General features: G+C 43.9%; 1 protein-coding gene across 2 annotated transcripts; it reads right to left on the bottom strand.

Annotated features, from left to right (window-relative positions):
* Positions 1-4,897: 4,897 nt before the first annotated feature.
* PHYHIPL (phytanoyl-CoA 2-hydroxylase interacting protein like) lies at positions 4,898-122,642 on the bottom strand. 2 transcript variants are annotated; one of them, XM_084845342.1, is made up of 6 exons: positions 122,569-122,642; positions 105,757-105,896; positions 37,003-37,199; positions 17,537-17,711; positions 16,313-16,430; positions 4,898-6,505 (listed from the first exon to the last, which is right to left on the bottom strand). In XM_084845342.1, exons 3-6 carry the CDS (start codon positions 37,165-37,167, stop codon positions 5,971-5,973), a joined length of 993 nt encoding a protein of 330 aa, XP_084701468.1. In that variant the 5' UTR covers positions 37,168-37,199; positions 105,757-105,896; positions 122,569-122,642; the 3' UTR covers positions 4,898-5,970. The 2 variants fall into 2 exon arrangements, with proteins under 2 accessions (XP_084701468.1, XP_084701467.1); XM_084845341.1 differs by lacking the exons at positions 105,757-105,896; positions 122,569-122,642 and adding an exon at positions 98,507-99,316.
* Between the last annotated feature and the right edge of the window lie 349 nt (positions 122,643-122,991).

Below are 122,991 nucleotides of genomic sequence, written 5' to 3'. Positions count from 1 at the left end.
CGTGGACCCAGGAAGAAAAGTTACAGTGAGAGAAGAAAGGTAGGGGAAAGAAGACTGCTTTTTGGACCCTCCTTTTGTCTCCTCTGCTTTTCCCCCCACCCCCAATTATGCTTCGTGGAGCTAACTCCAGGTACAGCTGCCTCCCTTTGCTGGAGCTGGAACGTGCCCAGTTACAGCAAAAGGGCTGCACTGGTAGCTTGTCTAGCCCCCATGATGGCTTTGGGGACCTAAGGGATGAGTGAGTGAGTGTTCTTGCTGCTCCCCTTTGGCCCCAACGCCAAGACTCAGGAAGACTCCCACCATGGTCCTACAAACTGAAGGAGCAAACCCTTGTGTAAAGTAGGGGTGGGGAACCTGTAGTCCTCCAGATTTTAGACTGCAACTCCCATGTCCAGTGGTCAGGGATAATGGAAATTCCTGTCCAACAACATGTGAAGGGCCACAGGTTCCCCAACCTTGGTTTAAAGGGTCCTTTGGGGGTCAAATTGGGCTTGGAACTCCCTCCTCCCAGGCAGACTCACATTATCCCTCCTCCTTCCTCTTACCCAACCCCACTCCTGCTCACCTTCCTTCCTTCCTTCCTTCCTTCCTTCCACCTCCTCTGCCTCCTCCGTTGAGGCTGGCTTTTGGAAAGGAAGTGGCTGTCCACTGAAAGATGGCTCTGGACTTCCGGGCTGTGCAGGACACCCAGTGATGACATTGTGGGGGAGAGGGAAGTTCCTTGAAGGAAAGGTGGGATATAAATGTAACAGACAAACAAATAAATAAATTTCCCCTCACCCTTAGGCCCCAGACTGAAGAGAAGCAAGTGGCAGCCCAACTGTTTCTGTTCTGCCTATCTGCCAACAACACCCACTGGCTGAGGGATATGCATCTATGCACTGGTCTTGGCAGCCAGGGCTCTATAGCAGCAGAAGGAACACATTTGTGGGTCATCTTCAATCCCCTGTGCTTTTGGAGCATTTGGGAGAGGTTTTTAAAACTGTCCTGCAAGCTTCAGCTACAGAGGCCAACCTATTTTGGCACCCAGCATATCTGCATGCAGGATACCCTCTTTACTAATAGGAGTCATAAAGTAATTGGTTGTATTGAATAGCTTAAGTGTTAATCTTCTATATTTCACTAGGCGAATGCCATCCCGATTTGTAAAAGTAATGAGAGATTGCGGGGGGAAGAGGAGAAGAGAATTAACTGCTCTATAGAGTGAGCTAATTTGCCATTTTAGGTACAAATCCAAATACAGTGAGTTTTCTTTTCAGCATTAGTCTGTCATCTTGGATATTTAGACCAATGCCTTAAGATCTCTCTCACAGCTGGTGCACGCAAGTGCTGTAGTTGTTTTTATAGAACTATATTAATATCCATTTATAATCAATTATTACAGAACAACTTAAAAGTAATGACATAAATTAGAAAGTAATAAACAAAAGTTGGAGTAACCCCCATTAGGCTATTCTAAAATTAATTTCAACTGTGATTATTACATCTTCCAGAACCAAATCTCTCATCAGTGATATGTGGATTAGAATACATAGATTTTAATAAGTAAAGAGCTAAACTGTCCTGTTGGCAGCAGCTGCTTTTTCTCCTCCTGCTCATGATAGCTGATGGCAAAGGAGGTGGCCAGGTTATTTCCCCAAATTTCATCACTGTTTTGAGCACTGGATACAAGAGAGCAAGAAGCTCCCATATGCAGATGAAAATGCCCCCCATAGGCAGGGCCTTTCTGTGCACTGCCTGTCAGTCTAATTTTCTGAGCAGTTACAGAAGCTGAGTCAAAACTACTTTTCTTCCTTTGTTAACGTTATGCACTTATTGTGAGCACCTTCTTTCAACATTGTTCTTCTTGTTTCCACTTTCCTTCTTTTTTTTTTTAATTCTTTGGCCTCATTTGCCCACCCTGCCATTTGATCCTATTGGCTGTAGCAACCCACATGATTTAGATGACGTCATGATGCCACTTCTGCCATGATGGCTAAACAAAATCACATGGGCCACCTCCAACCAATAGAATTAAATGCCAGTGGAACAGAAGAGGACAAAGACTCTTGAGGGGAGAGGAGGAGGGGAACGGCACTGAGACGCAGCTGCACAAGGGGAATAAAAGGATACTGGGCAGCATAGAAACAATAGGGATGTCTGGTCACTTGTTCAGCTGTATGCCACTTTTGAATGAAATATTAAGATCTGAGACTTATTTGGTGCAACCCTAGTTATATATCTGCCAGTTCTACTCCTGGTGGAAGCTTGTTTCAGGGCAGAAAACTGAGTTTAAAGAAACAAATGCTCTTATTTGCTCAGAAGCAATACCAGCATGGATTTAAAGACGCAAGTATGATGATCTGTGCTGTTTGTGAGGAACGTTGCACGTGGCCCCACTTTGCTGTTGTGATAAAAAATAAAACAACACACATTTTGGCAAACGCACACTGCCAAACCCATGGTATTTGGCCCATGATGCTGTTGCTTGTGGGCCATCAACCGCTTTCTGGAGTACCCTGCTTTCCCAAGGAGCCCTAAATTACCAGGTCCACCGAGATGATGAGGTCACTGCACTTAGACTTAAATGACAGTCCTTGAGATGGAATTCATTAAAGTGCTCGGATAATGTTAGCCATGGGTTTCCATTGTTCCTGTCTTCACCAATGCCATTACAAAAGTCAGAGCATATGGGAGGCCACCACCAACTGAGGCTATTGAGCCTCAGTGTGGCTGCCGACAGGGGACTTGGCTATTTACTCCCTAAACAGCAATCATGCTCCAAAAGCTGTGGCAAGTTGAGTACACATCCACTTAAAGCAGTGACTTTCAACTGTTTCAAGGAATGCTGAGATATACTGGCAGATAAGCTTTCAGGGATGTGTGCGTGCATGTGTGTATGTATAAAAAGCTTATTGGGGTAACACTGATCAAGCATCCCTGAAAGCTTATCTCCCACTATTATTATTTCTAGCAATACACAATTGCAGGGGAATGCTGGGTGTATTTCAATATAGACTTGCAAATTCAAGTATGCCACATGAGTTAGCTGTGGACCTTAGAACATGCCCCCAGTTCTCTCCTCAGTAGATGATGACATAGGATTCCCTTTAAAAAGAGTTTAAAACCCACTTTTCTAGGGAGAAAAAAAACCCTGCCTTTAGGACTCTCTGGGCAGGAGCTTGTGATGGCCAGGTTTGCTGTAACTTAACGCCTTCAGTCTTGTGCCTGTTCCCTTCTGATTACTGGGCTAACAAATCAGTAGGGATGATACAGCAATGGTAGCACACCAACTCCCCCCCGCCCCCAGTTATAATTTCTGTCGCAGGTCTGTGTTGGCCCTTCCAAGAGCACCAGACACCCTTGGGAACAAATTCTGCAGAATGTCTTAGAAGCCAGGAAAAGGTTGTCTATACATGGCTTGAGTTCTTAATTTACAGAGCTAAGCAAATAATTGTATTTTGAATAGGTACATGTCCCTTTCTCCCCTAAAAACATTGAGGGTGCTTCTAGCTGAGGCTTTTACAGCACCATCGCCCGGTCTCATTCACAGAACTTCACAGGGGATGGAGAGGGTTATCTACCTCTTGTAACCCTCCTGTGTTTTTTTTAGCCCTTCTTCCATCTTTTTTCTTACCACAGAAAATCCATTACGGTAAAAAGATGGAATTGCTGCACAATGTCTTCTGACTGGTAGTGCTAGGAACCCTCCATCAGGAAGCACCCTAAATCTGGCGTATTGGAGTGGGGGTTGGGGAAACTTAAGCAGAAGAGAATAGCTAATGAACTACACGACATTGTAAAGCTACTCCATTGTTTGAAGCAGAAATGGCCACGACTTGGTTAATAGTAACCAAAATAAAACAGTGTGAAGCAAAAGTAATGGTGGCACATGCCTGTTTTTATTTCTGTAGCACTTTTCCTTAGCCCAATGCTATAAACGTTTGCTTTTTCAGACTACCAAAGCTTGTTTAAAAGCATGCACTTTGTAGGACCTTAATATTTCCTGTGTGATGATTGCCAAGATAGTTTATTAAAATAGTGATAATAGTTTATTGCATTATGATATTTTGGATAGATCAATGTATGCAGAATATTTAATCTAAGTGTCATGGTTATGAACTGAAGAAAGCTGGGTTTCATTTTTCTGGTTTACTATAAGATAGATTATAAATATGGATACTTTCCCCATCCTGATGTTAAAGAGGAACACATTTTATAACGGAGAGAGATTATTCGTGCAATTTGCAATAGATCACTTCTGAGTGGAGCATGATTCAGTGGGAGATGGCTTGCGTTGCTCACCAGCTAACCCAGGTTTAATGACAAACACGGTCAAGGAAGAGGTCCAGGAGATGTGTACAGTCCTTAGTGTTTTTGTTTTGTTTTGTTACTTTGTATTGAGGACATGAAAAGCAGGGGCAGAACTCTTAGTCTTCCCACTCTGCTGCATCTGTCAAGGAGGATCCCTACAGGCAAAGGGGTGTGTGATGGGGGCCAGTTAAGAATTGCGTATGTGGGGTGGAAGGGCCTGATGTCATTGGGAATGGCTAGCTATGCTGCATTGCGGGGGCCAGCAGGGAGACGCTTCAGTAGACGCCCATAGGGGTCCCCTCTATGGCACAGAGCTGCATGCAAAAGGCAAAGGATTGTACCTTGGCTCTTTTTGCTATAGTAATAAAGAAGCTATTCATTTTAGGAAGTCTATTATCCAACCAACCCTTGTTTGTATTTCTGCTGTATGTAAAGTTGAAGCATGATTTTTTAAAGCAAAATAAATAAAACTTTTCAAAAGAGTTTGGTAGGGGTCATGTCATACTACTAACCTAAGTGGACTTTTTCGGGGGGGGGGGGTGTTCTATGATGTTTGATGTTTCAGTGTAATTGGCTTGATCATTTATAACTGAATCAGAATGGTCTCCTTCATAAATCTGTTTTAATTAAAAGTCATGTAAGAGCAACAGGAACAGATACACAAGTATTTGAAGTTTACAAACTACATCTTTGATAAGGGAAAATGGTTTCATGACATATGTACACAGTTGCTATTAAAATGTAATCTATATATTCTATATGATTGTATAATATTTTATACAACAGTACAAATAAAATATTTTTCTATTTATTATGTTGAAACACAGATTTTTTGTTTGTTTGTTAGCTAATGTAAATAACATAAATAACACTGTCAAACAACACATTGGAAGTGCTGACATTTTTCTAGGCTGCGAGAGTTAAATCATGCTGCAATTACACCCTTTCATGCTGTTTGGAGATATCCCAGTTAAGTTGTTCAGTAGATTAAAATGAATGCATGTTTAAACACCATTTAGAAGCCAGTAGGTTCTTTATTTTGCTAAAGCTTGTTTATATAGATTTGTTACATTTGGCAATATGAAGGGGGGAGGAAAGAAAATTTAACACCAATTGCAGCACCTAGATATATAAATGGTTGCTAGAAAGAAAAACCCAAGATTTCTAACAGTTGAAAAGCACTGGTGGACCAGAAAGGAAGGAAGGTGGGAAGAAATACTAATGACAAAGCTATATCCTACATTAGATACGGGGCTGCTGCTGCTTCTGCTGCTAACATCACGTCCATGTTAAGTTGTCCTTCTCTCTCCCCTGTAACATTTGGGCATACTTACCTGTACTGTAATGCCATCATGTCATGTATTCCCCACCACCAGCAGCTAATTATGGGGACAGGGAAAAACACAGAGATGAGGACATCATAGCAACATGGGTAAGTGTGTCTATCCCAAAACATTATTATGGAGAAAGGAAAAACGTGATGCAAGATACAATTTTTGGCAGCTGCCCTGTGATGGCTGTAACATGTAGCTCTGCTCAGAGAACACTATTGAAGAAATCTGATCACTGGTGTTTTCTTTTGGTAAGAACGGCATTATGCATGCGTCTGATGAGAACGGCTGACAATGGAAAGAGGCAACAGAGAAGGCTCCTAAGGAAGAGGGGGAGGGGTTGAAATTAACGTCCAACACTGATGTTACACGTCTTGCAGCTGGGATCTTTCTTAGCATTGGCAGTCGATGAGCTCATTAGCTGATGACCGGTAATTTCTGCAACTGTGCCAAGGGCGAGATCCACAGGATCAGTGTAAATCACTTCCAAGATTACATCCTGTGCGTGGTGGTAAATCATGACCCCATCTTCTTCAGTGCAGGTCAGAAATTTGTTATCCTGCAAGTTCAGCTGAGGGAGGCGCTGCTTACAGAATTCGTCACCTGGCGATCCGACGGGTGCAAGGACAAGGATGACGTAGTGGTAGGCTGTGTACATGCAGTAGAAGTCCCCAAAGTACAAGTTAGTATTTGGGTTGAAAAGTTTTTCCGCAGCAATATCAAACCTGTATCTTCCATAAGGCGAATCCTGTGGGGGCTTCCCAGTGTTGAATTCAGTGTTGCAGCTAAAAAAGATGCCCTCCAGCTTCCCGCTGATGGGAGAGCCATGGCTCCCACTGTTATCCTTGACCGAAGGCTGCAGAGCACTTCCATGCTGCTCTCTAGAAATGAAGGATGGGTAACAGTTTATTTTTACAGTGGAATCAGCAAGCAAGACACTGAATATGCTGGACCATTGTCCCAAATAGATAAGAGCAACATTTCAATTCAAAAAATGGAAGGAAAATGTGCACAGCTTGGCGGAAACAAACTCCCAAGATGCACAAAATATATACATCTTTTCCATGTAGCAGGACTAGGCAAGCTTTCTGGGCTGTGCGCAGATCTGGCAATCTGAGATACTGTCCTGGGCATCACCACAAAATGGCTGTTATGGGAGGCATGGCAAAGGAAGAGTAATTTGCCCAAAAGCATGAGTACAAGGCAGAGGTGGGGTCTGAGCCCCAACGCACTAAATGCCTTTGTACCCACAGTACAGTTTCAGCACCAACAGAAACCTATTTCACAGCAATCCCAGCTGCCAGTAAGACAATGTTGATAAAAGAAGTTGGACGGGTAGGACACCTAGGTGGGCATCACGAAAGGCGCCTGGGGGTGCATTGGTGCCTGTGGGCACCACGATGCCTACCCCTGCCATATAGGAAGAAAAAATAAGTAACTGCGTATCAGAGATGCAGAGTTCTTGCTTTTCTAAGTGACACCAATGAGGTTTGTGTTTTTCGTGTACAAGACTCCGAATTCCAGGTAACAAGGGCTGGTGATAAGAAACAGATTCGGTACAAGACAGGACTCTCTTTTAATTAGGGCCATTTCACACATTACGTTTTTCAGGTGTACAGTTGGAAGGTTTTTAAGTATATACTTGAAAACGTAATACAAGGAGGAGACGAATTCAAAGAACCAGGATTGGCTGCATTTCCCAGTTGAGTCCAAGCATGCAATTGGTGGGAAACCCATGTTAGTTGTGAGTGGCCCTTTGAAAACAGAATGTGTAGCTGAAGCATTACGATGGAAGCTGCTGTGCCTCCTGCTAAATATGTGCCAGAACCCTATCTAGGCATAACTCTAGAAGCACTTGTTGGGAAAAAGCCTTATTTGTGACACCTTCTAGTAGGAAACAAACTGTCTTTGTGCCATCAAGTAGAACATTTCATGGCTAAATACAGAGTCATCTCCACAAAAGCACATTCTCTCCCCTCACCAGAACTGGTTTACCAACAGCTTACCTTTCTTTATCATTTCATTCCTCAGGTCTTCAGCTCTGGTACACCTGTGCCGTTAATTTAATCTTGCCTTCTTTTAACACACTCCTGCCACACATACTGTAAACCTCTAGTCCTGCACATGTGGACGTGTGCACACACGCACAAATACAAGAGTTTAACCAAAATGAAGAGGAACCCAGGAGGAAATCGGGTCAAGCCTCAGCAGATTTATAGAGGAAACATTTATTATTAATCTATAGAACGCAGGAACAACTAATAAATGCACTGGTGGATGGAGTGGCTTCATTATCAGCACTTCCAAGTTTGCATGATTGCCTATATACATTTTTCTTCCCTTTAATAGGTCTTTTCTACAGTCCAGTGCACAGTTGTTAGGCATGCCAATCCTGCTGCAGTAAAAAGGGTCTTAAATACATCTGGCTCTAAAAGTTGGAGGCATTTCCTGCATTCCAAGAATTATAGCTTCCCTTTATCTATGGGTGCACCTAGCTTTCAAAACCAGAGCTAGACGCTCTGTTTACTTCTAGGAAGGGCACATGGTGGACCCTTTGCCCATGCCTGTGATGCCCAGGCATGGCTAATGGCATCGGATTAGTCCACGACAAGCAGGAGTTGACATTCTGCTTGCTACACCAAGCATCCCCAATGCAACATTTTATGCTTGTGTCTGTTGGACAATATTGTTATAATATTGATGATACTGTTAATATTACATTGATGGCTTTAAATCAGGTGTGCAAAAAGTGTGCAGTGCTCAAGCCCTGTTTGATGGCACCCAGGCCACCAGCATCTGTAGCTGCCGAAAAAAGGGGGAAGGGGAACACTAGCAAAAGGCTCTATGGGTTCTGCTATAGAGGAGAAACCTTGTTACTAGAGCATCCCAAGAACCAGTGATTGAAGGTTCCTGGCTACTCTAAGACCAAGATGTGTTGCTGCTGGGGTGAATGCGTGTGCATGTTCTATGTGTGTGCATACACCTTTGTGTGGCCTCCGCCACCTCAGCAGATACCTGATGCGCCCCTCGGGACCGTAAAGGTTGCGCACCCCTGCTTTAAATGTGTTTTTGTTATTGTGAATTGCTTTGAACTTTTTGGGAAAGGATTATATATATTTTTTTAATCAATGAATTCCTCGCTGTGAACAAAGAGACAGCACAGCACAGGAAAAAGTGAAGTGCTGCAGCACCCATCTGAAGTAGATTCCACTGGTAAACAAGGATCTACAAGTGCCTGGTGGAGGTACAAATGTGAAACAGTGGTTAAGGGCTGTGTGGTATTCCAAGTCAAAACCTCAGCTTAGCCACAAGTTCACTGGGAGGTCTTACATACCATCTCTCATACTCATAGCCTGTTCAGACATTTTAGTCCTTGGCATGAGATCAGAAGGCAGGCTCATCTTGTGTACTCCCTCCCCACTCCCTGTTCCTGTCACTAGGGTGGGCGGGGGAAGGTAACAAACGTGCCAGGAGAGAGGTGTTGTAATTATTTGTAACCATGAAACCAAAGAACATGCAACTGAAATGAAGCCTAAATCACTTCTGTCTCGTCCCTTTGTCTCCTTTTCCTCATGCTGTCAAAACGTAGATTGCAAGCTCCTCAGGGCAGGGTCCTTTTTTGTTGTGTCATTTGTAAAGCACCGTGTAGGTTGAAGATGATGATGATAATAAGAGCAGCAGCAGCAGCAGTCATAATCATCTCCTGAATTTCTGATTTGAGTCTTCCCCTGCTCATAGAGATGGAGCTAAAACAGAGCATCCACACACACAAGAGGGAGGTATCTGCTGACTTGGGGTAACCCCAAGGTTTGCAGATGCTCAAAAAATCTTTAGGAAAAACCCCTAAGGAGGGACATGCCCCCGCCCCCGAAACAGCTCCATAAGAACTCAATAGCAGTGAATGTTGAGAGAGGAATCTGGGGGAATGGAGTGGGGTAGCTGGAATAATGAACAGAAGCATGCCATATTACAGCAAATCTGTTGCAGTGCTTTTCTTGTACAACCTAATAGTGAACTCGGGTCCTGAGTTGTGGCTATGTAGCCAAAATGGGGCCAATGAGAAACATGAGAGAGGTATCAGCATGCTTGAGGGAACCCCAAGGTTTGCAGAAGCAGAAAAAAAATCTTTAGGGAGGGCAAAAACTAAAGTGGTAAAAAAAACGACAACCAAGAAGTGATGAATTTTTTTCTCTCTTTTTAAAATTAATGTATTGTGAATAGGTATTGTGAATGGATAGATACGCTTTTGTTGTTGTGTTCTTTTTTTGGTGTTGTTGTTTGTTGTTCCTCTCTTTTGTTTTGCTATAATTACAAACACAAATTAAAAAAGAAAGTAACATGAGGGAGGTATCAGTATACTTGGGAGAACCCCAAGGTTTGCAGAAGTAGAAAAAAAACCTTTAGGGGGAAAAATATTAAGGTGGTAAAAAAATAAAAATAAAACCCAAAACAGCCCAATGAGGGCTGAGCATACTTCATGGCCGCTGAATGCCGGTTGGGAGGAAAAGACAGAAAACCAGGATGGCGGTGGTGGAATGCAGTATCTGTTAGAGAGCATGGCTGGCTGAACAGAGAACTGACCAGGAGCACTCCACACTGCAACATGTTGTTACAGGACTCACTAATAACCACAGCAACAACACTATGGGTTGGACCAAGGCTCTGCCTTCCACAAGAGAAAGGGCTCTGCTTGCAGAAGATCCCTCTGCCTGATTGTGGGGGACCCCCCCTCACCAACACACAGCACAGCTCACCCCATTCAACAGGATCTCCTGACTCTGTGTAGCATTTTCAGGGGGTTGGACGGGGTGCCATAGGAAGGGGCGGGGAGGGGTGGGGAAGTCCATTTCCATCAGCACAGTTGATCCAGCATCAATCTGGATCCAACCCAATATATGTAAAATGGTGACTTCCCTGATTCTGTAGCACAGATTCTGCTTTTGTAGGCTCATTTCCTAAAATTTGCTGCACCAGTACAGAAGCATACAGAACGTGCTACAGGTTTGCAAACAAGCTTTGTAAACAAAGCTGTTTATTTGCTTGAGGACAGATGGGGGAGGACTCGTTGTCCAATGAGAATTCTTGACCTTTCTTTCTAGTTTTATACCAGCTTGCTATGATACTTTTCAAGTGAAGCCACAAGGCAAGCTTTAGATGTTGACTATCCTCTCAAAACCTCCTTTCATTTTTATTTTTCAAAAACAAGACTGAGAAGAAAAGGACTTCAAACCGAGATTAAGCGACTGCAGATGAGCGAAATATTAAACCCAGAGATAAACATCTATTTGGAAAAAAAACACCATCCTAGAACAGGAAGGAAGCCAGGTTATGTATTCTCAAATGGTGGCATAGTGACATCCACTGGACGGTTAAGCTAATTGTACCAGGCTGGTTCAACCACAATAGCATATGCTGTATGTCAAAAGAAAGTAACAAACAGTCCCTCGAATGCACATGTGTGAGCAGACTCATTCAATCCACTTGCTGGATTGGGAGCCACAGGAATAAATCAGATGCACATCTGAGGGAGGATGCAGTCCATCCACAATGTACTTGAATGGGCACATTCTGTTGTGTATCCCTATCTATGTTCTTATGCAACAGATCACATTTATGTACAACAGGAGCTGGATGGCTTAGAACCAGAGTGATGGATTGAGAAATGCATGCATAGAGCATGCCTACTTCAGCAGGCTTCATAGACACTGTTGGCGCATTTTGTTGTTGTTGTTGTTGTTCAGTCGTGTCCGACTCTTCGTGACCCCATGGACCATAGCACACCAGTCCTTCCTGTCCTGCACTCTCTCCCGGAGTGTGCTCAAGTCCATATTCATTGCATTGGTGACACTATCTAGCCATCTCATCCTCTGCCGTCCCCTTCTCCTTTTGCCTTCAATCTTTCCCAGCAGCAGGGTCTTTTCCAGGGAGTTTTCTCTTCACAGTAGGTGGCCAAAATATTTGAGCTTCAGCTTCAGTATCTGTCCTTCCAATGAGCAGTCAGGGTTGATTTCCTTTAGGATGGACTGATTTTACCTCCTTGCAGTCCAGGGGGCTCGTAAGAGTCTTCTCCAGCACCACAGTTGGAAGGCATCGATTCTTCGGCGCTCAGCCTTCTTTATAGTCCAGGTCTCAGCCATACGTTGCTACTGGGAAAACCATAGCTTTAATTATACGAATCTTTGTCGGCAAGGTGATGTCTCTGCTTCTTACTGTGCTATCTAGGTTTGCCATAGCTTTCCTCCCAAGGAGCAAGCGTCTTTTAGTTTCATGGCTACAGTCACCGTCTGCGGTGATCTTGGAGCCCAAGAAAATAAAATCTGTCACTGCTTCCATTTCTTCCCCTTCTATATGCTGGGAAGTGATGGGGCCAGATGCCATGATTTTAGTTTTTTTAGTGTTGAGTTTCAAACCAGCTTTTGCACTCTCCACTTTCACCCTCAACAAGAGGCTCTTTAGATCCTCTTTGCTTTCTGCCATTAGGGTGGTATCGTCTGCGTATCTGGGGTTGTTGATAATTCTCCCAGCAATCTTAATTCCAACCTGTGATTCATCCAACCCAGTGTTTCTCATGATGTACTCTGCATATAAATTAAATGAGCAGGGCGACAATATACAGCCTTTTCGTACTCCTTTCCCAATTTTGAACCAATCAGTTGTTCCATGTCTGGTTCTTACTGTTGCTTCTTGACCCTCATACAGGTTTCTCAGGAGACCTTACGGTGGTCTGGTACGTTAAGTATTTGCCACAGTTTGTTGTGATCCACACAATCAAAGGCTTTAGCGTAGTCAGTGAAGCTGAAATAGATGCTTTTCTGGAATTCTCTTGCTTTCTCCATGATCCAGCGAATGTTGGCGATTTGATCTCTAGTTCCTCTGCCTCTTCGAAACCTAGCTTGTACTTCCGATAGTTCTCGGTTCACATACTGCTGCAGCCTAGCTTGTAGGATTTTGAGCATCACCTTGCTGGCATGTGAAATGAGTGCAACTGTACGATACTTTCAGCACTCTTTGTCACTGCCCTTCTTTGGAATTGGAATGTAAACTGACCTTTTCCAGTCTTGTGGCCATTGTTGAATGTTCCAAATTTGTTGGCATACTGAGTGCAGCAGTTTAACAGCATCATTTTTTAGGATTTTAAATAGCTCAGCTGGAATACTGTCATCTCCGCTAGCTTTGTTGTTACTAATGCTTCCTAAGGCCCACTTGATTTCACTCTCTAGGATGTCCGGCTCAAGTTCAGTGACCGCACTATCATGGCTATCAGGGACATTCAGATCTTTGCTGTATAGTTCTTCTGTGTATTCTTTCCACCTCTTCTCAATCTCATCTGCTTCTGTTAGGTCCCTGCCTTCTTTGTCCTTTATCTTGCCTGTCTTTGCACAAAACGTTCCCTTGAGATCTCCGATTTTCTTGAAGAGATCGCTAGTCTTTCCCATTCTATTGTTTTCTTCGATTTCTTTGCATTGTTCATTTAAGAAGGCCTTCTTGTCTCTCCTTGCTATTCTCTGGAACTTTGCATTCAGTTGGGTATATCTTCCCTTTTCTCCCTTGCTTTTCGCTTCCCTTCTTTCCTCAGCTACTTGTAAAGCCTCATCAGACAGCCACTTTGCTTTCTTGCATTTCTTTTTCTTTGGGATGGATTGAGTTGCTGCTGTCAAGGGCTCCTTGGAGGCCTCTCTCAGTCTAATCCAGTAGCCAAATCCAGACACAGACAAAGGGATTCCTTTCAAAGCTTTATTCTTCTTTTACAACTTAACAACTCTACCGTTTGCAACTAGATCTGAGCAGCACAGTACCTATGCCCTAAGTTGGAACAGTTGGTCCCCGTTTGAAAGGGAATTACTGGCAGACCCCTGAACTTAAGGACTAGGGAGAGTCCCTCCCCTTTTCCCTTGGATCCTCTGGGCGCGGCCGTTGTTTGCGCGCCAACTGGGCACTACGCCTCCTTTCTGCGCCCTCCATTTGGCGCCGCTCTCTGTGTCGGCGTCGCGCGTCCACCAAGTCTGCTATCTGCGCTCTGTCACTCCCTGGACTGCTATCTAAGCTAGGAATGCTGGTGGGAGGAATCTCCGTCAGCTGTTGGCCCTAGGAAAGAGGAGCGCGCTCCTCTCCCAGGAGCGACTGCTCTTCCTCAGAATCAGAACTACTCTGGCATTCTATGGGCTCAGTGTCCACCCTGACAGCTGCCTCCTGAACAATGTTACAGACCTCCGTCCATAGTTCCTCAGGCACTCTGTCTATCAGGTCTAATCCCTGAAATCTATTCCTCACCTCCACTGTATATTCATAAGGGATATGATTTAGGTCATACCTGAATGGTTTAGTGGTTTTCCCTACGTTCTTCAATTTAAGCCGAAATTTTGCAAGAAGCAGCTCATGATCTGAGCCACAGTCAGCTCCAGGTCTTGTTTTGACTGACTGTATAGAGCTTCTCCATCTTTGGCTGCAAAGGACATAATCAATCTGATTTCGATATTGACCGTCTGGTGATGTCCATGTGTAGAGTCGCCTCTTGTGCTGTTGGAAAAGAGTGTTTGCTATGATCAGCAAAACTCTATTAGCCTTTGTCCTGCTTCATTTTGTACACCAAGGCCATGCTTGCCTGTTATCCCGGTGATTTCTTGACTTCCTACTTTAGCATTCCAATCCCCTATGATGAAGAGGACATCTTTTTTTGGTGTTAGTTCTAGAAGGTGTTGTAGGTCTACATAGAACCGATCAGCCTCAGCTTCTTTGGCCTCAGCGGTTGGGGCACAGACTTGAATTACTGTGATGTTGAATGGTTTGCCTTGGATTCGTACTGAGATCATTCTATCGTTTTTGAGATTGTACCCCAGTACTGCTTTTCCCACCCTTTTGTTGACTGTTAGTGCTACTCCATTTCTTCTGAGGGATTCTTGCCCACAGTAGTAGATATAATGGTCACCTGAATTAAATTTGCCCATGCTTGTCCATTTTAGTTCGCTGATTCCCAAGATGTTGATGCCATCTCATGTTTGACCACCTCCAGCTTACCTTGATTCATTGATCTGACATTCCAGGGTCCTAAACAATATTGTTCTTTACAGCATCGGACTTTCTTTTCACCACCAGACACATCCACAGCTGAGTGTCCTTTCAGCTTTGGCCCAGCTCTTTCTGGCGCTACTTGGAAATACCCTCTGCTCTTCCCCAGTAGTATATTGGACACCTTCTGACCTGAGGGTCTCATCTTCCGGCGTCATATCTTTTATCCTTGTGATACGTTCCATGGGGTTTTCTTGGCAAGAATACTGGAGTGGGTTGCCATTTCCTTCTCCAGTGGACCACATTTTGTCAGAACTCTCCACCATGACCCGTCTGTCTTGGGTGGCCCTGCACGGCATAGCTTATGGCTTCACTGAGTTACGCAAGCCCCTTCGCCACAACAAGGCAGTGATCCATGAAGAAGGTTGGCACATTTATCTACCTTCTAATGAGATGGTTTGGGTTGCCTTTAGCCCAAATCCAAAACGCATAGACACAGCAGTGGGGAACCTTCTGATCATGTTTGGAAGGGGAGACAGGATTCTGCCTCTTCCCATTCTTCAAATAGGTGACTGGTGGCAGTGATGGCTATATGTACTCACGGCCTTGGCTGTGGATAGAGCAGCCCTAGGAAGTGTTTACAGCTCCACCCACTTGCATGTGAGGGTCACAATCCAACAGTGCAAAGAACACAGAGCAGTCTGCATCCCTTCCACTGGACCCTGGACATTTGTCTCTGTTGAACAGAGTATTATATTTACCACGACACACCAGAAATATAAGATTCTATTATTCCCTCAAATCCCAAACTCAGGAAGGCCAAGCCAACAGTTTTGTAGGCAAAAATGGCTCCACCAAGAAGCAACAGGGAGGGATCTGTATGCTCAGATTAATCCTGAGGTTTGCTGAAGTATATAAACAAGACAAAAGCATAAACAAAAACAACCAGGAGGAGTCAAAAAGCAGGGGAACCATGAAGGCTGTACATGCACATGCTCACAAGGAAGCAGTGAGAGAGCAGGGAGCAAATGCAGAAGTGAGGGCTCTGGTTGGCCAAGTGAACTGCTCACATCATCGCAGCATGAGCTACATCTAAGCTGTTCCAGGTGAACAAGTGTGCTGACTCTGGGCTATGTGTGCAGGGAGGAAGTAGGAAAAAGGGTGTGTGATGGCGGGGAAAGAGGCAAGTGAGGAGACCAAAGCAGAGATGGAGAGCAGAAAATTGGCAGACTGGGCAATAGAGCACAGGGGGAGAGGGAAGGAGACAGGAGCAAATGGAAGACCCAGCAACACATGGGACACAGCACAATATCGTTTTTTTGAAGGTCCCTCTTGTTCTTACTGAATCAAAGCGATGACAAATTATGAATGTCCGTCTCATTTGTCTACATTCCTTCTCAGTTTTAGAGAGCTTATTTGATAAAATATATTTTATGAAGCAGTTACCCATCCTGAGTTTTCAGGGACAGCACAGATTAGAAATCGTCATAAAGAAACATATGGTTAGTAACCAGTCTCCCCACATATACCACTTGTTGGTAGCTAGCCAGTGCTAAATAATAAACGTGTTGCAACAGGTTCAAACCCAGGCAGCTTTCTTGTTAAGTATAGAATGGAGAAGGCCATGTTCCTATTGGCTCTATGTGGAGGGTTGTGTCTTTGAAAGATCCTGATACTCTTACCTGATGTAGTCAAAGTATTCTTTGTGCTGGTTCCGATAAAAGACTGAAAATTTAAGCATGCGTCCTGCAATCACCTCGGCTTTTTCCAAAAGCTGTGTTAAGTGAACCTTTGAATAATCTGTGAATACAAAGCATTCTGCTAGTGAGGAGCAAAACACTGTCGCTTCTGAAGTCCACATGGTAAACTATTTCCTTTGGCGGGAGACAGAGGTCAGGGGGGATCCTGAAGCTGGTAACATTTTGGAAGCCTTCCAAAGCAGAACAACATCCCGCTCTTTACTATACAGGAACACACAGGGGAATCTTGGTCTAGATAGAAAACGTGTATCCGGGCTCCTGATTCTCCTGTAGATCACAGTGTTTATACAGCAACCATCCAGGAAACTGTTTCACACATTATACAGCAAGAAGCCCAGGCTTGCCATTGAGTATACTTTCAAGAGCAGGGGTCGGCGATGCATCAAGAGGGACTCACAGCTCCTCTGGGTTCTCTGATGAGCGTACCTATATTTCAGACATCTGATTTCTCACATTCACATATTTGTAGACGTACACTTAAGACTTTTTTAAAAGGTGTATGTCTGAAACACATAATGGGTTGGATCTAAAGTAACTTAGTCAAACTTGGATCCCATTGAAATCAATGTGTGAAAAGTCATGCCCAAGTGGTCCCACTGATTTCAGTGGGAGCTAAGCGTAACCATCTTGGTCTGGATCTAACCCAATGCGTGAAAGGCCATATTTAGAGTTCCCTCTCAAAGACACTAACACCCTGTTAATACAATGGACATGAATCTCTGGAGCTTCATTCAAAGTGTTTTAGTGTTAAGGGAACAGCACTAATGTGTAGTGAAGTGCATTATGAAGTTATTTCTGCTACTAATAGCAGGGGAAGTATTTAAGTTAAGAAAAACTAGGATTAATATTGCAGCAATCTTCGTGCGGTCCCCTGAAAAATGGTGATGTTACTTGGGAAGGGGGAAGATTAGGAGGCTGCACAGCTTTACTCTATGGTTTAGTCCAGCTAATGCAATCTTCACACATAGAACTGAAAAATGATGCTAAAAAGAGGCATCAGGAACAGGAAAGTGTTGTAAAAATAAATAAATACATAAATAATTTATAAACAAGAGTATCTGGCACAAACAGATACTATTTCAATGCACATGACCTATATAAGTTGATTATTTTCTATGGGCTGAATCTTCATTGCAGAAGGCTCACCTGCTGTACAAAACTCTATGATTTCACTCCATTCTGAAACCATGTAATCACCATCAACTTGCTTTGATGCAGTCTGTACAGCGACTGTGTACTCAGTTCTTGGGCTCAGGAACCAATGTCCGCGGACAGTCATAGGCAGGGGAACAGCTTTTGCCACTAGTTTTGTGGGAACATCCTAATTGGGAAGACAAAAGGGTGGCGTGAGATCATGGGATGATAATGATGATAATTTCTTAAGTACCTAACATAACTAGACACTGTACAATAATATAAGAGGAAACAAGGTCCTGCTTGCAAGCTTACAATTAGGGATGGATGAACCAGTCTATTTAAATACAACATATTTTCTCTCAAAATACAAACGTCTAAATGTATCTTCTATTTTAAAAACACTTTTAAAAACTTTTTTGTGCTGCATCAGAACATTTGGGAAGTGGGAAACCCAAAGGATATCTATGTTCCAATCGTCATATTACTCAGTGGCATGTGGATCACGTCAGTTCATACTGGAATTCACAAAGCTCAAACTCCTCAAGCATCCCTATTTACAATCTAAATACACTGATTCTTTAATGTTCTATTGATTCTTAAGACTGCTGCATGAAATATGTTTATACTTTTCTTTTCTGGTCTAAACCCTGCTTGCCTATCTCGTATGAGTCAACCCAACAAAATTAATGGAGTGGTTGACTTGGTGTCAGGCAAGGTCTTTGCCGGGAATCCCTCTAGTCCTGTGAATACTTTCTGATAAAATTGGTGGTTACTTTAAAACAGAATGGTGTTATCTCAGTGAAAACTATGTGAAATTATGTGAAAACTCAGTGAGTGGATCATAGAGTTTAATTTGTATTTGAAATCACATACAGTTGAAAAAGAAAAAAAGAAAACAACAACAACCAGCCCATTACTTTTCTCACAGTACAGAATACGAAAAGCAATCTGTGTAATACAGCCCTACTCTTGCCAACACCAAAGCTCTGACTTTGGAACAAATGGCTGGAATGCTCCGACTGCAGCCATTAGGTTTTTGGCATCACTTCTCATAAGGCATTAAGAGCTTTAATTGCAAAATTAAAAACGTGGCCAATGGATCCTAATCCTTTATTTAGGCAACTTAGCTTTTGTGAGAAGCCTTAATGGGTTTGTTGCGAACAATAAAAATATACAACTGCAGAAAAGTACAGAAGTAAAAGCAAGGGAATAAAAAAGTACAACAGCAATAATTCATAGAACAAGCAGTGTTTGCTAGAAAGGCAAAAGCAGCAATATGAAACATAGCATTAGGTTGTCTTGGGTCCACAGTTCAAGAGGAACACACAGTAATTTATTTTCTATACAACATAAAATACGGCCCAGCCTAAATGAACACCAGAATTGTTCCTGGATTGGACTACGTCAGACTTCAGGTGGAAGCTCAAGCTTCAATGCTTCAATCCACCAAAAAGAAATTCCTGCACACAGAAAGCAAGCTACTTGGGTTCTAGCCTAGTGCTTTTCCTAACATGCTAGTTTTCTACGTATAGAGAGTTTGGGGTTTTTTTAATTTAGGGAGAGTCCTCATATCATGCTATGCCCCCTCCCGTGGTTTGAAGTAGTATAGACCAGAGACAGCTTTACCATGTGGTTAGAAATATGAAGGCCTAGAAAAAAGTGTGAAATGTACATTTTCTCTCCACCTGCCTTTTCCCCAGGCCTTCATTTCTCTTTATGTGATCAGCATAGACTATCTGCAAGTGATTTGTAAGAGGAAGGGTCCATTCCTTCCCTAAGCTAATTTGACTACAACTATCAGCAACACAGGCACAAAGTTCTTGCAGTGCCAGCCTAATGTTGTGGCTTGAGATGCTGTGTTTGTGTAACAGTTCGTAAAGCCCTTCCACTTATGTGCAGGTGCAGGAAGGTTTGGGCAAAGGCTACAACATATAGTATACAGAGTTGGGGAGGAGCTGAGATTTACTTACCTGGAGCAAAAACAAGTCAGTTGCCACAATTTTGAAAATGAGCAGCCTCAGACTGATACAGACCTCTAAGCTCAAACACATGCACACAGCAATTCTGTGTTAGCTGTAGGCAATATACAACAGTCCATTAATGACCACCATCTTCTCTTAATGGCCCCTGTACATGAGGTTCTTGATCCTAACTGGGCAATGACAGAGGGCAGGATTGGCAGAGAAAATGGGACACACATTACTGCACAAAAACAAGAGAAAGAGATGCTGTTGCACAAATGTATACGATCAAAGTGGCAGCAAGCTAACATGCTGGGCACTGTACCTCCGTAAGCCTAAGAATTACAAGGGACCATGTGAGCAGGCTCATATCTATAACATGCTGGGAGATGCAGTCATCAAGATCGATGAGAAATTTGACACTAATGCCAGATGGACTAATTATGGACCAATGAACTCCTATTCTGATCCTCTTTTCCCTTCCCACACCCCTGCATGATCTGCATACAGTCTAAATACATTCCAGTGGAAACAAAACATACAGCAGTTTTCTCTCTCTCTCAAGCTTTGTTTGAAAGCTGGAGTACACATCCTGCTGCCTCTGAGATAAATTTAGCACAGTCTGAAGTCCCAGGCACATACTGCAGTCTCTAGAGCCCTGTGCATGGAGGGGATCCCATTGCCAACTATGGCAGATGAAGAGCTGCAAACATGAGGTGCTCTCCCTCTGCAGCTGCACGAGGATGAATCCTGTTTGTCAGTGCAGGGCTACCTTCTAGCCACTGCTTAGAAGTAGGCATCTGCCTCCCTAGAAGTCAATGTGGCAGATATTTTTGTGTAAAACCTACTGCATACAGAATCTCTGCAGCATTCAGGTTGATTGAAAAGAGCAGCCTTCGAAGAAAATGATGCGATGTCATCCACTGATGTACAGTAGCCCTATCCAGGTGTTCAGCCTGTACACGAGGGCTAAGAGGGTGGGGGTGAGGAGTTGTAAGCATGTTCGGAACACACTTGCAAACTTTCCTGCAATTGAGAACCTTGATAAAGCAGGAAATCAGGGTTCCTGTTCACAGGAGGTTTATAAGCACATTCAACTGAACGCACTTACAAACTCCGCACAGACCTTCATGCTCAATGTGCAAAGACTTACAGAGGGGTAAAGCACATGGTGCTATGGGGGAGCAGGGGATGCATGGGCACCCTTGCCCCCACCGCATTTTTAACCCTTTTTTCTGCAAGCTGAACACCTGCATAGGGCTATCCTACTGTTTAGAACAAATATAGGGAATATGTGGCCCTCCATATGTTTTTGAACTGCAAGTCCCATCATACCTCAACATTGGCTATGCTGGTTAGGGCTGATAGGAGTTGCAGTTTGTGAAGCTGTAGCAGAAATCAAAGCAACTAACTTCCTGTGAGGTAAAAGTGTCATATGTTCAACTGTTATGTTTTGTTACAAGGACTGAAGACCAAAGGGTTAACAGTAGAAGAGAAAAATATGCGCCTTTTACTTGAGGCTTCTGCCTGAGGAGCAATATATTGTAAATATGGAGATCTGTACACCAGCCTAAAATCCCGCATTTAAAACGGGGCTTTCTGCTTCCGTTTTAAATGCAGGATCACAATGGACTCCCCTTTACATGCGCTTCCTCCTGCCCCCTTACTGAGTCTTCCATATGTTTCATTGATCTCGCTCCTCTTCTTGCAGCTTTTCCTCTTTTCACGGAGGGAACTCAAGTGGAACACAAGCAGGGTAGTTTGATAGTTCATTATCTCTGATCTATTTAAAAATAGAATAAAGATCATTCAGTGCAGGAGACCTGGAGGTGAACGGCATCATCTAAAGGGCCCACAAACTTCCATGAGTGAGCAATCTCAGTAGCTGGATAATAGCTCCGTGTGAAGAAGCCCACAGTGTGCTGGTAGAGTGGTAGCTACTGCTACCACTGAGGGGGGAATATGAGGCCAGGTTTCTGCCTTATATATAGGAAAGTTGGACTGAAATTAGTACCATCTGATTGCAGAATAGCTAAATACTCTGAAGATGCCTATTGGTCCTGAGTTTGAACAGGTGTGATGGAATGTTGGCCACACCAAAGCTGATTGGCTGGAGAGTTCCGCCACTTGCAAATATAAGGAGCTATTCAGAGACATCTGGAAAGACTTTGAGAGTGTCACCAGGAGAGAGTATCAAGAGAAGAGTGTCTTCAGGAGAAGCTGAGTGCCTGAAGAAAGCACAGCAGCAGCTAGACTGGGAACCCAAGCTGGAAGCAGGCAAGGCAGAGGAAGGCCAGCAAGTGTGGAGCGAAAGGCTCCAAAAACAGCCTTCAGGAAGAGCAGAGGCCCAGGTGTCTGAGGACAGAGCAGCTACTCGACCAGACTGAAGACTGAACTATCACTAAAAGTCCCAGGTGGAAGTCAACCCTTACTGGCATATCAAGCCCTCACTGCCAGGCCTGTGTGTGTTAACTGGGGTGGAGCTTGATAGGGGAATTGGCTTAAGTTTGGTTAGGATTAGGAACTGTAGCTTCTATAACATGAGTGGTGGTAACAATAAGAAACTTTGTTCTTAAAGTAAGAGCAACTCTAAACAACAAGCTTTCTTGTTTTATTTCTTTTAAATAAAATGCTATATATATATATATATATATATATATTTCTTTACTTTCCCTGTAACTGCTTGTCTTAGTGACTAGTTACTTAGATAAAAGGGGGATATTAAAATAAGGGAATGTAGATTTATGGTGGCAGTGGAAGTGAATGGGATAACCTATGTGGAGTTTCTCCATTTTAGTGTTAGTAGCAGTGGGATTGCCCAGTGGTGAGGGATGATCCTCCACAATTGGTGGCATTAGAGGTGGGATTGCCCCAGTGAGAAGTGGCATTTCACCAGACAGTCCAACAACATCTGGAGGGCCACAAGTTCCCCACCCCTTGTTTAGACTCAAGGAAATTTTTAAAAAGGAAATTCTTAAGGCACAATTACAAACAACTCCAACAAGGAAAAAAAGGTGGAAGACAACAGAAGAAGCCAATGTGGCTTCACAAAAAGCTTAGAATTGACCTGAAAACAAAAAAGTACACATATAGGAAGTGAAAGGAAGGCCAAGCAGCAAAGGAAGAATATAGGCAGGTAGCATAGAATTGCAGGGATGGCGTCAAGAAGGCTAAAGCTGAGAATGAGCTGAGGTTAGCAAGGGATGCTAAAAGCAACAAAAAAGCTTTCTTCAGCTACGTGCATAGTAAAAGAGGAAAGAAATGGTGGTTCAGCTATTAAATAAGAAGGGCAAAATGATAACAGATGACAAAGAAAAGGCAGAAGTGCTCAATTCTTACTTTGGCTCAGTCTTCTCCTGAAAGAGGGTCTATGACCCCCCTGGCAAAGACGAAGTACAGGCTGAAAGGGCCGGATTGCAACTTGGGATCGATAGGCATATGGTCAAGGAACACCTAATTACTTTGAATGAGTTCAAATCTCCAGGGCCAGATGAACTGCACCCTAGAGTAATAAAGGAACTGGCAGAAGAACTCTCAGAACTGCTGTCGGTTATCTTTGAGAAATCATGGAGGACGGGTGAAGTGCCAGATGACTGACTGGAGGAGGGCTAATGTCCCTATCTTCAAAAAGGAGGAACCTGGGAACTACAGACCAGTCAGTCTGACATCAATCCCTGGGAAAATTCTGGAGCGGATTATAAAGCAATCCATCTGTAAGCACCTTGAAAACAATGCAGTGATTCTTGAAGCCAACATGGATTTGTCAAGAACAAATCCTGCCAGACGAACCTGATCTCATTTTTTGATCAAGTAACCTCCCTTGTGGACCGTGGGAATGCTGTGGACATCATATACCTCGACTTCAGTAAAGCTTTCGACAAAGTGCCCCATGATATCCTGATGACCAAACTAGCTCAAAGTGGGCTAGATGAAACAACGATCAGGTGGATCCACAGTTGGCTACAGAATCGGACTCAAAGAGTGCTTATCAATGGGATCTCCTCCAACTGGGGAGAGGTAACGAGCGGGGTACCACAGGGCTCAGTCCTGGGCCCAGTGCTCTTCAACATTGTTATTAATGACTTGAAGGAGGAGGTGCAGGGAATGCTTATCAAATTTGCAGATGACACCAAATTGGGCGGGATAGCTAATACCTTGGAAGACAGAAACAAAATTCAAAGTGATCTTGATAGGCTGGAGCGCTGGGCAGAAAACAACAGAATGAAATTTAATAGGGATAAATGCCAAGTTCTGCACCTAGGAAAAAGAAACCAAATGCACAGTTACAAGATGGGGGATACGTGGCTCAACAACACTACGAGCGAGAAGGATCTTGGAATTGTTGTCGATCACAAGCTGAATATGAGCCAACAATGTGATGTGGCTGCAAAAAAGGCAAATGCTCTTTTGGGCTGCATTAATAGAAGCACAGCTTCCAAATCCCAGGAAGTATTAGTTCCCCTCTACTCAGCACTTGTTAGGCCTCATCTGGAGTGCTGTGTCCAGTTCTGGGCACCACACTTGAAGAAGGATGCAGACAAGCTGGAGAGGGTTCAGAGGAGGGCAACAAAGATGATCAGGGGACTGGAAACAAAGCCCTATGAAGAGAGATTGAAAGAACTGTGCATGTTTAGCCTTGAGAAGACTGAGGGGAGATAGGATAGCGCTCTTCAAGTACTTGAAAGGTTGTCACAGAGAGGAAGGGCAGGCTCTCTTCTCGATCATCCCAGACTGCAGGACATGGAATAATGGGCTCAAGTTACAGGAAGCCAGATTCTGGCTGAACATCAGGAAAACTTCCTGACTGTTAGAGCAATACATCAATGGAACCAATTTCCTAGGGAGGTAGTGGGCTCTCCCACACTGGAGCATTCAAGATGAGGCTGGACAGCCATCTGCCAGGGATGCTCTGACTTGGATTCCTGCATTAAGCAGGGGGTTGGACTCGATGGTCTTGTAGGCCCCTTCCAACCCTACTATTCTATGATTCTAGGAATATAACTGATCTCTACTAAACCTACAGGAAATTAAATAAATAGATTGATTTAAGGTGCCAACAGTCTTGATATCCTCAGTGCTCCACACAGCACATAATAACAGAATTCATTACAAGATGTGGCAAATGGCCGCTAGCTGAAATGGCACTGAAAAGAAAGAGATTCAACAAATCAAACAGCAGCCATGAGACTGCATGGAACCTTTAGGCATGGCGGTAATAAACCTCTGTATACCAGCTGCTTGCGGGGGGCGGGGAGAACAAAGGATGGCCTACATCATCATACCCCCATTGGGAGCTTCCCAGAAACATCTGGGCTAGCTATTTTTGGAAAGAATGCTGGACTAGACAGAACCTATTCAGATCCATCAAGGTAATTCTCCCCCCTCCACACACACACACCCTTTTCCATGGGACTGTATTTCAAGACAAAATTAAAGAAATACAGGCAACTAAAAAGAACACACAAGACAACAAAAAGAAACTCAGATTACAATCCTTAGTATATCATGAATATGGTTGTGGTACAACTACAGCCAAAGGAGAAGTTCACTAACTTCTGAAACTCACATTTGCTGTTTTATTGTATTTAATATTTTAATTTTGGGTATACCACCCTGAAATACATTTTGGATGAAAGTGCAATCTATAAATGTTCAAAAGAAATAACTATTGAAAGGTTTAATATGCAAGTTATATAGCCTATGTTACATATATCAACAATTACACTAATCAGCAACTTGTGGTCAAGTTACAAAAATGTCTTTGTGCATGTCTTTGCTAGGTGTTTTGTTGTGTTTTTTAAAATGTATTTCCTACCCCCCTTTCAGTCTAAACACAAAGGGGAATATAAAATACCTCTACAACTAGTCTACCCACTTGAGAAGTGAAGGCATTTTAGTACACTTGGTAAAGCCCATGTTTAAAACTACAGAGAACAGTAATTGACTAAAGAGCAATTATTTTTAAATATAGCTTGAAAGCCGCAAGTATAAAAATGAGTTCTATTATCGTAAGTCAACCTAGCACAAATCAACTCATTCTCTCAGCTCCAGGTTTAAATACACTGAAACCTATCCACAGGGAGGTCATATGGGCAATAATTTCTGAGTATGGTGTGTATGTCTGTGGTAATTTGATCCTTTGAAGGGGAGACCTAAAGTCCCAATGGCAAAGAAGGCAGTGCTGCAATATATAGCCAATATCCAACAGGTAACAGCTGGGGGATGGGTGAGAAGGGGTTGTGGGGCTGGGGGACAACACGATTTCTTTTGAGGTTAGTTTTTAATAGATTATGGGTGGTTCCACACAAGGTTTTTACTGCATCATCATACCTTGTCTCATTCATAGAATTATATGGGGAATCCAGACAACACCACCTTCCACTCATTACCCTCTCATGTTCTCCCACCATTTTTGCTTGCTGCAGAGAAAAAGATGGAACAGCTGTGCAATGCCTTCTAACTGGTAGTGCTGGAAACCCTCTGTTTGGAAGCACCATATATGCTGCAGCATGGTGGGGGCGGGGGGTTGCTCACCTCATCAAAAGGGATCTGAGAGCAAAAAGTTGCTATTAATATCACCCAGGGTGGGAGGAAGCTGAGGAGAGCCCACAGCAGTATCAAGGGCCTTCTCTGTGGGCCTTCCCTGTGGTGGCCCCCACTCTGTGGAACTCCCTCCCTAGGGAATTCTGCCATGCCCCCTCTTTAATGAGCTTCTGCTACGCATTAAAAACATGGTTGTTCAGGCAGGCATTTGGGGTGGGTTAGGGTATTTTTAGAAATATGTTTTAATGTAAAATTTTATTGTTTTAAAACTGTTTGTATTGATGTACATCGCCCAGAGTGGCTGGGTGACCGGCCAGATGGGCGATTAAGAAATTTAATAACAAACAAACAAACAAACGAGATAGAGCCACTGCTACTCCATTCTCTCAATGGGTGGCTACTTTAGGCAAGTGCTCCTGTTTTGTGGTGATGCCAGGCAAAGCAGAGTGTAATGGTTGCCCTCCCTGCCCTTTCTACCTCTTCTCTCCTCACGTGACTGAAAGGGGAGAAAAGGAATCAAAGTTCAGGATTCCTGAACTAACTCCCCCCCCCCCATTATGCCTCCTTCTTTCCTCTCAGGCTGAAGCCTAGTTGTCCCAGAACCCAAATACTTTCCTCCATGCTGTGGCTTCTCCTCCTCCATAGACAGAGCTGCTGTGATGCCTCCTTGACAACCAGCCCCCCTCTTTCTTCCCTCTTAGAATAGGCACTCCCTTCTGTGAGACTGGGGGGGAGGAGCAATGCCTCTTGTAAGATGACATCTCCCACCCACTCATAATCTTTGTACACTGTTTAATAACTTAAAAAAGAATCTGCTGCCCATTTATGGGGGTATTTTTAAATGGCTCAATTGATTCAGTTGGCTAAACATTGCAGCTCTACTTTTTTTTAAGTAGCTCAGCTTCCCAGGGTGTGTGTCTCTCTTTTAACACTCACAGACACACCTCAGTAGTACTATCTTGATCAATTCTTGGCAATCCTATTTGCCCCTCCCCTAACTGTGCTGAAAGTGAAGAGTTCCCCCTTTTGGGGCAGGAGTGAGGGAGATGTCAAATTTGAGGGACCCCCAAATCCTCATGCAACCGAAAAGCAGGAAACAGAACCAGTCAAGTTCTTCTTCCTTTCCTCTCACATTTTTTACACATATGTGCAGAGAGGGAGGGAAGGGCGAAGGATTCCCATTCCATTCCAGGGAAACGAAATCATGCCACCACAGGCAGAGGCCTCATCTCCATGGATTGAGGCAGCCTTGCATGCCATCTCCAGAAGGGGAAGACTGTAAGGAGGCCCTCTTTGCACTGGGCCCAAAGGCCCAATCCAGAACCCCAGCCCAGTTCAGTCAGGGCTTCTCTAATCCCAAACCATGCACTGGGGAAAGAGGCATGCACTGGCTAGCAGCCCCAAAAGTCGAGAAGTATCAGGTGGAGAGGGTGGCAGCAGGGTCATGCCAGCTGATGGCTCCTTACCTGCACTGCCTGCCACTGCCTGCTACTGACCGGAAGCAGGAGCAGCAGCAACAACTGCTGCCATGGTAGTGGTGATTTCTGCTCCAACCTAGGTCTGCTGGGCTTCCTCTGTTGCACAAAGTGCACCAAAAGTTTTAACATTATCTGGGGCAGGCAATCAGTTGGCCTGGCAGCAGCCAATCCAAGCCAGGAAGAAAGTTGCTGTCAAGGGCAATCTAAAGATAAATTTTTTAAACCTGCTTGGCTGTCGCAGCCAATGGGGAGGAAAGCAGATGGCCTCAGCTCCTTTTGTGTGTCTGCCTGGAGAAGAACCTCTGGCTCCTCCTCCTGGCAGAGGCCAGGTGCCCTGTTCCCCACCCTCTAGAAAAATAAATGACAGCAACAATAAAATCACAGCTCTCAGCAGAGAAATGGCAGCCCTCTCAGATCACCTTGTAAGTGTAAGCAATCCAGCCATGGAATTTCAGGGCATTGATCAAAACAGTCAGGGCACATGCCCTGATGTGCCCACTAGCACCCCAATGGTCTGACTATAAAAGGGTAGCTCCAGTAGCAAGGCAAGCCCACTTTTCATAGAATTGTCATGATCTCACAAAATTATGTTCTATGTCTGAGAGTTTCTGAAGCCAGATCTCAATACACCTGAATTATATTGTCTTCCTTTATAATATCCATCCCCGCTTTAGTCACGCTGAGGATGAGATCTTTAGTCTTCATGACTACAAATTGGGTTTCAAGATCCCTGCTTCTGATACTGTTGAGGGGCCGTAAAAGTTGCAGTCTGTGTGCCTTATTGGTTAACAAGGCATGAGAGGGGAGGTCTGGAAAGTTCATTTTTGGAGGAAGTGTTCTGCATCCTGCCTATCCACTCGCTCAGGACACCCCCAGAATTGTAAATTAGCCCTGCGGCCCAATCCTCAAGAACTAATTTTGTAAGCCTTGGTTCATTTTCTCTTGCTGCTGGTCTTTAACCTTGCCCTGGAGCTTTGTTGCTATGGCAACAACATTTGCTGTATCCTCCAACCCCCTTCATACCCTCAGTGACAGTGTCCAATCGGGCTGTGATAGGAGAGAGGCAAGAGTATCTCAGTGTTAGCATCAACCCTCATGCCGGTCATATCAGCCAGTACCACAGCTATATAGGCTGGAATGGTGGGTCTCAGCAGTTCAGTTAGGCCATAATCTGACTCTGGCATTGCCATGTTTTGTCTGGGGGGGGGGGGGCAGGAGAGGGAGCTGTAACCTCTGGCTGTTTTGAATAATATTTTCAGATGGGTGTGCCCTGCTCTTTCTAGTACCTGGTTGTAACATTGAGAAAAGCTAGCAGCTGTTCTAGCTTTTGACAGCTCTTGATTTAGCTGACAGAAATAAGTAGCATCTTTCCTACACTGCCATCTTGTTTAGCAACAGTAATTCTTACAATCTTATTTCATCCAAACCAGATTTTTCAAGGACTCTATTATATTCAGCAATTTGCTATAGTTATATGGCATCACTCTCATATTTCCTATGGTTATGCAACATGGATCTTCAGTCCTAATAGAGTATCAGCATGTGTATCAAATGCCATTCTTCCAGGTTAATTATGCTTCGTCTTGATAAAGAGGTCCAGTGCCCTTGCATCTTCACAAGAGACCATTACATTATGTCAACAGTGCCTTATATCGCACCCCCCACATTTCCATTCTGTAACTATTCAAATATCACTATTATCCAAACTCAATGAGTGTTCCCCATAGTGCCCACAAGGTGCAAGCGCACAGAGACAGAACTCCCTTTTATCTGAATATCCAATTATCCAAACAATTTATGACATTTCTTTAGTCAGACAGATAAAGAAAATCCAACAATATGTAGCAAAGAGCTATGGATCCAGCCAGTTTGCAAAGGAAAAAAGAAGGGCGCTATTACAGATTTCAGTATGGCAGGGTGGGGGGCAAAGGGATTGCAGTAGGTGGGCAAGAGTCACAGCAAATATCAAAGGTCCAGCTCTTGAACATACGGAATACAGTGCAATCCTAAGCATGTTCAATGGGGCTTACTCCCAGGTAACAATCCACAGGATTATACCAATGCTGGCAATATTATCAACACTGGTCAAAACAGCCCCACCTGCTTTAAAAAATGGATTTGTGCCTTTGGCATGCATAGCTAGTACAGCCTTGTATTCCAGCAGTAGCCTGGTAGCCATAGACAACAAGGAATGGCATGCTGGCAATTCTGTCCAGTATAGAAACCAAGCAAGCTGCCAGAGGAGGGAAGACCCATGCTCTGCGCCCAGCACAAAAATGCAGCAGGCTGTTGCAGGTGGGACTTGGCTCCACCTTGACCAACCTCCAGCAGGCTGAAACATTTTTTAACAGGTTTGTCATTTTTGTGGGTTTATTTACAAGGTTGCGCTAGTATATAGGCTGTTTTAATTGCTTATAACAACTACTTCTCATTCAATAGACTTTTAAAATTGTTTCTAACCACCACCACCATTCGCTGAGCTAAGCAGAGGTATAGGTGTTCTTGAAGAATAATCAAATGTGGCTTGAAGCACAGAGTAGTTGTGAGGAATGCCTGTCTACCTTTCCTCCCTCAAAAGCCCCCGTGGAAGTGGCGGATCAGACACTTTTTCCTCCTAACTCGAGAAATGCTTTTCAAGGCAGCAGTAGGGATGTACGAAAGTGATTTACCTCTTGCGGATTATGTTGATGGTGGGGGGGAAGGCGCTCCGTCCCTCCCCCTGGAATCCTGGCCGGGAGGGGGAGGCGCTCCGTTCCTCCCCCTGGAATCCTCGAACGGCCAGCTGTGCTCCGCGGCAGCTCTGCAGAGTAGCCGGCCAGGCCTACCCTGGCCAGGCCAGAGCCGTCCGCAGCCGGATTTCCAGCCGCTGAGGGCTCTGGGTAAAACAAAATAAAAAACCGCATACGCAAATGGCGGCAGCTATGGCCGCTGCCATTTGCGTTCCTTCTTTTTGGCCGTCTTAATCTATGTAAATATTTACGTAGACTATGACGGCGAAAATAAAGGGGAACGCAAATAGCGTAGCGGGAGCTATTTGCATCCCTTTTTGATTCCCCGTTTTAGCTTACGTAAATCTTTACGTAGGCTAAAACGGGGAATCAGAAGGGGACGCAAATAGTGCCCACTATGCTATTTGCGTTCCCCTTTATTTTCGCCGTCATAGTCTACGTAAATATTTACATAGATTAAGACGGTAAAAAGAAGGAATGCAAATGGCGGCCCATAGCTACCGCCATTTGCGTATGCGGTTTTTTTAAGCCCACCCGACCATGACAGGCTACGTGAAAATTTACGTAGCCTATCACGTCTTTTTTTTTTTTTTAAACCTAGCCATGATAGGCTACGTAAATCTTCACATAGCCTATCACGTCTTTTTCTTTTCTTTTTTTTTTTACACAAGCCTGGAAATGGCGGCGGCGACAGCCAGTCGGAAGACCGGCTGCTGCCACCACCGCTGCTGGTGCCGCCGCCGCCCGGAAGATCCGCCCCAGGTGAGTCTCATCCTGGGGGGGGATCTGCGGGGGGGCGGGGGGGTGGCAGGCCGTTCCGCCACGGAGTTCAGGGGGCTGAATGCACTGGCATTCGGCCTCACCGAGATCCGTGGCGGAATTCTCTGATATCCCTAGGCAGCAGCTTGAATTGCATTTGTGAGATATTGCTCTTCATTTTCATCTCCCTCTGCATCTTTTTTAACATTGACACTGCATTTGATCGAAAGAACTGCAAGCAGAAGTAGCTATTTATCACTTCCCTCACATTCTGAGGCTGACTTGATCAGCATCTACTTCCAAACTGCCAAGGTCATGCCAGGATGTTCACATCCTGCAAAGCTACCGCCACAAAAGAATGAGGAGCATGCACTGTAGCAGAAACTGAAAGAATCTGGATAGTTTTACTTGGGGAAAGAGAATGAGAGGGAATAAATAATATCATCATAGCCCATAAATGAATGAAAGGGGAGTGACACTAGGGTGGGCAACCTGCAGCCCTCAGTTTAATGTGTCCCTCAGCTTAATTTCAAAAGCTTTCTGCAAGCAATCAGTTCAGACCACTGCAAGAGCAACCTCTCCCTCTTTCAGAGAGAAAGAGGGAGTGGCCGGCCTACTTTTTGTTCTAGCCTCACGCACTGTTGGCTTTGGTCCCTCCCCCTGCTAGAATGCAGCCTCCAACAGATTATCTCTAAGGGAATGTGGCCCTCAACCAGATAAAGGTTCCCTACCCGTGCAGGAGGAAGTCAAGATGTTTTTAGTTTAAAATGAGGCTGTAGCTATAAGAGCTGATTGCTTTACAGGTACTTTGAAAAACAGCTTTGTAATTTTATTTCATCTTGTCTGTTTACTACATTTGTACCTTGTCCATCCTCCAAGGAGCTCAGGGCAATGCACATGGTCAATCACTGCTTTATCCTCACAACAATGCCGTAAAGTAGGTTAGGCTGAGAGACAGTGACAGGCCCAAGGCACCCAGTCAGTTTGATGGTTGAGCAGGTATTTGAACCTGGGTCTCCCTTGCCTGAGTCCACAATGACTCTCTCAGGGCTCATTTATAAATGGTCTCTTCGTGGGAGTTTGTTCTGGTGCTTCAGTTGTGGCCTGCTGGGATCAGAATGAAACTTCCTGCCAATAATATAATCTTTTAATTTTCCTCTTGTCCTCAGAGGCAGCAGGAACAGCCATAACTAGCGATACATTGCTGGAAGGTTATGCATTACATTACATCTAGCCTATAACAGAGGATTTGGGAATGCAAGGCTAACAACCTAGGGGGTGGGGGAGATAGCAACTCCCCTAGCGGAACATTTTATGGGATTGCCACTAGAAAGCCATTACTTGCTTTTGCTTTCAGAGCCATAGTAAAGCTGGTTATTCCTCATGACAGAATTTAATTGAAAAAAGCAGCCTCACAGATTTTGAGACTACGGATTAGGGCTCCCCAAAGGTTAAATGCTTCAGACACTACAACGAGGATCTAATTACATAACTGATGAATCATCACTAACTAGGTTCCAGTTGAAAGAAAGACGTTTCAGATAATGGCAAAGGATAATTTATCGTATGGCACATTTACATCGCATTACAATAAAAAACCCCTTCATGGATCACTGCCTTGTTGTGGCAAAGGGGCTTGCGTAACTCAGTGAAGCCATAAGCTATGCCGTGCAGGGCCACCCAAGACGGACAGGTCATGGTGGAGAGTTCTGACAAAATGTGGTCCACTGGAGAAGGAAATGGCAACCCACTCCAGTATTCTTGCCAAGAAAACCCCATAGAATGTACCACAAGGATAAAAGATATGACGCTGGAAGATGAGCCCCTCAGGTCGGAAGGTTTCCAATATACTACTGGGGAAGAGCAGAGGGAATTTCCAAGTAGTGCCAGAAAGAGTGAAGCGGCTGGGCCAAAGCCGAAATGACACTCAGCTGTGGATGTGTCTGGTGGTGAAAAGAAAGTCCGATGCTGTAAAGAACAATATTGTTTAGGACCCTGGAATGTAAGATCAATGAATCAAGGTAAGCTGGAAGTGGCCCCATTAAGCCCCAAACATGACTGTGCAATGCACACAGGTGGGTGCTCATTAGATATACATACAAAAAGCAACTTTGGCCAATCTTTTAAGAGAGCAACCTGGGCTACCACCTCAAAAAGCTCTGACATGTTATGTTATGTTATGTTATGTTATATTATATTACAGTCAGGGCCAGAAATATTAGAACAAGGATAACTGTTTGGTAGTTGGCCTCTGTACACCACCACACTGAAGTTGAAAGGAAACACACCTAGATGGTAGCGAAGTCAGGACTTTCAGCTGTAATTCAAGGGGTTTGACAAAAGTGGGGCACTAACCATTCAGGAAGGACAGCCAGTGGCATACACACACCCCCATCGTTGGTGGCTCAGAAGTAATGGAACAACCCAACATCATCTCAAACTTAAGGATCACCTTTAATACCTGGATGAAAATCCTTTGCAGTCAGTGACTGCCTGAAGTCTGGAACCCATGGACATGACCAAATGCTGAGTTTCCTCCCTTGAGATGCTTTGCCAGGCCTTTACTGCAGCTGCCTTCAACTGCTGCTTGTTCGTGGGTCTTTCCGCCTTCAGTCTTGTCTTCAGTAAGTGAAAAGCATGCTCTGTTGGGTTGCGATCAGGTGACTGACTTGGCCATTGAAGAACTTCCCACTTCTTTGCCTTGAGAAACTCTTGGGTAGCTTTTGCTGTATGTTTTGGGTCATTATCCATCTGCAATATGAAGCGGCGTCCTATCAGTTTGGCAGCATTCGGCTGAATCTGAGCAGAAAGTATAGCCCTATACACTTCAGAATTCATCCTGCTGCTTTGATCAGCAGTCAGGTCATCAATAAACACCAGTGACCCGGTTCCATTGGCAGCCATACATGCCTATGCCATAACACTGCCTCCACCATGTTTGACAGATGATGTGGTATGCTTTGGAACATGAACTGTTCCTTTCCTTCTCCATACTTTTCTCTTCCCATCGTTCTGGTACAAGTTAATCTTGGTTGCATCAGTCCAAAGAATCTTATTCCAGAACTGGGCAGGCTTTTTTAGGTGTTTGCTGGCAAAGGCTAATCTGGCCTTTCAGTTCTTGAGCGTTACCCGTGGTTTGCGCCTTGTTATGATGCCTCTGTATTTACATTCATAAAGCCGTCTCTTGACTGTAGATGTTGACAATGACATGCCTACCTCCACAAGAGCGTTCTTGACCTGGCTAGATGTTGTGAAAGGGTTCCTCTTCACCATGAGCAGCATTCTGCGATCATCCACTTTAGTTGTCTTCTGTGGTCTTCCAGGCCTTTTGCTGGTGCTGAGCTTGCCAGTTAAGGCCTTCTTTTTCAGGATCTTCCAAACTGTTGTGTTGGCCACTCCCACTGTTTCTGCTATCTCTCTGATGGGTTTATGTTGTTTCCTCAGCCTAATGATGGCCTCCTTCACTCGCATGGACACCTCTTTGGACCTCATGTTGGGAGTTCCAGTGAACAGCTACCAAATGCAAATGTAACACTCAGAACCACCTCCAGGCCTTTTCTCTGCTTGATTGGTCATGGGGCACCCAGGAAACAGGCCACACCTGGCCATGCAGCTGCTTGTCAGCCATTCGTTCCATTACTTATGAGCCACCAACGATGGTGGGGGGTGTATGCCACTGGCTGTCCTTCCTGAATGGTTAGTGCCCCACTTTTGTCCAACCCCTTGAATTACAGCTGAAAGTCCTGACTTCGCTCCGATCTGGGTGTGTTTCCTTTCAACTTCAATGTGGTGGTGTACAGAGGCCAACTGCCAAAACAGTTATCCTTGTTCCAATATTTCTGGCCCTGACTGTATATTATATTAGCCTTTATTATATTTGGAAACATTCCCCATAGTTGCTGCTGTTAAAGTCTCACTTCCAGTGGGGTAAGCTTGGCAGCTGACATCTTTAGCTCCACAGCTAGGTCTGCCTCATCCTCCTTGCCTCTTTTTTCTACTACAGTAACTGTCTTCCACAACTGTCCTTTGACCTCTTTTTTTTTTATTTTCCTAATACACCCCAATATTTTTAATCCCCCCTCAGATTCCTTCTGGGTCTTCTAATGGTCAGTGCCCAACAAGGCATTACAGTTAACTTTTTTCATTTTGCTTAACATTCTCTGTAGGGGACAAAATTCAAGATAACCCGTATTTTATTTTTATCTTGTTTGCATCCTTCTGATCTATGGGCCCGGCCGGCTGATGAGGTTCCCCATAAAGGCAAGCCTGAGTACACCTAAGGTTTCTTCAGACCCCAGTGACCAGGAGCTGTGCTGGCTGAATGCATTGGGTTTGCTTCAGTGGCAATGATGTTGGACACTGTCAGTCTGCTAGGAGGCATTGCTGCGCATTTGTTTTTTAGGAGGTCTTGAACCAGTGTTATAGTCCCTGAAGCTTGAATAGAAAACCTCATGGCCCAAAGCTGGGACCTAGTATACTAAGGTATTGGACGCGGTGTGCTCTCAGAGCCCCCTTTAGTTGCGGCGGAGAACATGACTGTGAAACAAAGGCTCCTATGATTAGCTGGTAGTATAAAGCCTCTAGACTGGGTGGGCCCAGTAAGAATATTAAGAACCTTTACTTCTGCATCATCACCACGGCCAAGCCTCCTGCCATCTTGCACCTCAGGTTTCAGATCAAGCCACTGATGTTAGGTCTAGATTGAACTGGCAAATCTAGATTTGGGAATCATTGCCCAAGGTTCTAGCCTAGCCCTAAAATCAGCAATAACCTGTAAAAAGAGCTTGCTTAATTAAGGCTGCAATCCTATACACACTTCCATGGGAGTAAGACCCACCGAACCTGGGGTTTTTGTTTTTGTTCCCCTTCGTATTTGTGCTATGAGACTAAATGCATCTTTCACTTCTTCAAAGTACCTCGCAGGGTGAATTCTTGGTTTTAACTGCTTTCCTTTTTAATTCACACCTCAGTCAAAGCACAATGCTAGGTAGAACTGGTGTAAAGAATGTAACTGTCCAGACAGAATCAATAAGCAAAGTGATGTACTTGACAGTTCAAACACAAATAACTGGTCTGAGAGCTTTTACATGCTGCTTGTATAACAGTGGGAAAGCCATTTTGTTTGTTTTTTCTCAGTAAAGCCTTGCAAAGTAACTAAGCTAAACATCTTGGTCAAAGGACTTGGATAACAGTATTTTAAGTAACACCACACAGATATAAGCACCACTCAGGATGGTTCACACATGTGTACCAGCTGCTTCCCCCACCCCCTTCTCCATATGACCTCTCATGTGTATGGAATCATGTGGAGAAAGGTCAGAATGAATCAGGTTTATGCTTGAAATATGCTAGGAAGTTCTGTTTTCTTAATAAAACTTTGGACACCTGCTGGAATTTGATAACTTCCTGTTGACTTTGGGGTGCTGCCCTTTTGCTATGAGACGCACTATTCACCAGTCCTCAAAACAATGTTCCCTTCCTTCCCACTTGTAAATAGCATAAAACCATTTGCATGTAGTCACCTCTCCTGCTTGGCTGCTCACTCACTCCTTCTAGGACCTCCCGCCACACCAGGCCTGAAACCTCACGACTCACAACGGCAAATACAGCCCATCAGCTACCTATTGTGGCCTGTCGGGTGCTACCCTAGATACCCTTTCCTGCTTTTCCATTCCTGGGCAGGCAAGAAAACCAAGAGGCTAATTAAGTCGCAGAGGAATCATAAGGCGTGATGACCTGAGCTAGAGAGAGCAGTTAAAGATATTACAAAATCACATAAAATGTTAATGAAACTCTTGTTGGTGGTAAAGATTTGAGCTCATCTGAAGCTCTTCTTTGGTAAAACATATCCTTGAGAGATTTAAAATTACCACCACCCCACAAAATATCCCAAACAAAAATGTTACAGGGATCAGAGCAGCAAGTTTTTTAAAAAGTTTTTTTTTATGCTTACTAGTAGCTCAGGCCGCTGCTCTCCCTTCTGCTGATAAGAGACAAAAATGTACCTTGTGCTTAAATTTGTTGGAATTCTTATTCTCTTTCTTATTTAGGTCAATGAAGTAGTGAGTGATGCGTTCCTTAGATTTGGAATCCATGTCCCATGAAATCTTGAAGGAATCGCAGGTGATGTTGCTGATCTTGATGTTGTGTGGGACAGGAAGCTCCTCCATCTCTGCAATCCCGCTATCTTGCGATTTATTCCCTGTACAGAGATGGTTACAAAATTGTATTCATTAGCGAGAGCACCATGAGAGAGTTTGCCACTTGGAATTTTCTTGGGAAATGAAAGGGAATTGTTTCCTTTAAAAAAGGCACAGGATGGAAATCGTAGCGGGGGGGGGGGGTCCAAAGGGGGATCCCAGAGCGGGAAGCCAAGAACGGCAGAGCCAGAGTAGAACATGTCAGGGCAGAGCTAGAGGGCAGAGCAGAAATGGGCAGGTTATGGGTGGAGCTCAGCAGAATTTGGAGACTGTCAGATCCCAAGGCCTGGTCCACACAGTCAGCAGAATGAGGTGGTAGAATGGGCCATACCACTATTCATTACATTTTATTGTATGTATGTATGTATGTATGTGTGTGTGTGTGTGTGTATATGTATACATACATACATACATACATATATATATATATATGCATGCTGATCTTTCATCCTATTTGGATTTCAGGATAGTGTACAATTAAAAAAATAATGCAATTGATTTACATCCAGTTTCAAAACCAGGAGTTTCCCAAATTGTAGCAACGGAAATTCAAGATTAGAGGTCCCTCTACCAGAACAGGGGGTTCACATTTTTGGATGCTTTTCCATGTAAAAAACCCAAACAGAGACACTTTTGCAAGTAAAAATAATCAAGAAGAATGGTTCGAGCTCAGACTGCCCCTTGCTCTGTTAGCTTTCTACTCACAGGAATTTAATTTGAAACAAAACACAGGAAGCATTCAAAAATGTGGTTGCTCACCCACGATCTGAAATGGTACAGTCCATTCTGTCACCTTATTTTGCTGCTTGAGTAGACCATGCTCAAGTGGTTACCTGACAGAACAACGTTTTACCATTTGAACCAGTACCAGCCACCCGGCAACCCCATACAAGTATACAGAAGTAACAAAGGAGGAGCTAGAAAATGTGCATCTTCATGCACAGCACATGAGCATTTATATTCACATAAACCATGCCTGCCAATAAATTCTATGGGATTATCCGCATGACTAAATGTTCATCAATGTTAGTTAAGACTTCACAGTCTGGTTCACAGTACATCCTAGAAAAAGTGGAGCTGAGCCAACGTGACTTTTAAAAAAAACTATCCTGAGAGACATATGAAGTAATTAATGTCAGAGAGAACTGTTGCTGTTCCAGAAATTATTGCTTTGCTAATTTAATAGCTAACCCCAGCCACTAACAGTCAACTAGAAAAAAGAGCACAAAAATTAATCTTTATTGTGCATTTCGAGCAGGGATATTATGAAGGCTTTAATGCTTACATGCAGGAATGCAAATGTCTGATAACAATAATAGCAGCAGCAATAATAGTAACAGCATTTTTACTGTGCAACCTTTCCAGACCAGAATATTAGGCCGGTGCTTAAACTAAGTGCTCAGTACCAACGGTACAAGATGATCCAGGGATTGTATTTATTAAAGGCCACAATCCAGCCAAAGTTAAGCAGTTGTAAATCCCATTGGTTTCAGTAGAAGAGTTAAGCACTTGCTTAAACCTCTTCCACTGAAATCAACAGGGTTTAAATATGCTTCCCTTTGACAAGATTATGCCTTATTTATTTATTAAAACATTTACTAACCACTTTTCAGCTTTGGCTCTCAGAGCAGCATACAGGAGAAGACATAAACAACAATAAATACCATGAAACAAGTTGTAGCACCAGTTTAAAGTTCAGCATGTGTTTCCCTCCCCTACTCGGGAAGTACAATAAATCAGACTTCTGGCAAATTTTGATTCCACCATAACTGCAGGCCATCCACACTCAGAAAGCATGTTTAGGTGTCATTTTTGTTTTCATGCTATCTCCCTCCCAAAATACACAAGCACAATCTAGTTCAGGCTAAAACATTTTTAGGTTCTGATGACCTCAAATGAGGGAGAGGGAGGGGGTTGTTGAATATTTCCTTACTGTCCCAATAAAAATCAGTAGGATTTAAACAGCTTGGCTGGATCGTGCACAAAGATTTCTACAACTATTATGTACAACCCCAGGACAATGCATTAGCATAGGAGTGGGGAAACTTTTTCAGCACAAGGGCCATGTTCCTTCATAGGTATTCTTTTGGGGGGCACATGGCAGTGGTTGTCTGGGGAAAGCCACATACACATTCAGGACAGATGGGGCTCTAGAATTAAGATAGGGTTGGGCAACTTGTATTCCTCCAGATGTTTTGGCCTACAACTCCCATCAGCCTTAGCCAGCATAGCCAATGAGGGAATCATGAGCAGGGGCGTTATTACGAAGGGCCCACCTGGGCATGGGCCCTGGATCTTTGTTGGGCTGTGCCCCAGATCTTTTGAGCTGTCCTAATTGCCATTTTCTTTAACATTTTCCCATTGACTTGCATTGGAAAACAAAAATGGCCATAACTTTTTTAGTTTGTAGGACAAATACATGAAATTCGGAGGCTTGGTAGCCCCCATGGAACTGATCGAATCTACCAAATTCCAGGCAGTTAGGTCCAGTGGCTTTTCTGCTAGTCAGAAGTAAAATTTGCTATTTTCAAGTAAATCTGTCAAAGCAAAGAGCTATATTTTTTTCCGCTTTCACATACATAAATGGAATTTGGGGACCTGCCAGCCCCCATAGAGATGACTGAGCCTGCCAAATTTCAGACAGGCCTAGTGGCTTTCGTGCTAGCCACATGTAAAATTTGCTTTTTCCAAGAAAATGTGTCAAAGCAAAAAGCTATAATTTCTTTGTTCTTCCACATAAGTGTACAGAATTTGGAAACTTGGCAGCCCCCATGGAGCTGATAGAATCTGCCAAATTTCAGGCAGTTATGTCCACTGACTTTTGTGCTAGTCACAGGTAAAGTTTGTTATTTTCAAGAAAATGTGTCAAAGCAAAGAGCTATATTTTTTTTGTGCTTCCACATATGTGCATGGAATTTGGGGATCTGGAAGCCCCTATAGAGATGACTGAGCCTGCCAAAGTTCAGACAGTTAGGTCTAGTGGCTTTTGTGCTAGCCACAGGTAAAATTTGCTTTTTCCAAGAAAATCTGTCAAAGCAAAGAGTTGTAATTTTTTTGTGCTTCCACATATGTGTATGGAATTTGGGGACCTAGCAGGCCCTATGGAGCTGACTGAGCCTACCAAGTTTCAAACAGTTAGGTCCAGTGGCTTTTGCGCTAGCCATGCGTAAATTTTCCTTTTCTCAAAGTCTAAAACAAAAAGTAAAACCTGTCAAGCCACCCAGGGGATTAGAGATCCTAATCAGAAGGTGTTTAAGGTGACCATTAGGAGGTGACTATCCCTAATCTCTGGTGTAGGGTTTTTTGAAGGTGCAAAAAACCTCTCTCCCCCTACTTTTCTTTTCTGCTCTTACATGCCCACTGTTGGGAGCTTGCCTGCAATGAAATTTTGAAGAGGGAGAAAGAGGGGAAGAAAGAGCTCCATGTGAAATACTGGTATTTCACAACGCATCTGATTTTATTGCCCCAAACTGGAACCTTTGGCTTCTGTAGAAGTTTAGTAGCTTCAGTACAGCAAAAGATCCGATCAGCCTCCACAAACTTCTTTCTCCCCCTCCACTTTAATTTCTCCTAAGTAGCTGTAGGACTCAAATAATCCAAAAGGGAGGGTTAGGACTATGTGGTGTCATGATTGAGAAACTGCTGGGGCTTTTAAATAGGTTCTACCATTTTTAAAAAGCTAGAAAAAGCCCTCAGCCACCTCACCTCATAAAGTTCATTTAAGTACGTGCAATCCTTACAAACCCTCCACAACCTCCTAAATTCCTCTGAAGTACTACCTCTCTGAAAGAAGCCACTTGGCTTAGGGAATTGTCTCTATCCCCCCCCCCCCACACACACATTTCCAATCACCATTCTTCTTTTCTTCTTCCTTCACCTCCCCTATCCTGTTCTTTCTTTCTTTTCTTTATTCCACCCAGAGCATGTCTGGGGGAATTCTTAAAGAGAATTCTCTTTGGTGGGCAAGAGAAGTTCTGAACTGTATTTGACTTTATACAGACAGACAAGAGGGTTGGTTTTTCTCCTTCTCCTCACTCAAGTCTTTGAGAAGAGTGGGTTCACATGGTCGTAGAGAAACAAATCTGGGGCTATTTTGTTTGTCAGTTGCCATTATCCAGCAATAGGAAGGGCTGTAGCTCAGTGGCAGAGCACATGCCTGGCATGCAGAAGGTCCCAGGTTCAATCCCCAGCATCTCCAGGTAGGGCTAGGAAAGAATCCTGCCTGAAACTGTGGAGAGCTGCTGCTTCCAGTCAGTGTCAACAATTCTGCGCTAGATGGGCCCAGGGTCTGACTTGGTACAAGGCAGCTTCCTATTTCCTGTGAACAGAAAGCTTTGATGCAAATAGGAATTTTGGGTGTTGTTGTTGTTTTTTTTTTTAAGTGGAAGGGATATAAATATTGCTAATTTATGCAATCCTACGTATGCCTGCTCAGAAGTCCCATTATGTTTAATGAAGCTTACCCTCTGGAAAGTGTGCATAGGATTCCAGCACAAGTTACTTTTGCAGGGGGGGTTGCACCTTGATGTTCTGCATGTTTACTCAGAAATAAGTCCTGAGTTGTGAGCATGGTACTGCTGGGTTTATCCAGTGCTTACTCAATGAATTGTCAACCCTTTCAGCTCAGTCCTATGCATGTTTTGTCATTTGTGGGTTTGGGGTTGTTGTTTTTTTGCATGAACTCTAGCTTCAGTGGTGAGAGAAAGGCACTTAGTGCATGCTCAGAGTTTCTCCACAACTGAGCCCTAGTTTTGAAAACAGATTCATTGGCTGAATCCTGGTGAAGTCTTGGCACAAATAAAGTTATGGGGAAGAAGATACAATGACAACTTGTGCATAACAAAGAGGAGGTAGAGAGGAGTTGCACAAAACAAGACATCTGTTTTGATGAAGAGTTGCTGGAGGATGGTAGAATGAGGAGGGATGGTTGCATGGAGGGGAATAGAATTGGTAGGGGGAGAATGTAAGTGCTTAGTGATGAAAGAAAAACATTCTGCACATGCTCAGAGGCACTCTCTATTTAAGAACATAAGAAGAGCCATGCTGTATCAGACCAAGGTCTATCTAGTCCAGCATTCTGTTCACACAGTGGCCAACCAGCCGCCCATGGGAAACCCACAAGCAAGACATGAGTGCAATAGCACCTTCCCACCCATGTTCCCCTGCTGCTAACATTGGTGAAATGTAAATAAATTCCAGTAATTCTACATTTGCAGGCATGTATATCCTTCAGAAACTTTGCAGGTTTCTGCCTGGGGGACACCTCTAATGACCTGTGCATTTTCATACAGATTTACCCAAAAGCTATTGGGGAAGGGGTGAAGGGTAGGGAAAGCAAATCACTCCCTCCCCTAAACTGGAGAACTCCCCTTCCACATGAACTGCTGCACCTATCCTTTCGAAACTTTGCTGGTTTCTTACTTAGGGGCAACTGTAGTCTGTCTGTAACTTTCAGAACAATGGTCCACAAGGAACTAGGAATGTTGGAGAATTCCGCCACGGATTCCAGGGAAGCTGAATTCCAGTGAATTTGGCCCCTTGGAATCCATGGTGGAACGAAGCAACCCCCCCGCCACCCCGCGAAATGGGCCTGGAACGGAGCCTACCTGGTGTCGGCTGTCCGGTGGTCCGTGAATGGCGGCCGCATCTGCGGCCTCCATTCGCCTTCCTTCGAATGGCCGTGATAGGCTATGTAAGTATTTACGTAGTCTATCACAGCTAATGTAGGGACGCCATTTGCATCCCTGTGGAGGCCGTGATAGGCTACGTAAATACTTACATAGCCTATCACAGCAAAAGGCAGCAACGCAAATGGCGGCCGCTACGCCATTTGCGTCCCTGCCTTTTCTTTTGCTGTGATAGGCTACGTATATATTTACATAGCCTATCACGGCAAAAGACAGGGAGGCAAATAGCGTAGCAGCCGCCATTTGCATCCCTGCTTTTGCCGTGATAGGCTACGTAAATATTTACGTAGCCTATCACGGCTCAGCGAAGGGACGCAAATGGCAGCACCTACGCCAGCTGCCATTTGCGGCCGCAGACCTGCCACAGCTGGATGCCCGGCTGCGGATGCACCCAGCTAGCGGCTCCGTGGAGTTTCCACGGAGCAGAGCTGGCTGGGGAGGATTTTGGGGGGAGGGACAGAGCGCCTCCCCCCCACCGCGGATGCCACTTACGAAACAGGTAAGTGGTTTCGTACATCCCTACAAGGAACATAGGGAGATAAGTATGTCCTCTTTTGGAGACCTCAGAATGTCAAGGCCACCCTTGCACAAAAACCATTGTGGCTAGCATTCTGAAATTTGGCAGACATGATCTCCTCTGATGGGGCAATGAATCCTGAAATTTTTATCCAATTCTTCCAAGGAATTAAAACGTTATTGGCAGTTCCCTTTAAAAGAAAATCAAAATATAAACCCTGCACCTATTTTTCTGACATTGGGCAGGTGTTATCCCCTTCTAGGGGGCTACTATACCTGAAATTATCCAGTTCTGACCAAGAGAAAAAAGTTAGAGGTGTTGTTTTTTTCTAATTTCCCATGGTAGTCAACAGGAAGAATAAAGACTCATTTTTCCAAACCTTGACTCAGGTTTGGTGCTGAGCTGAAGTGGTCCGACTACAAATTGGCCAGAGCAGAAGTGGGATGTTTTCCAAAGTGCTGAATTTGAAGTGGGGTGGGGGGGTCAGTGCACACTTCTTATGTATGTAATCTATACACACACGCAAGCACACTGCATGCAGGCACGCACGCACGCACGACACACACACACACTAGGTGTGCGCTTAGACTCGTGTGTGTGTGTGTGTATGTGTATGCAAATTTGTGTTATGGGCCTGTGCCCCGGATCTTTTAAGACCCTAGCAATGCCCTTGATCATGGGTATTATAGACCAAAACATCTGGAGGGCCACAAGCTGGGAAATGCTGTGCTATATGATCACAACCAGGGACCTGGGAGAGGGCTTCAATAGTAAAAGGAACACACTTTATGTGCTTTTCTGCCAGAAAAACCGTTAATAAATATTGAAACAATAAATAAAATCTGGGTAGCAGGCTTCTGAAACTCACTATCCTCCTCTCAAAATCTGATGTCTGCAATCCCAAAGCAACCTTTCAAACATGTGAATTTGATTAACTTTGATTTCATGTGTGTGAAGTTTGTGAAGAATGCATAATAGTATGCCTTTATACATGCAGTTGCAACTTCAGATTTGTTTTCCGACATTTATTTTGGCTCAGCAGTCTAGGACAGCAAAACCCTTTGGACTAGCCCATCAGTGTGCAAAGCATTCCACAGTCGGTCCCCCATTAATGCCATCTGCCTTTTTTCTTGTTCGAGCCACACTGTGCAAATAGTTGCATAAAGAACATGTCTTTTTAAACTGTATCTGAGGTTTTACAACTGTGTGTCTAGCAATTATTTCTCCTGCTGCAACCTTTGGTGACCAGTCTAGGTGTATTTAGGTTGCACTGCAGTTTCCTGAGAGCGCGCCATCAAATTTCTGCAGAGAGAGAGACAGAGAGACACCAAGACTGACCAATTGCCTACTGAGCCCCACAAGGATCAGTGCCAGTACTAAAATTAGACTTTCTCCTGCATAGCAGCTCTGTCCTGCAGCGATGCCACCAGCCAGTGCTAACGTGGCAAGGATGATGTGATGTTTATCAGCTCCATACCGCGTAAGAAGGCGGGGAGCTGCAAACGGACAATGCAGAAGGAGAATAGGAGAGGAACAAGGAAGGGTGAAAAGGACAGCACACCATGGAGCTAGGAAAGTGTGAAGGGGAAAGACAGAGAAAGGCAGATGGGGATAAGGCTTTAATCCATGGGAGAAGAATGCGTACATTTCAAAGATGTGCACAACTGATGCATACATTTGGGGAAATATGCACAAAAATACACATGAACTTTCACGTGAAAAGAAAAAAAACAAAGCTTGCAATCTGATACAGACATGAGATGGAATGAGCTTTGAGGTGGAATTTGGAAAACATCGACGAGCTTGGGTTTTTTGCTTGTACGCACATCCCTAGAGAAAGCCAAGCTAAAGCATTTGGCATTTATAGAAAACTCCGAAAGAAAGCGGCCTTCAGTTGCCGGCCAAATGACAGTGGACCTCTTTCCAAGATAAAAGATCTGCATGGGCTTCTCCTTGAGTTGACAGTGGCGTTTGCTGTGAACAGATGCATTGCAGGCAGGAATTCAACAGGTGCAGTTCTCACCAGCATGGGGATGCAGTGAGGGCAGTCCCGGCATTAAAGGTAGGCTTTGTTGGGCACCTACTAAGGGCCAAAACCCCAGCAGGGGCTCACTGACAAACTCCTTGGAGTTGCTCCTCCTCTTCACCATTGCAACCTGCTTGTTCACCTGCCTCTCACTCTGGCCCAGACAGAGGTGGTAGTGAGGAAGAGGAGGAGGAGGAGGCAGAGATGCCACTGTCTCCTTGCTCACTGGCTCTCTGTCTGTCAAGCAAGCAAGTGATAGCAATGATGAGAGAGAGGATGAGGAGCAACAGCAGCTGGTGACAGTGGTGAGAAGGTAAACACACTGAGAGAGGGGACCCATAGAAGATGTCTTGCCCAAAGGCCCTCAAAAACTTGGAGTTGGCACTGAGCGAGGGGAAGCTGCACCCATCAGATGTCTGCATACCGTGCGAACTGTTAACGGCACTGAGCCTCCAACAGGGGAAAACATTTTGCCTCAAAGATGGCGAACAATATTATTCAAACCAAGCGAGTGACAATCCAGCTCTTAACAGGACTGCAAGTGTCCATGTTTTCTAACGAAAGAGGATGCAAACTGGCTTCCTGAGTTTATTTGGAATTATCTAAACAAGTTCTCCAACTACTGGTTACTCATTTCAGCATAATTCAGAAGTCCAGCAGAAAATGCCTGTGATTATAACATGTCCAACACTTGTACCCAAGAGCCACAGTAGCCATGGCAATAAGGTGGCTGGGAAAAACTCCTGACCATCTCTAATCAAAGACTCTAGAGATGCAAGCTATCTTCACGAGAGACAGCAATGGGAGGAGCCCATCAACTAGCAATGTACAACATTAATATATGAGGAACAAGTAGTGATCTGATGCTGCTGGATTGTTTCATGTTTGAAGCCAAGCAGGTCTGGACCTGGCCAGTGCCTACATGGGAGACTCCCTGGCAGGGCCACTACTAGCATTTTCTATGTCTGAGGCAGGCTCTGAATTCTGCACCCCATTCCAAGGACCAGACTACACAAGTTCAAAAGATATGGGAGATCATATAAAAAGCATAATGCAGAAGTACACAACAACACTGAACCGGATGTTCTAAGGTTGCAGAATTATCCTTGGAGGATAGCAAGTATTTGGAAATGGTTTAATCCACACAGTGAGGTCATGAGGGTTAGCAACTTTTTTTTTTTAGAAAATGGTACAGAATTTAACACAATACAAAACCAATATACTCATAAGCACAGAAGAAGAACTATGCTGGATCAGACCAAGCATCCATCTAGTCCAGCATTCTGTTCACACAGTGGCCAACCAGCTGCCCACAGGAAACCCACAAGCAGGACATGAACACAACAGCACCCTCCCACCCATGTTCCTCAGCAACTGGTGTACATAGGCTCACTGCCTCTGGTACTGGAGGTAGCACATAGCCATCAAGACTGGGAGCCATTTATAGCCTTTGCCTCCAGGAATTTCTCTAACCCCCTTTTAAAGCCATCCAAACTGGTAGCTATTGCTACATCCTGTGGTAGCAAGTTCCATAGTTTCATTATGCGCTGTGTGAAGAAGTACTTTATTATTATTATTATTATTATTGATATATATACCCTGCCTTTTTCCCAATACTGGGACACAAGGCGGCTTACCAAAATTAAAACATATACAATTAAAACATATGAAAATATACAAAAGTTAAAATATAAATTAAACAACAATATAATTAAAATTATATTAAAACTTCCTTTTATCTGTCCTGAATCTCCCACCAATCAGCTTCATAGGATGACCCCGGGTTCTAGTATTGTGAGAGAGGGAGAACAATGTCTCCTTATCCGCATTCTCCACACCATACATAATTTTGTAGACCCCTGTCATGTCTCCCTATACCCTCCTTTTTTCCAAGCTAAACAATCCCAGCTGTTGTAACGTTCTCTCATAGGGCGGATGCTGCAGCCCCTTGATCATTTTAGTTGCCCTTTTCTGCACTTTTTCCAGCTCTACAATATCTTTTTTTAGGTGTGGTGACCAGAATACTGTGGACACAGTATTCTAAGTGTGGTTGCTCCATAGATTTGTATAGGGGCAGGGCAGTATGATATTGGCAGTTTTATTCTCAATGCCTTTTCTAATTATGCCTAACAGGGAGTTTGCCTTTTTTTTACAGTGGCTGCACGCTGGGTTGACATCTTCATTGAGCTGTCCACCACAACCCCAAGACCTCTTTCTTGGTCAGGCACTGCTAGCTCAGATCCCATAAGGCTATACTTGAAGTCCGGATTTTTTGCCCCAACGTGCATCACTTTACATCTGCTTACACCGAACCACATTTGCCATTTAGATAGGGATGGCAGAGAATTCTGCCACGGATTTCAGTGAGGCCGAATGCCCCTGAAACCCGTGGTGGAACGGCCTCCCACCCCCCACCACTCCGCGGAATCCCCCCGGGACGAAGCTTACCTGGGGCGGATGCGGAAGTGGTGGCGGCTGCGGCGGCAGCTCCAGCAGCGGTGGCTGGTGTCTTGGCTGCTGCTGCGGCCGCAAATGGCAGCCATCGTAGCGGCCGCCATTTACATCCTTCCAGGCTACGTAAGTATTTACGTAGCCTATCACGGCAAAGAGCAGGGGTGCAAAGCCGTTTGTGTAGCTGCCTTTACCGTGACAGGCTACGTAAAAACTTACATAGCCTATCACGGCAGCCTGGAAGGACGCAAATTGCGGCTGCTACGACAGCCGCCATTTGTGGCTGCAGCAGCCCAGCCGCGGCTGGAACTTCGGCTGCGGCTGGCCCTGGCTGGTGGCTCTGCGGACCTGCCGCGGAGTGGAGCCAGCCGAGGAGGATTCCGGGGGGAGGGACGGAGCGCCTCCCCCCCACCGCGGATGCCCCAGCGCAGAACCAGGTAGGAGTTTCATACATCCCTACATTTAGATGCCCATTCTCCCAGTTTGGAGAGATCCTTTTGGAGCTCTTCACAATCCCTTTTTGTTTTAATCACCCTAAATAATTTGGTGTCATCCACAAACTTGGCCATTTCACTGCTCACTCCTAATTCCAGATCATGTATGAACAGGTTGAAAAGCATTGGTCTAATACAGATTGCTGTGGGATCCCACTATTTACTTCCCTCCATTGGGAGAATTTACCATTTATTCCTACTCTCTGCTTTCTGTTTTTTGACCTGTCCTCTTATTCTATGAGAGCCTCGTGTGGCACAGAGTGGTAGGCAGCAGTATTGCAACCGAAACTCTCTGCACGACCTGAGTTTGATCCCAGCAGAAGCTGGGTCCCAGTAGCTGGCTCAGGTCGACTCAGCCTTCCATCCTTCCGAGGTCAGTAAAATGAGTACCCAGCTTGCTGGGGGAAAGGTAGTCACGACTGGGGAAGGCAATGGCAAACCACCCCGCTACAGTCTGCCATGAAAATGCCAGCGAAAGCGGCGTCCCTCTAGGAGTCAGCAATGACTCAGTGCTCGCACAGGAAGAACCTTTCCTTTCCTTATTCTATGACTGCTAAGTTTATTCAGGAGTAGGGATGTATGAAAGTCACTTACCTTTTCGCAGGGGTGATTCGCGGTGGGGGGGAGGCGCTCCACACCAGTCCCCGAAATCCTAACCCGGCTGGCTCCGCTCCGCAGCAACTCCGCGGAGCCGCCGGCCGGGTGCATTCGCAAATGATCAAGGGGCTGGAGGCCGCCATTTGTGTTCATGTTTTTGGCTGTGATAGGCTACGTAAATATTTACGTAGCCTATCACAGCAAAAGACATGGGCGCAAATGGCGGCCGCTACGCCATTTGTACCCCTGTTTTTTTACCGTGATAGGCTACGTAAATATGTACGTAGCCTATCACGGCAAAAAAACCAGGAATGCAAACGGTGGCAGCTATGGCGGTCGCCATTTGCGTTCCCTTTTTTTGCCGTGATAGGCTACGTAAATATTTACGTAGCCTATCACAGCAAAAAAACAGGAACGCAAATGACGGCCGCCATAGCTGCCACTGTTTGCGTTCCTGGTTTTTTTTTGCCGTGACAGGCTACGTAAATACTTACATAGACTATCATGGCCTCTGCAGGGATGCAAATGGCAAAAAGCTAAGTATTTACGTAGCCTATCACGGCCTAAATGGGGAAGCGAATGGTGGCCGCAGATGTGGCTGCCATTCGCAAAGCAGTGCAAACGGCACCAGGTAAGTGCTCTGTTTCGCGCGCCTTTCGCGGGGTGGTGGAGCAGGGGGCTTCATTCTGCCATGGATTTCAGGGGGCCAAATGCACTGGCATTCGGCTTCACTGAGATCTGTGGCGGAATTCTCTGACATCCCTACTTAGGAGTCTTTGGTGAGGGACTTTGTCAAAAGCCTTTTGGAAGTCCAAGTAAACAGTGTCTACTGGATCACCCCTGTCTACATGTTTATTGACACTCTCAAAGAACTCTGAAAGGTTAGTGAGACAGAACTTACCTTTGCGGAAGCTGTGTTGATTCTTTTTCAGCAGGGCTTATCCTTCTATATGCTTACTAGTTTTATCTTTAATAATGCCTTCAACCAATTTAGCTGAAACAGACCTTCAGCTAACCAGCCTGTAATTTCTCGGATCCCCCTGGATCCCTTTTTGAAAATTGGTATTACATTGGCCATCTTCCAGTCTGGTATAGAGGCTGATCTTAGGGACATGTTGCACATTTTGGTTAGAAGATCAACAATTTCATATTTGAGTTCTTTGAGAACTCTAGGATGGATACCATCTGGTCCCAGTGATTTACAGTCAGGGCCAGAAATATTGGAACAAGGATAACTGTTTTGGCAGTTGGCCTCTGTACACCACCACATTGAAGTTGAAAGGAGACACACCCAGATGGGAGCAAAGTCAGGACTTTCAGCTGTAATTCAAGGGGTGTGACAAAAGTGGGGCACTAACCATTCAGGAAGGACAGCCAGTGGCATACACACACACCCATCGTTGGTGGCTCAGAAGTAATGGAACAAACCAACATCATTTCAAACTTAAGGATCACCTTTAATACCTGGATGAAAATCCTTTGCAGTCAATGACTGCCTGAGGTCTGGAACCCATGGACATGACCAAATGCTGAGTTTCCTCCGAGATGCTTTGCCAGGCCTTTACTGCAGCTGCCTTCAGCTGCTGCTTGTTTGTGGTCTTTCTGCCTTCAGTCTTGTCTTCAGGAAGTGAAAAGCATGCTCTATTGGGTTGCGATCAGGTGACTGACTTGGCCATTGAAGAACATCCCACTTCTTTGCCTTCAGAAACTCTTGGGGAGCTTTTGCTGTATGATTTGGGTCATTATCCATCTGCAATATGAAGCGGCGTCCTATCAGTTTGGCAGCAGTATCGGCTGAATCTGAGCAGAAAGTATAGCCCTATACACTTCAGAAATCATCCTGCTGCTTTTATCAGCAGTCAGGTCATCAGTAAACAACAGTGACCCAGTTCCATTGGCAGCCATACATACCCATGCCATAACACTGCCTCCACCATTATTATTATTATTAAATTTATTATTATTTATTAAATTTATTAATCGCCCATCTGGCTGGTCCACCATGTTTGACAGATGATGTGGTATGCTTTGGATCATGAACTGTTCCTTTCCTTCTCCATACTTTTCTCTTCCCATCATTCTGGTACAAGTTCATCTTGGTTGCATCAGTCCAAAGAATCTTATTCCAGAACTGGGCAGGCTTTTTTTAGGTGTTTGCTGGCTAAGGCTAATCTGGCCTGTCTGTTCTTGAGCATTCCCAGTGCTTTGCATCTTGTTGTGAAGCCTCTGTATTTACATTCATAAAGCCGTCTCTTGACTGTAGATGTTGACAATGACATGCCTACCTCCGCATGAGCGTTCTTGACATGGCTAGATGTTGTGCAAGGGTTCCTCTTCACCATGAGCAGAATTCTGCGGTCATCCCCTTTAGTTATCTTCTGTGGTCTTCCAGGCCTTTTGCTGTTATTGCTGAGATTGCCTTCTTTTTCAGGATGTTCCAAACTGTTGTACTGGCCACCCCCACTGTTTCTGCTATCTCTCTGATAGGTTTATTTTATTTCCACAGCCTAATGATGGCCTCCTTCACTCACATGGACACCTCTTTTGACCTCATATTGGGAGTTCCAGTGAACAGCTACCAAATGTAAATGTAACACTCAGAACCCCCTCCAGACCTTTTCTCTGCTTGATTGGTCATGGGGTACCCTGGAAACAGGCCACACCTGGCCATGCAGCTGCTTGTCAGCCATTCGTTCCATTACTTATGAGCCACCAACAACGGGGGTGTGTGTATGCCACTGGCTGTCCTTCCTGAATGGTTAGTGCCCCACTTTTGTCAAACTCCTTGAATTACAGCTGAAAGTCCTGACTTCGCTCCGATCTGGGTGTGTTTCCTTTCAACTTCAGTGTGGTGGTGTACAGAGGCCAACTGCCAAAACAGTTATCCTTGTTCTAATATTTCTGGCCCTGACTGTATTTGCTTTCAATTTATCAGTGAGATTGAGAACTTCATATTTTGTCACCACTATTTGCTTCAGTTCCTCGGACTCCTTTCCTGAAAACATCAGTTCAGGCACAGCTATCTGTCCTCTATCTTCTGCAGTGAAGACGGATGAAAAGAATTCATTCAGCTTCTCTGCAGTCTCCTTGTCCTCCTTCAGTACTCCTTTAACTCCACTGTCATCCAATGGTCCAACTGCCTCCCTAGCTGGTTTTCTGCTTCTGATATATTTAAAGAATTCTTTATTGTTGGCCTTGATATTGTTGTTCAGTCGTTAAGTCATGTCCGACTCTTCGTGACCCCATGGACCATAGCACGCCAGGCCTTCCTCTCCTCTGCTCTCTCCCAGAGTGTGCTCAAGTTCATATTCATTGCATCAGTGATGCTATCTAGCCATCTCATCCTCTGCCGTCCCCTTCTCCTTTTGCCTTCAATCTTTCCCAGCATCAGGGTCTTTTGCAGGGAGTTTTCTCTTCGCATTAGGTGGCCAAAATATTTGAGCTTCAGTTTCAGTATCTGCCCTTCCAATGAGCAGTCAGGGTTGATTTCCTTTAGGATGGACTGATTTGACCTCCCTGCAGTCCAGGGGACTCATAAGAGTCTTCTCCAGCACCACAGTTCGAAAGCATCAATCCTTCGTCGCTCAGCCTTCCTTATAGTCCAGCTCTCACAGCCATACATTACTACTGGGAAACCATAGCTTTGATTATACAGACCTTTGTCGGGAAGGTGATGTCTCTGATTCTTACTATGCTGTCTAGGTTTGCCCAACCTTTCCTCCCAAGGAGCAAGCGTCTTTTAATTTCATGGCTACAGTCACTGTCTGTAGTGATCTTGGAGCCCAAGAAAATAACATCTGTCACTGCTTCCATTTCTTCCCCTTCTATATGCCAGGAAGTGATGGGGCCAGATGCCATGATCTTCGTGTTTTTAATGTTGAGTTTCAAACCAGCTTTTGCACTCTCCACTTTCACCCTCAACAAGAGGCTCTTTAGATCCTCTTCGCTTTCTGCCACTAGGGTGGTATCATCTGCGTATCTGAGGTTGTTGATAATTCTCCCGGCAAACGAGCCTTGTCGTACTCCTTCCCCAATTTTGAACCAATTGGTTGTTCCATGTCCGGTTCGTACTGTTGCTTCTTGACCCTCGTACAGGTTTCTCAGGGGACAGGTAAGGTGGTCTGGTACTCCCATCTCTTTAAGAATTTGCCAGAGTTTGTTGTGATCCACACAATCAAAGGCTTTAGCAATATGCTCTTCAAAATGCTTGCTGCATCTCTTATTGTCTGCTTGCATTGCCTTTGTTCAAGTGTGTGCTGCCTTTTGTTTTCCTCACTTGCGCAAGACTTCCATTTTCTGACAAAAGCTCTCTTTTCTGTAATACCTCCCTTAACCCTGCTCGTTAATCATGCCAGCGACCTCTTGGACTTGGTGCTACCTTTCCTAACCTGTGGTATACATTTTAGCTGGGCTTCTATTATTGTGGTTTTGAGTAATCTCCAAGCATTTTGAAGGGATTTAATCCTCGTGACTCCCCCTTTTAATTTCATTTTCCTGTTCCCTCATTTTAAAGAAGTTTCGTCTTTTGAAGTCAAATGTGACTGTGTTGGACTTCTTGGGCCAACCGAGCACACACCCATGACTTCTGTCCAGCAGGTAGATAGTCATACATGTGGCACTCAGTGCAATACACTGGATAGCCCCCACCCCCCTGCTGGCTTTCTACCTTCATAACTTGTTTTTTATTTGGGTGTGTTTTCCCTGGAAAACATAGTATTTTACTAGGAGAAGGTGGGGAAATTATTTAGTGATTTATTTACAGTTACTTACTATGAGTACAGAACAGGGAGGAAAGAGTCGACTGCCCTGGCTTCCTTTCCCTATGGCTAAACTCACACAGTTGCTTAACTCGCTTGTTTGCTGATGCTTTGTCAATGGGGCTGAGACACTGTCACTGGCTCTCAGAGAGCTGGCTCCTTTTCAAGAGTGCCTCCTTATATAGATAGGCCCAACTGCTGCTGCGATGAATCTGACTGGAGGGCCTCGTCAGAACAAAAGTAGTTTCAAATGCAGGCCTGGGTCTCTGGATGTGTCCAGGAGAGGAATGTCTCCATCAGGCATTGAGACTGAGCAGCAAGAGAAGAGGCAGGGAGGAAGAGAGGAGCCAAACCATTGTATGCCTGGATCTGTCCTCATTCTCTTGCTCATCATCAGTTCACCCCCTTGCTGTGCTGGCTCCCTATCCTCTACACGAGCCTTCCTCAACCTGTGCCCTCTAGATGTTTTGGACTACAACTCCCAGCATTCCTGATCATTGGCCATGCTGCCTTGGGCTGATGGGAGCTGAGGTCGAAAATATTCAGTGGGCACTAACTTGGGGAAGGCTGCTCTACACAATCATAGCCACCGTTCTCATCCCTAGTGCTTCTACTTTATCTTTAAAACACAAGAATTTGCTTGGTCAGACCAGCCTTGGAAGCTCAACAGAACACAAAGATAAACAACCTCCATTGTTTGTCCCTAGCCTCCGGTAATCAGAGGTATGTCATTTTACACAGAGGAGTGAATTCTCTCCATTCTGTTCCATCAAGCCTTAGCTTCCCACCTGTTATCCTCTGGTAAGAAAGGAGAATTTTGGAGTGTTGATCATGGATTTTGCACATGAGGAAAAACAGAGAAGAGAGAGAAGAGAGACACTACTTCCAAAGAAGAAAAGATGTAGATTCATTTTTGGAACATATAGAAATGTTTTAAAAAGGAATAAGTACAAGTCTTCCAGGAAAGTCTACTAAGGTATTGGACACTGGGGAATCTGCAGGTTGGATTCATAGAAATCCGAACTCATTTGAACCTGTTACAGATTTCTCCGACATCCCTACTTGCAGCTGAATGTTCAAACTACCTCCATTAAAAAGCATTGTGTAACTGTGATGTGATATGAAAGTTCTATCTGTGACAACTCAATTTCTTTGGATGACCTCTAAGTCCCACAATATGAGAGAAAAATTTCTCTCTATTCACTCTCGCCACATCATTCAGAAATTTATCTCTTTTATGTTCCTGGTTATTCATCTTTTTCCTCAAGTAAAAATAGCCACAACCTCATCATAAGCCTTTCTTCATAAGAAAGATGCTTCAGCCAGGGAGATCATCTTCCACTAGAAATGTGCATAGGATGAAGTCATCCTTTTATTTATTCCCCAGTTTTATACTAATCTTTTTTTTTTTAATGGGCAGTCAAAATTGCACACAGCATTGCAAATGTGGTTACCTCAAAATCTGATACAATCATAATGTTAGTTTTGAAGTTTTATTTTGAATTCCTTTCCTTTAAACACTGTTTGTCTTTTTTTCACACTGAGCTAATGTTGATTTTAAGGTTGAACTCTGAACCTACCCAAACATCATGCATAAAAGGTTTAAGGAATGTTTGTACCAGAAGTTCCGAAAAATGGTTTTGTCCCATCACATTTTCTGTTTAATAAAAGTACCACATAATTCATGTTCTAGTACTTTTTTTATTTGTGTTTTCTTTCTCATTGTTTAATGAACTATTTGATTACATAGTTGACAGAAGAATTCTGAATTACCTCATGCAAATAGGCATCATAGACAAATAAAAGAAAATAGAAAGCCTAAGGTGGGTTATAACCTGCTTTGAAGAAGATATTTATAGTTTCTACGGCTACACTAACCAAATAGAAAAACTGTATTACTTCACATCTAATATCTGTGCTTTTCAAAAGGATGCAAGAGGAGAAACAGGTTTCTCCACAAATTTTTATTCTAAAATCAGATGTTGGTAACTTCAATAAGTTCAAGGGGGAGGGAGAATCCTTGGACCTGAAAGTGTGAAGATTCTGGTCACTGGGTTAGAACTATTCATACTTAAGAGTAAGTCCATTGAAATCAAAGTTGATCATGACTAACATAAATCCCATCGATTTCAATTGGTCCACTTTAAGTATGATTAAATCAGGATCCAACTCATTGTCAGTATACTCTGTACAAGTACTTGATATCAAGTTTTGCATAATGCAAAATCCAAAGCTTACTTGGAAGTTTTTGTCCAAGCGACACAGCTACCAGAGTTTGGAGTGAGAAAAAAGAAAAGCAATGTTCTTGTAAGATGGTGGCAAAATCCCTCAGTGATGTTAGGCATTGTAAGTACTGCTTTACATATTACTTTTTTAATGTAACATTTGAGTGTGGAAAATTCATGTTTTGAAGGACATGTCATGCAGATAAAGGGTGAAATCTAATTGTGTCCACATAATGTTGGATTCCACCCATATAATCATCAGAAAGCCAGGATTGGTTATAGCTCCCTTTTGAGTGCACATTTTGTGGGAAACCCAGATTTGCTTATAACATGTGAATTGATCCTAAGAGTTAAAAGTGGAATTTGAGAGGGTTCTGCTTAGAAGATAATCTATCCATAGAAATTTCACAGGAAATTAGAATTTTGATAAGATTAGTGAAACAAATGTCAAGGATGGAGAAATGCATGCCTCTAAATCTCTCCAGAACAAAATCTACAGGACTACTCAGTTGACAAGCATATTCAAACACCTACATCTGTATTTTTATGCTTACATTTTTGACTTGCATACAGCATGGACTTTGCACCTCGGTTCAGGCTTATAAATAGTCACCTGCGGCTAGGGATGTACGAATCCCTTACCTCGTTCTGGTAGTGGCATCTGCTGGGGGGGGGGGGAGGCGATCTGTCCCTCCTGCTGGAATCCTGCCTGGCTGGCTCCGCTCCACGGCGAGCCTGTGGAGCCGCCGGCTGGGCCCATCTGCAGCCGGACTGCCGTCCGCTGCTGGGCTGCTGCGGCCGCCATTTTCATCCCTGCATTAGCCGTGATAGGCTACATATATATTCACATAGCCTATCACAGAAAGAGCAGGGACACAACGGTGTAGCGGCCGCCATTTGCATCCCTGCTCTTTGCTGTGATAGGCTACGTAAATATTTATGTAGCCAATCACGGCCACAGGCAGGGACGCAAATGGCTACGCCAGCCGCCATTTTGTTCCGCAGCCCAGCAGCGGATGGAGGCAAAGACCCAGAGCAGCCGCCGCTGCCAGATAGGGTCCTTCCTGGGAAGGTTTCGGGGTGGTGGTGGTGGGGTGGAGTCCGTTCCGCCACGGACTCCAGGGGGCCAGATTCTAAAGCATCCAGCCTCATTGGAGTCTGTGGTGGATTTCTCCGCCGTCCCTACCTGCGGCACAACATCACTATATTGCTATAGCGCTTTAGCGATTTTGAGAGAATGAAGACTTTATGCCAGCAATGGCTAAAGGGGGAAATGTGCAATTGAGGGTTTTGTCCCAATCCTGCAAATCCCCAAGGGTTTATTTGTGCCACCCCCTTTTTGTTGCATCTGGGATTTTCCCTCCTCTCGAGTAATTGTGCAGGGTTTTGATGGTGCAACAGGTGTCTCCCGGCTAGGAGAGGCAGTGTGTCAAGTTTGGTCCTGGTCCTGCAAGCCTCCAGGGTTTTATAGCTGCCGCCCCCTTTATTTAATTAATTAATTAATTAATTAAATTTATTAATTGCCCATCTGGCTGGTCACCCAGCCACTCTGGGCAATGTACAACATATAATAAAACAGTTAAAAACAATAAAATTCTACATTAAAAACATTTTCTAAAATACCCTAACCCACCCCAAATGCCTGCCTGAACAACCACATTTTTAATGCACAGCGGAAGCTCATTAAAGAGGGGGCATGATGGAGTTCCTTAGGGAGGGAGTTCCACAGAGTAGGGGTCACCACAGAAAAGGCCCTCTCCTTCATCCCCACCAGTCTAGCTGTCCTGGCAGATGGGACAGAGAGAAGGCCATCCGAGGCTGATCTTGTTAAGCGGCCTGTCTGGTGTTGCTGGAGGCGCTCCTTAAGATAGGCTGGGCCGGAACCATATAGGGTTTTAAAGGTAAAAACCAACACCTTGAATTTGGCCCGGAAAACAACTGGTAACCAGTGCAACTCCTTCAGCACTGGAGTGATGTGATCTCGCCGGCGGCTGCCTGTAATCAGGCGAGCCACCGCGTTCTGTACCAGCTGCAGCTTCCAAACTGTCTTCAAGGGTAACCCCACGTAGAGCGCATTACAGTAGTCTAAACAAGAGGAGACCAGGCATATACGACTGATAGGAGCAGATGGTCGGGAAGGTAGGGGCGCAGCCGCCATATCAGATGGAGTTGGTACAGCGCTGTCCGGCTCACAGCTGACACCTGAGCTTCCATGGACAGCTGGGAGTCTAAAATGACCCACAGGCTGCGGACCTTGTCTTTCAAGGGTAGCCGTACCCCATTCAACACCAGGTCAACATCCCCCAGCCTCCTCTTGTCTCCCACCAAAAGTACCTCGGTCTTGTCAGGGTTCAGCTTCAGCTTATTCCTCCCCATCCAGCCACTCACTGTCTCAGACATTTGGACAGGGATTCTACGGCCAATCTTGGTGAAGATTTGAACGAGAGGTAGAGCTGCGTGTCATCCGCATATTGATGACACCACACCCCAAACCTCCTGATGATAGCCCACAGCGGCTTCACATAGATGTTAAATAGTATCGGGGAAAGGATGGAACCTTGTGGCACCCCACGAGTGGCCACGGGTCCGAAACCTCCTCTCCCAGTGCTACCCTCTGGTACCTGCAGGAGAGGAAGGACCAGAACCACCGCAATACGGTGTCTCCAATGCTCAACCCCTCCAGGCGGTCCAGGAGGATACCATGGTCAATGGTATCAAAAGCCACTGAGAGGTCGAGGAGAACAAGGAAGGAGCATTCGCCCCTATCCAAAGCCCTCCTCATATCAAAGTGACCAAGGCCGTTTCTGTCCCATGCCCAGGCCTGAAGCCCGACTGAAATGGATCTAGATAATCTGCTTCTTCCAAGTGTGCCCTCAACTGCATCGCCACCACCCGCTCAATCACTTTGCCCCAAAATGGCAGATTCGAGACTGGGCGAAAGTTGTTCAAACTTGGGGATCCAAGGAGGGCTTCTTTAAGAGTGGTCTTATCACTGCCTCCTTGAGGGCTGATGGCACTTTTTGGTACACATGGGATTTCCACTCCTTTGTGGGTAATCGTGTAGGGTTTTGATGGTGCATTGGGTGCCTCCTGACTAGGGGAGGCTGTGTGTGAAATTTGGTTCATATCCTGCAAACCTGTAAGGTTTTATAGCTGCCATCCCCTTCTTGGTGTACACAGGATTTCTGCTCCTTTGGGAGTTATATCTCCCACCCTCTTTCCAAGCTGCAAAATAACACTTTCAGTCAGAGAAGTGGGCAAAGTTGCACATGCATCAGAGAAGTTACGAAGTAACACACGTATCAGAGAAGGATCGTGATTCCTTGATCGCGCAGTCCCAATACAGCAAAGTTACACAAGCATCAGAGAAGTGGTAAAGTTACAGAAGCTAAGAGGGCATGATCAGCCACTTTTTCCGTAAAAGTGGTCTTATGCAACGGGGAACAACTGCCATTTTGCACATAATCATGGCTTTCTATGGGGACGGATGGCCCCTCAACGCTCGCGTGGCTGCTCGCCAAGCCCTCCAGCAGCTTGTGTGGGGCAGCGAGTGGGGGTGGGCAGAGGAGGTGGCTCAGTGAGCAGGGTCTGGAGGGGCAAGCAGAGTGGAGTCTGTCAGACTCAGCTCCCTTCCCAGACACCCACGCCATCCCTAGGTGCTATGCTAATTTAAAATATATTACCAAAAATAACAGCTTCAGTCATGCACTTCTATACTGGGTGGGGAGCACTGCATATATCTCGAACTCACAGACCTGTACATGGGAAGTATATGTCTGAGCCAGTATTAGTGATGAAAGCTGTGAACAATTGTTTCTCAGTTCTTCCCACCACCATTCTATCACATGTCTGATTCACAAATGGATAATTGTATAATTAAGTTATTATCCATATGAGCAGTGACTAAAAAAGAGGCAGAGCTGTCGAACACAGTGCTAGTTCATGTTGTGCTAGCAGACTCCCACTCTTCATTATTGCCTTCCTTCCAGAAGAAACATCCCAAAGTTTGCAAAATTACTTTTAATTGCAAAAAGACCAACCTTTTAAAAGGGCATACATTATATACCCAATTTTCTTCTTATTTTCCTGCTTTAAAAACAAAATCACTCTTCATTCCCCTTTGGTTGCCAGATGCAACTATAATTAGCTAATTCTTTGACAGTCAGCTTTCCAGCACACATCCATCCCCCTTTCAAAGCAGCAATTCTCTCATGAACATATGAGCTCCCCTTTAGGAAAAAGGATATATAGGAGTTATGGTGCATTGAAAGGGGGATAGATGACAATCTTGAGAAGCTGAGAATGCATCCAGTATGTACAATAAGGAGTCCCCAACTCTTTTTGGCTAGTAGGCACTTTTGGAATTTTGAAGGAGTGTTGCAGGTGCTCTCACAAAATGGCTGCTATGGGGGGGCTTACCTATTCATAAAAAGGCTGCCAGGGTGGGCATAGCTGGTCACAAAACATTAATTTCCCAGAAGGCAAACTGGTGTGACTGAAAGAAAAGTAACTTGCCCAAAGACCCAAGTACAAGCAAAAGTGGGTTCTGGGCTCCAGAACACAAAACTACACTTTTGAACCTAAATAAAAATGGCACTGGAGGGCAGCACTTCATTTTGCAGTGTGCCAGCCTCCAGGTTTGTTTTTTTTAATCTTAAGAAATAAAATAAAAATCAGGATGAATAGGAAGTCTGAAGGACACCAAGAGGTGTGTCTGAGAGCAGATAGGTGCCCATGGACACCATGATGGAGATGCAAGAAATAGACAAACTGCAAGAACAAAATACTTGCTGTCTAGTCCATCCATCTGTTTCAGTTACTGACTGGATACGTCTAGGAGGTTTAAAAGCAGGGCATGTAAGCAAGCGTCCCTTACTCTTTGTCCCCATCAAATAGGTATGCTGTCTTGGAACATGGATATTCCATTTAGTTATCATGGGTAACAGAGGCTCACAGGTCTATCCTCCATGAATCTATCACCTCTTTTTAAAGCCATCTAAGCTTAGCAGGGCATGGGTTGGAATTCTGTTTTTGCATCAGCCTGCATTCAAGTGATCTGGTAGCAAGGGGCATTAAAATTACTCCTTTTTTGTAGACAAAAGAAAACCTCCATTTTAGGGGATTTGGGGATCCGAACGTTCTTCAGGACTCTTCAAAGGGAGTTCACTCTGCACATTCTGTCAGTGACTGTGTCAGTTTAAGGAACTGAAAGTTGACATGAGCCATCAACATCATTTTTCCATAGACAAGCTCTTCTCAGAAATTCATGGCAAGGCATCCCTCTGGTTTACAAGGGGAACAGTGGGCTATAAACAGCAGCAGCAACTGCTGAAACGTAAATGGGAGATTTGTGCCAGAACTCAACCCTAAAAAGAGATCATCTAAAGATCTGTGCTGTGATGGTAATGACAGCAAAAAAATCTTTTTCTCCACTGCTATCAGGGCCACAAAGTCTGCGGCCAACAGAGTGTCGCCAAGTAACTATAGTGGGCCTTCTCAGTAGTAGCACTCACCCTCTGGAACACCCTTCTACGTACTGATTGAGAAGTGTGTTCAGCTTTAAATGCCTCTTGAAGACGTATTTGTTTATACAGGCTTTCCCTGACCTGTAATGGATTTGGATTATGGCAGTGGACCATTTTATGATTTTCTTGTTGTAATGTGCTAAGTATTTATTGTTCTTTCACTGGAGGAAGAGAGAGTGAGTGAGTGAGTGTCAGACTGTCTATTCAGCCAAGTCTGGTCTATTCTAACTGGCAGCAGCCAGGTTTTCAGGCAGAGGACTTTCCCATCACCTGATCCTTATTAGGGATGTCAGAGAAATCCTCCATGGACCCCAATGAGGCAATGGCTGGACTGACAGCGTATCGCTGGCTGGACTGACAGACTGCGGACACAAATGACATCTGCTACGCCATTTGCGTCCCTGTTCCTTCACGCGATAGGCTACGTAAAGATTTATATAGCCTATCACATCAAAGAGCAGGGACGCAAATGGTGTCCAATACACCAGACACCAGTTGCGTCCACAGTACGTCAGTCCAGCCAGCGATACAGCAAACTTGCTGCTTGCTGCTTCCACCACCATCACTGCTCTCCCTGTGGACTCCTGCCTGGCAGTATTTGTGAGGGGGATTTATTGTTTTGATTTTTGTTTAATTGTTGATGAGGGGTGCTACGCCATTTGTGTCCCTGCTCTTTGCTGTGAGAGGCTACGTAAATATTTACGTAGCCTATCACTGAAAACAGCAGGGACTCAAATGGCGTCGGCTATGCTGGACGCCATTTGTGTCTACAGCCCAGCAGTGGACAGAAGTCTGGCTGAGGACAGGCCCGGCCGGTGGCTCCGTGGACTCACCGTGGAGCAAAGCCGGCCAGGGAGGATTCCGGGGGGAGGGACAGATCGCCTCCCCCCACCCCGCGGATGCCTGAACTGGAACGGGGTGAGTATTTCGTACACCCCTAGCCACTGCTCCAACTCCTGCGGCCATGTGCCCAGCCAGATTTTCGTATGCACAGCAGCCAAGGGCTGGGGATCGGGGAGGGGGAGTGGTCTTGGTCTTCACCAGGCCCCCTCTCCGGGAGACCAAGGTTGCTGAGTGCATGTACTGGGGGTTGGACCCGAAGGGCAGTCTGGGGATTCTGCTCGTGTACCGCCCACCCCCGCTGCACAACTGACTCCCTGGCCCAGGTGCTTGAGGTGGTCTCTGATGTGTGTGTACAGTCCTCTAACTTATTGGTGTTGGGGGACTTCAATGTACATTCAGAGGCCATCCTCACGGGGGCACCTCAGGACTTCATGGAGACCATGACTTCCTGGGAGCTGCACCCTATTCCAACTGGGCCAACCCATGTAGCCGGTCATGCGCTAGACCTTGCGTTTGTTTCTGGAGAAGCAGGGAGAAGCAGGGAGTGGTCTGGAAGTTGGGGATATATCCACCCCACCCCCCTGTCATGGTCAGATCACTAACTGGTGATGTTGGACTTCTTGGTTCCACAAGCCCTCTCCAGGGGTGGAGGACCCATTAAAATGGTCCGCTCCAGGCGTCTTATGGATCTGAATGGATTCCTGAACGCGCTTGAGGATTCTCTGGAGCATGCAAACGGCCACTCGATCGAGACCCTGGTGGGTGGCTGGAATGTCGCAATCACTGGGGCATTAGATCGGGTGGCTCTGAAACGCCCTCTCCCCCTGAACAGAGCTCGGACTGCACCATGGTTCAATCCACGGTTACGAGCTCTGAAACAGGAGGTGAGATGGCCAGAGCGCCAGTGGCAGAAGTCTTGCTTCAAAGACTATCTGTCAGGGTGGACACTGAGCCCATAGAATCCCAGAGTAGTTCTGATTCGGAGGAAGAGCAGTCGCTCCTGGGAGAGGAGCGCACCCCTTTTTCCCAGGGCCCGCAGCTGACAGAGATTCCTCCCACCAACATTCCTAGATTAGAAAGCAGTCCAGGGAGTGACCCAGCACCGATAGCAGACTGGTTGGATGCGCGGCGCAGACGCAGAGAGCGGCGCCAAATGGAGAGTGCGGAAAGGAGGCGTAGCGCCCGGTTGGCGCTCAAAGAACGGTTGCGCCCAGAGGATCCAAGGGAAAAGGGGAGGGATTCTCCCTAGTCTTTATATTCAGGGGTCTGCCAGTAATTGCCTTTCAAATGGGGACCAACTGTTCCAACTTAGGGCATAGGGATGCTGCTGCTCAGATCTAGTTGCTACCTGTAGAGTTGTTAAGTTGTAAAAGAAGAATAAAGCTTTGAAAAGAATCCCTTTGTCTGCGTCTGGACTTGGCTACTGGATTAGACTGAGAGAGCCCTCCAAGGAGCCCTTGACACTATCAGACATAGGCTAGAGCTGTATCTTCAGTCTATCACGTGGTGGTGAGGGCAGCAAAAAGGGAATATTATTGTCAGGGTGGAAACTGAGCTAATAGAACCCCAGAGCAGTTCTGATTCTGAGGAGGATCAGCAATCTGTGGGAGAGGAGCCAGCTCATCCCTCACAGGCACAGTGGCTGGCAGAGATTCCTCCTGCCGGCATTCCTGAGATAGATAGTGATCCTAGCAGTGAGAAAGTGCGGGAGGGGGGCTTGCTAGACGCTCGACGCAGACGCAGGGAGCGACGAACGATGGAGGGCGCGGAAAGGAGGCGTAGCGCCCGTTTGGCGTTCAAGCAACGGCCGCCTCCCGTGGACCCAAGGGAAAGAGGGAGGATCTCTCCCTAGCCCATAAGTTCAGGGTCTTCAAGTGATTCTCCTTCAAATGGGGATCAACTGCCTACTTGGAGCATAGTCTACTCTGCTGTTCATTGCTTAGTCGCTGGTGATTAGTAGGGATGTCAGAGAATTCTGCCACGGATCTCGGTGAGGCTGAATGCCAGTGCATTCGGCCCCCCGAAATCCATGGCGGAACGGCCTGCCACCCCCCCGCCCCCCGCGGATCCCCCCCGGGACGAGACTTACCTGGGTGGATGTTCTGGACAGCGGCGCTCCAGCGGCGGCTTCGGCAGCGGCGGCTGGTCTCCCAACCGGCTGCCACCGCCTCCATTTGCAGTCTGGTCGCTTCTATTTTTTTTTTTTACATAGATGTGATAGGCTATGTAAAGACTTACATAGCCTATCACGTCTGGGTTTAAAAAAAAAAAAGCGTACGCAAATAGCGGCGGCTACGGCCGCCGCCATTTGCGTCCCTGCTAGCCAGCAGCCGGATGTCCGGCTGCTGGCGGAGTCGGCTGGCAGCTCCGTGGAATCCCCGCGGAGCAGAGCCGGCCATCGAGGATTCCTGGGGGGAGGGATGGAGTGCCTCCCACCCTGTCGAGGATTCCAGGGGAAGGACGGAGCGCCTCCCCCCCCCCTCAGCAGATGCCCCGACCGGAACAGGTAAGTGATTCGTACATCCCTAGTGATTAGCATCTGAAAGAGTCATTAAGTTGTAAAAGGATTAAAGCCTTGAAAAGAATCCTTTCATCTGTGTCTTGAGTTGGCTATTGGGTGGACTGAAAGAGGCCGCTACGGTGCTCCTGACAATTATGTTGCCTCTATTGCGTCTGCAGAGTGCTGTCCCAGGAGGCTGTTCCAAGTGGTCCGGAGCCTGGTCGGTCCAGTTGCTCTGGAACCACAGGAGCATTCTAAGGCCTCCTGTGAGGCCTTGCAAGGCACTACAGGAATAAAATTGATCGGATTAGGAGTATTATTCTGTGTGCTGTGGATACAGTTAGCGAGCAAGAGGTCTGTGGCAAACTGGTTTTGTGGGATTGATTCCAGCTTCTTCCTTCTGATGAAATGGACAAGGTGCTTTCATCTGTCAGGCTGACCACCTGCTGACTTGATCCTTGCCCATCTTGGCTCATTATGAGCTGCAGAGAGAGGCTGGGTGAGGGGATCAGGGTGGTGGTGAACACCTCCCTTGAGGAGGGAGTGATGGCATCAGCTCTCAAGGAGGCAGAGATAAGACCACTTTTAAAAAAGCCCTGTTTGGATCCCCAAGTTCTGAACAGCTGTTGCCCAGTCTCGAATCTGGCATTTTTGGGCAAGGTGATTGGGCAGGTGGTGGTGATGCAGTTGAAGGCACACTTGGAAGAAGCCGATTATCTAGATCCATTTCAATTGAGCTTCAGGCCTGGGCAGTAGGGATGTATGAAAGTCCCTTACCTGAACCAAAACTTGCTTCACGGTGGGGGGGAGGCGCTCTGTCCCTCCCCCTGAAATTCTGGCCGGGGGGGAGGCGCCCCGTCCCTCCCCCCCGAGATTCTGGCCAGGGGGGAGGTGCCCCGTGCCTCCTGCCGCGAATCCTTGCCGGCCGGGACGCAAATGGCGGCGGCCGTAGCCACCGCCGTTTGCGTCCCTGCAGTCAGCCGTGATAGGCTACGTAAATGTTTATGTAGCCTATCATGGCTGAGTGGAAAAAAAACACAAAAACCCGCGTGTATGCAAATGGCGGTGCCCATGGGCGCCGCCATTTGCGTTCCTTATTTTGGCACGTGTAGTCTACGTAAACATAGCATTCCCCTTATTTTCGCCGTAGTCTACGTAAATGTTTACGTAGACTACACGTGCAAAAATAAGGAACGCAAATGGCGGCGCCCATGGGAGCCGCCATTTGCGTACGCGCGGGGTTTTTTTCTTCTTCACTCAGCCGTGATAGGCTACGTAAACATTTACGTAGTCTATCACAGTGTTTTTAAAAAATCTAGCCGTAATAGGCTACGTAAATCTTTACGTAGCCTATCACGTTTTTGTTTTTACTTGGAAATGGCGGTGACGGCAGCCGGTCGGAAGACCGGCCGCCTCAGCTGCCGCCGCCGAACCACCGCCGAGCTGCCGCCGCCGCCAGGGACATTCGCACAAGGTAAGTCCCATCCCGGGGGGGCAGGGGGGGCAGTCCGTTTCACCACCAATTTCAGGGGGCCGAATGCGCTGGCATTCGGCCTCCCCGAGATTCATGGCAAAATTCTCTGACATCCCTAGGCATGGGACAGAAACGGCCTTGGTCGCCTTGGTGAATGATATGAGGAGGGCTTTGGATAGGGGTGAATGAGCTTTCCTTGTTCTCCTCGACCTCTCAGTGGCTTTTGATACCGTTGACTGCGGTATCCTCCTGGACCGCCTGGAGGGGTTGGGCATTAGAGACACCATATTACGGTGGTTCTAGTCCTTCCTCTCCGGCAGGTATCAGAGAGTAGCACTGAGAGAGGAGGTTTTGGACCTGTAGCCGCTCACTTGTGGGGTGCCACAGGGTTCCATCCTTTCCCTGATGCTATTTAACATCTATGTGAAGCCGCTGGGGGGTATCATCGGGAGGTTTGGGGAGCGGTGTCATCAATATGCGGATGATACGCAGCTCTTCATCTCATTTAAATCTTCACCAAGGTTGGCCATAGAATCCCTGTCCAAATGTCTGGAGACGGTGAGTGGCTGGATGGGGAGGAATAAGCTGAAGCTGAACCCTGACAAGATTGAGGTACTTTTGGTGGGAGACAAGACGAGGTAGGGGGATGTTGACCTGGTGTTGAATGGGGTATGTATGGGTACCCTTGGGGTAGTCATTTTAGACTCCCAGTTGTCCATGGAGGCTCAGGTGTCAGCTGAAAGCCGGACAGCGCTGTACCAACTCCATCTGATACGGAGGCTGCGCCCCTACCTTCCCGACCATCTGCTCCCATTGGCAGTACATGCCCTGGTCTCCTCTCATCTAGACTACTGTAACGCACTCTATGTGGGGTTACCCTTGAAGATGGTTCGGAAGCTGCAGCTGGTACAGAACGCAGCGGCTCACCAGATTAAAGGCAGCCGCCGGCATGATCACATCACTCCGGTGCTGAAGGAGTTGCACTGGTTACGAGTTGTTTTCCAGGCCAAATTCAAGGTGTTGGTTTTTACCTTTAAAACGCTATATAGTTCTGGCCCAGTCTATCTCAAGGAGCGCCTCTAACAATACCAGACAGGCCACTTAACAAGATTAGCCTCGGATAGCCTTCTCTCTGTCCCATCAGCCAGGACAGCTAGGCTGGTGAGGATGAGGGAGAGGGCCTTCTCTGTTCTGGCCCCCACTCTATGGAATCCCTTCCTATGGAACTCCGCCATGCCCCCTCTTTAATGAGCTTCCGCCACGCATTAAAAACATGGTTGTTCAGGCCGGCAATTGGGGTGGGTTAGGGTATTTTTAGAAATATGATGTTTTAATGTAGAATTTTACGGTTTTAAAACTGTTTGTATTGCTGGACATCACCCAGAGTGGCTGGGTGACCAGCCAGATGAGCGATTGAGAAATTTAATAAATAAATAAAATACATTTCACAAGGTCCTTTATCAAAGGCTTTCTCCCAGCATGTTTTTGAAACCCACCAAGCTATTGATTATTTTCACCATTCAGTATATCTCACAAATATTAGATGCTTTGTTTGGAGACTTAAGTTCGAAACACACAGATCTGGTGCACTGTTCCCCATTTTGAGTACTTACATTATTAGACAAGCTATTTTGGTTCCCTTTAGTTCTTGCACTCAAACTTGTATATGCCCAAATGGAGCCATTATTAGTTCCTATAGGGAGAAGGAAAAAGAAGCCTCAAAGGCAAAATTGGAAGGTGGGAGATGGAGGCCCTCCTGGCTGGCCAGCCTAAGCAGAATTGAGCCCTTAGAACAGCAGACTGAACAACCCCCCAGGGGGTTCCAATGTTCTAGGTAGTCACTCAAGGGACCATCAATCCTTTCTGGGGTTGAGCAGCATGCTGCTCGGCCATCCCTAACTATGACCAGAGTCGTGCTTTTAAACCCGAAATCTGTGATTGTGCAGAATTGTAGAATATGGTCAGTCCGGGAAATGTCTGTTCTAGGAGACAGAAACATTAATGGGCTGAACAAAAGCAAGCATCTGTCTGCACACTTCCAAATTCTTCTGCCTCCTCCTTTCCCAGCAGCCAGACAACAAAGGAACAGTGCTGGAGAAAAGGAGTTGCAGATGCCATGCGGAAGATCATCCCTAGTCATTGGTTTGCTACTTGTCCCTAACAAGCTAGGAGCCCAATTCTGCCTCTGTCTGGATGGCAGTGGAAATCTCTACATCAACCATCTGCGACCTGGTATCTTTCAGATGTTTTAGTCTAGAACTCCCCTCATGCCCACCCATTAGCTATACATACTGAGGCATATGGGCATTGGGAGTCCAAATATCTGGAGGGCACCAGGTTGGGCAAGGCTGCTCTACATGTAAAGGCTGTATCTTTCAGAATGCCAGATGCTCGAGATAACCAAGAGAGGGAAGCATCTCGATGACCACCGACGGAAACATGATGCTGGACTAGATGGAACTCAGTGTGATCCAGTAAGGCAAGGCAATTCTTATATTTATTTGTTCTTAGTCTTACCTGGTTGGCTTCAGGTGGGTCTGTGTCTCTTGCTGTAGCTCAGGGGCTGGGAATCTCTTTTAGTCCAAGGGCCAAATTCAGTTTTGGAGAAGCTCTCAGAGGCTGCATTCCAGTGGTGGGCGGGCCCAAGGCATAGGGGCTGGGGCCAAAAGGAAAAGAGGTGGGACTAAAAGTACAAAAAATACCAGCATATTTTAGCTTAAAGCTTTTACTGCTAGTAACTAAGCCTTAGAAGACGCATTTCAACCTTTTAAACCATTGGAATGCGGACTGCGAGACCTTCTCCAAAATTGAATTCAGCCCTTGGGCTGAAAGAGGTTCAACACCCCTGCCTAGGAAGTGGACACCTTAAACTTCTGGAAGCTTTTCTGCTTGCCAAAAGGCCTCGTTTGCTCAAGTAAAGAGCCAATTGAACGATCTTTCACCCTTTTATAAAAAGCCAAAGAATGAACACTGTTCACACATTTGAGTGCTAGATTTTAGCCGTTAAAAAGTCAAAGAATAAACACAACCTGCCAGTTCTACTAAGATCAGCAGGTTCACCAAAAGATTAATGTTTTATGCTCCTGTTCACAGGCTTAGCTCTCTCTGCCATAGTCAGAGTTAAATTTCAAGTTAAATTGTCTAATCAATTTTAAAGCAGTTGTGATCATCACGACTGCAGCTGAACCCAAATCCCAGCAAACAAAGGATGATCCACTATTTTATTATCCTCTTTATGGTTTGATTATTACAAATATACACTGTACAGGAAAGAGAAGACAGTATATTCCTGTCAAGTTTTCAAAGTTTGGTTCTGTCATGGTCAAAGAAAAAAAAAAGGAAAAAAATAAAATCAAGTTAAAAACAACAACATCCCTGAAAGATCACTGTGTGTGCTTAATTTGCTTTATCTTTTGAAAATGGAGGATGACTAGTAAGGTAGTAGTATCACTCTTGAGGAGGACTTGGCAGGTTTACATGGTGCATAATATATTCAACATAGATCAGCACTATAGGATGCCACAAGAGACTTCCATTTTAGGTTGTATTAACAGAAGCATCATATTCAAGACTCAGGAATATTCAAGACTCAGGAAGTAAGAGCTAATTATATATTATGCAGGATCAGGGACTGAAATATTAGAATTGTGGACTGTACCTCTTCAGACCATATGTAGAGAATTCTGTAAATCAGGGTGGGCAAGTTGTTCCCCTCCAAATGCCACTCCCATCATCCTTCACCATTGGCTATGTTGGCTAGGGCTGATGGGAGGTGTAGGCCAAAACATCTGGAAGGCCACAAGTTGTATGTAGTAAGTTAGCACATCAGAAAAGTTTAAAGTGCTCCACTCCCCAAAGTGCAAGCCTTAATACATTTAAAGACTTTGAGTTCTGGGGTCAACCACACAGGAAGGAACCTCTACGCTACAGATATATACCATTTTTAAACCAGTGTAACCATTATGACTTCATCCAAAGAATCTGGGGAACTGTATTTCCATAAGAATGTTGAGATATGCCTGTCTCCAAACTACAAATCCTTGACCGGCAGTCATGATACTTGAAAACAGCCGTGAAATTGTTTTAATGTTGTACTTACATGGACAGAAGCAAATCCCTATAATTTTGAATAAAGATGGGGCAATGTCATACTGTCTTCTGCTCCCCCAACCCAATTTCATAAAGTCTCATAAGGCAAGTCCTGTGAACAATGTCAAGAATCAATGTTAGGGTCCAAATTGCTAATGTGACCTTCACATTCCTGGGAATAGGCATGTGACATCAGCCACATGTGCTTACATCCAAAAGGGATGCTATAAATTAGTAACTCCGCCTAAGGGGTGGAAATTATTTTTCCATTCAGCATGGCTATTATTTCAACTCCTTGCAAAACGGCAGGACCTCCTACTAGTGGTGCCAATTGCTTCTCACAAAAAAGAGGGCCACCACCAGCAAAGAATTTTGACTGCCAAAATGGATTTTCCAAACAAGCCTCTATTTGCCAAGCCATGAACACCTGCAAAAAAATCTACCTACCAGATAAGAGGATATCATAACTGGGGAGCAAGCAATCTGGAAAAGGAAATAAATTAATGTCACTCAAGGTGGGTGCAGCAGCTCTAATAGTGTGAAGCTTTAAAGAGTCTTATGGATTATATCCCAAGAGCACTGAAATTTTCAGAAATATTGATATCATAGCTATGGGTATTCCCTTATCCATCTAGGATTTACTCAAATAAATGCTAGCTTTATTTAGGAGCTGTGAGATATTTTGATATATACACACATCTAAACTTGGGTTTTTAATTTTTTCCCTGCCAGTTTAATGGGAAACTGGTACCAATTATCCAAGGTAATATGGAAGTACACATCCATGGTTTTACTGTGGCTGGAAGACACAAATGCGTAGAAGGGATAAATCTCATCCTCAGAACTGAAATGGCCAAGCAAAGCTCCAAGGATGAATCTGTTCCTGAGCTGTACCATTCCAAGCTAGAGGTGAGAATGGAATACCCAAAAAGTTTCCCCATGTGAAATACTACACACACCACTAATGTGCCAAGGAGAAGATTCTAGATTAGCCTTAGGAAAAATGTTGTACATGTAAAGTGCCCTTTTCTGATATAGGAGAACATTCAAACATTCAGTCCCCCACCTGCAGTATAGCTCAGCCACCGATAACCTCATGCGAGGCACCTGCTCATCTCTTTCAGCAATCAGTTTTAGGCTTTTGGACTCACTTTGGTGTTGTTTGAAGTCCCACCTAGACCACTACTTCACACAGGGGCAAACTTTTAATGGATGATGACCTGGAATACAAACAACCACCAAAGCATCAACACCTAAGCTAGAACAGATCATTCTTCTTGCATAATACTGGTATCTCACGGTTGGACAAGGTCATTCTTTAGATGGATTTCTGCTTGAAAGGGCATGAGTGACTAATGGACCTGCAGAGTTTTTAAATGCCAATACTGATTGTCTCTAGCTTCCCATTAGTTTCCCCAGCCATGAAATTCATAGCGCTTGGAAAGAAGTACTTTAAAGGGGTTGAGAGAATAAAGGCACAATCCTATGCATATTTAGACAGAAAGTAACTCCCAGCAACTCCCAGTCCTGGAATTGCAGGACTTATTTCTGTCTAAATATGCATAGGATTGCATCCTAAGGCACTCAGGCTGCAGGCAGCACTGACTAGGAGAAAGTTACCCCATTCAAGATGAATGCAAATATGTTTTAACCATTACCTAGAAAAGTTTAAACCTAAATACGATTGGTTGATTATTTCTGGCACTCAAATGGGAAAATGGTTTCTGAATTTTGTAGCTTCAGGAATTATTTCCACATCCATTTGTTTGTTAAAATGAGGCCTGATGCATCTGCCAAAGCACATTATAGAGCAAGGGTGGGCAGAAGGTAGATATCCAGAAGTTTGAGACTTCAACTCCTACCATTCTTGACCATTGGCCATGCTGGCAGGGGCTTCTGGGAGTTGAATTCTGGGTAGGGTTCTAGGGTGTGCTCAGGACATCGGCCAGGCCTTTGGGGCTTCACCATAGCCCCTGGTGAACTGAGGGCCAAACCAGATGCAGTGTTATTCATGTCTTTAGCCCTGGTGTGCTTACCTTTTAAAAAATAAATGGCCGGCATCGATGAGGTAAGCTAGCAAGCCAGGGCTAAAGACGTGACCATCATCACATTTAGTTTAGCCCTGAGTGCACACACCAGAACACAAACAGCGCTCCTCTGTGATTGCACATAGGAAAGATCAGTAGTGGCGGGGAAGGTGTATTTCAGGGAAGCCTATCCGCCACTGCTGAACCCAGGGTACCTTGAAACCCATTTGTAAACCACTGCACTAGAAAGATTAAAACAAACTCTGCGGAGAAACTGAAGGCATACCACACCACTTACCTAAACTATATTCAGTCATTTCTTCTATTCAGGGAACCCAGTTCTGTGAGAGGAATGTAGGGATCTCTAAGATAATTCTCAGAACTTTCACCAAACTACAATTCCCACAATACTTTGGGGGACACCATGACAGTTAAACGGGTATATGCCCTTCATTAACTTGTTCAAATCCCCTACATCAAGTTACCTGGCTCTACAATCTGGCATTCTTGTTCCACAACGCAAGACAATGCCTAGCATCATGTCTTGCAAACTGACCCACTGGGAAAAGCTGGCAATAAAAGGTATAGAGAATGTGTACACATAACCTGTAGTAACCGGAATGATTGGAGTTAATGCAAAGAGTTCTGAGCCTCTTTCATATACCACACTACCAAGTATTTTTAGCTATATAGTTCCAGGGTAATTCGTCTCTTTACTAAGTAACACTATTGCTACACCTACAAGCAAGGTGTTCTACTCTGGATGCACGGTAAATTTATTCATACATTTAGTATTTTGCATTTCAAGGAGTATCTTAAAACAGAGGCAGAAAATTTTGCATGTATTAGCATCTAGTTTTTAAATGGCCAAGAGACCCAGGCCCAGGGTGCAAATCCAGCCTTCCAGGGTTCCCCAGAAGGCCATGCCCTTTTCCCCTGCCCCTTCCGCCCTTCTCTCTCCCCCAACTGTTTGCTGGTTTCCCAGCTTTTGTGCAGTTTTCCCCCATTCTAAAAGGTTGAAATGCCTCTCCTAAAGCTTTGTTACTGCCAGCAAGAGCTTTAAGCTAAAACATGCTGGTATTTTGGAATTTTGGCCCCATCCCTTTTGCCTTTGGCCCTGCCCACCATGGAATGTGGACCCTGAGAGCATCTCCAAAATGGAATTCAGCTCTTGGGACGAAAGAGGTTCTGTACGCTGGTATAGAGGACACAGAAGCAGAGGAAAACAAAACAAAAACCTAGCAAGGGCAAAGCAACTTTTCTGCAGGCAATACAAAATGAAGACTATCCCTAAAATCTGCAGTGCAGACATTTGTCTAATACACATACAGCATATTTGTTGTCAGATGGTTCCAAGTTCTTCATGCCTGGCAAACTCTTTCTGCATAAATCTTGCTTCTCAGCTGCTTTCAAATGCAGCCAGTGCTCCATAAATAACACATTGCTGCTCAGTTTACCACAGGGACTCAAGTCCCCAAAGATTTAGAGGTCTGAGTACTTTCCCTTGAAAGAATATTTCCTCTGCTTCACAAAACCATAAGCTAGTCTGAACTACCTTTAAGCATCTCAGCTTTCATAGCGTCTCTTTTTTCTTGTGAGATATAAAGACATATCCCGAAGAGGAAGCTTGATTGAAGAGTACCAAGGCTAATCTCAGTCCTATTCATTTGGAAGTAAGTCTCACTGACTTTAAAAGGAACTTACCTTCAAATAAGGGCATATTTACACTGCAAGTACAAACTAGTTTAAAGGTTTAACTATCATGGCTTCCAAGGAACTTTGGAAACTGTAGGTTTGTGCAAAATACGTAATTACGATTGGCAGCCCCAAACCTATAGGAGAACTATAGTTCCCACAGTCCTTTGAGGAGAAGCTATCTCAATTAAACCAATTAGCTTGTGCTATAAATATTCTGCAAGTGTGCTTACAATCACAGCCTAAGATCAGCTCCACAGAGCATTCATAGGATGCAGAAGCATGGGACCAAACTGGCAGTTGTTCTGATCATTCTTCTGTAAGGGGCTGTAGAAAGCTCCTCTGTGTTTAGAAGTAGTGAGGTGTTTGTATAAGAACTGGAGCTACATTAGTGCAAGAGGCCACAGTCAACAATAACTGCTGAGAAGTCAGAGTCTGGGGTCAGTTGGGGGATATTTTTTGCAGCATAACTCTGTCACATAATGTATTTTTTCTTCCAATTCCCATGGACTGAGGATTGCATGAAACCTTGAAAGAGCAGCCTTCACCCCGAGGAAGTACATCATGCGTTTACCCACACACAAAATTCAGTGACTGGGTTTGGACGATTGCGGGGGCAAAAGAAGCCACCGTGACTTCCCCCTGCAGCTCCGTGTACCGGGCACATGACCAGCACTGGCATAATTGATAATTACCTGTGATGCAGCGGGGCTTGCCGTGTTGTCTGAACCCGGCACATGGTGCAGTGGGGTTGGCTTTGTGCCCACCTTACAACGCGTGACGTACAGTAGGGGTTGTGGGGTGCATAAGAAGCCATCCCCTCTGCGCCGCACACTGGGTTCAGATGACACAGCAACCCCCACTGCATTGCAGGTAATTATGCCAATGCCAGTCGCACATGGCAGGAGAAGCCACGATAGCTTCTTTTACCCTTGCGATCGTGCGAACCCAGCCAGTGACAGCCTATATGGATGGTGCCTCCTGTCTCAGTGCTGCTGTATTCTGTACAGTGGCTATGGCAAGGAGGACTCAATTTCAGCTTTAATATCAGCTGGGAAAATAGAGAGGGGAGAAGGGGAGGGGATAGTTAAAATATGGAATTCACTACCACAGGGTGCAGTGATGGCCACCAACTTGGATGGCTTTAAAAGGGGATTGGACTGTTCATGGAGGATAAGGTTATCAATGGCTACTTGTCTTGATGGCTATATGCTACCTCCAGTATCAGAGGCAGTAAGCTGTACACCAATATGCTGGGAAACATGGGCAGAAGGGTTCTGTTGCACTCATGTACTGCTTGTGGGTTACCCATGGGCAGCTGATTGGTCACTGTGTGAGCAGAATGCTAGAATAGATGGACCCTTGGTCTGATCCAGCAGGGCTCTTATTTTGCTCTTCTGATCTTATGAAAATGGAATGAAGCAGCAGCAAGGCAGGAGTCACCATTCTCACCTAATATATTGCTGCCCTGGAACTTTAGGTCAATGGGCAGTTTGGGGGCAAGAGAGGGGCCCCAAATAACAAACACACAGATAGAACTGGCTTAGGAAAGTGTAGAGCTGGGGCGGCAGCAAACATTTTTGGCCTTTGATTTTAAGAAAATCATTGTTTAGCACTCCAGGTCTGGAAAGACAGGGAACATGCTGAATGGATTTAGAGACTTAAGATAGCTCTAAGATATTGGTATATATACTTTTAAAATATTTCCCTAAAATGAAATATAGGGGGAGGGGATTTAAAGGAAGGGAGGGAGAGAGAGAGGGACTGGTTCTCCCAGGCTCCTATCTGGAAACTGACTAGCTCCACAAACCTGTCACCAACAGCTACTACACAACAAGCAGGTTTGGCACATTTCTTTCCGATATATTTTTTTTTTTTTTAAAGGGACAAAAAAGTGTAAGAGCTATCTGCCGACATTTATGTGAAGAAAATGACTTCAATTTAAGAAAAAAATGAAGACTGGAGAAGAACAATGAAGTGAAACCGATATTTAAAGGATGAACACTAGGTGACTTTCTACCAAGTAATACAGAAAAACATACGAGCATGTGCACACACGCGCACACACACACACAAACTATACCAAGTCTCCTTGTCATCACTGAATCAAGAAGTAGTACTGACACTCCATGGAAATAGTATGAAATTTAAGGTGAGGGGTAGGCAGGAAGGGGCCCGACTCCGCACTTCTGAATATGTAACAGAAGGAAGATGCATGGATTTGGCATCTCTTTGCTCTGCCTTTAATTTGGGGTCTGGTGTTCGGAATAAATATCGTCACATACACATATCCACCAAGTGGAGACTGCCTCCATCAGGCGAGCTGTTCAAATATAAATCTGAGGGGTTACCGCACTGCTGCAAACCCATCCATTCATGAGTAGTGCTCCCTTTCCCCCATGATCTAGCAGTAATTGGCTCCAAAGAATCAATGCAGCAGCTAGATGTTGCAATGAAACAAAGAATCCTTGGGTATGATCTCTAAATTAGGAGCAACAAGAACCAATTCTTCTAATTCCTACAGACAAGATGATCCCAGAGTACTGAAGTGATCCTCACATTGGATGCAAGGATTCTCTATGATGGCAGAATGCCAGTTTGTCTATATAGTTGGACAAATGCCTTTCTCTATAGAAATATTGGTTAACAAGTGTTCTATTGATTATATGGAGGTATAAATGGTTACTAGGTCAAGGGACTATCTTAGAGAGCAGCTGTGTTGGATTGCTACAGGCTCCTACACAGTGCAATGTCATTGCCAGTCTACCCAACAGCTGTACTGTGCAAAATTAAGGCGATGCTCGGCAAATACAGATATTGGGGAGTGCAGATTTCATTCCACACCTAAAAGAACAACAAGTATTCACCGAACAGGTCATGAAATATTTCTTGTGTCCATCTCCCAAATTTCTTTCTGTCTGCAATCTAGCCCATAGTTCAGACTTCCTCAACCTGGTGCCCTTCAGATACGTTGGATTTCAACTCCCATCATTGGGACATTCTTATCCTGATTGCAGCTGCTTATGGAGCAATTTGTGTGGAGATATCCTAGACAGATACGTTAACATTATACTTTTGTGTTGGCATTTACACTAGCATAAAATAAAATTAAAGCAAAGGTTCTGTTCAGCAATTTTTAAATTGTTCTAATGCTAAGCCAAGCTGAAAGATTTTGGACTTCTTGCAGGCATTTGCTGAGCCAGTGTTGGAAAGGTGATGTTGGACTGGGTGGACCCTTGATCTGATCTAGCAGGATACTTCTTGTGTTTTTAAGCAGACTGGGGGATATTTTAAGAAGGCAATGTTCTAAAGATGTAAACCTACTTATGATTTTGTACATGCCAGTGTCTTAAAACTAATTACAGGAACAGGGATGACGTAGTAGCTTGTTTACATATTTCATGCCTGGTCCAACAACAGTACATAAGGAAATAAGAAGAGACCTGCTGAATCAGACCAAAGGCTGCTCTAGTCCAGCATTCTGTTCCCACAGTGACCAACAAGATGCCCATGGGAAACCCACAAGCAGGACATGAGTGTAATAGCACCCTTCGCTTGTGATCCCAGCAACTGAGAGGCATACTGCCTCTGATGCTGGAGGCAATATATAGCCATCATGACCAGTAGCCACCAATAGCCTTATCCTCCATGAATTTGTCTAATCTCCCCTTTAAAGCTGTCCAAGTTGGTGGCCATCATCTATCTGGTGGTAGAGAATTCCATAGTTTAATTGCAAGCTGTGTGAAGGAGTACTCCCTTTGATCTGTCTTGAATCACCTACAACTTACAGAGCATATTTCAAGTCTTCAAAGCACATCACATGCATTACTGCAATACTCCTTGCAATGGCCTTGTAAAGGTGACTAGATACTATCCCTATGTTGCAGATGAGAAGCAGAGGCTAAGAGCTAACAGATCATCTAAAGCTGCCTAGTAGATCTGTGGCTGAGGCGAGAACTGAACCGCAGCCTTCCAGGCTCTCCTGAGTACTATGCAACATCCCCTCTGAAATAGTTTATAAGGAAACCAAATGCTTCACTACGAAGCATTGTCCAGTTTTTCTATTCCATGCTTGCCTGTCTTCTCTACAAATGAAAATGATGCAAAATGTACCAATAGCAAAACCACAATTAAACCTCTTGTCCACATATCTGCTCTAGCTTCCAAATAACATTAATCATAGTGCTCAGCAATTTTTCTTCTCACTTGATTTAATATTTACACATTCTGTTCCATATTTGTTTCTCTTATTATGTTTGAGATTCCCCACTGTCTTATTTTGTAGCCCAGATAAGACAAACCATCTGCCCATACAGTGCATCTCTACATACTAGTGCAAATCCCATGTTGCCATGGGGGCTAGTAGTCTGAGAATGATTGGAAAAAATATGTTTGCCTGTTTCTCTTGACACTGGAACAACTTTACCATTTCTTGAAATTTGAGGTCAAAAACACGTGATGATTTCTCTCTCTCTTCTCTCTCTGGTGTCCTTTCAGCTCTTTCTCCTCACCTTCTCTTCCTCCTTCTCTATTACCAACTGACTTTCCTTCAGCCCCTTTCTCCTCACCTTCTCTTCTTCCTCCTCTATCACCAACTAACTTTTCTTCAGCCCCTTTCCCAGGTTAGTAAGCATTATTACACATGCATACACACATTGTGTCACATGTTATATTACATGCACAGTGTGGGACATACACCTTAACCTCCCCTTTGCCTCATCCCTCTCCCTTCCCAAGCCGCCCAAAGCTCGAGCTTTGAACTTTTTCGAAGTCTCAAAATTTTCTGCATGCCTACACTACTCAAGCTTCAGGGTTGCTGTTTTTTTAAAAAAGAGCAAAATCAGTCCAGTAGATCTCTAGTAATAAGCCTTACACTATGATATTCTTATATAAGGAGATTTATCTGAGAAAACAAAGTAACTGGGTTGGAGGAAGCCTTTTTTAAACTAGGGCAGCTTTCCTCAACCTGATGCCCTCCAGGCATGTTGGACTACAACTCATATCCACATGACAAGTGTGGAAGAACCACTTTTAGAGAGTCCCCCTACCATTTGGGAAGGGGCATAGCTCAGTGGTAGAGCATATGCTTTGAATGCAAAAGGTTCCAGGCTCAATCCTGCCACCTCCAGGTAGGGGAGATAGGAAAGTTCCCTGTCTGAAACCCTGGAAGCCTGCCTGTCAGTGCAAGCGATGTAAAGCTAGTTGGATAAATGCTCTAACTCAGCATAAGGCAGCTTCCTAAGTTTCTATCCTCCCCTGTTCCTTAATCTGTTGCTCACCCAGGTGTGTCTGGACCAGCCAAGACATCATCCAGACTAAGTTAGTTAAACTTGGATCCCACTTAAATCAATGGGACAAGGTAGTCATGTCTTAAGTCCCACTGAAAAATGGGAACTAAGTTCAACCAACTGAGCCCAGATCCAACCCAATGTGATCCTTAGGTCGTACAGTGGCCTTTAAAAGCAGACTTGCAAAAATGCAGACTTGCCTTGAGCAAGTAAGAATTGTCTCTACCCAGTGAGGCAGGGTAAGTTTTGTAATCTGTTAAAAGAACTGGTATCCCCCTACTCCCTTTTCAGGTCTTGATGCGCTACAAATGGCTAACGGATATATATATGAGCAGGCAGGCACGCTAGTAGTAAGGATTTTTCTGGGCCATGTGGGCTTATTTATAAGGATGCCTTAAGGGAGCAAGTATGTGAAAGCGCCTCACCTGAACATACCAAATGAAGCAAAAGATCAATTGGTGCAGCATAAAATCTAGGCAAAGTTTGCCAAACCACATAGTCCCCACTTTTGTTGTTCAGTCGTTCAGTCGTGTCCGACTCTTCGTGACCCCATGGACCATAGCACGCCAGGTCTTCCTGTCCTGCGCACTCTCCCGGAGACTTAGACTTAGGTGCTAAGACTTAGGTGCTAAGTCCCCACTTAGCACCATTCAAAAAGAACAGCTACAGGAAAAGACAATAGCATCTATAAAAAGCTTAGCACAATGTTATTTTGGGTTTTGCATTCTCAGTGAAGAATAAATGAGTTCATGCAATATCAGATGACTGCCACAGTAGTTCTCTCTGCAGCATAAGCTCCTGTGACTAGATTGATCTTTTGGGATCCTAGTTACTCCTACCCGAATGGGATATGTCTTCTTGAAAAATGAGATGGCAACATTTAAAAGGTGGCTGCTAATTCAAACGTTAGAAAGCTACACTTACTTCATAGTAATTTTTTTAAATAAAAAATACGGAAATAAATTCCACTCATCCTAACATAAGAATAGCCAGAGTGGGTCAGGATTTCATCCAGTGTCCAATAATGTCCCGATGTTTTGGATATTTTAAGAGTGCAAGTGGAGTACGCAACTGATTGTTTACTCTGCAGGAATACAGAAAAAGCACAGGTGGTGCTAATCTGAGCAGAATTCAGCTTCCTAAGAATCTAAGGGCCAAACTAGACATAACAGCAAAAATATGACTACATCTCCATCTCAGCATCCCACATCTCAGCACTGTGAATTATTAGATTCCTTCCCAACATGGGACACCTACAGCTTCCTGGGGTACCCTTTTGCAGCCACAGAATGGAGAAAGAAAGAATCAAGGAAGGTGAGAGGGAAAGATTATGTGGTCCTGGTTTACACATGAGGTGGAAATGTACAGTTCTGAGGTGGCAGAATGGACTGCACTACTTCAGACTGTGGGTGGGTAGTCCTATCTGAGTGTTTTTTCAGTGCTCCTTGGTATCTCCCCCCTCCTTTAGGAAAAGCCCTAACACAACAAGGAGCTGGCTGAGCTAGAGGCTTTTTAGGGGGGTGGGGGACAAGAGGGCATCAAAAGTGGCACACACCCCACCTACAATCTGAAGTGGTGCACTCTGCAACCTCATTGCATGCACAGAGCAGGCCATGTTCAGGGGCAGAGAGCTGAAGATCCGTCCAAGTAAAAAACAGATTAGAACTTGAAAGGTGTTAAGGAGTCAGTGCAGCGGCACAAAGGAAAACATAGTTCTCCGAGTTGGCTGAGGAACACAAGAGATTCAAGAAGAACAGGCCAGCATGGAGGATACAGCAATAATCTAGATAAGAGACCATTGTGGTTTATACATACAGTCCCTTCGTCATATCTACCAGCTACAACTTGACATCCATCTTTATGCACACGATACAGTAATTATGCCTACGTCTTCACTGATATTTAACTGTTTTTGGCCAATGCTGTGTTAGTTCACACTGCTCCCTACATATAGTTATCTGGTTATCTCCTCCTTTCAGTGGTTGTTGTTGTTCAGTCGTTCAGTCGTGTCCGACTCTTTGTGACCCCATGGACCATAGCACACCAGGCCTTCCTGTCCTGCACTCTCTCCCGGAGCATGCTCAAGTTCATATTCATTGCATCAGTGATGCTATTTAGCCATCTCATCCTCTGCTGTCCCCTTCTCCTTTTACCTTCAGTCTTTCCCAGCATCAGGGTCTTTTCCAGAGAGTTTTCTCTTCGCATTAGGTGGCCAAAATATTTGAGCTTCAGCTTCAGTATCTGTCCTTCCAATGAACACTCAGGGTTGATTTCCTTTGGGATGGACTGATTTGACCTCCTTGCAGTCCAGGGGACTCGTAAGAGTCTTCTCCAGCACCACAGTTCGAAAGCATCAATTCTTCGGCGCTCAGCCTTCCTTATAGTCCAGCTCTCACAGCCATACGTTACTACTGGGAAAACCATAGCTTTGATAGCCATGATAGTGCGGTCACTGAACTTGAGCCTCCTTTCAGTACTCTTGCATTAAATATGCATGTTGCCATGCTCATATGCATGGCATTCTTCTGGGACTGTGTAAGAATTATTTGTCCATCCTCTCTCTCCAAGGTCCATAATTTCCAGCCTGCAAGGCAGGTCTCCATAGAAAGGTATGATCTTTTTCTTTTCTTTTTTCTGTACTTGTCCCATTGTGGAGTTTTGGCTAGATTTTGGCACTTATCAGTACACAGCAAAAAAATTTCAGGTCTGTGCTATTTCCACTACCACATTAGTTCTTCAACAAATCTGGGCCAAAGTACATGTGATGGAGCAGACTAGTGTCTCTTTACATGCGTCTCTTTACATTTAAAGCTGGGAAGGGGTGCAATTTTAAACACTAAAACAACTCTAAACTCTTCCCCTACCAGGTCCGCCCCTCCTCCGCAAGCTAGGCTCCAACACTTGAATTTTTAAAATTTGTTTTACATTTATTCTGTGATGCCAGCCTGATAAGTTTTGCTATAGGGTGCCTTATAAATACAGAAAATAAACATAAATGCACTAGAAGTAAGCTAGGGAGAAAAGGTGCAGGGGGAAAAGCATCAGACCAGACATGTGGGGTGAAGAGATCATCTCCTGCCCCCCCCAACCCCTTATGTGCTTTAAATTGCATTCCACCCTGCTTTACACATGATTGGAAGCAGACCAGCATTTTGATTTTATATAATTTTTTAAAAAATTATAGCCCATCCTATGTAAACACATTTCCAGGATGGCTTACAAAATCATAAGCAATAAAGTTTAACACATTATAACTGAATAAAACAGCAGCATAAAACAGTGGACATCATTTGGTGCAGGTTCTGAGGTTAAACAGGACCGAATTTACATCATAAACCTGGGAAAATAAGAGCGGCCTTTGCCTAGTGCCAAAAAGATAAAGTAGTTGCCAGATCAGCCTTCCTGGGGAGAACACTGCAGAGACATGATGCCACAATTGAGAAGACCCTTTCCTCACTTTCCAGTTCTCCTCCTATCACAAGGGTGTGCATCCAGGCCTGAGTGTACAGGCAGGTTCATGTTCGAGCAGGTGATCCTTCAGATACCCGAGTTCCAAGCTGTGTAGGGGGCTTAGAAGTCAAGCCCAGCACAAGTTCTTCTGTCCTACAATGGAACCTCCATTGCCTCTGGAGAGAGCTTCTATTTATTGATCCTCATCCAGACCCATTACTGACCTGAGGCAGCAGTTTAAGAACATAAGAACGAAAGGAGAGCCATGCTGGATCAGACCAGCGGTCCAGCATTCTGTTGACATAGTGACCAACCAGATGCCCATGTGACACCCACAAGCAGGACATGAGGTCAACAGCACCCTCCCACCCATGTTCCCCAGCAACGGGTGTACAAAGACATACTGCCTCTGATATTGGAGGTAGCATATAGCCACCAGGACTAGTACCCATTGATAGCCTTATCCTCCATGAATTTGTCCAATCCCCTTTTAAAGCCACCCAAACTGAGAACCATCACTACATCTTGTGGGAGTGAATTCCATAGTTTAAATATGTGCTGTGTGAAGAAGTACTTCCTTTTATCTGCCCCGAAGCTTCCACCAATCAGCTTCATTTGATGACTCCAGGTTCTAATAATATGAGGGAGAAAAATGTCTCCTTCTCCACCTTCTCCACACCTTGCATAATTTTACACACCTTTATCATATCTCCCCTTACTCTCCTCTTTTCTAAGCTGTTGAAACCTTTCCTCATAGGGGATTTACTCCAGCCCCTTGATCATTTTACTTGCCCTTTTCTGCACTTCTGCACTCTACAACATCCTTTTTTGGGTGTGGAGACCAGAACTGTACACAGTATTCTAAGAGTGGTTGCGGCATAGGTTTGTATAAGAGGAGCATAAGAGTTTGATTTTCAGTTCCTTTCCTAACTATGCCTAACATGGAATTTGTCTTTTTCACAGCAGCCGGACACCGCGTCGACATTTTCATTGAGCATTTTCAGTTTAGCATGTCCAGTGCCTCATCTGGATTAGATGAGGAAGTAGCATAGTTGCGGATCACCAGCATATTGGCAGCAGCTCACTCCAATTCGACAGATGATCTGAAATCATCAGCTTTATTGAAGATGTTGAGAATCATAGTAGATAAATGGAACCCTGAGGGACCCCAGAGCATAAACGCCACAGGACCAAGCAGCTCTGCCATCATTACAGGTAGTTTGGTCCAGCATCCAGCTTTAGCCCTGCTGTGCCTTGGAATGGAAGCTCTCCTGAGGCTGCTTCAGCTGCCCTTCTTTCTTGGGCTCCAGCTTCCCAATATCTCCTATAACATGAGATAGGAAGAGGCTTCAGAAAGGCTGCTCTAGTTGGAGCTCCTTGGCTGTCCCTTGAAGCTGTTTGTGCTTTCTAATTTAATTATTTTGCTGCTCTCTGCCATGGGCTCCTTCACATTGGGCTTTTATCCTGCGATTGAGATTGCTCCTTGAGATTGCTCCTTCAAGTTTGCAGGCTCTTTACATGACGCAGCAATCATCCCAGGCATTTGCTGCACTAAATGGCCTTTGTTCCGTTTTTAAATAGATCACAGAGAATGAGCTATCACATTACCCAGTTGTGTTCTGCTTCAGTTCCCTCTGTCAAAAGAGTTAAAGTAGCAAGAAGAGGAGCGAGATCAATGAAAGATAATGGAAGACTCAACAACGGGGGAGAAGGCGGGGGAAGGGGTGGGAGAAAAGGAGTGATCCTGCATTTAAAATGGAAGCAGAAGCCCAATTTTAAATGCAGGATTTTAGGCTGGTGTAGAGATGCCCCATGTCTCTTCCTGAACCTGGTACCGGCTCCATTTCCCACCTAATCTGTTTTGCCTCTTCCCTGTCAATTTGCCTTAAGTTTTCTTCATCTGCCCTTTGGGCCGTGATCTAGCTATGCCATCCCATCTTGGCTTACTGCCTGACAGGGTAGCATCCAAATTAAAAATTTGGTTCTATTTCCTATGAAAGTCTCAAAAAGGCACAGTCCAGTTATCAATCAACAGCAAAAGGTCAGACAAGAGAGTTCAGATTAGGTAATGCCCGTTGTCTGAACCAATGACAGAAACATGGACGTGGTTAAAAACAAGTCATTTTAAAGTATTCTAGCACAATCCATTTCCTCTAAGCTTGGGATAAGATTGCCAAGGTTCACTGGAGCCTTCCACGGATATTTTTTTTAAAACTCCAATTATTGTTTTCAAAACCATCTATGCAAAATAGTGCCTGCATTCGAGCATGAACAGAGACAAGAACACTTTGTGATAGCAATAAAACTAAAATTGATTAATGATTCAGCTACAAACACCACAATGGAAATTGATTCAGCTACCAACACCACAACACATTGTGACATGTTGAAAGAAATACTTTTAAGGTCAGACAAGGGATGTGACAAAACATCAAAGCTAAGGCTTTCTGTACAATTGGAAACTTTTTACACTGTATTATAGATTATATTTGGTTACATTCCTAAAACATAAAAGGAATGAAAGCAAGTTCTATGCCAAGAAATCACCATATGCACACAGAGAAAGACAGAATATTCATAATGATTATGATGGGATGTGGTTTGGAGAAAAAATTAAAATTCACTTTATGTATCACACAGCACGAGCTGGTATAGCATAGTAGCTAAAAGTATGAGTTCAGACAACCTTACATTAAGTCTTACCTCTGCATTAAATTCACTAGATATCCTTAGGGAATCCACTGTTGCTTGATCTCAGCCTAGCCCTTTCCCCAACATGAACATAAGCATTAGCTGAATGTCAGTACTGTCATTAACAGACAGGATGTGGGCTAACAGTTAATTTAGGTAAGACAGAAGACTGTTGATTCTTGAAAAGGCTGTTTGGGATGGGGTAACTGTCCCTCAAAAGATTCGGGTTTCCAGTTTGGGAGTGTTCCTAAACCCACCTTCACTTCTGGATGGCAAATGAACTGGAAGGGCTTGGGACTAGTTTTGCTGGTATGCCAGCTGCACCAAAACAGGAGCTGGCCACCTTTAGTGACAACAAGGTTAGATTATTGTAACATGCTCTAAACTTCAGCTGGTCCAAAACAAGGCAGCTTGGGGTCTCAACCTTGGCCAGTTGTTTTGGATCATTTGACTGGTGCCATCCTAGCACCTACACTAGCTTCCGGTGCTAGGATGGCACCTAGCCATCCTTTCTGAGACCAATTAAAGCCCCAAAGAACCTGGGAGCAGGTTATTCAAGTACTGTCTCCTCTCACACAATCCTGTCTATTCACTCAGGTTGTTGGGGAAGACTCTGCTCTGTCTATCACACCATCAGGAGTGCAGTTCGAGGGAATAAAGAGTGCAGTTCGAGGGAATAAAGAACAGCGCCTTCTCCTGGGGGGTGTCTCCATGAGCAGTTTACTCCCAGCTGGCTGCATGTGGAGGTTGTTAGGGATATATGACGTCGTGGCCATCCAGCAGCCACCCCGGGACTTATCAGGGAAAAACCAGATTTCCTGAGACTGCTTAAAGTCTGATTCTTTTCCTTAAGTCAGGTTCTCCCCATTATAGTTGCTGTGTGCCCCAACCCCCACCTTTACCTTGGGTATGCTAGCCCTGCCCAGGGGTGTGCCTTTCACCCTGACCCCAGTCAAGGGGTGTTTCCTGTGTGCTACCCATCCCTGCACAAACTAATTAGTGTCTACTCAGACCTAACACCCATTGTGGTCAATGAGGCTTGTCCCCTGAATGCACAAACCAGCATTTACAGAGATCCCCCTCAACTGAAATGGCACAGTTTAAAGCACAAATTCCCTAAATGAGCACAATCTTGAGGCTCCGAATCTCCATTGTTTGGTTTATTGCCTTAGGAAGTAACTACTTCATACCTTCATTATAGAGATCTTGGGCAGCATCGGGTTAGAAAGGGGGCTGGTTTCCCATCCCTGTGCTCTTCCCCCCCCACACACACACCGTTTTTTCCAGCACAAGTATGTGTGTCTACTCAGAAGAAACTCCCATTGTGCCCAATGAGGTTTGCTCCTGAAATGCAGGTGCATCTGAAGCTCAGGGGAAAGGAGAAAGGGGGAAGGGGGAAGCCTCTCTTATTGGTTGAACAGCTCTTTCCAGTCAGATGACGTTCACTCCAACCCCCATCCCCATCCGGAAGTATGTTCTATGAAGCAATTTTTACTGGTGTGGAGCACTCGCTCATGGAGCCCTGCATGGACCAAAGCACAGCAAAGCTGATTCCTTTAAAAAAATCCAGTACTCCTCCATTCCCTTCTCCTTCCATTGTCATGGAAACACACCGCCGGTGACCCCTAGATTACTGAACACTTTGCCGTGGCAGACTCCGCACACAGGAAGTACCCAAGACATTTTTCTGCATGAAGTGGAGCACAAATGCCCCCTCCCTGTTGCTAGAACCAACCCTTTAAAAAGTCTTACTGCATCATCCAGACACCAATTTCTGACTTTATTTACCCCCACTTATGGTGCTGATTGAAGCAGGTCACTTCACCCTGCTCCATGGCAGGGCCGGCCCTGCCAGTTGGTCCCCTCCATAATAGTGTTTCAAAATCAGGTTAAAACGTTTTTATTCTAGCATTCCTATGGGCCAGCCATCACCATCTGATGACCACTTATGCTGCTGAGTATGTTGTACTGTGGTTTTTTTGGTAAAACAACAAGACGAAAACAAGAATTATGTGGATGGTAGCCACATTGGACATTCTCACTGAGTTTGGAAAAGCAAGAGATAAATATTTTAAATAAGTACTGGCACACTTTACTGGCTACTGAGATAATATGAAGCACATTGAACATTCTAATGGACTACATATACACTAAGTATTGTTAATTACTGTATATACACAGGCAGTACTAAAAGATCTTGTCTGGAGAGAAACAATTTAGTACCTAAACAGTGGATGTAGGGCAGAATTGACATATAACACTACCCCTTTTTATCATATAAAGCAATCACCCAAGAATAATAGAAGAATTCACAAACACCATTTAAGTGGCAGCAATCCTATTGCTTGTAACTACAGTAATAGACGAACATGTCAAACTGATGATAACCTACCTGAATGTGAGAAACTATCAAGGGATAAATGGTATAAACGTGCAAACTCATCTTTAGGGTCAAGAAAGATGTAGGAAATATGACTATTTCTTAATAGCCATTATTAACAAACATACATGAACTCAGCCTTTATTCTGTTTTAAACTTATGGTTTTATATTATGTTTTACTATGTTATTGTATTTTATGGTTTTAATAAAATACAATAAATTTATCCTGGAAACTGCCAGAAAGCTTTAGCTAATGGGTGGTATATAATGTAATAAAGAAAGAGATAAATAGTGGAAAGAAGTGAAGACTCCTTCTTTAATAACTCTCCAATTTCTGTCTGAATTTCTCAACACCAAAGCACCAAAACAATCAACATCATCCATGCCTAGCCCTGCCCAATTTCATTAAAAAGATCTCCCTATTTTTGATATAAGAAGTCTCCATAAGGCAGCCTTCCCGAACCCAGCACTCTCCATATGTGCTGAACTACAAGCCCCATCACCCCAACTAACCATGCTGGGTGGGGGTGATGGGAGTTGTAGTCCAACACATCCAGAGGGCATCAAGTTGGGGAAAGCTGCCATAATGACTCAGACCTATGGTCTACCTAGCCCAGTGGTTTCTGTCCTGACTAGCAGTAGCTCCCAAGGTGAGGCAGAGAGGTCCCTCACAGTTCTACTACCCACCAAGATCCATTTAACTGGAAACATCAGAAAGGTTCTATATGAACTTAGGATCTTACCTGAAATTCGGAGGCTCTACCAGTGAGCCATAGGCCCCTTGCTATGTCAAAGCCATCAGAATGCTAGCCTAGAAATGTGAAGACTCAGAAAAACAACCACAGGAAAAATGGGAAAACACACTTTTTTCCCTCTCCCCCCACCCCTGAGGACTTTTTTTCCAGTTTTCCAATCAAAGAATTGGAAATGTTGCAGAACACAATGAAAAAAACCTATCAAATATTTTCTCTTTTGGAATGAGTGAAATGCTTTTTAAGGTAAGGTTTTACTCACTAAAAAACTAGTCATACAAAAACTAGTATGACTAGTTTTATGTAAGACAATTTTTAGCATTAGAGGATTTCTAAAGTTCAAAATTTCAATGCTGTTATACAGTTTAATTCAATATTCATATGCCGCTTGTCCTTGATACTGTGGTAGTATAAGAGTATTTGCCTAAATAATACATTTTCTTTTGCTTACTATAAAATCTGTGGTTTCTATTTTCAGCTTTTATTTTTCCTTATTCTGAGCAGGCAAACTGGTACAAGGTGCAGCAGTTTGCAGCTCTCTAGTAATGGGTATATTCACAAATTGCTTGCTTATACAAAACTAAGACATTGAGAAATTTACTTATATTCAGCGGTATATAAATCCCACAAATAATAATTTTAAAAAATTATACTTTTGAGGACGTAATTGAATACACGTTTACCTGGGAGAAAGCTCCACTAAACAGAGTAGGTCTTACTTCTGAGTAAGGATAGGATCCTTTAAGTAAACTGCCTTGGGAGGGCTTTTATTCCATAAACAATAATACTGCTCTGTAAATTTTATAAATATGCCAAATAGTACAATTTGATACACTAAGTTATAAATTATGCAAGATCTCCCAAGTCCCAGTCCAACACTCTAACCACTACACCACACTGGCTCTTATTTGGTTTTTCTTCTAGCCTGATATGAAACATGCAAGATTCAGTTAAAACCAATTTGCCTTACTATTTATCACATTCATATCTCATTCCTTCTCCAAGGAATTCAGAGCAACGTACATGGTAGGGACGGTGGAGAATTCCGCCACGGACCCCCCCGGAGTCTGTGGCAGAATGGCACAACTCACCTCTGCCTCCCTGAGGACCCATCCAGAGCCGGATCCTCCTTGCGGCGATCCTGTGGAGCCGCCAGCTGGCTTCGGAGTGCCATTTACAGCTGCATTTAGCTTAATCTAAGACCTTTATGGCTGCAAATGGCGTACTGGATGCCATTTGCGTCCGGAGACGCTCCCCCTCAGCCAGCAATATCGCAATGGCGGCCGTATCACTGGCAATTCGGAGCCGGCTGGCAGCTCTGCAGAATTGCCACAGAGTGGAGCCAGCCAGAGAGGATTCCGGGGGGGGGGGGAGGAACAGATCGCCTTCCCCGCCCCCCCGGAATGGAAGGTAAGGGTTCTGTACAACCCTAGTACATGGGATTACTACATTTTATTCTGACCATCAGGTAAGCCAACTCAAGAGCCAGCAACTAGCCCAAGGCCACACAGTGAGGATCATGGCTAGCTAAGGATTTAAATCTAGGACTCCTTACCCCAAAGAAATACACTCCCAGTTCTATTAGTATGTCTGTCCTTTAGAGACAGTAGCTTCCAATTAATTGTATTGTATTGGAACACAGTGCTGTTCTGTAGGGAGAAGCCGGATAATTTTGTTTGGTTCACATTTTTAAGTAAATTGTCCTAATCTGCATTTCCCAGACTAATATGTACATTACAATACAGCTATCCTTTGGTCTGCACACTTCTCTGAATTTTGCAATGTGGTTCTCGGCTCAAAACATGTGTACAAAAATGTGTATATTAGGGAGATATGTAAAAATAAGCATACATTAGAGAAAGTTGCATACAAAAAGGAAAATTTTGTGCAGTTTAAAAAATTGTAATATGATGCAAACACTGGACAGAAGAGCTTATGACTGAATAATTGAGAAACTGATACAGACCAGCTATAGAACAATTCATCCATCCCTACTGGTTATCCAGGCCAGGATCCAAGTAACAAAATACATATATGGGAGAAAACTGCATGTGCAACTGGAGTTTTGCTCAATGAACATCTTGTCTCTTTGGCAGAGAGAACAGCCAGCAAAGCTACAGCTGTATGCATGATTTTTTTTCTATCAATACATATCCAGATGTATCGATATCACTGAGGCAATGAATATGAACTTGAGCACACTCCGTGAGAGAGCGGAGGACAGGAAGGCCTGGCGTGCTATGGTCCATGGGGTCACGAAGAGTCAGACATGACTGAACGACTGAACAACAACAACAAGACATCTGAAAAACCATGGTGCACCTCGATAGTGTTGCAAGTTTTCAAACTGTCCAAAATTCCATAGTCTAAAATATTTGAAGACCTGTCAACTTCTCTAAACATCCAGTTTACCCACCTCGTTACACTTATCAGCCTAAAATATACAATATTGTATATCCAGAATAACCGTAGGGACATTAGTAACAGAATGTAACTGCCATGGCCAGCCAAGTCAATACTCCATCTTGCATAGCACTGCATTTCCTACAATGGTTGGACAGCTGTCATAAGGAGGGTCTGCTAGCCATCCTAGTTTGTCCCCGGAATCTGGTAGTCAGAGGTATGCAGCCTCTGAACATGGTGGATCCATTCTTAGCTTTCATGGCTAATAGGCACAGACAGACCCATCACCCATGAATTTGTCCTTTTTAAAAGCCACTTGCTCCTGAAGCAACACGTTCTATAGATTCCATCCTGTTGCAAAGAATTCCATAGACTGGTCATATCTTGTGTGTTCTTTTTGCCCACCCTGAGCCTATTGACAATCAGTTGCATTAGTTCTAGTTTTTAAGCTAGGAGATAAGCATGAGAGAGACCTGGTTAAATTACAAGATTATAGACTATTCTATTGATATAAATAAAGCTTATTTTCAGTTAGATATGTTGACTGCCGAGACAAAAGTCTTCTTGAAAGATGTACATTGTGCAGGCATGCACAATTGCAGGACCAAACACAGTACACTCACCATGTACTGCATGGCCTGTCAGGCATGTGACCAGCCCCTCCTTTTTTGAGGTCCAGGAAGGTAGTTAAAAGACAAAGTTTATTAAGTCCCTTGATGAGTGGACTATACATGGAAGATGTACTTCTTTCAGGTTGGTGGGTCACACGTTGTTTAAGCCAAGGTAGACCTATGTCTGAAGATTATAGAGTTGAAAGAAATAGAACTGGTGTCTCACAAAAACAAACACTACATTATGAACTGATTGGCCATGATGAGCGACTAACATCTGTCAGAGACTGGGGGTCTTGGTAAAGGCCATATCTATAATGTGATTGGCCATTCTCCTTTCTGCCACAAAGCCTTGTTCGTTAGGAACACTGACACATGGAACTGAACATCATCTGTGAGAGAGTTGAACAAAGGACCGTGGCAAATGGCAGGGACTGAAGCAAGGTCAGGTGTTCAGTGAGGTACCACAGCTGCTGGACACAGTTCTAAATGCAATTAAAGGCTTGATTAATGATCCAGAAGAAAGACAGCATATAATGGTGACTTTGCCAATGATATCAAATTGGAAAGGGTAGCTGCAATGTACAAATGACTGGATATTTTATACACATGTTTAAAAAAAAAGAAAAAAAAAGAATGGATGCTGAACAATTCCAGAAAATAACCTAGACAAAAACCACACAATGGAAAGGAGAGAGATAGAAAATTTCCTGTTAGGAAGTAGTCCGTGAAAGAATTCACTACAATTTCACAAGGAAAACATGGAAGGTGAAATCCACACTGAGTACTTCTTTTCAAAGAAATCCCACAGAAATGAATGGGCACTAAGCAGAGGAAGCCCCTTGAGGACTAAATGAAAGTAACTGACGAAAAATACTTCTGGCTAGAGGTGACATGACTTTGGAGCCAAGATATGACAACATAATGACTGCATATTTTACATCACGTCCCATCCAATCATAGCCTCTGAAGCAACTTTCAATGTGTACCTTATAGCTAACTGAATAAACAGCTACAGAAAACCATCAGTGCCATTAAGAAACAAATAGAAAATGTCTTTTAAAACATTTTTTTGAAAGGATGCTGCTCAGAAAAGAGTCACAGAAAAGACCGGGGAGAGCAAAGCAAATGATGCATGAGAAGAGAGTATATGGCCTTGAGACGGCTTACATGGTGAATTCGAAGTACTTGAAGAAGTAAGGAAAAAGGGGGGAAGATATTGCTGAGTCAAAACAAACATATCATTTTTATAACATAAAAAAGTAGGAGCCAAGGGGAGGAGCTTCTGAATGTCTGCTCTGGAAAATGTCTGCTACAACAGATTTATTTACTTATTTATTTGATTTATTAGCTGCCCATCAGGCCAGCTACCTGGCCACTCTAAGCGGCGTACAATACTAATAACAGTTCCATTTGTGCCACCTTCACACAATGCCAAATTAATTAATGGAATTCACTGCCCCAAGATGCAATGATGACCACTAGTTTAGATGGTCTTAAAAGGCGATTACGCTTCTCTGTCTTTGAATTTGTCTATCAACTACTATAGGCCATGTAGTTCAATGACAGCAGCAAGAGCAACAGCAAGGAAGTGCTATTGTCTTCATGCCCTGCTCATGGGCTTTTTTGGAAGCATCTGCCTGATCACTGTGTGGAATGAGATGCTGGACCAGATAGACCTGTGGTCTGCTCCGTCAGGTCTCTATGAAGAAATAGTTTTCAGAACAAATTTAAGAGTCATACTTGCACAGGAGCTTCAGTGGAAAAATATTCACACACATGTAGGATTGGATCCAACATCACGCAATGGAACTTCCCCATCCTCTCCTCCCCTGCATGACCCCCAAATCTGCTCCAGAGGGTCACCCAACCTTTCAGAGATTTGAGTAGTGAGAAATCAGTTTTGCTAGCAGTTTCCCTTCCACTGGCACAAAGGCACCATTGGATCCAACCCATGAAATCCAACCTGCTAACCTAGCAGAGTTTTCATCCCAATTTTCTACACACAGGAAATTATGCTGCTTCACTGCCAATACAATAATTACGTTTGGGGACGTGTCTATTATGGACTTAAAGAAAAGACCATGCAAGGGATGTTTATGATTGGACAAAAAAGGGATTAAAAGATTGAATAGGTTTGTGCTTCCAGGATATTGCTGAGTTTCAATCTGGATCTCCTCCTGTTGACTTTTGAGACTTAAGTGGTTGATGCTATACTAATAAATATTTTAGTATCACTTTCAGCAGTAAAAATAAACTTTGTAATTCACATTTTATTTTATGAAATAAAACTTTAGATTTATTATATTCCCCACCACCACCACCACCACCACCTCTGCAATTATGTAACTTTTAAGAGGGACCTAGATATTGGAAGACAGATACATAGGTATGAGCACCTAAGAAGATGCATGCCAACATGGCTAAACAAACAGCAAGATACCTGAATCAAACCAAGATACCTTGAAACACTGGATAATTACAGTTTGTATACATCTAAAAATACTAATGTAATTCAGAAATACAAGAAATCTTCAACAGCTAAGCTAGAGGCCACAGATACCTACCACTTGGGAAAGGGTAGTACAATGCAATGAAAACATATTTGTGTGGATTTAGTAAAAAAAAAAAAAAAGAGGAGTATTACAACGATTTACTGCAATTGCTATTACACATAAATAGCAACAATAAGGCAAACATAAAACAAGAGTGGTTGCTTCCCTCCCCCCTTTTGTTACTCACCAGTGCACCGAGGTTTCTAATACCCTGACTGCAAAGACAGAGGCAGTTGTATGTATACAATACATCCCATTCTATAGAGTTGTTCACTCTGTTGAGATGGATGGGGAAACCTCCTGTAGAGTTCCATGTGCACATTTCAACCTGCACAGCAATGGAGCTCTCGATTGGGGTTGAAAAGGTTACTGCATTCCCACTGGCCCATTACAATTTACAGGAGAGATTCTGCTTAAGATACCCTTGAACTATGAAGGACCTAGCAAGGCTTTTTGGTAATGACTGAAGGCCACTTTGAGCCCATGCCTGGAGGCCTTTAGATACCACTATAAAACATTTTTTAAAGCAGGCGTTATCATTTCTGTAGGCTAGTTTTTCACTGCATGTGTTTAATTTTGTGTTGTTTTTAACACCTAATATTGATATTTTATTGTATTTGATTAATATTTGCTGCAAACCACTTTGAAAAGGATTTTGCTGGGAAAAAAATGGAATATAAATCTTTGAATGCTACTTTGGAATAGACAGTTGTATTTCTGTGTTAATGTTCTGGATTCTCTGATGGCAGTCAGGGAGGTGATAGCGCTGGAAAACCAAGGGATCAAAAATAAATACAATATAAATTACATTCTCAATGTGTTCTTGTCATCATCAACTGAACTATTTCATCCCAAATGTCTAACTAATAGTTTTACGTCATATTGGCTATAAATAGAATCTGAATGGTTACAAAGCAAAGCAACATTTCAAATCAAACCAACTTATAAGATTGCAGAAGAAATGCTGTAGTTTTAAAGAAAATTACAGAACTACCACCACAATATAGCAGTTGGTTTAAATGTACGCATGGGTAAGAAATATTGATTTTAACTACAGAACATAATGCACACTGTGCTATGTATTCCTACATCCTTTTCACAATTTTAGATACGTCATTGTCAACTGACATTGTTAGTGGTTGCCTGATTAGATTTACCTTGTGCAAGTTAAATGAAAGCTAACAGATTTCAAATACTATATACTTCCCTGACAAGGAAGGTTGTCAAAAAGAAAAAAATATGGATTTCGGTAAGGCGTACACACACCAAGTGTGTGGAAGACCATGAAATGAAATCATTAAGTCTGTTTGAAAGCGGAAAGGTAATGAAATTGAACACCCAGAGATTTCAAAGGAGTGAGAATTGCACTGATCAGACTCAAGCCCCTCTTATAACTGTTGCTGTGAAATAGCCATTCATTCCAATGGAGTTTTCACAGAAGCAAGAGCCACTGAAATGCTCATTGTACTGCAGCACTGCTTGAGAGATTGCACCCCATGATGCTTTAAAAGAAATACTTTGTCATGTATATGGTGTTACACATTATAGGCAACTAATTACATGCCGCTCTGCTAAAAGGTTGGGTCCATTTCTCCCCTGGTGCTTTTCCATGTAGGCATTCTTTGGTCTTAAGTGCCACCTGTTGGAAACAAATTATGTTTCAAGTACTTTTCTACACCCAGTTCTGCATACTACTGGTAAAACATCAATGTGCAAAGCATGCATACATTTTCTTTCCTTAAATGTGTGCCTCTAATGTTTAAAATAATGCCTCTGTAAGAATGCCCCGCTTCAAAAAACAAAAAAAAAACAGAGCTAATGAACTTTGCACTGGTGGGGCTCTTTGAGGATCAGAGCCACAGCAGTTTAATCCTCACACATATTAACTAGGCACATAAAATCTATGGGATAAAAAGTTGGCATCCCACACACCCACTGTCAATACCTGCTTGAGCCAGCTATTTTTTTAAAAAAACAGAAGGGGAAAAATACTCGAAGAAGTGTATTCCTATTGGACTTCATTGTATAGAGCAATTAATTAGACTATGGTGAATCAATTAGCAGCTCACCACAATTAACTTTGCAAGCTTCACTACACTTTGCTTGAGACAAGCAAAAGAGTGAGAATTGCATAATGCATCTTCCATATACTCCATCCCCAAATATCTGTTGTATCAATAAACACAACTGTGCATAAAATACATTTTGTTTCATATTTTGGAAAAGCAGTGCAATTAAATCAAATTGAGGAAAATATGCTACATTACAGTGAATATGCTACTGACAGAAAACAAGCATTATTCCTTTGTTGCTGCCCACCCAATGCATGTAGGCATCCCCCAACAGAAACGTTAATGTAATTGTAACCTAAAATATAAAGCCTTATTTTCCCATGAAATATACACGGTAATTGTGGGCACTCACGTATAAACCAAAAAGGTTAATTACATTCACACTCCTGAACGTTAATATTAAAACTTGACAAATATTCAACTTTAGAATGGTGAAGTCTGGTACTTAAATGCTCCCATTATAACAAGCTCGCTATGAAAAGCATTCATGGTATTCAGTGAATTTTGTTGCACTATTTGTTCTGCAATTCTGAAGTGACTACAGTACTCCAGCTGGCATTAATGGGACTACTCCAGAATAACTTGTTTCTAGATTGCAGTTGTATATTTCAAAATGATATGAATTCACCAAAGAAGAAATTTAACATTAAACTACCAAATGTTCAGAGGAGTACTAAACCATGTGATGGAGTCAATACAGAAAAAAACCATGTTCAGCCCCATATTTAAACCATGAGATAGAAGTTAAAACTGTTTTCACATTATTTGAGTTATTAGATGTTGAACAAGACAATACAAGGTAGATAAATTAACACGAAATTAAGTTGTGTTCTGTATGTTAATTCTCTAAGGTATTACTTCCTGAACACAAGTTCTTCTGGTGTTGTTTTAGCACAGTGCTTCCTCACTGAAGCTGAGACATAATTGTATAGAATTAAGAATAAACATACTTATAATTGCTAGTCTTCAGTGTGGATGCATTAGTATGTAAATTGGCTGTTCCACGATCCTCATTACAGCGTTACAAATGTCTGGGTTTCTGCAGCTTAGACAACCCTTTTGCACTTTAAAACAAAACTTAATTTGTTAGGCAGTTTAAACTTCCCACTTGGCACAATCAGCATTAACAAGCTAACGCTATTCCACCATTCCTTGCTTTTTAAGATTCTCTCTCTATATCCACTCCCATTTTCTCAGTGAATCAACATTTCTGGGTACAGAACAAAGGACGTAATATTCGCATACAAAATGCATCGCATCGAGCCTATATTCTGCATCATAGCGGACTAAAACAAGTGAATTGCCGCGTAGATGGGCAGTTTGGGAACCAAAGCCCGGAAGAGATGCCGTAACTGTCCACGGTGCTGAAAAATACAATCTCTCCCCTCCTTTTCGCTTCCCTTCTTATCAATGCAGGCTGCCGCCACCACCGCCGCCACCACCCCGGCGTCTTTTGCCCAACTGGCTTTTACCTTCCACCACCCCATTTTGAGAGAAAGGTTATTAATTTGGGTTGTGTTTCATTAGTTACACACACACACACACACACACACACACACATATATATGAAATGGCAACAAGTTTTTCCATTAGCAAAAAACGAACGGAAACGGGGGAGCTCAAAAGAGACGCTTCTTTCTTTCCCTATTTCTCCACCCAGGAATCACACACGCCCCACTCAGGACGCCAGAAAGGGCTCCGCGCGAGCCGTTCGTGATCAGGGGTCCGATCCGGACTCGCGAGCCTAGGCATGCGTTTGCGCGCACCCAGCGTTCTTGGGAGCCGAAAACGCTCGCGTTGGAAGGCAGCTGCCCCTCCTTCCCGGTCCTTTAATAGGCAAAGGCTCTGCAAGGCGGAGAGCCGTTTTCTCTTATTAAGGTGGGGAGGGTCCCTCTACAAGGTGTGACCCTCTCCCTTTACCCTCCCTTCTTTTCTTCGTTTGTTCTTTTGTTCTCAAATGGCAGAGGAAGACTGCGGGTGCATTCCCACCTAAACCGGCGCACGATTAGGGGACGGGGGGAGGGGGCTTAGATAGGGTGGCAACAAAGAACCATACGCCGGGGGGGGGGGATTAATTTTGTATTAGCGAGCGTGATGGGGGTGGGGAGAGGCGGGGGGGGTGACAGCGGGAGGAAGCGTTTTCCGTCCGGCTAAGCTTAAGCGCCCCCCCCCCCGCCAGCCCCGGAACCCCCAACTCACCGTCCCTGTCACAGAGCTGAATCGCCTCCAAGCTGAGGTTCTTGATGACATCCTCGCAGGGGCTGGTCGGACTGCTCATATGATGATCCAGGCGAGGCGCCTCCATTGCTTCCCCCCCTACGTGTACCCTGATTTCTACCTTCTTCCTCCTCCCCTGCCCTTTAAGCTGTGCGCTGTCAGAGGCGGAGAAGGCGGGCGGGGGCCACGCTTTGCGCTGGCGGGAGCTACAGCAGCGGCTCTCGTCTCGCCTGCGTCTGCCTCGCACTTTCTCCAGGCTGGCTGCAAAACTGCTCGGTGCAGCAGAGGCGCTCGGCCGCTTCCCTCCCCGGGACTGGCTGGCAAGGCGGCGGGCGCCGATTGGAAGGCACCGGCACGGGGGAGGGCCGGGCGGAGGGGGAGGGGAGCGCGGGCTGCCTGTCACCGCAATGGAGAGGGGAGTCGTGGGGGAGGGGCGCCGCTCGCGCGCGGCGCGCCTGGGGAGGGCGCTCGCCGGTTAAAGGGGCCGCGCGCCGCCGGTGCTGAGTCAAGGGCAGCGCTTGCACCAGCTTCAGCCCTCCTCCCTGCATGCAACGCCGTCGCCCGTAGGCAGCTTCCTCTGCCGCTGGAGGAGGCGGCGGCGGCGGCTCCTGCCGCCCTAAGTCTCCCCGCCGCCGCTCCTTATGCAATGGGTTTATCAGCGAGTTAAAAGCAGCGGCCATGGCAGCTGCAAATAAGGTTCTAATTCCCCAGGCCAGGCCCCGCCAATTCTTGCGCGCGGACACGCCCGCGCTCAGTCGCCCTCCGTTCCCGCCTTTTCGCTACGCCAACTACACCGCCCTCGGCAGGACTGCGGAGAGAACGTGCCGCCTGCCCGCCCTCCCCCTCAGCCGTTTAGAACCGGGCAGTCCATTTCATACTTCAGAAAACATATATTATTTTCTAGCCTTTATAGGAGGAGGGAGGGAAATATAGGTTATATATTTTGAATAACGTTCCATAATATTTTTTCCCCAGGACACCGAGCTTATGAGGTGGATTTGCAACGATTAAAATCTTGTTGCCTTGCTTATTGAGATGAATTCCATAAGCAATTCAGTTCGCCAACAGCAATCCATCATGAAGGTGTTGATAGGTGTATTGCATTATGATGCTAGCTGATATTAATTTGGTATAGCTATCGAATTCTTTTCTTTTGAAACTTTATAATTATTGAGAAGCCCTTTAAACACATTAGGCACTGCGAACATATCAAAATAAACTCATATGCAGAAGCAAAACCAAAATGAATGGAGATTGAGTCCACTCGTATATGGATAAAAAGTCCTGGCATATGAATATTGGCATCTGTGGCTGAATTATTTTCTGTTGATTGGTTGGTATATTGCTACTGTTCTGATACAGCTGTATTGTTTTTTCATCCATGTTCATTTCATGAAAGATAATTTATCCTTGAAAGGTGGCTTTCAAATCCAATAGTTAAATACAAATGTAAAAATATTTATAACCTACTTTTCTGCCTTACATATTTTAGACTTTAAAAAAAAAAAATACTGGCCAGGCCTTCACTCTCCAACAGAAAACTGAATTTCCTTACTATCACAGCTTCTATTCTAACATCCCTTAACATCTTAACCTCCCATGTCCCAAACTACTCTCCACAAACATCTCTTTTGTGTGTTTAAAATTGATTACTATATTAATATCCTGCCTTTTTTCCTCTTGTAAGGAACCCAAGGTGGCATACATAGTCCTCCTGCTCGCTATTTTATCCTCACAACAAGCCTGTGATGTAGGTTATGCTGAGAATTACTGACTGGCCCAAAGTCACCCAGTGAGCTTCATGGCCAAGTAGGAACTAAAACCCAGATCTCCAGAGTCCCAATCCAGAACTCTAACCACTTGACCACACTGGCTCTTAACTCCCTCCCTCCCCACATACCCAATTCTTTTCAATCCCACATCCTCGGAGTCAACCCATCTTCTGTACAAGGTTATCCCCTCCAGAACTGAACCTAGATCACCATATCATACCTGAAATTCACACCGCTGAAATGTTTGGGTGTCTCACTCTCTCAAGCAAAATTGCCTCATTCAAAATGAATCTAAAAATATGTACTGTCCAGAAACATCTCCCATACATTCAGTCCTACACCCCCCCAATCTTTCACTGTATAAATAAATGATCTATGTATCTCATTAATAATACACCTAGCAAGACCAATACAATACAGTTCTATGCATATCCACTTGGAAGTACGCCTCACTTGAATTCAATGGGAATTTCAGGGGTATAGAAATAGAACAGCCTTAGTGAGTCAAATGGTTTGTTCCCTGCCTTCCTACTTGAGATGTTTTCTATCAGAAAAAGCAGCAGAGTTTTGTGGGACAAAGAACAACTTTTGGATTAGACCTACTGGATTAGACCAAAGGCCTATCTAGTCCAGCATCCTGTTTCCATGGTGGCCCACCAGATGGCTCTGGGAAGCCCAAAGGCAGGGCATGAAGGCCCATTAATTGTTGCCTAAGCTTTTGTGGACCAGAGCCCACTAGGAAGTGGGATGCATGAAGTGTTATCCACTGAGGTCATAACACAGAAAAGGAAAAAACTGTAAAAAGTGAGGCCAAATGCCCAAGAAATGTGGATCTGTAAACACTCTATGTAAAGTCTAAATGTATACAAGGTATAGGCACAGTAACAATTCAAAACAGTAACAGGTGATACTATTAACATTATTTACCACAAATATCTAAAATTGCCCCTCAATCTGCTTTTAAAAATATGCTTTCCCTAACATGGCAAATTGCAGCTCAGATGGGTGGGACAATTTAGATCGGGGAAATGATTCTGGGGAAAGGGTTAACTACACTCCCCCCAATATCTTCTCTGCTTTGGCCTTCAATGGGATCATTGATCTGCATTCATAACTGATATTTGTCCACTAGATGAACTTCAACCAGTCCAGCCAAGTTGCTCAAACTAGTGTAGTTCAATCAGCATGCATCCCCTCAGATGCTCAATGATCAAGGGAAGAATGAAAATTTTGCTCTGACTTGTCCTGTTTCTTCCATTAGGATGAAAGTTTATTAAAATAAATCAAAATTTTGTTTATTTACAACATTGATATACCACCCAATAACAAAAGTTCTCTGGACAGTTTACAAGTAAAAGAAATCAAGAGTATAAGATATAAAAATAAAACATAAAAACATGAAATCTGAAACAAAATAAAAACAGCAGCAGAATAAAACCGAAGTAAAACTAGTAATAGAGAGCAATACAGTGCACAGATATAAAAGCACTAAAGAAACAGTTTAAGACTGGAAAGCCAGGGAAAATAAAAGATTTTCACCTAGTGCCAAGAAGACCACTAAGTGCTAGGCAAGTCTCTCTGGGAAAAGCATTCTTCAACCAGGGTGCCACCACTGAAAATGGCCTCCTTCTAGTAGCCACCTGCCTCACCTCATTTTGAGTGGACACCCTGAAAAGAGCCCCAGAAGATGATCTCAGCATCTGAGCAGGTATACTGAAAGCAAAGTTCATAGTGAATTTGAGGGTTCCTCTGCTGGCAAAGAATCTGACAAGTTTTGAGGAACGCCAAAAGATTTTTGATAAAGCAATTAGATTGTCCGGGGGTGGGGGGATATTACTGTGCATCTCTAAGCTAATACCAGGTTTCAGCAAAAGGAAAATTCACCACCAATTCAATTTAGAAGTTTCTCCTAAAGAGAATTTTGAGGGCATGCAAAGAGAATTTCAATAAGAGTAGTGTAGTTTTGAACATGGAAGCAAAACCGGTCCTTCATTATATTGGAGGCAAGTGCCCCCATACATATTTATCACTTGATGATTGTAGTATTAAGCATTTGCTTGCAAGTGTGAAATATCCTTCACCTATCAAACATGAGACGGTGCTTTCAAATCACCTCAAAACAGTATTTGTTAATGGAGGCAATTGATACATTCACCCACAAGTCACTGAGGGTCAGTTGAGATGTTTTCCACTTCTTTCACAAGCAGCCACATAGTAGAAGTAATATCTGACCTAGGATATCCCCAGTAGCCACCATGCTCACACAAATTGCTCTCAGGAAGCAGCTGCTTTATCTGGAGATGTTCCAGGTCAGATGTTACTGTCTCCCTATGGCTGCATTTCCAGGGTTGCCTGGACTGTTCTATGTGGGAAAAGTATCAAACCTGCAAATCAGTCCTGAGAAATAAGACATCAAGTGATGCACTATGAAGTATACAGGCATGTGTACTTCATAGTGTGTGTGAATCCAATATAGTATCAAAGAGAAAAATGCCCAAAATATAGTAAAACTAAACAAAACCCACAAATGCTATTTACAACATATCCAAGGTGATAACTGTGAAAAATCATGACAGATACATCACTATGCAAATCAGATGAGTGTGCATATCTTAATATATTGCATTTCTAAAACACGTTATGTACAGAGAAACATGTTAATGTGAAGAGAGGCTGAGTCAGTTTTTGTATACTTTAGATGAAAACATAGCTTCATCTTTTAAAAGCTGTTGTTGTTGTTGTCTGCTGCTGTTACTTGCCTTTTGTTAGTAAATTGTTGTTAGAATTCCAGGAATAACAATGAGGATGAAAGAACAGGAATACAGAACCACCAGCAGAGACATCTGATATGAATTTACACGCATGGAGCGGCTGACAATATTTCAGCTCCTCTCCTGATTAAAAGCCAATAAATACAGATTAAAGATAACAGAGTCTAGAGTCCTACATGGCTTAGTGGGGTGATAACAAGATATGGGGATTTTCACCTCTAGGTCACTGGTTTAAATGCTGATCAGGGCTCAGTTGTGCCTGGAAGTGGCTACCAGCTGTCCAGTGTGCGCCTCTGAAATGAGTTGGTCTCAGTCCATTTCCTAGCAAATAGCAATTCACTTTCCAATAAACTCATTTGGCACATTTCACTGGCAGGTCTTCCCTTAGGACTGGAACTAGTTTGGGGAGTTCTTGATTTGAAAAATGAACATTTTATCTTCCTTGATATAACTTTTGTTGAAACCACCAGGTACCCTTCAGATTAAAATATTGTTTCACACTCATCAGTTGCCCAAGGGGTACAAGGTCACTTTTCTTGGGAGGAGACTATTAGAGATTTCTGGTATTTTTGTAATATGTTTACTTACAAATATTCAAGGGGAAGCAGATAGACACCCAGAGAGATAATGCTGGTCTTAAGGCAGCATCAGTTCCTAAAAATCAAGGCTCCTTCTTGCCAGACAGTGCAAAACTCAGGTATGTTTCACTTTCTCCTTCACTTGCTACATTATTAAAAAAAACACAGCAAAGTGTTACCTTCCTTCCAAAGCAGGTGGGATGTGTCCAATAGCTACAAGCCACTGACCATGAAATGTCATTAAGCAAGTAATGAAGCTATTGAAAAACCTACAGGTGTGCCTGTCCCTCCACTTGCCACAACACACAAGAATTGCCATAATAGTATCAATGTATTTTTACTGAATTGTAGTGGGCTTCAGGTTGTAACTACAGGCCAGTAACTATATCTTCCTCTCAAACTATGCAGGCATCTATACTAGAACACGTCAATCCCCAAAATATCCAATGGGCAAATCTTCAGGATACAGGAGTTTATTTATTTATTTATTTCTATACCGCCCAATAGCTGAGGCTCTCTGGGCTGTTCACAAAAAATAAAACCAAATGGCACACAATAAAACAATTTAAAATATATAGAACATTAAAACCACAATATAACAATACAACCACAATAAAACCTAGCAGCGGTGCATATTTTATTGCATCGGAGATAAACCAATGTACACTACAGTTACTTATCTGCCCAGAGAGTTTCTGAGATCTCAAAATGGGAATCAAACAGGCAACATGAACATGCTCACCTCTTAAAGCCACAGTGGAAGAGATAACAGTGTACACCAAATTCCCATTCCCATGGTTGTTTCTGGTTGAACCAACTTAAGAATGGGAGACAAGGGGCTCAAATAACTCCCTTTCTTGTTTGTCCCTTGTCTTTTCTCTCCCCCAGGTTTTTGAATCATAAAACACATGTGTGTGTGGGGGGGGGGGAGAAGAGTAATTGGAATGAAAATTAAAGGAATCGTGCAGAAATTGAGAATGAATCATAGACAAGATGCAAAGATGAGCTACAGCCTGCAAGGACAGACACTGAGTTAATGGAGAAGGTGAAAGAAACTAATAAATGAATGAAGCAATAGTATGTGTAGACAAGAGTGGAAAGGAATGAGCCTGGGAAAGAATTTAATTTAAGCACTGGCAGTGATTCATTACACTCAAAGGAATGAGAACAAAAACGGAAATTGGAAAGAACAGGACAGTATCAAACGTTCGAACTGTTCTTATTGTGCAAACATTTTCAGGTACCCAAAACAAATTTTACTTTTTGAATGATGCTACCATCATTGCTCAGTCTTCCTGTACTATCTTTCTTGGAAATATAGTTTTGTCACTTTTTACAAGACACTTTTTACAACCAACCAATGTTGCCAAAAAATATCAGCATACTAATATAATTTTCTTAAAACCCTAAAATATCCTTTCCCATGCAACATAAACAGACAGAAAGGAAGAGAAATTGGATATAGATTCCTGTCTGCTACACCACTCTATACTGGGTTCCTATCTCCATGTCTCATGTGTATATCTATACTACAGACTTAGGGCACAACCCTATGCATGTTTAGACAGAAAAAAGACCTACAACTCCCAGCATTCCCCAGCTAGCATGGCTGGCTGGGGAAAGCTGGGAGTTGTAGGACTTTTTTCTGTCTAAACATGCATAGGATTGCACTCTTAATATAGTTTGGTAACCTCACACTACAATCCCCAGGATCCTTTCAGGGGAGAAGCTAAGATTGTTACTGAACTGTAATAAAAGTGATATCCATTAGTAGTGTAGATATACTCACAAGGAATCACAAAGCTACCCCAAATATCAAATTTGTCCCATGCTTTCCTGATTTTATAAACGTTTTCTTTTATAAACTCTTCATTAACTTTAATCACCAAAGCTCCAAACTCCAATGCTTTAGTACCAAACCCTGAAAGAATTATCTTATTAAAGTATATTAATGCTACTCACATTATTCATTTATTTACAGATCTTAAGGTCACTATTCCAATCAACAACTTCTCAGAGTGGCTTAGCCGACCAATCCAAATGCAAAGAGAAATCACAATCACAACATGTTGTTAACATATAAAGCCCTAAACAAATTGGGATCAGGTTACCTTAGGGATTGTCTCATCCCTTACATCCCTGCTCGGTCTTTGTGGTCTTCAGTGGGAGCACTTCTGATGGTACCACATGATCTGGGGGGTTGCCTCAGGAACGCTTGCAGCAGAGGATGTAGTATCACTGCACCCACCCTCTGGAATGCATTAACAACGTTGTCATTAGATAGGCACCCACTATTTTAGCGTTCAGATTTCTTCTTAAGACCCATCTCTTCACCCAGGCTTTCCCTGAGGTGTGACCCAGCCAGATATAGCCTGCAGTACACAGCAGAGTGTATAGTTTTATTGCTAATCAGTAATTATTACTGTATTGTTTTATTGTTATGTTCTATTGTTATATTTTAGTGGTAATGATATTGTATGTCCACCGCTTTGATAACTTTGATAACAGTGATCACTTTGATAACAGTGATCCCCCTTCATGGATCACTGCCTTGTTGTGGCGAAGGGGCTTGCGTAACTCAGTGAAGCCATAAGCTATGTCGTGCAGGGCCACCCAAGACGGACAGGTCATGGCAGAGAGTTCTGACAAAATGTGGTCCACTGGAGAAGGAAATGGCAACCCACTCCAGTATTCTTGCCAAGAAAACCCCATGGAACATATCACAAGGCTAAAAGATATGATGCCGGAAGATGAGCCCCTCAGGTTGGAAGGTGTCCAATATACTACTGGGGAAGAGTAGAGGGTATTTCCAAGTAGTGCCAGAAAGAGTGAAGCGGCTGGGCCAAAGCCGAAAGGACACTCAGCTGTGGATGTGTCTGGTGGTGAAAAGAAAACCCGATGCTGTAAAGAACAATACTGTTTAGGAACCTGGAATGTCAGATCAATGAATCAAGGTAAGCTGGAGGTGGTCAAACATGAGATGGCAAGATTGAACATCGACATCTTGGGAATCAGCGAACTAAAATGGACAGGCATGGGCGAATTTAATTCAGGTGACCATCATATCTACTATTGTGGGCAAGAATCCCTTAGAAGAAATGGAGTAGCACTCATAGTTAACAAAAGGGTGGGAAAAGCAGTACTGGGGTACAATCTTAAAAATGATAGAATGATCTCAGTACGAATCCAAGGCAAACCATTCAACATCACAGTAATTCAAGTCTATGCCCCAACCACTGATGCTGAAGAAGCTGAGGTTGATCGGTTCTATGAAGACCTACAACACCTTCTAGAAATAACACCAAAAAAAGATGTCCTCTTCATCATAGGGGATTGGAATGCTAAAGTAGGAAGTCAAGAAATCACCGGGATAACAGGCAGGCATGGCCTTGGTGTACAAAATGAAGCAGGACAAAAGCTGATAGAGTTTTGCCAAGAGAACACGCTGATCATAGCAAACACTCTTTTCCAACAGCACAAGAGATGAATCTACACATAGACATCACCAGATGGTCAATATTGAAATCAGATTGATTATGTCCTTTGCAGCCAAAGATGGAGAAGCTCTATACAGTCAGTCAAAACAAGACCTGGAGCTGACTGTGGCTCAGATCATGAGCTGCTTCTTGCAAAATTTCAGCTAAAATTGAAGAACGTAGGGAAAACCACTAAACCATTCAGGTATGACCTAAATCATATCCCTTATGAATATACAGTGGAGGTGAGGAATAGATTTCAGGGATTAGACCTGATAGACAGAGTGCCTGAGGAACTATGGACGGAGGTCCATAACATTGTTCAGGAGGCAGCAACGAAATCCATCCCAAAGAAAAAGAAATGCAAGAAAGCCAAGTGGCTGTCTGATGAGGCTTTACAAGTAGCTGAGGAAAGAAGGGAAGTGAAAAGCAAGGGAGAAAGGGGAAGATATATCCAACTGAATGCAGAGTTCCAGAGAATAGCAAGGAGAGACAAGAAGGCCTTCTTAAATGAACAATGCAAAGAAATCGAGGAAAACAACAGAATGGGAAAGACTAGAGATCTCTTCAAGAAAACTGGAGATCTCAAGGGAACGTTTTGTGCAAAGACGGGCATGATAAAGGACAAAGAAGGCAGGGACCTAACAGAAGCAGATGAGATTAAGAAGAGGTGGAAAGAATACATAGAAGAACTATACAGGAAAGATCTGAATGTCCCTGATAGCCATGATAGTGCGGTCACTGAACTTGAGCCGGACATCCTCGAGAGTGAAGTCAAGTGGGCCTTAGGAAGCATTAGTAACAACAAAGCTAGCGGAGATGACAAGCTATTTAAAATCCTAAAAGATGATGCTGTTAAAGTGCTGCATTCAATATGCCAACAAATTTGGAACACTCAACAATGGCCGCAAGACTGGAAAAGGTCAGTTTACATTCCAATTCCAAAGAAGGGCAATGCCAAAGAGTGTTCAAACTACCGCACAATTGCGCTCATTTCACATGCCAGCAAGGTGATGCTCAAAATCCTACAAGCTATACTTCAGCAGTATGCGAACCGAGAACTACCAGAAGTACAAGCTGGGTTTCGAAGAAGCAGAGGAACTAGAGATCAAAACGCCAACATTAGCTGGATCATGGAGAAAGCAAGAGAATTCCAGAAAAACGTCTATTTCTGCTTCATTGACTACGCTAAAGCCTTTGATTGTGTGGATCACAACAAACTGTGGCAAATTCTTAAAGTGATGGGAGTACCAGACCACCTTACCTGTCTCCTGAGAAACCTGTATGAGGGTCAAGAAGCAAACAGTAAGAACCAGACATGGAACAACCGATTGGTTCAAAAGTGGGAAAGGAGTACGACAAGGCTGCATATTGTCACCCCGCTTATTTAACTTATATGCAGAGTACATCATGAGAAATGCCGGGTTGGATGAATCAGAGGTTGGAATTAAGGTTGCTGGGAGAATTATCAACAACCTCCGATATGCAGACGATACCACCCTAATGGCAGAAAGCGAAGAGGATCTCAAGAGCCTCTTGTTGAGGGTGAAAGAGGAGAGTGCAAAAGCTGGTTTGAAACTCAACATTAAAAAAACTAAGATCATGTCATCTGGCCCCATCACTTCCTGGCATATAGAAGGGGAAGAAATGGAAGCAGTGACAGATTTTACTTTCTTGGGCTCCAAGATCACCGCAGACGGTGACTGTAGCCATGAAATTAAAAGACGCTTGCTCCTTGGGAGGAAAGCTATGGCAAACCTAGACAGCATAGTAAGAAGCAGAGACATCACCTTGCCGACAAAGGTCTGTCTAATCAAAGCTATGGTTTTCCCAGTAGTAATGTATGGCTGTGAGAGCTGGACTATAAGGAAGGCTGAGCGCCGAAGAATTGATGCCTTCGAACTGTGGTGCTGGAGAAGACTCTTATGAGTCCCCTGGACTGCAAGGAGGTCAAATCAGTCAATCCTAAAGGAAATCAACCCTGAGTGCTCATTGGAAGGACAGATGCTGAAGCTGAAGCTCAAATATTTTGGCCACCTAATGTGAAGAGAAAACTGTCTGGAAAAGACCCTGATGCTGGGAAAGACTGAAGGCAAAAGGAGAAGGGGACGGCAGAGGATGAGATGGCTAGATAGCATCACCGATGCAATGAATATGAACTTGAGCACGCTCTGGGACAGAGCGCAGGAAAGGAAGGCCTGGCGTGCTATGGTCCATGGGATCATGAAGAGTCAGACACGACTGAACGACTGAACAACAAAGCCTTATTTAAACAACTACAACAATTTAAGCTACAGTCTTTTGAGGGGTCCCCTTATTTTCTCTTCTTATTAAATATGTTACATCCAAGCAGTAATCAGAAACATTTGTAATGACTCATGCTTATAGCACCTGGATACAAAGTACAGTATAATATTCATTTGAATAAATACCGCATAGGCTGATCGCAATTTAAAGTGAACCATGATACACAAGACCAGAACAATTTTCTTTTTCTTATCGGAGAGATTCTCCTGTCCCTCGAACAAGAGTCACACTTGAAAAAACTATTTGTTACTATGCTCTACAGACTCTCATTTCAGATGATAATTGTGTTAATTAAACTCTTAGGCCCTTAATTGGCATTTAAGATTACAGTCCTGCTCCCAGTTTTGCACAGGAAGTCTCATGGATTTTAATGGGGCTTACCTGTGCATAACTATTTAGCAGCAAGAGGGCCTTTCCAGATACAGTCACTTTCCTAGAGAGAGTTGATGGCCATTATTATACCAGCCAGATGTCGCCCATGCAACCCCAATTGTTGTGGCAGGATCACCATTTCCTAGCATTTATAGTATTGCTGGAAAAGTTATTTTTTCCATCAGCTGGGACTTGACAAAAGAATTGGTCCAAGTCATGATCCCAAACCACAAGCTACTTGATGCTATTCTCCTCTGAATTTTTTTATATCTGAAAATACTCTAGAGCAACCTTCTCCAATCTGGTGCCCTCCAGGTGTTGTGGACTGATTCCCAGCATTCCCCAACCAGCAGCGAGAGTTGTAATCCAACACACCTGGAGGGCACCAGCCACCAGATTGGGGATGGCTATTGTAGAGCATTGTCTTTCTAACAGGGCTCTCTGAGATGCATAGCTGGCTATGTTAAAAGAATACTGAAGTCTCAAAATATAATCAGAACATTTGTTTCTTGATGGATTATACCTGACAGTGTTTAGCAAAAAATGTCACAAATATGGGGAAGTATTATATAAACAGGAAGACTGCCAATGGCAGCACCCTAGAGTCAATACAAGAGAACTATGTCCAAGTCTACAAAGGCTTTCTGAAACAACAATCTGATTAACCTTCCATATTTTCATCATCAGATACATGGATATTCATTTACATTGCCTGAATGCATCTCAAGTGAGGGTCACATCACACATTTCATGTCTCTGTAAAACTAATGTAAAACATTTGTTTGAAATTCCACATATCTCATGGATATATACCCCATAGGATCAAGATTGGTCAGAACTCCCCACATCGTGGCAAACATAATCTATCGCACAGCCCTCTTGAGACCAACCATCTATCTGTGGCACACTGCAGCGTGATGCTCCAGTTGGAAAAACAGCATTTCGAGTCTTGTGTATACAGAGAGTTGAACAAATTAGTATCCTCTTTTAAAGAAGATATTTAGACTCATCTCCTGTATCAGTCCTGGAAATCAAGATCCTGGGACTGAGGCAGGGTGGTAAGGACAACAGCAAACCAAGTCACCTTGTTCAAACGAGCGCCTAATCCAAAAGCATTTATACATGTCAGACCTTATCATGTGACTTTGCTATGGGGTATTGCTGTTCAGCAGGCCTCTTTGCTGGTCTGGCCAGTTGATCTGTAATCCCTTCCTTTGATTAAGAGGTTGGTGGCAATACATAAACTGAAGCTGAATCCCTGCCCATTATCATTCAGGCCACAGGTTCAGGGCTTGATGTGGATTTAGCTACCAGCAGCTAGTAAGATGTGAAATGACTGCCCAGAACCACTCAGCTGCTCTGTGCTCCTCAAGGAATATGCACTTCCAGAAACACCAAAACCAACGCAGAAGCGCTTCTGGTAATATGAAGGAAATGCTACTTGGACTGAATATATATGAACTACCTGAAGGTTCGTTTGTCTTGCACCAATGACCAAACAGTTTATGTTGAGCTTTTCTGTAATTCTCACCCATTCATAAATTAACTGAGCTATTTTATTCATTCTACTCTGTTAGAGAATCTTTAGCTTCTTTCATTATATCTCATTTGTATCCTGGCTAAGGATCATTTGCATTTATTGGCCATGATATCTAAATCCGTGTGTGTATTACACACTCAGGCAAACAATGAATCTGCCCTTTATTCTGTGGAAGGGAGTGCTTAAGAAGTGGTTTGATAATCTGGGCAAGCAAAACATGTTGGGCATTGCTACAGGGAAAACTCAAGGTGAATCCCCATGTGGTTTTTGGAAATAGGGTTACATTCTTCAGGGGTGATTTGCATAAGTCCCATAACTGGTGAATGGGACTTAAGCAACAGCACAATTTCCATAAGGTCTACTGAAGGAGGAGTTCTGTTACCTGGCACATTATGTCCATACTTAGTCCTTTATCTTTTATACTGTTTACAAAGATATTAGAATATCGTTATGGGAGTCTACTGGGTGCCTATCCTTCAAAGGATGAACTACCATTTTAATTATTGTTGTTCAATGGCCAGAATATGATCTACTCAATTAAATGTTGGTCCGATCTGACTCATTATTTCCCTTGGGACATACTGTGGTCATGCAAAACCATTACTGCATGCCTTGCAAGACATAATACCTGGATTCAGCTCATCTTCTAGCTCCTTCTGGAAGAGGTGGCAGAGTCAGACTCTCTTTTCTTTCTTCTGAATGAATCTCTGTTATTGCCACCACGCATGTTGTTGTTGCTCAGTCGTGCAGTCGCGTCCGACTCTTCGTGACCCCACGGACCATCGCACGCCAGGCCTTCCTGTCCTGCGCTCTCTCCTGGAGTGTGCTCAAGTTCATATTCATTGCATCGGTGATGCTATCCAGCCATCTCATCCTCGGCCGTCCCCGTCTCCTTTTGCCTTCAGTCTTTCCCAGCATCAGGGTCTTCACTACGCATGATACTAATTCAATTTTCTTTTCTTTTAAATTGTTACTTCATTATTTCAAAGGGGACCATTATTTCAAAGTTAAGATTTCTTTACTCAAATTAAAAGCTAATTTAAAACAATAACGTTGATCAATATGTCAAGATTTCTTTACTCAAATTAAAAGCTAATTTAAAACAATAACGTTGATCAATATGTCAAGATTTCTTTACTCAAATCAAAAGCTAATTTAAAACAATAACGTTGATCAATATGTCAAGATTTCTTTACTCAAATCAAAAGCTAATTTAAAACAATAACGTTGATCAATATGTCAAGATTTCTTTACTCAAATTAAAAGCTAATTTAAAACAATAACGTTGATCAATATGTCAAGATTTCTGAAAACAAGACAATTTTGTTCTATGTAAAGAGGATGCTATTTTAAAGCAATTTGTATCAGATGCAGCAGAAAGAGCAGAAGTGGAGGGAGAGATGATTTCTCTGTTTACATTTAACTAATACAAATCCTCTTGGGAAGAATGGCATCTTGCTAAAAATAGCTCTATTGAGAGTACTACTGTCAACATATTACACATATTTCTTGGGTTCCTTAAGGAGGAAAAAAGGTGGGATATAAATGTAATAAAGAAATGAACAAATAAATGTATTATGCCTGGGGAAATATTGGGGGAATAGGTTCTCAGCAGTAATGAAAATGAGAGATAGGTAATGCCATGTAAAATGGGGTAAACTCTTCCTAAAAGACAGTGGTTTTTACCACCAGTGGTCCCTGACTCACTTTCATGTAGTCCCTGAGACCATGATTTCAAAATAATACAAAGGCTAGTATCGATTGGTGGCGCAGCACTAGCATTGTGCTAGTGTAAACCAAGGTTAGTGCAACATCATTATCACTTGCTAGTGCAAATTGTAAGAATGGTGATTTGCTGCCAAGATTTGGTGGTGACATCACCAACATTTGGCAGCAAATCACCAGTTTTCCCCTTTGTGCTAGCAAGTGAACCAGCATTGGTTTATGCTAGTGCACATCATTAGAGCTAATGCTGCATCACCATTGGATACTACCCACTGTGTTTGCTTGGTCCATCAAACAAGCTGTGCAGAAATGGGTGATAAGCCCAGACATGTTGTCTATGATGCCTGGGCTCCATCAGAATTGCTGGCATTAGCCCTGGGTATACACACACCACTCTCACACTCTCTGCGGTTCCAGGCTGTTCAGTCTCTGGAATATTGTTTACAGACCCGTATATTTACATGGCAACTGTTAAGTGAAAATAATGTTTATAAAAATTTAGAAATATATTTTTAACATAACAACACTTAATTACGTTGGAGTTCTTTTGCAATTAGCATATCTCACTCTTTGTCTACATTTGACCAGTTTATGAAGGATTTTTGTCCAAATCATAAAATATGCTGTGATTTCTATACATTTTGTATAGTGGGAAAACTAGGACCAAGACTGCAATTCTATGCACACTTAACCAGGGAGTAAATCCATTGAACATGCTGGGACATCTCAGTAAACATGCTTAGGATTGCTTTATTTATTTGCAAGATTTATATACCACTTCTCATTTGAAACAAATCCTGAAGCAGATCTTTGTTCTCATCTGTTTAGATGACCTCTTATTGGCATGATTGCTGCCTCTTCTGCAGTTGCTCCCACACCAGTCTGAGAACATCTAAATCTTCCACTTATGTGGATTCCTTTGACACTGTAGACAGCAATCATGGAAGAAATGCACCACTGAAGGGTAGTGGCCAACCTTTTGGTGTGGGTATAAGTCCAATATGCCCACCATGTACATTAAAATACTATGCAAAATATACTACTTATATACATGAAACTATGCAAGTAACCTACTGTCCTTTGGCACATGAAGTCCCTCTCCAACAATGTGTTCAGGGCTGAACATCAATCCTAAATCAAGTTTCCAACCAACCTTTAGTATCTGCATTAGGGCGATTCCCCATTTTCAGTGGCAAAGGGTTCTTTAGAGCCTTTTGAATCTGTATCCAAACCACAATCAGTGTTGGAAGGTTTACTACAGAAAGACTTTTCCATGACTTACAAAGCCCAGGTTCTCACCTATTACATTAATGCCCTTGCCTTTGGCTTTCTTCACTGATACTTAGGGTGTCTCTACACGAGTGATTTATTGCACAGTCATGATTGGCCACTCACAGAACTCTGTGGGTCCTTTACGCAATGTCGTCAACCTCCGGGATGTCTCCCGCAACTTTTTCCATTTATCCCACTTTCAAACAAATCGGAGATAAGCTGGAATATTTAAAAAATGCAGGACATTGGCAGTGTGAAATGCTGGAGTAGCACTATGAACTTGCCGAGGAAGGACTTTCCTCGATTCAAACCACATGTCTGCCATGTAAATGCTTGAGCACATTTCTTGATTGGAGGGAGAAGAGGTTAAAATGCCTCCCTGCACCAAAGGGAGACAGATCTGATCCCCCACCCCACTAAGCTCAGAATCAACATCCTCTATTGATTCAAAGCACCCCATGTAAGTTCAGTGGTGCTTACTCCCAAGTAAGTGTGCTGAGAGCTGCAGACTTAAAATGCGATCTTATGTCCAGCCAGAAGTAAGTCCTATTGACTTCATTGGGGCTTACTGCCGAGTAAGTGCACCTAGGGTTGCAGACTTACAGCACAATCTTACATCTACGCAATGGAATTCCATGTTGTAGCTTTGGGGCCGCGAGGAAACAGTGCAGCATAAGTTAAGTGATGAAAGCAAGACTCCCCCCCCTCCTTTGCACACATGCTAGGGAGGGAGGGGTTCCTTCAATTCAAACTTTGTGTCTCCTGTGTAAAGGAGCCCCTCCTAATCTCGCAAAGAAATCGAAAGCAGAAAGCCCCAGTAAGGATCCAGGGGTTTTGCTAAAGCAGAGGCACCCTCATTCGTTCCTTTTACAAACAAGACACTAATCTCTGGGAAGACATTAAGGACTTTCAAATTCATACACGATTTTCCACTATTAAACTGAACATTAATGAGCAAGGAGCTCTTCCATTTTAAGCAAAAGTAATTACACACTGGGCAGTGGCCATTGTAGTGCCCATTATAAGAAAGGCAACTGGTCAGATCCTAAGAACTACTGCCCTGTAAGGCTTTTGGACGTTATTAGCAAATTATGTGCAAGACTTCTTTTAGATAAGTTAGAAAACTCGGTGTTTGAGGAGAATATCCTAGCTGAGGAACAAGCAGGCTTTTGATGTGGCAGATCCACAGCTGACCACTGTTTTTTATTATAACACTTGTTGGGGAAATATACCTCACCCCCTCGTCATTCCTTTTTCATTGCATTTGTAGATCTTCGAGCAGCTTTCAACTCTTTGGCACAAATTGGCACTATTAAATGTGGATCGCAAGTTGCTCAGGAGCATACAGGGGTTGTATGAGAATTCTAGTCTGCACATGAGAGTCACTTCAGGTGGAGACCTCTCCGATCCTGTCACTGTAAATAAAGGAGTATGTCAGGGATGTTTATTAGCACCTCTTTTATTTATTTTATACTTTAATGACATAGTCCCTTTCTTAGCCAGTCTTTTGCAAGGTTTTGATGGTTGAGACTGAATTGGTCTTACTGCGTCTGTTATACTGGTTATGGTTCTTGCTGTTTGGGGAATAAGTTATATTTGTATTTTATTAGGGGTTCTGTTCTGTAAATTTTCTCATTTTAAATCTTTGCTATAAGTTGCTTCTGGCAAAGATAAGCTCCCCTTGGATGCCTTGTAGGGTGTGCTCTCAACAGGGTTCAACAGATGTCAGCTGGGCTTGGTAGCCAACCATTATTTCTAGTAGTTGGACCTCACAGGAGCAAAATAAGTATGTTCCCTTCATACTCACTGCCCACCCAGAGGGCTTAATAGGGGGCAAGCGGTGGGAAGGTGGGATGTGGTTTTGCAGCAGCCCTTCTCCACCTGTTGCTGGATCCCAGGACAAGGCAAAGCCTTGAATCATTTTGAAAGAGGAACTCTCTACTCCTTGAGTTGCTGGTGGCTTAAAAAATGTTACTCCTGTGGTGGAGAATGCTGGAGACTTTGCCATTCTGATCATGAAAATCAAACTTCTAGTTGCCACTGTCTACCTGGTGAGCTTTTGGCTCTACGTTTTGTGCAGAGTGACAGCACAACAGAGAGGAACTGTTAGAGGAAATTGTGTCCTGTATCAAATGGGCATTTGTAGAGCACCAAAGAACAACAACAGGGGAACTTTGGACAGAAATGTTTTCTTTCTTTGAATTGGTAAAGAAAGAGGGTTTCTGAGACAGATGAATGTAGAAACAATTTTGTTGTTGTTCAGTCGTTCAGTCGTGTCCGACTCTTCGTGACCCCATGGACCATAGCACGCCAGGCCTTCCTGTCCTGCGCTCTCTCCCGGAGCGTGCTCAAGTTCATATTCATTGCATCCGTGATGCTATCTAGCCATCTCATCCTCTGCTGTCCCCTTCTCCTTTTGCCTTCAGTCTTTCCCAGCATCAGGGTCTTTTCCAGGGAGTTTTCTCTTCGCATTAGGTGGCCAAAATATTGGAGCTTCAGCTTCATTATCTGTCCTTCCAATGAGCAGTCAGGGTTGATTTCCTTTAGGATGGACTGATTTGACCTCCTTGCAGTCCAGGGGACTAGTAAGAGTCTTCTCCAGCACCACAGTTCGAAAGCATCAATTCTTCGGCGCTCAGCCTTCCTTATAGTCCAGCTCTCACAGCCATACATTACTACTGGGAAAACCATAGCTTTGATTAGACGGACCTTTGTCGGCAAGGTGATGTCTCTGCTTCTTACTATGCTGTCTAGGTTTGCCATAGCTTTCCTCCCAAGGAGCAAGCGTCTTTTAATTTCATGGCTACAGTCACCGTCTGCGGTGATCTTGGAGCCCAAGAAAGTAAAATCTGTCACTGCTTCCATTTCTTCCCCTTCTATATGCCAGGAAGTGATAGGGCCAGATGCCATGATCTTAGTTTTTTTAATGTTGAGTTTCAAACCAGCTTTTGCACTTTCACCTTTTGCACTTTTTGCACTCTTTCACCCTCAACAAGAGGCTCTTGAGATCCTCTTCGCTTTCTGCCATTAGGGTGGTATCGTCTGCATATCGGAGGTTGTTGATAATTCTCCCAGCAATCTTAATTCCGACCTGTGATTCATCCAACCCGGCATTTCTCATGATGTACTCTGCATATAAGTTAAATAAGCAGGGTGACAATATGCAGCCTTGTCGTACTCCTTTCCCAATTTTGAACCACTCGGTTGTTCCATGTCTGGTTCTTACTGTTGCTTCTTGACCCTCGTACAGGTTTCTCAGGAGACAGGTTAGGTGGTCTGGTACCCCCATCACTTTAAGAATTTGCCACAGTTTGTTGTGATCCACACAATCAAAGGCTTTAGCATAGTCAATGAAGCAGAAATAGACGTTTTTCTGGAATTCTCTTGCTTTCTCCAAGATGCAGCGAATGTTGGCGATTTGATCTCTAGTTCCTCTGCCTCTTCGAAACCCAGCTTGTACTTCCGGTAGTTCTCGGTTCGCATACTGCTGAAGCCTAGCTTGTAGGATTTTGAGCATCACCTTGCTGGCATGTGAAATGAGCGCAATTGTGCGGTAGTTTGAACACTCTTTGGCATTGCCCTTCTTTGGAATTGGAATGTAAACTGACCTTTTCCAGTCTTGTGGCCACTGTTGAGTGTTCCAGATTTGTTGGCATATTGAGTGCAGCACTTTAGTGTTATGTTAATTATATCTTTTCTCCTCCCCTTCTTTCAGCGGCTCTGCAGACATGAGCACATCAGAGAAGTTCTTATCATGCCATAACAGCACTGACACAATCAGCAGCTGGCTGTATTAAACATGAAAAAAGAGGTTCTGAAATGTGGTGTCAGATATTTTATCTAATATCATTGGCAAATAAATAAATAAAAATGTTTCAGATAAATATGAGGCTGCCCCACAGCAGAAGTGTGTAATTAGTTCAGTTTATTGCTTGTTGACTGATCAGGCCATAGGTATGCAGAAACATAATAAAATTAACAAACAACAACCCATGATTCAATGACAACCTATACTCAGTCCATGCTCTGGGTTGTCATGTTGTGTGAATGACTTCAGAATATTCTCCTCGCTGGAACTCTCATCGTTGTCTGGATTCAACTTCAGTATGTTTAACCTCATCCACTAAATCCACTCATTTGTCACTGCTGATCTTCTCCTTGAGGAAACCCAGAGGTTCCACATGTTGCAGGAGCAAAAAACAGGTCCCGACCTGCAGAATGCAAACAGTGGCAGGGCTCATATGATGAAAGGGTCCTTCAGGTACGTGGGTCTCAGACCCTGAATAGCTTTAAAGATAAGCACTAGCACATTGAACTGGGCCCAGAACCTAATCAGAAGCAGGTGCGGTTGCCACAAAACAGGTCAAATATGCTCCCATCTCCCAATATTCTACAAGAAGCAACTCATGGAAGCTTCCAAGATGTCTTCCTGGGCAGCCCCACATAGAGTGCACTACAGTAGCCAATCCTAGAATTTATAGAGTATGGATCAGCATTCCAAGATTCCTCCTCTCCAAGAAGGGGTGCAGTCTGTGTAACAAATAGCGGTGATCAAAAGCACAGCCAACACATTTGAGAACAAAGTGGAATGCATTAAGCCTACTCTGACAGGGAAACTGCCACCCCTTCTAGAGAAGTGGGATTTCCTCCACTCCATTAACTCTGTCTTGTCTAGACTCAGTTTCAGCATGTTTAACCTCCTCCACTCAATAAACCTGACAGCCACTACTGATCCTTTCCTTGAGGAAACCCGGACAAGCTTTTGAGGAACCCCTAAATCTTAGGCTACAATTAATCAGATTAATTGTTGACCCCCTACTGACCAGTATTTAGTGCTAAGAGCACTGCTGTAAACATGCTACATTTAAATCTCTGGATACAGTAAATGAGTTATATGACACACATATGCCGTAAAGGATTTACTGCTGTTTAACCAAGGGAAACTTTATCTCCATGAGACACTCTCAAAATATCAGCTGGATCAATATAATTTTCTGTTGAATTAAATAATCAGTTAAAAGCAAGGTTGTTAATTGACTTTAAAAAACTTCCATGAGTTAGCGGTACTAATTATCCATGGAAGCATTGTTTTAAAACGCTAAAGGCTGACGCGAACATGCACCTGCAAGAGCAAACAAAGGAAAATGAAAAATTTTACTTGTTTTGCAAATACAACAAGGCACAGTAACATGTGAACTACCATAGAGCCTTTTAACATTTGTGCATGACCCTTTTGCTCTAGCTACCTTATTATGCTAATTAGTGCACATCTGATGTCAGTTTCCAAGTGAAAGCGATCAGACTTGAATGGAAGTGACATTTTGACCAGGTTTTTCCCCACTAAAAAGTTAACTGACTTGTTGCCTCTTTAGCAGGAAAAAAAAACCCTTCTGTTTATGCTGCAACATTCAAAAGAAAACATAATTTGCAAGTTTGGTGCTTGAGTTCTAGCGTTATCAGTTATCGGTCATTGACGCCAAAAATGTGAGAGCTCTCAGGTAGACCAAATTAATTAAACAGTTGGCTCTTTGTTCATTGTATGTCTAAACCCAACATTATCTCCTTTTCCAACAGCCGGAATTGGTTTCTAAACATGGATGCTGTGAGTAGCTACTCTCTGTAGTTAAACACTCCACTGAATTCTATTTTATTATCATAAACGATATATTACCACAGAGGCCTGAATTACAGCCAAACCAACCTGGGCATGATCAAGTCAAAAGTGAAGTGCTTTTAAGTTCCACTAATTTCACTGTCTCTTCTACTAAAATCAAGGCGAAGTGACATGGGAGCTGCTTACCCATGACCCATTCCCACACACTCCAGTAACATTTGTAAGAAGGAACCACTTCATTCAACCACATGATGTGGTTCCTTCTTACAGGCATTCCCAAAGTAATATGGGCATGGACGTTGCTCCCATCCTCCCACACCACTGGTAACCTATGTCTAAGTGGTATTGAGAGAGGATCCACTGGGGAGAGGTGTAACTTGCTTGTAGCACAACATGGGGACAGGTAGCAGCTGAATCAGGCGACTGGTACAAAATGTCTAAGCATGAACACAACTTTTCTTTATTCTGCATCAGGAGCCAAGTCCATCAATCTGACAGTGAGTAGGAATTACTAGTAAACTGCTATGCTCTCCACAACACACACTGCATTTTAATGACCATTTAAAAATGCCTTGATTCTATTTTCAGAAACGATTGGCGACATTTGACCAAGCTCAACATTGCTCATCAATATTAATAATGAATCATAAGCCAACAATCAGTTTCCAGCAGTCACAGTAAATTTCTAGCCCCGGGCATTTGACAAAGATCTGACAATTGTAACCACTGCATTACAGGGTTGACGATTATGTAAATTGTACTTTTCTCGCTTATGTAATCTGACATTATATAACAGCAAGTCGGGGGAAAGTGAACAGGCTGAACTCCGGAACATCAAGGGATTGAAGTGTCCATTCAATTCATGATGTTGTGCCATCTTTAAAAAACAAACAAACCCATTCCCACCCATCACAGTTTACATCACAAGCTAGTGAAGTTCATAGGTATGATGATCTTTCCATTAAAATGCATGCCAACAAATAGAGGATCAGAAAAACGAGTGGTGTGCAAAATGAATCCCAGATGAATGATTATTTCTCTTTGCTCAGAAAATCATTAATGTTGATAAGTTCATTCGCAGCACGGATGTTTACAAAATGCAACGTATACAGATATATGCAAAGTGCATCTGGAATTCTATATATGAAAATTATACACGGCTTCTTGCAAGGCAAGATTCCAGGGGGAAAAGGTTGGCTGAGAGAGATTTCACTGCTGCTCAGTTGTGTGGGTTTCTAGCAGTTTACAAGGACTGACCGTTTGGAAGCTGCTGATACAGAAAGCAGAGCTCACAGCTTGTACTACAGTCTGCTTAAATGTCCAATGCACAGGTTCTGGTGGGAAGATGTTAGAAGTACGCTTAGAAGTCGCACTGAGTTCATATTTGACAGCCTCCCGCCTCCGTGTATTCAGGGCCTCAGGCAACCAGAAACAAAGATTTATCATACCCCTGCATGACTGGTGAACTGTATCTTTCTTAGTGGTTCAGAAGTTAGGCAGGCCTGTGCTAAAACAGGGCCGGCCAGACTTCAACTTGTGAGATCTACTTTTGTTTTTCACTAGCACCCCAAGGTCCAGCTACCACAGCCAGGTCCAAAATAGTACCTGGGAAGGGTACACCATACACTTGTAGCATAATCCTATAACTGCTTATTTGGGAGTAAGTCCCCAGTAAGTTTCAGGTTGCAGCCTTGGAAATATGGAACAAGGGTGCCTCTGAGCACAGGCTCGCCTAGAATTCGTTTTCAATACCAAAACTGAACTTGCAGTCCTTTCACATAAACATTTACTCCTGGTTTTCCTCCCCCTCCCCACACCTCCCAAAGCATTTTTTGTTTCAGCAGCAGCCCAATTTGGGGGAGTGGTTAGGGAGAAGCCTTGGAGGGAGCAATCCTACATCCCCTAGACAGTGTCTGGGGGACACAGGATTTTTTGTTTCCTGGCTCCGCGCTCAAAGATGGTGCTCCAGGCTTGGACCCAGGAAACCACGCCCCCTGCCCCTCATTGCTGCTGCGGAGAGAACCACACCGGCTGCCTCTCCACACTATGTAAAGAGAGCGCAGAGACAGGGTAAAGGAGGCATTCCAGGGGGAGGGGAGGAAGTCAGGCCTTTTCCTATCATCACCCCAGCCTACTCCCCTCCCCCTCCCTGAAGCATCTGCTAGGCAGGCGAAATCGCCCGTCTAGCTAAAATGCAGCACAGGAGGCATGAGGCACTTCCCTCTCCATAGGATACTTGCAAGCCTCCTAATTCAGGGGCTTACAAGTACCCAGGGTGCAAGCCATAAAATTGCACCTTTAGTCCTTATTATTGTTGAACAACTGTGATTAGAAATCTTTTCCATCTACTGCAAGTAACCCAGATTTACCTTCTACCCAAACCTGTGGGATGAACTATGCTTTCTTTTATTGCCAGTTTGAACAGTTATTTTATCCCAGGAAAACTAGCTAAATATCCTGGGATTCAAAATTGCGACACAGCAAAGATGTGCGCATTCTTCAGACAAGGCAGACACTCAAATATGCAAGGGGCTGCTCAACATTTGCTGGAGGGGCACAGTTCTGCATTCAAAAGTCTTATTCATATTAACTTAGGGAGTTTAACCCACATACTTACCATGGCTTTCTGCTCTTGGATTTATGACAGGCTCCATTACACAGGGGATACGTGGCTGAAATCAAGGGAGTGCCTCCCTCCCTGGCATGTGTGCAAAGGAGTGGGGGGTGGGGTGTCTTGTTTTCATTGCTTAACTTGTGCTGTAGTGTTTCCTTGCAGCCCCCAGGGAAGCTACAACTTATTTCTGAGTAGATGTACGATTGTGCTGTAAGTCTGCAACCCTTGGCACACTTACTTGGGAGTAAGCCCCACTGAACTTAATGGGGTGCTCTGAATCGACAGAGGGTGTTGATTCTGAACTTAATGGGGTGGGGGATCAGATCTCTCTCCCTTTGTTGCAGGGAAGCATTTTACCCTCTTCTCCCTCTGATCGGTCTGCAATCGAAAAATGTGCTCAAGGATTTACATGGCAGACACAGGGTT

This window comes from Heloderma suspectum, chromosome 3 (assembly GCF_057233095.1).
Source record: "Heloderma suspectum isolate Gila_16-S chromosome 3, 16-S_ref, whole genome shotgun sequence".
NCBI classification, from domain to species: Eukaryota; Metazoa; Chordata; class Lepidosauria; order Squamata; family Helodermatidae; genus Heloderma; species Heloderma suspectum.
The sequence above is the reverse complement of the archived record's forward strand: the minus strand, read 5'-3'. Positions and strand labels throughout refer to the sequence as shown.

Bases quoted from the DNA above. Each gene is read 5' to 3' on its own strand.
- PHYHIPL (XM_084845341.1), bottom strand. From the start codon at position 98,612: ATGGAGGCGCCTCGCCTGGATCATCATATGAGCAGTCCGACCAGCCCC. The intron at 37,200-98,506 runs GTGAGTTGGGGG...ATCTCTGTACAG, and splicing joins TCAGCTCTGTGACAGGGACG to GGAATAAATCGCAAGATAGC. The intron at 6,506-16,312 runs GTAAGAGTATCA...CTTCATTTCTAG, and splicing joins GAATACTTTGACTACATCAG to AGAGCAGCATGGAAGTGCTC.